This window comes from Arctopsyche grandis, chromosome 3 (assembly GCF_051622035.1).
Source record: "Arctopsyche grandis isolate Sample6627 chromosome 3, ASM5162203v2, whole genome shotgun sequence".
In the NCBI taxonomy this organism is placed as follows: Eukaryota; Metazoa; Arthropoda; class Insecta; order Trichoptera; family Hydropsychidae; genus Arctopsyche; species Arctopsyche grandis.
Window position 1 is genome coordinate 23,376,444 of NC_135357.1, and position 144,179 is coordinate 23,520,622.

General features: G+C 33.6%; 2 protein-coding genes across 2 annotated transcripts; one reads left to right on the forward strand and one right to left on the reverse strand.

Annotated features, from left to right (window-relative positions):
- Positions 1-4,585: 4,585 nt before the first annotated feature.
- Positions 4,586-96,532, reverse strand: LOC143909163 (neuroligin-4, Y-linked-like). Its single transcript, XM_077427063.1, has 10 exons — positions 96,231-96,532; positions 95,941-96,158; positions 78,378-78,530; positions 77,586-77,786; positions 77,000-77,504; positions 76,660-76,750; positions 72,085-72,258; positions 70,499-70,650; positions 5,971-6,089; positions 4,586-5,694 (listed from the first exon to the last, which is right to left on the reverse strand). The coding sequence occupies exons 1-10, from the start codon at positions 96,530-96,532 to the stop codon at positions 4,586-4,588; spliced, it is 3,024 nt and encodes a 1,007-aa protein (XP_077283189.1).
- LOC143909679 (uncharacterized) lies at positions 54,064-61,951 on the forward strand. The gene is made up of 2 exons (XM_077427772.1): positions 54,064-54,768; positions 54,892-61,951. Exon 2 carries the CDS (start codon positions 55,433-55,435, stop codon positions 60,692-60,694), a length of 5,262 nt encoding a protein of 1,753 aa, XP_077283898.1. The 5' UTR covers positions 54,064-54,768; positions 54,892-55,432; the 3' UTR covers positions 60,695-61,951.
- Positions 96,533-144,179: the final 47,647 nt, after the last annotated feature.

Below are 144,179 nucleotides of genomic sequence, written 5' to 3' on the forward strand. Positions count from 1 at the left end.
CAAAAATAGATGCCCAAAATACGTGTCTCTAATAATGAGCTATTGGCATGATAGATTATTCGTGATGTGATATCAAAGACCTTGAGTGGATCACTTTTAATGTTAAATTAACTGTTTAGGGGGCATCTGATGTGCTGATGAAATTTAATTAAACGTTTTTTATCGGCTATAAAAGTTATATGATCTAACGTGCATGAGCGGCTGATGTCTGCACTCGATATTGCCGAGTCTCGAAAAATAAAATGTGCAAACCCATAGCAAATAGCCTGCAATATGAAGGATTTAATAAAACAAAATCCAGAAAGCTCGGAAAAACCAATGCCAAAGGAATTCTCGATTGTCAGAACGACGGTGGACGTCATTGCGATATGTTCCTACTATTCTCTGCCATTTTCCAACATTTTCCGCTTAATATAATATCTCGAACGAAATAATCCACAACAATAGGTCCTCCGTTTCAATTACATACATATATTGTTCAACAAAAATGGGGTCGTTAATCAACTGAAAATTATTTTTCTTAATATCGTAAAATACTATTTATTGTAGCAAAAAATTCTTAAATTGTAATTATTCTACAAACCAGTCTATTATTTCATATGTTTATATATTAACTAAAATTATGTATGTGTATTTTAAACATGTATATACAATGTATACTTCTACTTCGTATATGTAGTATGTATATCTGGACCGAATACACTCAATAAATTAGTAGTTCACAAATATATGTACATATGTACAATATCAGTTATTAAATAAAATAATTTTAGTGGTTTATACACACTGAATACGAGCATAATAATTAGAAAGTGAGTTTAATTAACGAAAAATTAAAAGTGTAATAAATTAGAGTGAGTCTGCGTTTTTTGTATATGTAACTAAATAATTTATAATTATTTGAAAGCCTAAAAACACGGCGTAAAAAGTGAATTGAATTACAAACGTGTGTTGCCGATACTTTTCTAGCTTTGACATCAAATTTGGGATTTGTTAAAGCGACAGTTTTTTTTCATTACATAATTAACTTTCATGAATTTGTATTTACTAAGTATAAAACGCAAAAAAAGACATTTAAAATGTTGTGAAACACATTTTTCATATGTATGATACATATGTATGTACTCTTTCAAATATCGACAAGTATTTATGTCATCATACAATTCAATAGAGCATTTGCATTTGAGCATTCAATAGAGTATTTGCATTTGAATCATATGGGTGAATACATTTTTAATGAAAAATTATCATTTTCGTATCGATTTTATTATCTACATATATATGTATATATATATATATATATATATATATATATATATATATATATATATATATATATATATATATATATATATATATATATATATCATCATCATTTACAGCCATTCGCCATCCACTGCTGGATGAAGGCCTCTCCAACACGCTTCCACTCGTCTCTGTTTTGCGCAACACTCATCCATCTCATTCCGCACATTTTTCTTATTTCGTTCACCCATCTTCCTTGCGGTCTTCCTTTTAGTCTTTTGCCTTCTCTCGGGTACCATTCAAGCACTTCTTTTGTCCACCTTTCGTCCATCCTCCTAGCTACGTGACCCGCCCATTGCCATTTCAATCTCTTCACTCTATCCACTATGTCCGCTACCCTTGTCATGCTTCTCACCCACGTGTTCCGCTTTCTGTCTTTCCTCGTTATGCCAAGCATACAGCGTTCCATACTTCTTTGAGTGCATTGGATTTTGTTTAGCATCTTGGCGTTCAGTGTCCAGGTTTCACATCCATACGTCATCACTGGCAAAACGCATTGATCAAAGATCCTTTTCTTCAGGCAGAGTGGCATTTTTTATTTAAAAACAGCATTCATCCGTCCAAATGCACTCCATCCTAATTTCATACGTCTCTTTATCTCTTCATCTTTACTACCAGACATGTCAATTATTTGACCTAAATATAAATAATTATTTACTACTTCTACTGGTTTATCATCTAAGGGGATGCTATCAGGCATGCAATAACTATTGAACATTAGTTTAGTCTTATCTACGTTAATTTTTAATCCTACTTTTCTACTTACCTGCAGTATTAATATATATATTATATATATATATATATATATATATATATATATATATATATATATATATATATATATATATATATATATATATATATAATGGCTGTAAATGATGATGATATATATATATATATATATATATATATATATATATATATATATATATATATATTCTTATTTACTTTATGTCCAATTAATTTCGCGAATTTATTTAACGATCTTCATGCTGTTTGCTCTTTTGTTAGCCGCTGATTGTTCGAAATTCACAACGGACGGTTTCGCTGAGCCAAGTTAAAAACGATAATCAGCGCAATTCCACTAATTTGGTGCAAATCGTACAGCTTTATAATACAAAATCTATTATTTTTTACATATGTATATCGTATGAGTAGTTTTCACGCGTCAACTACTCTGCATACTTGATTATATTTTAAGTATATGTAAGATTTTTATTGCGATTAATGTAATTTGAAAAAGCCTTCGTTGGTTTGTAGGTACATATGTACATATTTATTTTGTAATAGATTGAAAACTTGATATCGATTAAATGAAAAGCCATACACCTATATTTGTTATATCTAAAAGTGATATAGATATCCAGTTCCAAGTTTGATCTCAAAGTTTCATATCATTAATCAACCATTATCGGCTGAAGGCAACTTGCTCACCGACTACTGAACCCCTCTCACGTTCTACTTGCTAATAAGGTATTTGGTAGTTTGGTCGCAATCACTCCTATAAAAATAAAATATGTATGGTAAAGTTAAAATGTAGCTTCAGAACTAAATCATGTTTTACATTGCAATTAATTCAATAGTTTCATATAATAAGTGGGAAAATAAAAAAAATGCGAGTTGGTCTTCTTGAAATTTTCTTTTATTGATATTTTAATAAGAAAAGGTCCCTTAATTAAAATTTTCACTTAAATACATAGAGGAAAACCGAACGAAAACAATAGTTAAAAATACGTTGATAACGTATAAATATATTCATACAAACGAACAACTAATAGAATATCAAAACGTAAACAGTCGTGTACGTATTTTCTTACTTTTCTTTTATACATTAATAATATCATACAACTAACATAATTTTCAATATTTGATATAGTTTTTTAATCGATGGACATAATATTGATAGGTTTTTCTTTTAAGTAAAAGATTACTCATATCACAAACAGTTTATAAAAATGTTCACATATCATTTCAATTACAGTTTCAAACGAAAATGTTTCATATTATATGTATTTATATACATTTACATAAAATTAAGCAAAATATTTTTTTCAATAAAACAAATATTTGATATGAAAAAATTACAGTTTTTGAAATAAATTAGAATTTAAAAAATTTATTTAATACATTATACATCATTTTTTCAAACATTTCATATATACAACGATTTTAAGTTTATTTACATACATATGTATATTTTTTTAATATATTGAATCTGTGACATTTCATAAGTAGTTACTTTTAAACATGATTAAATTTACTATAATACAAATTATTCGATGTTAATTTCTATCTGTCGAGTTAAAATTGAAATTTTTCCTATTCTCATTGAAAATATTTATTATAGAATATAATTAATATTTAAAATGGACAAATGAAGCTTTAACTTTTGCATATTTCAGATGGTCTCTATCGATCTATCGAATCATTTTTGAACGTAGAGTTTATGAAAGAGTTATGAAAGAACGGGGGTCGGCTGTTTATTTATATTTCGCCAGTTTGAAAATTGGCAATTTGGGAAAATTCCGAATACGGCGAACGGTTATCCAACATTACGCTTAATAGCCAAAGTACTCGACGAGAAAAATAAACGTTTACTTATGGACGAATTTTCCATTTGATCTTTGAATTATTTCTATTGGGGTTATGCATACCGAAATTTCAATCAATTGCGTTATTTCGAATTATACATATATTGAATTTCCACTTTTAGCTTCTATTATAAATTCAATCAAAATATTTTTCAATACTTTCACAAATCCACTTCATCAATATTTACATATGAGCTATGGGGATCATCAATTTGAATTTGAGACAATGTACAAATATTTACGTATAGGACCCTTCAAAAAGACACCACTTTTATTTAGTATTACATACACAATATTTTAATATAATACCAAATTCACTATAGGAATAAAACAGATTATATAACATATATATTGTATGTACATTTTAATCAATAAAATGGGATTATTATTAATATTGGTTCAATTAAAATCATAATAATAATAACACTCGAAGTGTATACCTCTTCTTGAATAGTCCTATACTTTCGTGCAGGTATATGTATATGCGTCGATTTTTCCTTTACCCTACGGACCCATTTACAACTAGATAACGAATGGATCTTATCAGTCTTAGTTCTACGCAACATTCCACTCTACCAAATTGAGATCAAAATATATAAATGAAGAAAAAACATTGAAGAGAGTTGAGTTTTTTAGTTACCGATGCACTAAACGAGAACATCGGACGCGGTCTCCACCGCATGCTTGTCTCAGACATTCATCTCGGATATTGCCGCTTGAGGCATCCTAGCCGACTTTTGATTGCAAGTCTTCTGGTTAGTATAATGGTGGCTTTGCATTTGACTTTGAGTTCCAGGAGGAGTTTTGGCCCTCGGAGGTGGTGGTGTCCTAGGCATAGACATATGCATCCCAACTGTACCGTTTGGAGGATGATTTCCCCCCTGCGTCTGCTGAATATCGGCCAGATTATGCTGGGCATTGTTCAAAAAAGTCGTATTCTTTGGCAAAGTCATACAGTTAGTGTTGTAGACTTGATTACTTTGCTGTTGATAATTATAGTTCATTTTACGCGGCAAAGTCATACAATGCGCTTTCTGCTGCTGGGGGCTCGCCTTTTGCATCATCTGAATATTACCATGGCACATATTCTGACACGACGGGTTTATATTCGTAAAGTGAGGATCGTTATTGGTATTCCTTGGAATTGAAGTCGTCATCATTATGGAATTTTTATCCTGATGATCGACGTCAACGATGGCGCTACTGCTTTGAGAGTGCCCTATGAAATAGTGCGGATGCTTACTACTCAAATTATCAAAGCTATTGTTGTGGTTTCTATTTTGCTGTTGTTGTAAGCTTTTCACTTGAAGCCTGGTCTTATCTCTCTGATAGTACACTCCGGCGAAGATCAATACGTTTAAAATGAGCAACGAACAGCCTATAGCTATAGTTACGCTCAGAGCTGTGGAGTACGCCGTGTATCCTGCAGCTTCGAAATTAGCCGTGGGATCTTGATGGGTGTTGTTGTGCAATGGATGTATGAAAGTGGAGCCTGGTCTCGCCGAGATGACGTTAACGCATGTGGTCACGAGCGTGTCCATGGTGGTTTGGGGAAGGTCTAGGGTCACATTCTGCGAGGGTCTTCTGTAAAGCTCAAGGGTCGGGTCGTAATATGTGGTTCTAGTGAGGGGATCAGGTCTTACGGAGCCATCGTAAAGGTCACCGTCATTATGGTTCCGGAACAAGTTGTGCTTGGCTATGACATCCTTCATCCCGGATCGATGGAGTTCCGGAATCAAACGCAGCCAAACGGAGAGCTGGTGCGCGCGAAAGTGATTTTTCATACGCGGCTTCATACCTATAAAGAACAGTCGTGTTTTATAAAGAAAATATATTAAAAATGCGCACTATTCTAGGGAATTTATAGGTTTTGAAATCCCCGGTCGAATTTCACTTATGACAGTTCAATTTAGGCAAACGTAATGTATAGCCACGGTTGCAGCATATGCAACCGCGCCATTTTACTGCACTGGCAGAAACAATTTAACTTCGCCGTGGAAACTAGCGTGTTTGTTTCGCATGTACACGTGGCCGAATTGAAAATTTATTCGATATAGTACAATCTATTAATCACCTATTTCCAAGTATTTCTGATGCAGCGTGTCGTACTCGTCCCAAACGATGCTCTTGTATCTGTTGCGCTCTCTCGATATCGGCAATATAGCGTCCTGTCTGTGATACTCGTTCGGATTCCTGCGACAAATAAATACACGCATATGTTAAATCTCATTTAAGTATACATAGCTTTTGTTGACGGTGGGTGTGGTGGTAGGATTAGTATAAAGCAAAACGTGAAATAATAAAAAAGTCGTTCGTGGGAACAGGTCCATCCCTCTTCTCGGCCATTTCTGTTAAGTGCGCAAGTGCTCCCGGGTCGGTTGGTCTTTGACCCTATTAAAGTAGGCCAGCAAGAGAAAACCGTGAAAAACCACTACACTATATTTATATATTAAGCCTATAAGTAAATATACATACATATGAAACGTACTATTTTTGAAGCTTAAGTACTAAATGAAAAATGTATGTTGTTTATTTGGTTATATATGTACATATGTATGTATGAGGGATTCCAAAAATACCTAAATTCGTCACTACTGGTACTACCGAAAATAAATGTCTCACTACCAGCAGTACCGGTATATACCGGTATCGATTTGTTCAAGCTGTGTATTATTGCAATTATTTTTTAATTACTCTCTCATTAACAAAATAGCATGTCCTTATTATACACTGACTACGAATTACTAATCAGTGACTGTCAAAAAAAAGTAAATAAACTTTACAGAATTTTTGTGTGCAAGGGATGGTTTTTGCTTTTAAATATTATATATGTCTTCACACAATAAGCAAGTGACAAAAATGGGTTACTAAAAAAGGCGGCGAGGTTTCTTATTGAACAACATTCATTCATAAATCAATAAATGAGCCATTATATTTGAAAGCGGCCGAAATCCAAATTTCAGTTCCAAAACACCATTTATGTTTGACTTAATCCACAAATTGTAATCACTTCTTTTAATTCGATATTTCCAGAATCAAAATAAACGTATTACAGGCCACCATTATTCTTAAATATTGTTAAACACAAAAAATTATATTTAAATGTTTTGCGAGGTATTATTCTAAAATAGTCTCGGGTATACATAAATACGAAATTTTCGGTATACTCTATCGTTGACTTTAAATTTATGATATAATTAGGGGCTCCTTTAAATAGCAGGTCAAAAGGATGTTTAGTATTAACTCATTCTTTAACTTATCCATACAAACTAGCCGATTGAATGTCTTCTTCAGAATTCAAAACAATAAATTTTAAATTATTATATTTCGTTACTATCGGCAGTCTATTTCTTAATATCGAAGGTCGGGCTTTTGTCAAAAACCGATACCAATATGCATATATGTACATATGTACAGACACATATAACAAAAAAATCAATAATATTATTGTGAAGTATGCTAGTTTTGAGCTTATTTTAATCAAGAGATCTAATGTTATGCATTGAAACTAGTTCGCAATTGATCTAAGTCTAAATAAAAGAAAAGAAAAAATTAATGCTGAAAATTTCTTAATAAAAATAATTTATTTTAATAGAATTTAATGAATAAAGGAAAAAAAACAAGTAAAAATGATAATAAAGCCGTCACCCCAATTTTGCTTAACGAAGCAATGAGCAGTGGTGAAATATGAGATACGTCAACTGTATACTTTAATTTCAGTGTGTAGGGTGTGAGCATGTGTTTTCAGAAAAAGCCATCACTTATATTATACTTAATAGCATTTTTTTTCTACTAAAAAAAAATACGTGACGAAATCCAGAATGTACGACCTCGAAAATAGCATCAGAGAATTTTACATAACAAAGGACTATGCATAGTATTATTATTTATTTGAAATTCTTATAAAAATGAATTCGTGCTAAATTTTATAGCTAATTTGGCCTTAACTAGAAATATATAATAAATAAAGGTATTTAGTTTTCGATGGTTGTTCATCCCTATTTGTAGTGGGCGGGTGGGCGGTTAGGTCAGTTAGTGTCATTAGGGTCGGTTTGCTATATTAGCCCTGTGCTAGTTGTGGGTAATTCAAAGTGATGAAGACTCGAGTGCTCTCCAAAGTTGCGGTCACCCAATTTGCGCAAACGATTCGACAAAAACACGTGTTGTGAGAGAGTACGCGAACGGAAAACTTTCACAAGTGTAAATTCCTGCTAGGCCCAAATTACTCAAACAAATTCACATTAAAAATCCTTTCCACAGTGAATACCGTATAATATTACACTTAAATATTAGTTACAGATAATCTAAGCGTATATAAATTTACATGTACATACATACATATATGTATTAGATTGTATTGTTTAAGATACGGACAAACTGTATTGTGCTTATATGGTTGATAATATGATTAGACTAACGTATTCATTATAGATAGAAATTTAAATTAATTTTCATATAAATATGTAAATACTATGAATTATTATAATGAAAGTATGAAAAATTAAAACGAGGTGTTTCTTTCGATTTTTATAAATGTATGTATATATGTATGTGTATAAAGTATTGTGTTTTAATGTTTTTTTACAAAACGTATGTCTGTATGTTTGAAAAAAACTAAAGCAACATTCATTTTACTTGAAACAATTGAAATTTGACATCAGTTAATGAAATAAGAAATACTGGAAGTGATCTCAATTGGTATAATTAATTTAATTTTAGTTTAATTAAATTATTTTATTAATTTTGTTTCTTGTATGTATGCTAAAATTTATTGTCAGTACACCTTTCTTCAAGAATTGATTATAAAACCTGTTACGGAACGTTGCACGAACCCATTTTTTTACATACCTCCTTTATTTAAATTTATATTTACCATAGTGCCGGTACAGGTTGCACCAAAGCAGTATTGTCTATGGCCAAACTTCTACATGTATCTTACACATATAAAATAATTGGTCACAACTGGACGGTAGGTGGCCAATGCGGCTAAGAACCGTTTCAATAGTGGAGTAAAATAAATTTCCGAACTTTGATAGGAATTGATGGACTTAACAAATAATCTGACCAACAGCACCACAGAAATACTTCAAATCATACAGCGTATGATTATTTTCAATGGAGGGCAAACCAGGAATCAAACCTGTATACAAGCTTTCAGTCATGATGTGCTAACCACTGAGTTTGCTCATGACTATGTTATTTAACTAAATTTGGATACTAAGAAGGCATCTCGTGGTACCCCCTTCAGCATCTTTTAGAATTACTTTACAATCATAACCTATGCCGTAACTGTTTTGCATATAAATTTTTAGTAAATAAGTTTTACTTCTGTATAGAATGTACGTACATATGTATAATATGTATGTAGGATCTCGTTGTCAGGAGACTTCAGTAAATTCAGTAAATTGAGTGGTTTGGATATTCTTTACTCGGCGGAGCGCTGCAACGATTCTAGCAGACTGTTCCGATAAAACATGTAACCAACTTCATAATTCATTCTATTCGTGCATGCCAACTTAATCACTCAAACATGCAATCTTCTAAGTTAAAAAACTAAATACTATATTATGTACATAACAGTCATTTTAATTTTTGTGTAATAATTTTGCATACATAATTTTACATGCATACATTTTTATACCAATCAGCGCAATTCGGGATGCTGAAAACTTGAAAATTGCGAGAAATGGGTAAAGGTTGCCAAATTGTTGGAACCGTTTCAGTGAAAATCAGATAAATTGGCAAACTTTGATAAGAAACGATCGACCTGAAATCACAGACCAAGGTCTGGCCAGCAGCAACCAGTGGGACTCGAACCCATGACCACTATCTTTGAAAGGATATATGCTAACTACTAGTTAACGCTGCTGGTTAATAGATGAAATCGAGGTTTTGACTGATTCGAACTCAGAATCGCTGAATACGTTTTCATAATCTAGAAAAAATGTGTGTGTGTACATATATCAAAATATTTATTTAAAATTTTAATAACTGCGACATCACAGACAAATTCCATGGAATAAGATTGGATAAAAAATTCTGATTATTCTCTTTGATCACACTTTCAAAGAATTCTCATATTTAATGTAAATATTTGAAATAAATATACAAATTTATCAGGATTAGCGTGAAATTTGCACAATTATCCGCTTCGTACAATATATCTATATAAATAGGCGCTAACAGTCGAAACACCCGGCATTATTTTCCACGGTGCAAATGAAAATCGAATACTATCGCGCGCGTATCGGAACAATGCTGACTTTTCCCCGGCTCGGAACCGTAAATTGGAGGTATTCATTACCATAATAGCTTCTTTTCGATACCTGGTCGTAAATTTCCCATTCGCACAATACTTGTAACATTTTTCACGTGGAAACGGGGCCGCCGCGATGCGAACGAGCAAAGTATCCCCGCGATTCGAACGGAACGGAATCGTATAATTTATAAAGAAAATTTATTGCCATTCGAATGGGCCCGACGAGTGCCGCAAACTCACTTACAACGTCGTATTAAAATAATGAACACACGTACACGTGTATATTATATACGAGTGCGTGAGCTTCCGGATTTTCCGGCGAGGAAAATTCGTAGATGCCAACGCTTATGCAATATACGCTTATACATCGGCGCTCGGTCAAGGGTGGCGACGCAAATGTGGCATAATTAAGAGATTCTTCCCCAATGGTTATTATTTCGTTTGTGGCAACTGGCGTGGTGTCACAGATGGCAGGGTTGCCGACCCAAACTTATTTCTGTGAATTATATCATCGTTGAAGTGCGCCCGAATGGATGACTTACAGAGATGTTCAATCAGAATTTGCATTGTGTTTATTTTCCTGATTGGTGAAAATCGTCCAAAAATCTACATTAGGTTCTTGAGAAACAGGTAAGGTTATTTGAGGTAATTCTCAATGGAAGGGGGGAACGGGGTTATGGATGCCTTCCCAGAATCATTCATTGACGTAAAAGTTCTTGCATAATTGAGCTTTAATGTTTCTAGCCAACTAAAATACATTAGATGCCGCATTTTGGTCTATTCTCCTATGGTACGTACCAACTTTATGGCTTCGTCACATGCTGCAAGGCATCAAGGCCCTCAACCAGATTTTGGGAAACTTGGATTTATTTATTCGAAAATACATATGCTGATCTTGTTTAATTTGAGATCGCAGAGGTGTTCTATTATTGTGTTTCTTTTAGATTTATTCGTTAATATTTATCGTATTTATTTTCATTTATACATACATACCTCCTTTAAGTTTCACTTACGATTAAAATTCAGGAAAAAGTTTGCCTTTTGTCCAATCGTATTTATTATTGCATCCTTTTTTTACAAGCTTTTTAAAATTGACTTAACACTGTTAGTTCAGTGACAAAGGTTTGTGACAAAAAATCACGTTCGTGTAGTGTTCATAGCTCTGACCATTACAAATGCTTGGTTAATTTGAACTAGGTCACACATGGTACAATTTTATAGGCATTTTATTAGTTTCACATGGTTAATTAGATGAAATTCACAATGGTTCGAAATTTTTGAGCTGATTTTGAATCACTTCTACTATTCAATCGCTTTGATATTTTACAGACATTAGGGATTTAGTCCTCATTTAAGTAAGGAAATATCTCCAACATGAAGCTAGAGGAACTTAAATCATTAAAAATTACATTGGAATTATCTGTCAGATCGACGTGATTGTCATGTCAACGTGATTATCGTGATCGACGACAACTGATAATCATATACGCTATCTCACCCCCTTTCTAATTTTACAGTTTGTAACCTGAAAGCTATGTAGGGATCTAAGATCAACAGATATAACCAGAGGTAGGATAGTCACAGTGCTATCCATTGTTCGGCAAACCTTTAACAATGCATTTACAATCTTTGAACAATAAACAGCCCCTTCAGATTCCGGTCTCTAGATATAACTACTACTTTTTTCAGTCTCATATAAACTTTTTGCATAACGCAATAACCGTCTAATTATTATTGCTATTTGAGATATAATCTTGAATTTCTTCTACCATAAATAAATAAAGCTGTTAAAATTCATGGAGCTTATAGTCATCTTGAGGAAATACGATTTAATCGGACTTGAGTGCCCCTGGAACGTACATAAGTCGAGAGTTAATCTGACGTATACAAATAGCAAGTGAGTTTTCAGAAACATTTTGTTTATCTAACCCATGTGTATGTACATACATATGTACATATATGACTTTGACCCCTAGCACGTCTACTCAATTTAGACATACACTTGTTAGTATAAACCTATGCATATTTATTCGGAATATAATTCCGTTCTCAATAAGGTCAAATATAAATCACGAACAATTCGTAAGACATTTCAAAACTTACGACACGACTTGGAAACAAAATCAAAATTAGCCCAAATTTCAATGTCAATTTTTCTCCGGCTCGAAAGCAAGTACGTCAAACTCAAAATATTCCCAAATGGAGCAAGTCAAAACTTTTTTCATTAACGTTGAGAAAATTTCATTAAACTTGTTTTGTATTCATTTTTTTCGATATTGAAAACTGTCACTTGTACAGCATAAGATAAAATTTATACATATTTATAATAAGTATAGAAAAAGTTTTAAATGTCAAAAATTGAAAAAATATACATTAAATTATGATTTTGTGGAGCTTCATTTTAGAAATGCAAATTTGTGAAAGTAATTGTTTTACGTCAAATGAATAATTAAGTCCTTAGAGAACAAGTAACGTGCATATAAATTATATATACATATATGTTCTTATGTACATATGTAATTACATACATAAATACGCATATAAAACGGAATACAGAGTGTAGCAAAACCGTTATAATTTTTTTTTTATTTTATGATTTTTAGAGTTCAAGAATTTTGTGTCTTTTCAATTGATTTGGAGCAGTCGAATTCTTCAATTCGCAGTACATTTAGAAATTTCATTCTGCTAATGTCACCTTGGTTTTCCCGGCAGTAAAGAGTCTCGGTCCTAAATATATTCTTGTTGATACCCTTATTCCTGAGAGTCACGACCTTCATTGGTCTTCCAACACTGGTCTTCAAACGTATGTGATAAAGTATAAAAGCTTGTCATATTAAATTTACGTGAGATGAGAGTAAATGAGATTGAAAAAACTGTAATAAAATAACTGTTCAACTGTTCAGCCTGTGAGTTATGAAGGGGCGGTAAAAAGACGTGTTTGTATGGCTAGCTGTCATTGTTTCAATCTGACACAAGATTCCAATGTAATTTTTAATGAATTTGTGGATGATCGAACTCTTCTTGCTTCATGTTGGAGACATAAACTTACTTTAATGTTAGCTAGCCCCCCCCGTATTTCGGTAAGATATCAAATCGACCTGAATAGTGGAAATGGTTCAAAATCAGATCACAACTTTTTGACGGACACAGAGTGAAGCTAATAAGAAGCGTGTTAAAAAATGAATATTGCTCAATCGTTCTACTTTAACATCGTGCAATATTTCAAGATTTCAATAGCAAGGGAGCTTTAAGAAGAGATAGTACTCAATAAATAACATAATGATAGATGTTAATGTTAAAAATTCACATCACCCACTAGCAACTTTGTACATATGTAGATGAACAGTGCACTTTGGCATAGTATTATATGTAGTTAAACGTTATTAAAATTGCCTTGCATGTATATTTCAAAGTATGCACTACGAGACAAAAAATTACACCAGCAGACGCTCCGCGTTGCACGATGATGCACCCATATCGTAGCCATGTGCATGAGCAAATTAAGTGCATCGCAAATAGAGTGTTCTGAATTTTTCATTAATTTTAGATTTTAGCGACGAACGCGAGAAAGGCGTTAACGGAGACGAAACGAGCAGACGCAACGAATAGGTTGGATGATATTTAATATTTGAACTGCCGGTAGCTTTGCAGTGAAAATATTTCGGTTTCATGTAAATAGTCATTTATATTATTCAACGGAGCGTCATAATGCGGGAAGCTCATCCCTCACTCACTCACCCTTCAATTCTATCTCCGCTTTGTACACGCCAGGGGTTTTCATTACAAGAGAAAATGGAGCGCAGATTTTCCAAGCGACACACACACACACACACACACACACACATGCGAACAATGTTTTTTTAATTACGCCACATTTGGAGGGGATGCGGATCGAAAGGCATTTTTACGCTACTCGCTGTTCTTTTATGCATATTAAGTATATGTTTACGTAAAAAAATCGCAATTTTGTCATATTAAATGTATCTACGGTCTCCTGTTACTTTGCATTATATGTAGATACATATAATTCAAAATAAGTATAATATTAAGATGAGTAGCTAAAATAATTTAATTTATATTTGATGCATTTACATATATATAAAAGATATATTTTTAAAATATCTTACATTCATTTTTGGGTCGGATTACTATTTGCGTAAGAATAAACATCTCGTATGGCTTTTCTCGAAAACTAGTTTCTGAATTAGATTTTTCTGAAAATTTCAGTGACGGTATTCAGGAATCAGAAATTCTTTCAAAGTTGAAATTGATGAAATAAAATTTGATATTGCGAGTATCTAAAAAAATACACAATGATATTTAATTTCAAAATACTTAATGAAAATAATTCTTGATATTTTTATCGTTCGGCACCCGAGACGTAGCACAATGTATTTTTTGTAAGTGTATTTTAGTGTATTTTTAATGGATTTTAATGTATTTTTGTCTTTAAGTCTTTATTAAATTTTGTTTTTATTTACATAAGAAGCTGTAAGTAAATAAAAAGTTTTATGAAATACTATTATATTGTGCCCGTTGAAATTTCAGCAGGTGGCTTTAGAAAGGAATTGATCCGTGATCTACACCCGAGGCTATTGTCACTAGCGGTTTCAGCATGCATAGTCCTTGAGGTCAATTCGCAACGCCCTTTCACTCATTCCATCCCCACGCGCTCGGTCGGCCGTCTGCGTACAAATGAGCATATTTAAATACATATGTATATGTGTTTGCCAGTGATTTCCTGAATTCTTCGAGTTTGGATATTTCATCGCAGTGGCATTAAATATTAACCGCATAAAAAGACACCCGAGTGTAAATCTCTTCCGTTTTTATTAAATACGTTTTATTAGCGTCACTATTGCCCGTCAAAAAAATTAGTTCAGTGACATTCTTGCCCGTCAAAAAATTTTGAATGCTTTTGAACCACTTATAATTTTCAAACCGTTTTGACATCTTACCAAAGTACGGAGGTTATGTCTCTGATATAAAGTTTAATGAGCTTAATCATATACAAGCTCATAAAAATTTACAGAGGCATTTTGTGTCAGATCGAAGCGATTCCCCTTCACTACTCACAAGCTAACTAACACTCATAAAAAGCTTGTTTATTATAATTTGTATATACATTCTATAATAATATATATAAAAACGGACGTGATGCATGTATGTTTATGGGTATGTGGCGGACGCGTCAACCAACAACCTACTCCTGATTTACAGCACCGAGCGACGGGTGACGTCATCTTCAGATACGCTGCACGGGAGCATACACACATACAACCCACAAAGACACACGTTCATTCAAACGGGTAAATGGGTTGTAATGCGCGCACTCAACTTTTTCTATTAATACGTGCGCGCGCGTGCCTATACATTACCTTACATTATATTAACATATAAATTTATTTTAATTTGTGTATCAATTCGTTTTGGAACCCACCCGTTGAAATCAACGGGCACAACACCAGTAATACATATTTACTATGATTATATATCATCAAGTCAAAATTAAATAAAATTTAGATTTCCAACCGGCTTTTTTGACACTTTAAGTCAATGTTTTTTATAAATGTAATATATTTTCCTATTTTCTTGAAGTAACTTTTATGTGAATAGTATTTTTGTTCAATTCTGGATTATTTACTAAAGCTATTCCAAACATAAAATAATTGAATTGATATCGATACTTTATGTATCACATTCTGTGTAAATAATTGGCGCACGTAAAGCTCGCACTGAGTATTGCAATTTAAAATCGTGATGTGCCAGATAGATGTGCGAATAATTTGTAGAACATACATATATAAAATACAAAACGCCACCGTATTTGTTTACCTATTTATTATCCAAAATTAAGTATATACTAGGTACCACTAAAAAAAACGACATATTTGCAAATTCGCATTGTTCGCTTGATTTATTATCATACACACGTCCGCGTGCATTCACATATTTATCCACGTATATCACGGCCCAAAAAAAAAATTATGTACCTATACAAAAACGACACACAAAAAACCCCTTCGAATTAAAATTAATGCCCTCGTGTGGCGTTTATGAGGCGGTGACCACGCGATTTGAATACCCGGCACACCGCAAATTAAATACGAACAACGTGAAAAGTCGTATTCATCGTACCTACTGGATGGGGAGGAAAAAAATTCGCAGAAAACAATATAATTGGGAGTCGCCATCCTTTCATAATCTGCGTGTAAACATTCACGTACATGCGCCAACAAAAAAACACATAGGGATACATTTTCGAATGGAAATCTCGGGATTCGTGACAACTACGAAAATTCTGCAATGTCTCTATAAACGTATATATGTGTGTATGAATGCCTTATTTTTCACGATACGTAAATAATACAATTATACGGGTATTGTTCGGAAACATGCCTATTGTTGTTCGAAACGAGCTTTGCTTCGGAATTCGTGAGCATTTCGGCGAAAAAATCGTAGCGTTAATTAAATCTCTGTTAGCCACCTTTAAAACTCGTAATATAATAACTTGCAGTCTATTGTGCTAAATTGCGTAAAATTATACTGAAAATACAATTAAATATGCGATACTGTGACTTTTATTTGCGGCTATTATGCGTAGACGCGAAAACCCTTTTAAATCCCATTCTAAATGTAAATACACACGCATATATATTTTTTATAACCGAAGAACACAACGCAACTTAAATTTATTCATTACCTGAAAATTTAAATGTGGCAATTAAATTATTTAGTACACTATTTCATTCATCAAAATATATTTGTAGTACTAAAATTGTTTATATTTCGAAATGAATTTTACGCAATGTTTTTGTTGAAAGCTTCGTGTCTGAGAATGAAAACCCTGCTCGTCTTTGGCGTGTGTGGGTTTTTGTCGAGGGCTTTCGTTTCCGGTTCCGGCCGCAAGATTTATGTTACGAAACCGGATGTATTCGGTTTCATAATTTACATCGGCCTTTGTTTAGTGTGGATGCTGGCCAAGCTTGTCATTTGGAAAAAACCTGTCAAATTTCACGCATTATCTATTTTGGTCACGTCTTTGATATATTTATAAATATCAACGACACAACAAAAATCGAATATGGAGTCGAATCTCATACGATTTTTATTAGAATGTCTGGATATTTGTATTTTTTTGTATCGTCAATGAAATTACAGTTAAATTTAGTCAGGTATTGGGTATATGTAGATTTAACAATATAATTAGATATTCGCAAATAATTGCGCTAAAATGTGAAAATGTAAAATTTTGTATTTTAATATCACGAAAAGTATTTTTGTGATATTAAAATACAAAATGTATAAGAATTTAAATTTGACATCAAACGAAATCAGAGGCATAAACTAAATCTAGCTAGAAGCGATGTACAGTATCGTCAGTGTAATTAAATTTCATTGTTATACGTATATGTATATTTGTATACCGTTTTGGTATTTTTAATGAGTACAATTTTTTTAGTTGGTTAGGTAGGATAATTTATTTAAGGTTTATAAAATAAATGAAGTACATATTTTGAATAAATGACAGTGAAAAAAGTGACTTTGATCACTGTCTAAGTGAGTTGTGAAGAAACGGTGTGAAGCCGCGTTTGGATAGCTACCATATCGTTTGGAAGCTGTCACCGCTCCGATTTGAGTCAGGTTAACTATTGTAATTAGCTATAAAAATCATTTTATCATGTATTAAACGTCGAATAATATGAAATAAATGAAAAAATAACGGCTGAAGCAAATTGCTGAAGAACCGTCTTTCCAAATCGGATATCATTCTCATACTGACCATTGAGCGTGGCGCATACTGAATACATCTGTGAGATACGTTAGAAGGGACTTCCCGCGAAAATAATTATTTCTGTTGATATGGATCATTTTATTTATATTTCGTAATGACATCATTCAAATCATAGAGGTTTTGATGAGGAATAGATAAAATATGAAGACCCTGCATTAAGTAGTTGTAGAAATAAAACAAAATATAAGTCCTGGTCACTCGCTAGCCATCACAGTGCGGCAAGTGTTAATGATAAAACTCCTCTAGCTTCATGTCGGAGACATTACCTTATTTCAATGTTAGCTAAACCCATTATGTCGGTAAGATATCTATGTAAACGACTTGTAGAGTGGAAGTGGTTCAAAAACCAGTCACATTTTTTTCAAGGGCAGAAATGTCACTGAATTAAGCAAATGAATAAAGCAAATTTTATAAAATATAGAGTGAATAAAGAAAAAGTTATAGGCGTTTAAACAAATAAAATCTGACATTGCGAGATGGTGGCGAAAAGGGATATAAAGTAAGAAAAGGCTAGTAACGATCAATGTGGACGACAGACCTCACCGATAAATATGATAGAGTATTTTTAAACGGTCTATTACGATTATTTTTCACCATCGTAATGGCGGACGTCATTTCCACATATATTGATGACCAAACCGAGTATTATGGCAAAGTTTGAAAACGATCGGATAAGAACCCAAAATGTCTTCTGACTAAAAATTGTAAGTGAAAGTAAGAAGAGGCAGTAATAAAAAGCTTCTTAAAAGGAGATTGTTGACTTATTTAAGAATTACATACCCGTCAAAAATATTTATAATTAAAACACGGCTATTTATGTAAATATACTAGAATGATATGGATCCTTTGAATAGTGACGTCAAACCTTTCAGATTTGGAGATGACGTTTTTGTTTAATAACAGCTGGTTTTCAATGAGGATTGGAATTTTCCAATCTATTTTTGGTGGCATTCAAGTTGGCGCCTACATAATTTCCGTCTTATTTTGAATACCGAACACAGCAAAATATTCATCGTGGACTTAATTAATTCCTGTGAAATCACAATGCCCTCATCCACCACGCCCAGACTCCGACGAGATAAAAAGGAACGCGAGAATGGAAAGCTCCCTTAAATTGGAACAAATAAAAGCTGAATAGTAAGCAGATTCACTATTCCCTTTGTGCAAACGGTTGAACGCCCCACTCACTGAGCGAAAGCTCAGCGCGCGAAACTAATGGAGGATCCTGTAGCGTAAATAAAACAGAACAGAATTCAATTCAAAATCAAAATTACAAATTTATACAAATTGATATTAAATGCCGCTAGAATCCGCTCCAATTTATTCCGTAACGCTGATTGGACCGATAATTTTCAGCGTCGAGTTGAATGTAAGCATTATTAGCCGTATTATTTCAAAGAGGTTTTATAATTAACCTGGTTGGAGAGCATTAATATGGTTGTTTGCAAAATTATATGTATTTAGCGACGTAATATTATATAAGAGTTCATTTACGAAAATTTGAGCTTCATTAATGAAATTTATGAATCATCCTACAGTATTTTCAGATTGAAATTATTTTGGTGTGAGGTCACACAATGCTGAAACATTGCATGGAACAAAATAGGAAGATAAACCTGGAGCCTCATCACCCCCCTCTCTTTTCTTGAGAATCTCAATAATCTAACCTCGCCTAGTGTGTATGAGGCAGATTTTGCACAAGGAAGTTTTACTTCTATAGTGTGTTTCTGAAGAATGCAAAAAAAATTATATTCCTAAATTCATATCAAACTAAATTAATATATAAAATATCCGGTCAGCAATAGGGTCGTTCACTCTCAAAAATTTTTTCATTGTTGCCAATATTGTCTTTTACTAGAAGAATTTCGTCACTAACAAAATCATCAAGATTTCATCAGAATCGACTGTTAGATCAAAGTGATGACAGTTGGCTATCAGATGCGTCTGCTCACCCCCTTTATTTAGCTTTACAGGTTACATAAATAGTTGAATATGTACAACTGTATTTTTGTATAGATGCGTGATATATGCGGTATATCATGTATTTTAGCATGACTGACGCAATACTACAGAAAATCACGCAAATAAATAATTATTAATTTAACAAACTGAAAATTTTGCTTTGATCAACGAAAAAAGTATCCTTTGCTATTAATTGAAATAATATTGTATCGTTGCGTACGGTTGGGTGGAGGATCCAAATTAAAGCCCAAAGTCGCTTTACAGCTTTTATTGGGTGATTAAGGAGATCCACGCACAGCCAGTGCTCCTTCCAGAATTACCTGATATGGCCTAAGTACCTGCTTATATAAGGTAGGTCACTCAATGCATCTTCCACGTCCGTTTACTTTTCCATTAATTAGGCACGTACCAGTCACGCAGTCCCACGGTCTCAAGCACGTAGTCCCACGCTTTCGCGCCATCAGTTCTGAGAACTAGCAGGGTTGCCGCTCGGCCTAATCCGGGGGTCTCCATTGTTCCCCTCAAATACACTTAAGGCGGTGGATAATCTCGATTGCACTTAACTGGCGGCGTACGTTACAGTATAATTGTAAATATAATACAAATTACAACTTTGCCTAAAAATCACAAAAAAATTAATCTCGACTCTGTGTTTGACACGTGGTTTTTTTGATATATTTTTACATATGCAAAAAAACACTAGCATGCCGAATCTATACCATTGCGGTTCTTGGCACATCTCAACCACTGGAGTGTTTTCGGTGATTATTTGTTTCTTTCTATTGAAATAGGTTTGACAGTGATAGATAACAGTGAATCCCATATTTGAAGAAATGCAGGAAAAACTTATCGAAATTATAAAATCGTATGAATTAATAATGACATTAAGATACGTCCATTGCAGCTAGAAACCACGAACAGGTCCATGCCGTACGATTATGTGTGTTCTTTACAATAAGACTACGTGCAAGCAGGGTACGAACTATGTGTCTTAAAATCGTGTGTGCGAGCAGGATAAAAGTGTCGAGATAAGTCCGGACGTGTCGAGACAGGTGTACCGAGACGTTTCAACATATTTTCATATTACAAGTACCGTAAATAAGTACCTTAGATACGATATGTACATATGAATATATGCATATATTTATATATTCATACATTAACGTCTATAATTATTTTTTCTTCAGAAAATGTAAGCGGTTTTATTCGAAGAGTAAGTAGCGATACGACATCCATATAAACAATCCTCGATATTAAACATAAGCAATCTCGTGCAGGCCCTTTTCCTCGGCGCTGAATAAGTGTCGCGGTTTTATTGTGAGAAGGGTTGAGTGCGTTTATTTCGAAAGATATTAGTGAGCGCGGGAGCTTTCGAGACCCATAGCATGCGCTGCAGGGCTTCAGTCTGCGGTTGTTCCCTTTGCCGGACACAAAAGATGAGGGTTTTTCTCGCCCTCGTAAAGATCTGACGGGTTGAAAGGACGACCCCTTTGCGCTTAACCCTTGAACATTGTGCACACGGACAAATTTTGGTTTTTCGACACTGCGTTGGTGAGTACATATGTATGTACATACATACATATACTGAATCACGCGGGCGCGTATGTGTGTCTGTTTTGTATCGATTTTAGGCAAACGGGCCTGTTTTGTGTCACAAATTTATTATTAAAAGCCTGTCAGTTTTGGTATGTGGGAAAACGGTTAAAGTCGCTTCAGATATTTCTAATTACACACATTATATATTGTAATCATTGATAAATTTAATAGTTACTAAATGAAACTCGCATCTGTTCATGTCATTCGTTATGAACTAACCTACATAACTTCATCGTACCAATTTTCCCATTTAAACACATTCTCACTTTACATGTATGTATAAACGTATATGGCAGCAGCATATTACGTTAGTTGCGTTTACACGTGCTTACTACTGAGAGGTTGTCGGGTTCAATCCCGTGGGTTGACCTCGGTTTAAAATAACCTATTCTGAGTAAAATCTGTAGTGCTTTTGGTTATACATGGATATTTGAAACCCAAAATCGATCGTTTCCTATCAAAGCTTACCAATTTATTTCAATTTTACTGATTTCATTGTTGTAAAATGAGCAATATGGCAAAGTATGATAACGATCGGATAAAAGGTAAATATTTTCCTGAATTGTAATCGGAAGTGAAGCTAAAAGGAGGTATGTAAAAACCATTCTACCCACTATATCACCACTATTTTAATATGATTTCAAAAAAATTATATTATATTAATTTGCATATGAACATTTTTACATACCTCTTCTTAGCTTGCAATCGATTTGTAATACCTTAGATATCCCTCAGGGGAAACCCGTAATGACATCATGGGATATCATCATATAACCTTTTAGTGATAAAAATTTATATGAGAGATAATGTGAGCTTATAATGCAAATTTTATAAGATATAGTGTGAAAAAGATAAAATTACAAAATGAGTAAAGTCTGACAAAATGAGTGGGGGATGGAAATTCATAAAAAAAGGCTACTGGCTTTTGGCAGTGGGTGAGCTATCACCTTTTTCAAAATTTTTGGATTCTTAAACGTTTTTCTTACGATTATATATTTCACCATCGACTTAGCGGACCCAATTAAAATATTTATCGGCAGACAAACCTTGCAAAATGGCAAAGTTTCAAAGCGATCTGAAGAATGCAGGAATTTTGTCAGATTAATTGACGTAGTGAAACTAATAAAAATCTTGTAATAATATTATTAGTGTCCTCTTCTTTAATCTTATCTACTTTGTTCTATTTTTTATTTTTACTATTTTTGTCATATATGCATGCCATATGATTAACCGCATATTATTGATTTTATTATTAATACTGTTTTCTTTTGTTAGTAATGTTTATATTATACGATAAATGTAAATGGGGTTTTACCTGTATAAAATAAAACAAGATCCATTATATTTGAAAATGGTAGTAGTCCAATTTTTAGTTCCAAAAACACTAACATATTTCTGTTTGATTTAATTCACAAATTGTTATCCCTTATTTTAATTTCTCATTCGTTTATTCTGCGTTTATACGTTTATTCTGCTTCACCAGAATCTCGGAAAAGCATAACAAACGTACATATCACAGGCCACCAGTATTTTAAAATATTGTTAAACCTAAAATATTATATTTAATGTTTTGCAAAATATTTCTCGAAATGAAGAAAAGTGGACTTATTCCACTTTCAATTACAACAGCTCATACATGTTCGACTAAAATACTTCGGTGTTATTCGATGTGCTTAATTGTCGTCGTCGATCGTTATCCGCTAGATCGTTGTCCACATGTAATATTCGGGACAGGGTGTTTTTATGTACCAATTTCTGACCAACTTTGTTCGATGAAAGTTATTTGATGTGGGATAAGCGTCGAAAAACACGTTAGAAAAACGACCCGTGAGATATGGATTTGCGAAAAGGGCGCTAACCCTTATCGCCTGTTCCTATTTGGTAGGTAAAGAGAGACGAGACTACCGAAAACCTGACTCATTTTTTTCTCTCCAACCGATATGAGTTATATTCCAGTCCCGCAGGAGCGACGAAAGGCTTCTCCCAGTTTTACTTTTATTTTCGCCGTTTGTTGTTGATAAATCGCCTTTTTCGCGTCGAGTCGAAATGTGCCATATTTTTATTGGGAATGGGAACGTAATAAAAACAAAACGTACACACGACCTTAATGAAATCGTCCCGACAACTTTCCTTCTCACACGCTCACGCTACACTTAAAAAGTAACGTGAAGTTTTAACGATCGTCGGTTTATAGAATATCTTCAAATATAAGAATGAAATGTTCTGAAACTATGTATACTTCATGCTGTAATTAATTCTGTACGTATTTGAAGGTGCTCCTGTATGTGTGAGAAACCTCTGTAGCATAAAATAGATATTCGTTGAGTTTTCCAATACGTACACAATTTATAAAAGGGATAATCTGAAATAAGTCGAAAAACCACACGGGGAATCGAACAATATCGCGCAGGGGCAAAATCGACTTAGCGAGGCGGGCTTCTATTAAAACTTTGCAATTTACAACCCTTTCAGGGGTGGACTGAGTGAGAAGTTTGTTCCAATAGAAAGTAGTGGCAAAACCTAGGGGATACCATACCACAATTCTGAGCGAATGGCAAAAAGGCAAAAAAAAAGAATACATAAATCACGCCACTATCTGCGTCATCATCAAATATATAGCTATGTAATTTGCCGAGGAATAAATTTTCGCTTCGGAAATGAACGAATGCGTTTAAAAGAGGTTGTATTTATAGGCTTTTGTGAGTTTGTGCTGCTGTAGTGAATTAATTAATGGAAAAATTGCACAATCAAGTAAAAATTGCATTCATCATAATTGTGAGCGGCAATTTAAATTTTAGACCACAATTTAAATCAACGTCAAATGCACGCGAATATAATTTATTCAAATATCCGTTGATTTTGAAGTATTTTTCAAAATAATTGAAATTCGCAAACTGGATTTAAAATATCAAATTAACATGTCATCACATGGGATAATATTATATCAACATGCAATTAGTTGTATTGTTTGAAATAGTTTGTTTTTCAGTTATTTTGCGTTATTTAAATAGGCGAAAATTATTTGGACGTTTTTTTCACATGAAAAACAAACATTAACTCCTGCGATGTTCCAGTTGTTTGCCGAAAAATAAATATGCCTAGAAATTAATTAGTTTCATGCTATTTAAAGGTCTATTTATATTATACAGCACTGCACGTCAACAGCGCGGCAGGGAAAAGACTATTTATTTTCATACTATACAGCACCGCCCATTTTCGGCACGTTCATGTATGTTTTGGACGAGTGCATGTAAGCAAAATCAGCTTACATATTCAGTACAGAGCGTGAGGATACGGCGCAATATTGCTTGTGTCGTATCGGCGAGCCAATATGATATTTCCAAAAATATTAATATGCACATAGCAACATTTTCGTTGGTACGGGTGAACTTGCCAATATGACGTCACATAATGCATAAATATTTTCACAGTTCTGCTTTATACGTTTCGGTGACATGTACTGCTGTATAGTCTGAATAGATCGGCTATTCAAGAAGCACAATAATTAAAATTCAAATGTTATTATTGTTGATGTTGATTTTATATCAATTAAGTTAAATGACAATTATATAATTTAATATTAAATATAAATGTTAATTAAGTTAAATGACGTCAATAATTTGTGTTCACATCAAGGTCAAAAATTAGCTTCGCAGATAAAATTATCTTTTGGACGCGGCTGTGCACTCGTTCAACATACCCGTAACCAAATTTTTGTCGGCCGCAAAGGGTTAACAAGCCGGCTATACCAAAAGACCCTCCCCAGGGGAAATGTGGTCTACACAGTAATTAAAGCTGCCAGCCTCCCTGTCAAATGGTGCTCTTTCATCAAATTCAACCAAAAATCTTCTTACTAAACGTGAACCGCTTACCGTATTCAAATTATAATATTCATATACTAATATAACGATAACATACATACAAACTTCTTCCTCGTTGATTCTTATTTCAAATGTGAAAAAAGTGACAATTTATATAGTTTCAAATATCAAAACTTATATTATTGAGATTGATTTCTATGAACTAGCTTTTAATCAATCGATTAATTAAATAATAGTTGAATTATCGGAAAAAATTAAAATGGTAAAATTTTCGAAACAAATGATCCAGATATAAGATACAAATTTCAGTATAATATACATACATATGTGTCAATTGATTTATAATAATCACTAATAAAATAATAATCACTAATTCAAGATTATTATTATACAACTAGCCAGAAGTTGAGTTTACCTGTTAAGCCTTTCTGGTATATATATGTATATGTATTAATAAAATAAAATAAAATCAATAAAAATAAATTTTAACAGCGTAACATCATCTTCAGTCTTTCACGACGAGGTTATTGACATTTCTACGTTTTTTTACAGAACATCAAAATAAAGTACTTAATTAATTTGCAAACGAAATAATCGTGTGATAAGGTTATTAGAAGTTTCTGTGTACCGGTTTATAGAAAATTATCCAAATTTAGAATGGTTGATATTCTCCGGCGAAATTTGTTATAATTTGACGGAGGCTAAGACCGTTTTATTATTTTTATTCAGAAATGTCAAAAATCATTATATTTACCAAACGTCACTGCCACTCGTTCGAAGGTTAAAAGTGAAGCTCAAAGACTCGTCTTTTTCCTTCGGAGTAAATGGCACTCAGATTGGACTGTTCGAGACACGAAGCGATTTCCATATTCGTATCCTGATTTTCCTTTGAAATAGACATTAAATTGACAGGCTATATCCGCACGGATGAAGCGGGCGTGATGATACGCACTGCCAATAATAATACAATCGATCATAATATCGTCGTAAAAAAATGAAAAAAAGTCTAAATTTATTTACATTTTATGAAGATTTGCCACTCAAACTGTTAACGCGTCTTATTGGAAAAGCATTGATTTTTCAGATCAACCATTTTCCAAGTATTACGTAGTCAATTGTGTTCAAAATTTTCAATATCACAGTATAATAAACTTTTGCTTTCTTGCTATCAAAAGATGAAACACTTTTTAAGTCAATATATTTTGAATTCGAGTTATTTGATTGAAATTTGTTTTAAAATTAAATTCAACAATTTTTTTTCAGTTAATTTAAATGCGATCAATAACTTTTAAATAAAATGGTCAGAAAATATATAATTTGTATAAACATACATATGTATGTTTATGCGAATTTGGTCAGCAAGTATTTAAAATATTAATTTTGATACATATTTAAGCAAAAAATGCATGTCAAATTTTATAGAACTCAAAATATTTGGATCAAATAGTATAAAAAAGTTCCAATACATTATGACTATAAAGAAATTTATAGATATTATACAAAATTATATTAAATTACATATATGATATCAATAATTTGAATTAATTTGAAAATATGTGCGTTATGGAGATAATGCTTTCAATTGTGTGGTCACGGGTTATATCCCTGGCTTTGTTGCTGGCCAGATCTTGTATATGTGACTCGAAGGTCAATCGTTCCTTTTCATAGTATATCAATTTATCTTATTTAAACCAAACAAATTGGCAATCCTGTCATATTTCTCGCAACATTTGATTTTACAATATCTCATAATTTGTATGTAGATATTTAAAAATGCTGCAAAAAAATTGTCCATAGATGTCTCTATGATTATTGTAAAGATTTATGATCGATATTTGTAATTGGCCTTGAATAATGCTTGTGTGTACAATGTTGACCATAGATGACGAGTTAGTAAAATTGGGTGTATACCCGTATAAAAAAATTAATAAATTTGATGGTTATACCTCCTGCCTGCACAGTTCTTTATCGGATGGCTCCTATGCCAAGAGCTATACAACTTCCTAGTGAAATCTTTACTGCCGTGCCTAAATGTGATATTTTCCACCTCAGTGAGTGTATGTTATTAGAAATTATTTAAACCTATTTGTCTTGTAGCCTGCACTCGTCATTGTTTTCATAATTAGATCTGATGTATGAGCGAATTTTGATCTTCTCTCATCCATTTGGGCCTCACTGGGGAAGTTTCGTATTCACGACTTATATAATATATTGCTTCCATTGTAATTTGAACTTGACTGATAATTAATATATTTATTTATATATACATAGTATGTCTAAATATGTATGTATTGTATATTTCCTTATTTATAATTTTGTTTGGTTTTTTTCTCCCTGTAATATTTTCGACCGTTGTTGCATTACGAATTTGTGTAATGCCACAATAGTCTAAAATTTAAATAAATAAATATTGATATTTATAAACTTGTATGTATGTACATACCTTTCAAAAGATTATAGAAATAAAATGCTACTTTCAATAATTATATAATTTTTAATCTTGTACAATTTATAATTCAAATCTCGTAATCCAATGGTCGTAATCAGCATTAAAATTAACAGTCGGGAATTTTATATTTTACATTTGAAATATTTATATTTAGTCGCCTAAATTGAGTTAAAGTGAAAATATATGTATTTCATATTAAATTACGGGTATGTTTCCGTTGGTGAGTGGAAATAAATTAGCACTTAAAGTATATTTTTTTGATCGCGATAAAAATATTTTTAAGAAAACGATAATATACAAACATGCATACATATGCATATGCAAAATCATATTATACGGTTATAAAAATATATCAATTTAAAAAAAATTGCGGGGTAAACAGGCATGGTATAAAACCACTCAATGCAAATATAACATTAACCAGTGTCGAAAAAAAAATCCATGGAATTGTGTAAACTCAACAATGTTATAAAACTTAATAAAATATAAACCATATAAACCAAAGCCTTGGGAATGTATCTCAAACAAGGGCGAGAATTGTCGTTGCAAAACGGAAAATCAACCGAGCGTTATATTCGCACAAGGAGTAAAACTGAAACAATAATTCCGTTTAATGCATATTTACGGAGTCGTTAGTGTTTCTCTTTAGATAAAAGTTATTTAATAAATTATGCTCTCAAATTTGCGCAAAGCTAATTGCTATGTGCTTGTACGCCGACTGCCCGAGAACTACAATATGCAAAATCACGCCAAACCAGAGGCCACTCGGTGTGTTATTTGCGAATTTTATTCACAATACTAAAGAAGCATAAATAATAACAGCAAATAGTACGTTTGATAATCCATTTTCGCTGTATGTAAATTAGGGCATCACCTTCGTCAATCATAATGACGTTACTGAACCCATTTTGAATACTTCATTTATATTTCATGTCAAATTTGATAAGGGAAATCGGATTGATTTCGTTTACGTCTCTTGTGTTTCGTGACACTTTAGAAACGTTCCTACGACGAAATAATAAATATGTGACATTATTCTAAGGAAATAAAAATAAAATTTTATGCAACATTGTAGCGGTCGATCTACTATGTATCTAAATTGAACCCTACGAAACGGTTTTATATAAATACATCCATACTCTGATATGACGATATAAAAGTGTACGTGATTTTTTGATATTACGAACGTGGAAATATTCTAAATCGTTTATATTTTATTTATTCGAAAATAAGATTAGTCTATTTTAAACACAACATTATTGCCGACGGATGTACTCAAAAATAGATTACACTTTGCCGAGTTTATAAAATGAGATTTTGAATTAAGGGATAACATTCTCCGAAATCAACAACACAACAAAAAGAGGTATGTTTTTAAAAAAACCTTTTTTTACTAAAGATTTTTATTTTCTACTTTTTAGTGTTACAGAAATTACTATAATACCGCAGGCAGCCTGTGAGAATTACTAAAAAATATATGCTGGTCCGCCAACTGAAAATGTTAGAGTAGCACTGTTTTAAATGCTACAGACATTTATTTATTAATACAATATTTTACAGATTATTTTAACTATTTTATACATAGTAATTTAATTATCATTTACAAATTAATTATAATTATTTACAAATTAATTTAATTATTATTTATAATTATTTATAATTATTTTCATTGCTGAGTAATATCGAATCTAAATGACTTTAAAGGCACTTTACAATATCAATATGTAGTATTTCTATAAATCATAGTCATCAAGTCCAGTTGCAAATATGTTTGAATCTTAAAATTGTATATATGCATCCACGAACGAGAGGTGCTGTATTACATAAAAATTAAATCAGCTGATAACTAAAAATAAAACTATCACTGTTTGATCTGTGTACATGTGTAGCTTGTATTGGTTAGAAAGTTTGTTATGAAGGAATAAACAATAAAATTTGATGTCATGAGTTGCTGCCGGCAATATGGATACTCACTTATGCCGGGAACGTTTAGAATAGCTTATTAATACTAAGATTGCTTTAATGATAAAATTGAAGTTGTAATCATATTAATACTGAAATTGCAATGTAATCCATACAGTTAAGAATAGTTTATCAATGTATGATTGTCCATAAATGAGTTTATGTATTTACAGAAATGAACTTTTCAATCATCAGATAAATTAAATCAGCTGATAACTAAAAATAAAACTATCACTGTTTGATCTGTGTATATGTGTAGCTTGTATTGGTTAGAAAGTTTGTTTTGGAGAAATAAACAATGCAATTTGAGGTTATGGGTAGCTGTTGAACTAATTGTATGTATGTAAGCTTATTGTAAAAAACTAAATGTATGTACATAAGCTTATTGTAAATCATATTAACAATTAGATACAACATAACCGTGAAATGTCAGATTTGACATCTTTGGCCATAAATCAATATATATCGTGTATTACCCTACAAGAAGCTACATGCCAAATTTGAAATTTATATATACATATGAGAGTTAAAACTATAAATATTTATATATTATAGATAACGAGAACCAATAGAGCAAATTTCATAAAATATTGAGTGAATTATAGGCGTTTAAACAATTTAAATTGATAAGGCCGTGTCATGTCGAACAGTTTACTTCTTGTTAAACAACGCTTGTTAAACGTCAGCGAGATTTACTTTCCGCGTGTTTAAAAATCGTTGTATACGATATTTTATCTCCAACGTAATGGCAGACGATACATTAACGTGTATTGATGACCAAAATGAGCAATATGGCAAAGTATGAAAACGATCGGATAAGAGATAAAAATGACCACTGACAAGAAAGCCATGTGAAACGTAAAGGAGGTATGTAAAAAAACAACACCGTATTTACATATATACTAGTACAGCTCAAGCCGGCAACTAAAATAAAATAAAATTTGTAAGGAATTCAAAATAAATCTATTCAGTGGCTGAAGACATAAAAATAAACCAAAGAAAAATATAAATAAACCCATGTATCACTTCCGATTTCCCAAAATATTTTTTTATATTAAATAATGTATCAGTTAGCATTTCATTTACTTATAGAAAGTTCAGATAGGAACAAACTCAGACAAATTTTCCCAATCGATTCTGTATACAAGTCAGTCAAAGTTGATATTTTTCTCAAACACCATATGTATACATAGGTATGTACTTTAACTTCGTATATACATACTGTCTAGAAAATGTATCAAAACATTTGTACAAATAAAAATATTAAAAAAAATCCAACCATATTACACGCTATTTCAAAGTCATTGAAACAAAAATCGGGACACGGAAGCAAATATTTTCACCCAAAAGGAAAATATTTCATAGCAAATCGATCGTTTCTCTATCAGAGTTTGCCAATTTTATTTCATCATTGTTGAAACGGTTCCTGAAAAATTGGTATTAGATCATTTCCTGTTGTCACAAAATCTGTGTGTATAATTTGTAAAAATTATGCACAGTAATCTGAAATCTATAGACATCTCTATAATTTCGTGTTTATTATGTGTATAAAAATTGTAATAATAATTGTGCACAAAATCCTTAAAATAAACATTGTAATAATAAATAATTATTATTTCTGTACTGATTAATTGTTATATGCTATATATTCTGATTGTATTCTATGTATTATTGTATTTCTGACCGTTATCGTACACTCGTCGCATTGGAGCGATCTGTAATGACGAGTGTACATTGATTGTAACAATTAAAATAAATACAAATAAAAATGATATACATCATAATATACATATGTATATATAAATAATATACACATATATATATATATATATATATATATATATATATATATATATATATATATATATATATATATATATATACATATTCATATTTAATTAGAACGAAGAGACCAAAGAAAGCTTGCAAACAAATAACCAAACAGTGTTGAAACGTATGATACGAGCTGCACACTGTATACACACATACATACATACTGATATTAAATTTTATAATTCATATATGTATACAGATTTAATCGCATTCATGTTTATATTAAACGCGACTTTGAGAGCGTCGACTCTCGTGTGGAAAATATAAAGTGAATTTTAACATGAATATCGTACACGCCCCAAATTGAATAACCGAGGCGATAACTTGAAAAAAAATTAACGCTAATTGCGCACGCGAAAAGCTCGACGCGCTACAATAAACCTCCACACCGTATAAAGCTCGACACGTGTAATAACCCGGGCGATAACTCTCGCCAAACTTTCCTATGAAATATTTCTGGGTTGAATGCGTGGAGACGAGGCTCTATAAGGTTTATATAACCCATTTATCTTTATCCACTCGTAACGGATACCTGAACCGGGATGGGTGGGCGGGTGTGCTCGGCAAGAAAAACAACCCCCAGAACTATATGTTAACGTCTAGCAGTAATGCGTGTTACGGCTATAAGAATGCCATTTGTATGGTTCAATGAATAAATGAAGTTTCGTCCGCGGGGAAAACATACGCTTTTCCATTATTGGAAAAATTAATAGAGGGATTTTCCACGCTTTTATAGACAAAAGGGGTCGCTGCGTTGAAGGACAACCCTTGGCGACCCTAGTTCGGAGTCAATAAGCGAGCTTTGACCGCAAATCCTTTCGCTTTATGTTGTTTAAAGTGCCTTATGTTGTTTTAACTTTACCACAACTCACACCTCTTCAGCTTAGTAATGGTTATGGTTATTTTTAGTCATAAAACTTATTGGTTATTTATAGTAAACATATTGTATATCTATTGCTTCTTATTCCGTTTAATTTTAATTGAAATTTTATTTTTCGCGACTTTTTCGTTGAAACAATCTATTTTTACAAACCTCCTTTATTATATAATAAAGTTTAGTGAATCGATACACTTAATAATAAAATGAAACATCCATAAAAAAGCGTAACCATAAAATATGCAAACATTTTGGAAATTCAATTCAATAGACAAATTTAAAAATATTTTTTAGTTTAATTTAATAACAAAATTAAAAAAAATGTACATAAAATTCTTATATTATTAAAAGGAAAAGATTTATGTTGAAATTTCAAATGGGGAATAGTCGTATTGATATATTATTTGTTGACAAAATTTTATAAATTTTTACACGTCCAAAAAAAAGTTGCTTAAAAATACCCATAAGTATCTTTTATTTTTAATCATAAAAAATCTAATTCAGCGGCGTAGAGAGGGTAAGTGGCGCCCGGGGCAAGCTCTCTCCCTCTTTTTTTAAATTTGCTAAAAAACAAGCTCATAATACATATAAATTTAATACGTACGTTATTTTATGATTTATGTATAGCGGTTAATGTTAAGCTAGACTAAATAACAAAAATTTCTGAATTTTATTAATTCGTAGTATATTTACTTGCTCAGACACAACATATATTTACATACATATGTATAAAAGCATTTACTTAAATGCATCTTCTGATTTCACGGTCTTGCTCAAAACTAGCGCTAATATAAAGCCTAGAAAGACTGCTTGTTCGACAAGCGGATTACAAAAAACTGTTGAACTTTAATGTTTTTGGCGAATTTTGTGGACGGATCCGTCACCCTTTCACATTGAGGTGAACCTGAGTTGATAAAAATATGACAAGAAAAATAATAAAAAGTATATATATTTTGTGTTAGTGCACTATGGGCATCCGTACTTCCCCTCTGTTGTTACGCCACTGATAAAAATCAATAAGAATTCCATTCATATTTATTTAAGTAGAGGACGAGAGTTTTCGTAATTTTAAATTTGTGTTGTCGTATTTCTATAATATTTGGGTATCGTAAAGTGAATAAGTTTGGAAATCACGGCTCAATAATGATTCAATTAACTGCGAAACCATTTATAATGCGCGAAACAATCTTTTGGGACGTTGAAATTAATCTCGCGTAATGGAGTTCGATACAAAAATATCAGAACAGTATTTCCTGCCAAACATGAGAAGAAATTCAGGAAACCGGAAAGTGGGATTATGTAGGATCAGGTGGTTAATTGGAAAATGTAGAAGAAAAAAATCGGAAACATAATACATTTCCACGAAAACGCAATCCGATATAATTCTCTTTCCACTCATACAATTATAGACCACATTGGATACTCTCCAATATATAATTTCCTGTTGTTTTATTCCTTTCAATGGTTTTATTATTTTACATTATAAAAAAATTGTACTGCTTTAGCCCTTAGCGCGTGTCGCGTGACAAATATGACTATTTCCCTCGCCGCAAGGGCTGCTCTTGAGCCGGATACCGCTGGCGCGTGAAATGTGGGCCTCTTTAATAGCACACCTGTATTTATTTTAGGGTAGCGAGATTACGGGGGTGGAGAGAGGACTGTTTTATTTACACGAGACCCCCCTGCAGGATCAAAATTAAGGAATTCCGTGAGAACCACACCGGAGACTCTCATACCGGAGCACTTTTCGGGCTTTCAAAATGGCCTGTCACCGTGTGATGTGCACTATTAATTCTAAAATGTACTCACTCTTACGAATATAAATCTGTGCTATTTATTTAAATATCAAAATTTAGTCAATATTAAAAAACGTTTTATCTTTGATGCAATTAAACATTGATTGACGTAATGGGCGAGATTTTTTTAGTATTTAAATATAAATTAAGGTAGGCCGGTTGTGTCTGTGTGTATAATATATGCATGTTTGAGTATACGGATGGGAAATCCCTTTTTTCCATTGGACCTCGAATTCTATCCTTTTTCAGTCCATTTTATGCGAATATGAAAGGGAAGGAAATCGTCACCTTTTTATACATGACCCACACGAAAGTATTGTAAAAAACTCACGCCTTTGTTTGATATATTCCTTTGCCCAAAAAAAGCTTCAAAGGTGTTATTTACCATCGGAAAGAGTAAATGTGATAATGCATCAAGTATAAAGTCAAAAATTAAAGGCGAAAATACTTACAACTTTTGCTTAGATAGTAAAAGCGCTTTCTATGCAAAGGAAATCGATTAAGGCTGTAGCCCGTACGTAGGGTGACACGAGCTTTTTTTCGGTCGTAAAAACGAGCTCGTTTTAATAAAATGTTTACATTGCAGAGAGGAGGGAAAAGTAACGAAAATGAACGTTTTTCGGCGGAGATACATAGCCTTCATTGGCGAAATGTAAATTGAAGTCAAACGCAATAAAAAAGGCAACAATAAAATGTTTACGTTTTGAATAAACCAAAAACGTCCGACATCTCGATGAAATAATTTTTTATATGCCTTTTAAATATATGTATACACCTACACACCTAAACATATGTATGTATGTGTGTAGGTGTATACATACATTTACCTAGTCGAAAAATATCGCTAGGAGATGTGTAAAAAGACCCTTCAAAAGAGCAGAGCCACTCGGCGAAGTCGAAAACTTTTTTTTGTTCATTAACTTTAAAGAAAGTATCGTGCAGCAAAGGCACGTGTAACAGATGCGACTTTATACTTTTTCGCCTTTTAACTTTGTTGAATTTTTAAATATTCAATTAGCATTTTAAACGGCTCTTTTCGAACGATATGCGCGAATGAATATATTAAAGTAATGCAAACACAACGCATTTGGCGGCTTTGAACGCAATTAAAGATTTTTCTTTTATTTTCGATATTGACTTTGTCGTTCCTTGAGGCTGGAAATTTGAGGAGAATATAGAAAAAGGAGCTGTTGCTCTTTAGCGAGAGCCTTTGAGTACCTTTGAAGTTTTCCTTTATATAAAAAAATCAGACATGAACAACGCACCGTGTACAAGTTAATAAGGATTATTCGAGAGGTCGAAAATTTCCCCATGAAAGTAAGTCTAAAAATAAATATTCAATAGAGTCTTATATATTTTTCCGTAGTAATTTATCTATTACTTTTAATCTGACTACTGAAAATTTTCAATCTTTATAAACTTTCAAATCAAATTTTCAATCTATATAAACTTTCAAATCAAATTTTCAATTTTTATAAACTTCATTTACTTTTGTTGAAAGATATGAAATTTTTTTCTGAGCATTCAGTATTTTTTTAACAATCTGATTTTTATGATTTGATCATAGAGTTCTACTCCTTATATTTACACTCTTATATTTCATTTGGTTGATATTTATCATTAATATAATTAGCATTGTCAAATGATTATGTAATGTTGTTATATTAATTTATAATATTTTATTTATTTTTTTAATGTACATATGTATGTATGTATATCATATTAGATCATAGCGATATAGCGGGTAGCCCCGAATAGTCGCTATGACCAAAAAATCAAAATACAACGAACATTCAAATTGTTTGTTTCACTCGTCTCTCGACGCTCCGTGCGAACGGACGTACCGACGACGTACTCTCTGTGCGAGCGCTCATAAAACAGCGATACGCCATACCGTCAAAAAACCCACACCTTTTAACATACACAACAAACACCTCCCACAAAACGAACATCAAAAGAACACATGTTGGCACCATGCGAGGATCCATCCTTAAAAAGCGACTGAAGAAGTCACTGATAACTACAACAGAAGCTCCTCAACCAGGCTGCTCTCAGACCGCTCAGATGGAGACCGAGTGGCAGTTTTCAAAACATACGGCAAAGAACGTGAAAGATGTTGCTCCTGAATTTAAAATTCAGGAGAAAAACAAATTTGAAGGGCTCTCGGAAGTTTCCGATGTCCCCAGAAACGGTGGAAGAATCCCGCCCATCATCATGACAGCTACTGGCACTCACGGCAGCATGATCGAGTCGATCAAGAAGTTTGTAAAAGACTTCACAATGACTTACATTGGTCAAAATAATGTCAAGATACAATGTAAAAGTCTTGAAGACTTTAAAAAACTTCGGGATGGACGAAGCTATACTTGGTGTTCTTCAACGAAATGTTCTCCAATGTTCTCCAACGCCACCGAGCTATACTTGGTGTTCTTCGAGCCATCGGTATCGGCAAAGAAGATTAAATAACTCCGGTACATCTGTTACACAAAGGTCAGTGTCGTTAAATATACTAGTAAATCTCAAAATATTACTCAATGTTTCAGATGCCAAGAATATGGACACGCTGCGAAAAACTGCAATCGGCAGGCCAAGTGCGTCAAATGTGCCGGCGCTCACCTCACCGCACAATGCAATCAAGGGATAGTTACCCCTGCTGTCTGCTCAGGCTGTTCAGGATCTCACCCCGCTAACTTGAAAGACTGTCCAAAAAGACAGAGCTATCTGAAAATGCTGGAATCGAGGAAGAATCGAGCATCAATTGTCAAAGCCAACCCTTGGAAACTCCCAGTGGTGCAGTCACAAAATATCCCCGTCGTTAACGATCATAACTTCCCAAAGCTACCGACCATTAAAACTCCTTCACCAAATATACCAAATATCCCTATAAAACCCCAACAACCAACCAATCCCAACATTCAACCAACAACAGACCTAACTTCCATGGCGTCTATGGCGAAGATGTTGAAGATCCTCCAGGAGATTCGTGCCAAGGCCAGCGGTTGCACCGACAAACTAGGGCTGGCACTCATGCTTGTCGAATATCTCGATGTCTTTGATTTACGGGAGGCACCTGAACATTCTAGCTTGGAATGCTCGTGGACTTAAGAATAAGATTGACGAACTAGAGTCGGCGATCGGTGAGTACTGTGTTGACATAGTTTTAATTTCCGAGACCTTCTTAAAACCTCATATCCGTATTAACCTACCTAACTTTAACTGCTATCGCGAAGACTGACAACAACATGGAGGGGGAGTTGCCATTTTTATAAAATCCTCAATTAAACATTGTCGCGTAATAACTCCGCCACTAAAAAATTTAGAACTAACCGCCATCGAACTAACAATTAACAACACCCGTCACATAGTAGCATCCGCTTACAATCCTCCCCAAAAACGATTATTGGCATCCGATCTTAACAAAATATTTAACATTGGTAGTTCGGTAGTGGTAGCTGGTGACTTTAATGCTAAACATCCGTTATGGAGTTGCGTAAACACTGACCAACAAGGCACAACTCTTTTTAAATACATTCAACTAACAGATACAATCTTACTTCATCCGGATACATACACACACTATCCTACAAATAACTCGCAACCATCCACACTAGATGTTGTCCTCGTCAAGAACTGCCCAAAAATATCGACACCAAATGCCCTTCAAACCCTGTAGTCTGATCATCTACCGATAATCTTCTCAATCGACGGGAAACCCGAGGAAATCATCAAGCATGGTTGGGATTACGGGAGAGCTAACTGGCGAGAGTTCAAGTCGTACATAAACGACCTAACTATTCTAACTTCTACCACACTCACAAACAAAACAGAAATCGACAGCTCCATAATACACCTAACGGAATCAATAACTCGATCCAAACACCTTCACATACCTAAGACACAATACATTGACCACAAACTAGAGATTACTGACTTTGTTGCAAATCTAATTAAAAGTAAAAATAAACTCCGTAAAATTTGGCAAACATCAAAAAATCCAGCATTGAAAACATTAATTAATAAGCTCACATATCAAATTAAAATTAGAATCAAAGAAATCAAAAATGAAGCTTGGTCTAAAAAATTATAAAAATTGATCTCAGTTGATGGCTCTCTATGGAATATAGCTAAAGCGATTCGCAGGACAAAAAACTCGATACATCCATTAGATGATGCAGGAATCTAAGTGACGCGTGATTGCGACAAAGCAGAACTATTATCAAAATCCTTCCAAAAACATCACACACTCACACAACATTACAATCAAATACCAACGCATAATAAAGTCAACCGGTCCATTAAAATCATCACAAAAACTCCCACTAACAGTACTAAAAATATAAAATTGGTGCATCCGTGTGAAATCCAAAATATAATACGTAATTTAAAAAATAAAAAGGCACCTGGGCGAGATTCAATAGATAACATCATAATCAAACAACTTCCATTTAAAGCTTTAGTCTCACTATCTAAAATATTCAACGTATGTTTACTCACCGGGTATTTCCCAGAATACTGGAAAACAGCCAACGTAATTCCCATACTTAAGCCCGATAAAAGCTCAAAAAACCCGGCCAATTATTGACCCATTAGCTTACTATGCACGCTTTCAAAAATTCTGGAAAAAATAATCTACACTCGTTTACTTAAAGTCGTAAATAAGAAATTAATAAATGAACAATTTGGATTTCGCACTGGACATTCCACGACCCAACAACTAACAAGACTAACTGAACACGTGACGAAGAACTTTAATATGAAGAGAAGTACCGGAATGATATGTCTCGATATAGAAAAGGCCTTCGACACGGTTTGGCACGATGGACTCATTCATAAGCTCCTTATTAACAAAATACCAAACTACCTAATTCTCATCATCAAATCGTACTTAACTCGTAGAAAGCTAGTGGTTGGCGTAAATAATGAATTATCGTCTCCAAAAATAATCGCAGCTGGCGTTCCGCAGGGGAGCTTGCTTGGCCCACTCTTGTTCTCCATATATATAAATGACATACCTATTCCAAAAAACTGTCACATAGCCCTATATGCAGATGATACAGCTTGCTTCACAAGTAGCAAAAAACCAGACACTATTCTTAAAAATCTTGAAGTTGCAATTAAAGCAATGACTGAACACTTCACTAAGTGGAAAATTCAAATTAATCAAACCAAAACAGACGCCATATTCTTTAGTGTTAGAAAGCATAAGCCAAGTTCAGATCTGAAAATCCCCTCTGGAGAAAGTCTGAAATGGCAGTCAGTAATAAAATATTTAGGAGTAACGTTCGATAAAAGAATGAGATGGGCACCTCACATTGAGGCAGCGAAATGCAAGGCGATGCGGGGTATATCCTCAATATATCCAATATTTAATCGCCATAGTTCATTATCAACGCTAAATAAAATAAAATTATATCGCGCGCTCATATTACCATTATTAACCTATGCTTCACCTGTATGGAATAACGCCTCGAATACTAACCTTTCCAAGCTCCAAGTAATACAAAATAAATCCCTAAAAATAATTTATAATACACCCATATATACTAACCTGAAAAAACTGCATGCCATATATAATATTCCGTTTGTTACAGACATTACTAACAAACTAACCAGTAGATTCTATGACAGAATCACTAATAACCATACTAACACACTTGTGAAGAGTCTCGGTGATTACAACAAAATGTCTATACCCTTCAGGTATAAACACAGATTAACTAAACACAATCTGCTTTAGGTCATCGACTTTAGAGAGTCTTTAATTAATATTATGTATTAGATGTATTATGAACATTTATAAGGATTGTAAATAGGTTTTTGAGCTCTTTTTCCTATTATGCTTTAGATTAACATTAGAATAATATAATGCTGTGATTAATAACCAAATTAATTAAATTGTAAAATAGAAAATGATCAGTAGATCAGTAGCTATCAAAATAGATATAAGATGTATTGTGAACATAATTTCGTAATAATAAAAAGCATTTATAAAAAAAAATAAAAAAAAAAAAAAATTGTTTGTTTGAATATTCTTGAAAATAAAAAAAATATAAACAAACACATGTGAAGGTACATATCGTTCGTTTGCTCATACACGAACCAATCTAGCAAGTTTTAGTGTACACAAAAGAACGAATTGGCAAATGAACTAGTTTGTCCATGCACACACTATTAGGCATAAGTTTAAATGTTATCAATCGTTTGTCCTGTTCTCTATGTATGTATGCTTACCCTAGTTTGCAATTTTTTAATATTAGTGGAAATGGGAATTATAGCAAGATTATAATGCGGTTTGCATAGGATTTCCCGTTTTAAATTTTTGACGTTTTAACATCTCAAACGTTTTGACGACTAAAAGTTTCATGCGAAACCTGGTTAGTCTATTTGAATATCGCTTTTGACTGTTAGAACATAAACTATAACCAATAGTTTGTATATGAACAAACTAGTATGTTCATGAACGAACCAGAGTGAACACTTGGACTGTGACATATACACACATATGTATGTGTACTTATATGTTCGATATTTATTGCAGACATGTATACGATGTTGTAAGAACATTAAAGGCTATTTAATTATTTGAAAACAACAGATACCAGTGAAATTATTCGATTATAAACTTGAAATATTGAGGGTGTGGTTATGGTTAACGATTTTCTTCACCTCTCGTGACCGAAACGTGTCACCGTTGGGTAATTTATGAGGGTAGCAATTAACCCGATGAAAAGATGCCGTTTTCTATCCCCAACGTGAAAATAACTAAACACCCGACGAATTTCTCATTCAAGGCTCCTTTTATTCTCATGAATACGGCGACACTATCTCCTATTTATTTTATATCTCAATCATCAACACTTAGCGATTAACCGTGCGATTTTCAAATGACTTTCCCGGCAATTTGCGAGTGAGTTGAATTTTTTATTTCAATTCCGGCTTTTTTCTGACGAACAAATGGCGCAATATGCCATTTGATATAAATTGAATTGAACCGCACTCGTTAAGTGCATACACCGCTTCGTTAAACGTTATCAGAAAATGCATTTCACGCTTAACGATTTCGCAACCATTTGCGTAATTGAAGCACGTGTTCGTTCATTAATTGAACTTATTTATGCAACATCGAACTTCATATTTTGTTAATAGAACGCCGAAAACATATTAAGAGATTTTAAAGATATTTTTGAAGTTTTATTGAACGGGAAGTTTCTGAAGCGAAATTTTTTCGTGGGGCGCCCATTTTCCGGCCACTAATAACCCTTTCGCTGCGGCCCCTAATGTTTACACGATTGCGTCAATATTTACATCCAGAAGCTATGGCGGACGAAGCTTTGAACAGGCGTCGAATAACGTCGCCCTATTTACGACATTTCTAAAATTTTCCCGGTCGATCCGTTATACAAATATAGATAAAGTCGACTTGGTTCGAGAACAAATTGATATACGAATTTTACAAGCAGGCTGAAGCTCTAGCTATCGATATAATAACTACAAAGGATATATGTATTTTAAAATGAAAATTTCTGTACATATATAAATAAATAATATATATAAATAAATAATAAATATATATATATATATATATATATATATATATATATATATATATATATATATATATATATATGTGTATATGTACATATATGCAAGCGCTAAAAATCGGTTTACGAGCAAATGAAGCAGTGCACTGGAATTAAAAAAGCATTGCTAAAGGAACCATTGCAATCAGTTCGAATTAAACATGTAAAATATACAGTAAATTCCTTAATGATAGTCCGAATTTGAATTCCATCGGGCAATTTGCATGCAATAAATACCTGCTTTTTGTAATGTGCCGATTTCTTTGTACAAGCCGCGGTGAAATTTAGCATACTTCCGATTAAACATGACAAATGAAAAACGTTCACATTTACAACTTGATTTGCATTTTGTGATTCGTGTTAGATTTCGTTGTAAATTGCCCGGAAGATTTATGACCGTCATGAATAAATTTATAAATATAATTCGTCCGAATCAAATCGTATTCATACTAAATAAATCAACTATTTTGACCAAATCTACGTTCATATATACTCGTTTTATATACAGATTTTATATATGTATATATAGATTCCAAGATATCGTGATTAGCAATTGCGGATTGGTTTAACACAGACGAGATCCTATCAAAGGGAAACTGATTAAGTTGGGACCACAAAGGGTTCCACTGATGGAAGAAAGAGGGAATGCAATTAGTACCTCAATTAAATAAATTGAAGATGAAAGTGATGCGATGGGCCTATACTTTCTTTAATCTTACAATGGTCGCTTTTGACGCAGATAATACAAATATCACACACACATACACGCATACATATTTGTATGGATAATAACTACTTTATAGTTTATGGTATATTTTAATTTGAATAGCTTTATCCTCTCACTAAAAAAATGAGTAATATAGCATAAAAGAAAAAGTAAAATTATTTTTAAATACAAAATATGTATTTTAAATCATACAAATACATATTTATGTATGCAAATTTCTAGTATAAAAATACGCTTCGTTTCCAATCATATTATCCGTTACATATTATAGCGTGGCTGATTTTGTACGGTTATATCTAAGAAATAATTCATATTTCCGATTTTTCAGGCAATTTATCGGAAAATTAAATTTCCGTGAGCGGAAAAGCGCGTTCAAAGCCACATAGAGCACAACGGTTCGTAAGTGAATTTGTTAGATCGTAATGCCTAAAACAACACGAGGGTGACCAAACAATTTAATAAAAACATTAGATAGTTAACAATCTTAATGCTCCTGATAATATTTACAATGTAAGTATTATATAGTTCCAAAGAAACTCATGAACAAGTTTGAATGAAATACTACTTACAGTTGAAAACATACAATAATTTTGTGAAATACACTAGAGCTTATGTATGTATATGAAGTATGAATTATTATAGTAGCTTAGAATTGAAAAACACATTAATATAAAGACTATGCTGGATTTTTTTCGTGAAGAACACACATATTTGAAGAGTTGAAAAAAAGAGTAGAAGAAAAATCGAGCAAGAGTAAACTGCCACTTCCGGTTGACCCGAAGAAATATTATGAAGAAAATATATTTCTTCCGGATCTTCATTAAATTTTATATATTACTCGGTATTAAACTCTATGTAGATACGAAATATCATCAAAAAGGTTTCTGAGAAAAACATTATTTTCAATTCTCTAGCGTAAAAGTACTACTTGCAATAAAGTAAAAATCTACAGAAATATTGAAAGAAGAGACTATTCAGAAACTCATTTTCAAATGATTCAAAATTTAAACGGCTTGCCTTTCACTTGGAGAATTTGAGTTTCAAATTGATTTGGATTAACGTTCATTGAACAGTCTCCAAATTAGATACGAACACACACTAACGCAAATACGAAAAAAAAAATCCCAAAACCCTCAAATCCCTCAATGTTTCTCTGGCAATATGTAATATCACGCACAGATATCTAATAAATTTTATGATATGTTTATATTAAAACTACCCGTTATAACTGTTCAAGTACATCTGTAATATATATGTACATAGAGTTGCGAGTGGGTGGTGCGAATGTCATTAGAGCTAGCCAGCTGTCATCACGTTGATCTGACAAAATTTTAATGGTTATATTCCACTAGCATCATGTTGGAGATGTTTGTGTACTGATTCCATATTATTTGTTATCATATGTATGTATATAAAATATCGCTATTCTGTCTGTGTGTCTTTCTGTCTGAGATAACGCTCGCCGTACTCTAATATTCGTTTCGATTCGAAATTCATATGTAAGTCACAGCCAAAACGTATACGAAGATATAATAACAAAAGAAAAAAAAGTTCTATATATACTGATCGCTACTAATATTCCGACTTGACAAATATAATGAAATAATTTAAAAATATTTTACCGTCAGCTATTGAAAATTTATTTAATTAATTAATTAATTTTTCTATTGGTGTTTTATATTGTTAACATGTTTGTATTAAATATAAATATTAAATTAAGTATATTAAAAAACTGAAAGCATATAAATAATTCGATCAATTATTGTCCTCGCGCTATTATTAAAAAAAGGTGTACTTAAAAATCTCGATATGATATTTTTTAGGATCTACATATTTTTTCATTCTTCATCTGATGGTTGCCCTTATAACCTGAATCATTTTTCATCGCCGTTGTGCGAGAGTTTTGCACGCAATTAGCGTTAAGCTGCGGGTCGGCACCATATTTCACCTGGGGGTCGGGAAAATTCGCATTTTTTCCCCAGCCGCAAATTGAAAAATCGCGATTTTCTCTCACGTTGAAATCGAACCTTCTCACGACCCACTACCAGTTTCCCGAAATGGGGATTGTAGAGACCTTTTTGCGACGCACGGAAACCGCAAAATGCGTCACGTAGCCGCAACGACCGCAAATGCGCCGGTCAATTTATCGCCCACGAATTTACACCGGAAATCTTCAAGGCTTCTGGATTACGATAATATTATATACCCGAAGAAATATTATGAAGAAAATATTGTGATGTATTCCATAAGAGATTCGACATAATCAAAAATTGAATATTTTTTACCACTCGTGTATGTACATATGTACATACATGCATACATATAAACGTAGTTTGAACTATCCATTGACGTAGAATTATGTCGAAAATTAATCAGTAATTAGATGACCTGATGATTTACAGTTAGTTATTTTTATTAGGTGAAAATAATATGAAAAAATCATAAAACTTCAGAGCACGCCATACAGAAACGAAACTTATTTATTCAAAATCTATGTATTTATGTTTATAAATATTTAAGGGTATATCAAAAACAGCGAATTACGAAATTTAAAAACGGTTTATTTTAAAAAAGTTTATTTTTCTATCTTTACCTCAACATATGAACAGAACGATTTGACATAAAAAAAATTGTTTGTAATTTGTTAAGGTATGAAAAAAAAATCTGAAACTTTGTCGTGCGTACCTCAACGTGTCCGACCGCTTACGCAACTTACTACACACGTACATCAACAGCGACAACATTCTTTAACTCAATTTATTAAAAATCATTTACCGATCGAATTAGTAGGTTTAGAAAAATAAAACTGAGATAGAAAATCAATTTTTATAAACGTGCCGAAATGAAGTACTGACAAAATAAATGCATACCACGGAAAAAATATTTTTGATTTTCAAAATTAACTGGATAACTAATTATAAGTATTTTTAAGAAATAAAAATCAGAATAAATAGAAATCAGCTTCTGACTATTGATTTCAACACTCACTTTTAGCACTGCAATACTAGTTTTTAAAACTAAAAAACTAAAAATTACGCCTATTTCTAAACGCTCATCTAATATATAATTTTGAAAGGGACTTATTTATTTAAGAAAATATTGTTGGGTGGGATTTGGTTGGGAACTTCGAAAACAATTCAATATTTCCATGATGACATGGGAACGGTGGACGGGGGGCACCGGGGGCATTTTCCGGAGGGAAACTTCGTAAACAAAACAGTTTCTATGACGATTCGATATTTTTTTCGATTCAAATAAATTTAATAAAAAAACAAATGAATATTTCTATTAGATTCGCCATGTTTAAGCTGTTTGTATCACAAATACTGAGCGAAGCCGGGTAAAAAAACTATAGTGTCTCATAAACAAGAGTGAACCAAAACAAATCATCATAATCGAATTCAGGAGATCAAACTACGTAACGATTGTTTAGTCACTGCTAGACTGTTTACACGCCTATTATATGTTTCACTTTGCAAAAAATTTTGCTAAAATTCCCAGTCTTCAAATCGTTTTGAAGCTTTGCCAATTTGTGCGGTTTGGTCAACCATGGATATTTCACTGGATTTTTATAGTTCGATGGTGAAAAATAATCGTAATAACCACGTCCAAATTGGCGAAAATTTTGATCACGGTGACGTTTAGTAGGTAGTTGCCGTATTTGTTTGACTTTTCGCCACACACTCGTAAACGCCTATAACTTTTTCATTTTCACACTATATCTTTTGTTTTCGAGTTATTAATGTGCCCAATTCAAAGCATACCACTAGACACCTTATCCAGCATACCTCTAGTCAAATACGCGGAATATAAAACCAATTATTTATTTATATCGTTCGTATAAAGTTTTTACTTAAAATTTTGTATTTAATAACTTAGATGATTAATAAATGTAGTAATTAATAATAATATAATATTACTTAAACATTATGGAAAAACCATTTCAACCATGATAAATCTCCGTACGTTTAATAATAACATTCATCTGAGAGGTCAGACTCTCAAACTCCAAAAATATATTTATTTCATACTAGCTGAACCCGGCATGCGTTGCAATGCCACAATAACCGTTCCCGTTCTCGTTCCCGTTCCCATTTGTGAGAAAAACGCAGACAGCGAACACATTTGAAATTATTGCGTTGCAATGACACTCATTCCCGTTTTTCCCGTTTCCGTTCCCGTTTTTGGACGATTATTTTTCAGAGTTATCTGCCCAGACATACATACAAGAAATCCTGAAAATTCCATCGTAATCGGTTCAGTGGTTTAGGAGCCTATATGAGACACACAGACAGACATTAAATTTTATATATATAGAAGATAACAATTAGAGATTGTTTTTTAAAATAAATTGGTTAAAATTTGGAACAATCTATCCAATGAATTATAGCTTCTAGTAACTAAAATCTTTTTTTACAAGTCTATTCTAAGGTTCACTAGGCTCTTTCGTCTGACAACATTTTAGGTTTCGTATCCTACATTCTTCCGATCGTTTTGAAACTTTGCCATTTTTACAAACCTCTTTTATGTTTCACTTACGATTATTACATACCTCTTCTTACTTTCACTTACGATTACTATTAAGGAAAAATTTTGCCTCTTATTAAAAAATAAACTTAATGATTAATAAATGTGTTTTTATAGTAATTCCATTTTTTTAGTTCATCTTTTACATATATACTATCTTTTGTTTATTTTAGTGTCGTCTATTTTGAGTTGTTTATATTTTCTTTTCGATTTTATTTGTTTTTGATTTTTATTTGATATATGTTTTACCAAACTCTTTGGATTCATCGGCTTTTCCGCCTTTACCAGATATTCTTAAATAAATGAATAAATAATAACTGAAGCTACTTTTAATTCCAATGATGTTTACATTGCAAACGTATACAATCGTAAATGAGCATTTGATACGTTGATTCAACGCTTAAGCATAGGGATTATGTTCTTTTCAATATTATTTTAATACAATAAAAAGTTAGGAATGAGCGTTAAATTTGAGTAATATCATTAATTTGAAAGCTGTCACATATTTACTGTTGTACGTAAATTTTATGTGTAATTTATTAATATCATTTTCGAATACATTATGTAGGACGTGGTCTAGTTAGCGGGTATACTCGGCGAGTCTCCTTGCGCTCGCATATATCAATGGGGAACTTAATCTCTGACACATCACCAAGGGCGGGTCGTATGTCTTTTTAATTGGCCATTACACGCCGTAATTAAACGCAGATTCCATACAATTAAGACCTTATACAATTTTAACGTTACGTTTCACAATAATGCGATTTATTGCGATAAAACGGTCGAAATCTCCACCTATCCGATGCGGCGACACAAAACAACGCTCACATTTATAATTATTAATTGAATATTACTAATGTGTTTATGATACTTATCATAGTATTGGAATATTCAGTGAGTGCACTTTTGTCGAGAGACAAAGGCGAATAATTAATCTTATTAAAATATATTGTAATACTAATTTCGCACACGCATTTCATAGATCACACCCGATATTAATTTAATATGTTAGAAACATTATATAAATTACATGGATTTAATTTAAATCACAAATAACATAATGCTGCTAGAACATGTTACATTAATATCACGCATAAAGCGAACATAGCTCGTAAAATCGCATGTACGTATATTCATTGCTAATAATATAATTTATTAATACAAATGGAAATTTTGAATTTATTCTAGCTTCGTCAAAATGTATAATGGATTATCAAACAAACATTAAATACACTAGGAAGCTTAGATTGAGTAAACGAAAATCAATTTACATGAGTGGAATGATTTAATCAGGTTTATTGTAAATCTTTTGAGGAAAGAATGACATGAAATTTTAACGATGTAATTTGGGATTAAACATTAAGCTATAAAAAATCACTTATTATTTGAGAAATTCAACGACATAATTGGAAAATTGATTACATGCTTAATTGAAATTTTTATTACATGTGTTATTACTAATTACAAATTTATTTACTTGGATTCCTTTGTATGTATGTATGTATATATGTACCTATATATTCATTACGTACAAATTAATTAATAAATACAGATGAATATTTTTTCCTTTGTTTCAATTTGCATAAATAAACGAATCTCAAAGAAATATAACGTACACTAGGAAGCTTAAACAAAATGTAAGAAAATCAGCTTATATTAAGAGAAATATATCAGTCGGATTTGTTGTAAATATTTTGATAAAATAAATCGAGATACAACATAAAATTTTAATGATGTATTGCGGAGATTAAAATATAAGCTACTAATTAATGTTTATTTGTGAAATTCAACAAATTGAAATACCTCGTGCTTCCAACTTAAATATTATATATTACTTTTGATATATGTGTATGTGTACGTACGTACATATGTATATATATATATATATATATATATATATATATATATATATATATATATATATATATATATATATATATATATATATATATATATATGTGTATATAAATAAAAAGGAATAAAATCATGAAATTGTCATGGAAAATTTCCATATATAAAATCTTTTTGATCTTTTCCATATATATTTTTTTTTGCTTAAAGTCGTTAAAATTTAAATAGTGAGCCATAATCGGAATTTCGTATTGCGCTTTGGCATAATTCGACTCGAATTTCGACGCTCGTATACCGTCAAAAGCGTAATTTTCTTATGCAAAGGTAAGATTGCAAATTAAGGCTTTAGCTCGAATTATTCAAGTGGCCCGTTCATATATGCCTCGTTTTATTTTAGCTCTGCAATATGGGCTCGAGCTGTAATATGGAGCCGAAGTTTTGGGCAAGCGTGCCCGTCTCCCTTATTTATGTGTTTTTATGTGCTAATCTCACGCCGAACAGATCGCACTGTTTTAATAAATTTGTATGCTTTTAGTTTTATCTCAAGTTTGCACCGCCGTTGTAGAATGGACTGAATTTATTTATACTTTCTTCAAATCGAACGCCGATGTATGTATGTATGAAAATATATGAGGATGTGGTGTTTCCGTTATCGTACGAGTGTGGACGAATTTCGCGTCCAAAGAAAGGAAAAACAATTTTCTTTTGTTCCCGTATCACGTAAAAGGAGATTAGGGAAAATGAGATTTGTAATTCGAGAACGGTATTTGAATGGCCTAATCTTCGTTCGTTTCCCCTGCCGTTTCTTCTTCGAGTTTTCTGGCGAACTTTTCTGAATTCATTCTCGTTCTCATCGAATTTACTCTTAAATGTGACTGAAATATTAAATCATTTTATTGATATCCTCGACTTGAGCTCATCATATGAACGTTGTAATATTGTTCTTCAAATGTGACTCAACAGTCTACCAAATTATTACAAGATGCTTGTAATGTAACGTGAAATAATGAAAATTGAACTCTGAAAGGTATATAATTGAAATACGATACATGTATGTATGTCTGAATATTAATTTGCATTTAAATTAAATCTTGAGATTCATTATATAATAATTACTGTATAAAAGTATATAAGATTTTTTTTTTTCATCTTTTGCCTATTGAAAAACATTATATTCTACACACTATAATTAAAACAAAGACTTTATAAATAGTTTTAAAATAATTTTTAATTTTCAATCCGTAAAAGTGGGTCAATACTTTATTTCAAAAATGATCTATACTATTATATATTCAAGTTACATATAAAACCATATTATATTCAAATAATAAACAGATGATATATGTACAATTATTCTTGCTTATATTATATAATACAAGTAAGGGGTGGTGGAAATGTTGAATTCGTAAATGAAAAGTGTCGATTTTCCTTTCCTTTTGTTTTTTTTCCAAAACTTCGATCGTTTTTCATACGCACCAGGCAAAATGTAATCTAGAGTTTCCACTTGGCGTAATTTCTATGTCTTTTGACAAAAAATAGACTTTGATTTCGGGCAAAGCTTAGCGACCGAATTTTCACGAGGCCGCATTATACAAATTATCCTTGAATTTTCACGACAGTTTATAAAAAGACACCCACCCACCTACGCACGCTGTACCCTTTCAAATTGAAAGATTTTTTTTCTCACATTCACGAGGCGAATTTGTAATTTATCATCGCTTCCAAAGTTGACCGTGAATTTTTAATTGAATTATTTTCCCGACAGCACTATTTAATTTTTTTTAATAATTATAATATTCATGGAGCAGACTAAAGCGCGTAAATTACTCTAATAACTTGTAATTAGCAAGAGGTCTCGCTGAAACGTTACAATATCGGTTTACTCGACTGTTCGTGAAACCAAGTCATTATAATAAATGTATTGTGTTACAACATACATTCAATGGCTTAATTACGGATCAAGTATAACTTTATTTATGGAAACACTTATTTACCCAAGATTTTAACAATGATTTAAACCTTTTTCATTACATTTACTGAAAAACGGAAGTATTTTGAAATTCTAAATTACATGAAATTGAAAAGTTCCAAACGGAATTGACAATTGAAACGGAAATGAATTTTGAAATTCATATTATTGTAGCGTGAAAATATATAAGGGTTTCTGATATCGGAGTCAAATATGCAGTAGTAGTGGTAGAAGTAGTTTAATTTTGATCCGTAAACCAACCTGCTCCGAATGAAGCACTTAGCAAATCTGTCGAATATTTAGGGCAAAAACACACAGAGAGGCATATGTCAATTATAAGGATAAAATATTACCGAAAACACTCAAGAAGGTAATTTTTGAACTGTGACTTTTTACATGTAAAAAAATAGGGAAACTTACAAAAGACAAAAGTTCTACTTCCGCTTGTCGGATTTAGTTCAAAATTTTATAATATTTATAGAATTACTATAAATATTATAATCATAAAATATCAAGAAGATAAAAAATATATTTTAAAAAAAGGCCAAAATAAAATAATGAAATATTGTTTATTGAAATCTTATTGGATATTGTAATACTAGTTGTTCATATATATGTACAGCAAGGCCTTTTTGGCACGAACGCGTGTCAGGTCAGTCATGGTAGACCAGTGGTCGATTAGCACCAGTTACGTATCTAATTTTTACGATATATTTTATTTTTTGTATCATAGTGACATAACAGGCAACCCTAAACCTACATATATTAAGTATTTATGGATTTTTGCAATACTTAAAACCAAGTATACTCTAAATAAGTGATATTTTGCTATACACGAAATAATTGATTATCTTTACATTGTTGGCCACATCGATTGCATAAAAATGGTATAAAAAATCAATTGATATATTTTCAGTATTATTTCAAAAATACCGTATTGAAATCAATTCCACAGCCAAAATAGAATGTTTGATCGATATATGTCGAATATAATAACACAAACACATTATGGGGACGTTTATACGAAAACGATGCCTCGTATAGACGTTTATGTTAGAAAAATGCAAATCATACGATCGAATACAGAGCAGTGTGCTGCTTGTGCTTCTCAACATTCTAAAGGACTCTCTGGTACAATTTCAGTAATTCATTTTTTCCATTTCGAAGCACAAAAGCGGCCGTAAGCCGCGCAACAATAGCAGTTATTGTGTTTCGATTTTCATAGATTTTCACTGAAATCCTTCGATCGGTCGGTTCGAACTGATTAGCCTGCGCCGCGGTGAATTCCGCGTAAATTCCGGACTCGAAACGAAGGCTTCATTTGATCTTCATTGTTTTGCCGTTGAATCGGCATTAATCAAAACCCGCTTTTAAGGGGGCGAGAGCGCTGCGGCAGTACAGTGTTAATTAAAACCCGCAACGTTGTGTAGCGCTCACAAATGTTTCACGGTTAACTCTGATGGCGAAGGCAATCAATTTAATCCTGAGGAGTAAATCTTTCTGTAGGGATGGGTCCTAGAAAGCCTTCAGAGCCTCCGGGGGTAAATTAGGCCCTCGCTGCGCGCCTAAATGCCGAAACAAATAATTCGCGTCGCTCTGCCCAAAGACCAAGTACGTACATATACATATACATATACATACATACATACATATATGTATGTATCTCTCGACAAAGATATGATGCTCGTCAAACTATGTGATGCAGACGAATACGCGAATATAACGTATCAATATGCATAAGCGTATATTAACCAATTCCTGTTATCGAGGTTTATTCGTATGAAATCTAATATCTGAAAATGTATATTTATAAATATCGTTTCATACATTACATTTGTAAAGGTAGATAGTACGCTATTTGAGTCGAAAATAAGTTATTAATAACTGAGCAATTCTATCAGATAGGGATGCGAATCTGTGTAACGTCAGATATACCCAAAAATCGTTGATAATACTACCCCCTGTATTATATAAAAATCATTCGTTCAAATTCATTGGGCATGTTTTATATTCTAAATATAATCTGTGAGGATTTATGGAACGCTTTTTAAACTCAATCCTATTAAAGAGATATAATATATGTGAGAACTGTTTTCAAAATATAATATGTACGACTCAGTACCATTATTATGTTAGTAGGCAAGTACATACATATGTGGAAGATGATTTATAATTTTTTGGTGTTATTTTGTTATTTTGTGTTATATGTATTAGCAGTTTGCTATATAAATAAATAAATAAATAAATATGTATGTAAATATATGGTAACTAAATTAAAAATTCAGATTTTTTTTAAATAATGTCGAAAACATTTAACTATAATTATGTGCTTATTTCCCTTTATACTATCCAACACTACACGTCAACAGCTCAGCATAACATTGCATGGAAAAAGGCTACATCTAATCATACTATACAGTACCGTCTGTTTTAGGCACGTTCATTTTGGACGAGTGCAGTGCAAATTCGTCGAGTCAATATTGTCACAATATGACGTTTCCGAAAATATTCATATGCAAGTGGCAACATTTTCGTTAGTACGCGTGCACTCGCCACTATGACGTCATGTCATGCGTGAATATTTCCACAGTGGATAAATAAAATCGGTTCTGCTTGACACGTTTCGGTGACATATACTGCTGTATAATATGAATAGATCGTGTCTGCTGTTTAAATTTAACAACGGTTGCTACTGTTTAAATTTAACAAAGAATATTTTTTGTACTGCTGTTTACATATGTGCAAATACCGACTTGAACTATGCTGGTATAAACGAAATTTTAAAATAAAATTTAGTGTATATAAATTTTTATTTTATTCCAATTTGGTTAATTAGAATCAAAAATGTATATATTTTATGTTGGAATTTTAAACTTTATATATTAGAAACATAATATAAACTGAATTTAGGTCCCGAAAACTATATTTAAGTACAATTTAATAATGTATTTATTGTTTGTGCTGAATTCTATCAAACAAAGCGCATACGCCCCAATTTGTATCACAATAAATGAAATGTCGATAGCAGAGAAAGCTTACATATTATAGCTGTTCCGACTTTTGTAATGACGTGTGGCAAACAGTCTTATTAACTGATTGTCGATTGGCATTATTGACGAGTTGGCATTAGTGTCGGCCCAAGCGGAAATACGCGACGGTCGACAGAGTTCGAGCAGACGGCGTACGGACAACTTGTGTTCCGTACGCTCCGCTGAACCACCACGTGCAAATTTTACATTTCAATAAACTACATCAAACCATTATCGAAGTCTTTTCCATGATGGTCACTTCGAACCGGACACCAGTAACCTAGGCCACAACACCAAACGGACAAACCAATAGGAAAAAACGTGGTCGAGAAAAAATGGATGTCAATTAAGAAATCGGTATCGTTCCTTTGTTACTATCCATACCTTTCCAATACTAATAACATGTTTGCTTCTATTTCAGCAATATATTGATTGATGTACAGAGGTACATGACCGCGTGATTGACGCAGAAAATATATAAATAAAAACATAACCTACAAAGACGCATGGGACACAGAGGTAATCCAAAATTATCGGAACGATCACATAAACATCGTAAAGGATATTCAAGTAAGTGAATGTATTCAATCTCAGGCAATCTGTTCAAAAGGCAATCATGTGGGTAGGTCAGTTTTAAAATATGTTTTAAAGTATAACAATTAATTAACGCGATTGTATAAAATAATATCGCGCTACGAAGGAATGTTTCATCGGTCGCATCGAATTTCGTATTAAAAGTGTAAAATCAGATGTAGTGTAAAATTAGCAAAGCACGTGGAGAATTATACTTGTAGCCCCAAAGTGGATTAAATCAAGTACATACCGGTATATTCATATCGGTAGATCTTTGTTTCTTAATGTGTGTAGAAACACCCTCCCCCCCCCCCCTTCCACGATAAATGTGGAATTATACTTGTAGCCCCAAAGTGGCTTAAACCAAGTACATACCGGTATATTCATAGCGGTAGATCTTTGTTTCTTAATGTGTGTAGAAACACCCTCCCCCCCCCCCCTTCCACGATAAATGTGGAATTATACTTGTAGCCCCAAAGTGGCTTAAACCAAGTACATACCGGTATATTCATATCGGTAGATCTTTGTTTCTTAATGTGTGTAGAAACACCCTCCCCCCCCCCCCCCTTCCACGATAAATGTGGAATTACACTTGTAGCCCCAAAGTGGATTAAATCAAGTACATACCGGCATATTCATACATCGGTAGATCTCTTTGTTTCATAATGTGTGATGAAACAGTGGTGATTTAAAATAAATCACAAGACTTGTAGCCCCAAAGTGGTTTAAATCAAGCACCCACCAATTTAGGGTTGTAATTTCTTCCAAAATATGTTGGATAGATTCTGGTGATAATAGTTAAAGTAGAATATTAAGATTCACGGTTAATCATTGAATATTATTACCTTATCTCTACGAATAGTTCAATTGACAGCTATAGTAGAGAACAACTGTATTTATGAGACGAAATAGTGCAACTTTCTGAAACAAATGTCAAGTGCTGAAAACGAGGAAATAGAAGCTTCGACTTCCAAGTCGCATAAAGGTCGAAATCCAACTAGGGACGTAGAACCTATTAGAGACAGGTCAAGCTCTAGAATACATCAGACTCGAAGTCAGACTCAATCGATAGAAATATTAGCGAAGGAAAATAAAGTAGAAGTTATAATGACGTCAATAGAATTAAGGTATTCAGGCGCGGTACAAAGACTAAAAGGAAAAATAGATAAATCCTCCGAATTAGATGAAGGACAGTATCAAACCATTAAAGAAGCATACGATTATGTCCGAAAACTCCATTACGAATATTTAGATAACCTTACAGACATACCGAAAGCGGCCAAAATAGACGAAGAGTACGATGCAATTACAATAACAGTTAAAAATCTTAAAGCAGCATTAGATTGCCAATCCTTTCAAGATAGTAAACTAAAGGTAGAGCAAGCAACAATTAAATTTGCTAGAGATAAGTTACCGACGTTAACCATTCCCACATTTCAGGGAGATCCATCTGAATGGCAATCGTTTCAACAAGCTTTTAAGAATATAATAGGAAACAAAACGGAATATTCGAATGTCACGAAATTGCAATATTTGCATCAATCCTTAATCGGTCCCGCTTTGGCAGCTGTATCAGGTTTAGATATTAGCTCAGACAATTACGAAATAGCTTGGAGTATTTTAGACAAGCAATATAATTTACCAAGACTTAATCTCAAAACTAGGATTAATTCACTTTGTGACTTAAAATTAATCACAAGAGAATCACATATCGAATTGAGAAATCTATTGAATCAGGTAACAGTGTGTATTAAAAACATTGAATCGTTGGGTTACGCGAGAGAAATTTTAGATCCATGGGTAACATGTTTAGTTCTAAGGAAATTACCTTTTAATATAGTAAGAGACTGGGAAATATCGCTGGTTAGCAGAGAAATGCCACCATATGAAAGTTTAGAGACATTCTTGCAGAATAGATGTAATGTATTACAATCTACTGCATCTGTAACTACGGTGAAGGAATTCCCTCATAGTCGTCAAAGAATCATGAGAACTCATGTCGCGAACAAAAACCCATCAAGTAAGGTAAACGCATGCGCATTCTGTCGAAATAATCATTTCATAGGCAAATGTGATAAATTCAAAGCAAAATCCAGTATGGAAAGAAATGAATTCGTTAAATCTAATAACATGTGTTTTAAATGTTTAAATTCATCGCATAAGATAACAAATTGCAAGTCTAACTATAATTGCTTAAGGTGCAAACAAAACCATCACACTTTGTTGCATCAGGACGATACATTTAGTTCCAATAATACGGGAAGGAAGTCAATTAATGCTCATTCTACTCATTTCTCTCAAAGGGAGATAATTTTACCGACGGTACAAGTAGACATTATAACGTCCAATGGAACGGTCGTTAAGGGTCGCACATTATTAGATTCCGGCTCACAAGTCAACTATGTTACCACATCTTTCGCTAAGAAGAATAACTTCAAATTAGAGAAAATCTCTCAAAAAATTGTAGGTATCGCTAATCAAGAAAGTAGCATTCGTCACATCACCAAGGTGACCATAAGGTCTTCAACCACTAATTACTCAACCAAAGTGTTGTGTTTGGTATTACCAGAAATTACTGGCGAAATTCCAACTGTGAAACTGGATCAACAGTTAATTTCAATACCAGCGGGAATCAAGTTATCAGATCCCCTTTGGAATAAACCGACGCCAATCGATTTCTTGCTCGGCGCCGAGATTTGCGTTCATGCTATGAAAGCAGGAACCATCCAGTTAGGAAAAGGTATGCCTATCTTAAAGGATACCGAATTCGGATGGACAATAGTTGGTCCATATCCCGAAGTAAATAATGCTCCAGGGAAGAGCCACATAGGCTTAAGTCAATTAGACAGTCACATTCAAAACTTTTGGATGATCGACCAGGTTCCTATGGTAAAACATCAATCTCTTGAGGAGAAAAGATGTGAGGAACATTTCCAAGCACACACATCACGAGATAAAAACGGTAGATTTTGTGTAGCTTTACCATATAAAAATTCCCCGGTAGTATTAGGAAGTTCATTGCACATTGCGGAGAAAAGACACAAAACTTTGGAAAGACGTTTTTTAGCCAATAATAATTTAAAAATGGAATACAATAAAGTTTTAGAAGAGTACATAAATTTAGGACATATGTCAGAGTGTGAACCTCCGGAGGCACATGAGGTTCATTGTTATTTACCTCATCACGTCGTGGTTAAGGAGTCTAGCCTTACCACTAAATATCGTGTAGTTTTTGATGCGTCCGCAAAGACAACGTCTAATATCTCACTAAATAATATTTTGATGGTGGGACCTAATGTCCAATCAGATTTGTTAAGTTTACTACTCAACTTTCGACTCCATAAATACGTGATTACTGCGGATATTAAGCAGATGTACCGACAGATTCAAATAGCAGAGAAAAATAAAAATGTACAACGAATCATTTGGCGAACAGATCCCCAGAGTAAATTCAAGCATTACAAGCTTAATACAGTAACATTCGGAACTGCTTCAGCCCCATTTTTAGCTACTAGATGTCTAAATCAGTTAGCAGAGGAGAATAGAAACAAATATCCCATCGCTAGTAAAGTGATCGAACGTGATTTTTATGTTGATGATTTGCTCACGGGAACTAATACTATTGAAGCTGGTAAATTATTAAAGGTTCAACTGGAAACCATATTATTATCAGCCGGTATGCCCTTAAGCAAATGGACATCGAACAACTCCGATATAATCACGGATGTTAAAGCTGACGATTGTTCAGATTTTAACTTCTCTAACGAATCACACAAAACTTTAGGTTTATTTTGGAAACCGCGGGAAGACGTTTTTGTATTTAAGGTTCAAACCGAAGTCGAGACTGAAAATATAACAAAAAGAAACTTTTTATCAGTAATTAGTCAGATCTTCGACCCATTAGGACTATTATCTCCATTGTTAATTAATTATAAGATATTAATGCAATCTGTCTGGCAACAAACCATTGGTTGGGATGAATTCATTCCTCAGACAATCTTCAAAAAATGGAAAGATTGCCAATTATCCAATACAGTCATGAAACTTTATAAAATTCCTAGATTGATAATACTAAATAATGCCATTAATATACAGGCACACGGATTTTGTGACGCATCCGAGAAAGCTTATGGTGCTTGTATTTATGTAAAATGTACTGATCAATTGGGAAATTCCAAATGTCATCTTGTGTGTTCTCGTTCGAGAGTCGCTCCGCTCAGTTTTGTAACTATTCCGCGTTTAGAGCTGTGCTCCGCTATGTTATTATCAAAGTTAATGAAGTCAACAATAGACCAATTAACAATTCATATTAATGAAAAATATTATTGGACGGATTCAACCGTCGCATTGCATTGGATTAGAGGAGAGTCATGTAAATGGACCACCTTCGTTGCCAATCGAGTGGCCGAAATCCAATCAATATCTCAACCCATTGAGTGGTACCATGTCTCCTCTACAGACAATCCAGCAGATTTAATTTCTCGAGGGACTCAACCATCAGAATTAAATCATAATTCGTTATGGTGGGACGGCCCTAGTTGGTTGAAATTAGACGAATCACGATGGCCTCGAAGACCTCCTGAGATCACAATAGATCTTCCAGAGAGAAGGGTAGTCACTAACGCTACCCTTGTGAGGGAAAATAATTGGATAGATAAATATTCTCATCTTCCAAGACTCCTTCGAGTTTTATCATATGTTCGTCGGCCACTAAGGAATAAACAATTAAACGTTAAAGAAAATAACGAACCGTCCGCTTTAGAATTAAAAGATGCTTTAAATAATTTGATAAGGTTATCGCAAATGGAATCATTTCCATTGGAATATCGTTTGCTGAGCAAGGGACATCCAATTCCCAGTAGCAGTAAATTAGCTAAATTGTCCCCTCTATTCCACGAGAATTTAATTTGTGTTGGAAGTAGACTTCCTCTGGGAACAACTCTATCAACGTCACCCATTATCTTGTCAAATAAGCATAAACTTACACACATGATTGTCCGAGATGCGCACTTGAAATATATTCACTTGGGTACTCAAGCCTTACTGTCGTTATTGCGGCAGACCTATTGGCCATTGGCCGGACATAATACTGTCAAAGGAGTGGTGCGTTCATGTGTCATTTGTTTCAGAAATAAACCACTGTCACACAATAGATTAATGGGATTACTCCCGCTTGAACGTACCACTGCGAATTTTCCTTTCAGTCATGTGGGGATAGATTTCGCAGGACCTTTTCCTGTGAAGAGTGGTTGCAATAAGAATTCTAAGATAATTAAGGGTTACGTTTGTGTCTTTGTGTGTTTTTCCAGTAAGGCAGTTCACTTGGAACTTGTCGGAGACTTAACGAGTTCAAATTTCTTAAATTGTTTAAGAAGATTCGTAGCCAGACGTGGCAGGCCCAATACGATATATTCCGACAATGCTACTAATTTTGTCGGTGCAAGTCGTGAACTCGTTAATTTAGTAAAATTAATTTACGAACGTCCTCATGAGGAGAAGCTACTACGGTATGTAGCCTCCGAAGGGATTCGTTGGAAGTTTAACCCGCCAAGGGCGCCTCACATGGGAGGGCTGTGGGAAGCAGCGGTTAAATCCATGAAGATTCATTTAAACAAGGTGTTAAAGGCCACCACCTTAAATTTCGAATCATTTTGTACGGTATTGACTCAAATAGAAGCTTGCATGAATTCCCGTCCTCTTAGTCCCTTGTCTTCGGATCCACTAGACCTTTTACCCCTCACACCTGGACATTTCTTAATTGGCAGATCCTTACTCGCTCTTCCAATGGAGGTTAAATATAACACTAATGTCCATGCCAATCTGCTTCAGATACAATTGACCACAGCAGCATTTTGGAAACGTTGGTCGGCGGAATATTTACATTCTTTGCAGTTACGACACAAATGGAAGAAGGACTCGAGCAACAATCTGAGTGTGGGTCAAATGGTCCTGTTAAAGGAGGAACACATGCTGCCAACCCGATGGGTCTTGGGTCGAGTCACTAAATTGTATCCCGGACCAGATGGCAGAGTTCGAGTCGTCGACGTCTTTACTGCCAGCGGAGAGTTTCGTCGGTCCAGTCATCTAGTGGCGCCATTGCCGATTCTACCACAAGGACCACTTGACAGGAAGGAAGATCAGCAAGAGGGAGGAGAAACAGCAGCTTCAATTCCGTCAACTTCGGTAGCTTAGTTTAACCCGAAGACACTACCCCCAACTCATATTACTTATTAGATGTAATCATGAGTTTAAATCAGTCAATGTTAATAGTAGTACTCCGTAATTCACTTTAATTGTGTTGTGTGTATAATTTAAGCTATTTTCATTTTAACATTCGGCAGTATATATCTCCGAATTTAATCTAATCATTTTGTCTTTATAATATAAGACTTGTCTCATGTCATCACTCGGAAGGATTATATCCGAGTTTAAAATAAACTGTTCAAATTTGACAGTTAAAATTAGATTCATGATTTGTTAATGTTAGTCTCCAAGCCACACTTAATGGAGCATCTTAAATTATTTCATGTCTACTTAATTATAACCTGCCGGGAGTCATCCGCAGGTCTTATGTTTCTTGTTATGAAAACATAAGTTAACTCTTACTGTTTATAGTATTTATGTGAATCATAGAATAAGTAAATATTATAATACTGAACATTTCGATGTAACGTAGAGACATCTATAATCATAGTTCGCCTTCATTTCCTGCTTGTAGGAATGAATGAATGACTTTCCAATTTACTTTTAATTTAGCAATGTTTGTGCTACTTGTTGATGAAATCAAGTTAACTTAGGAGCATTACACTCACTAATCAAGTTTAGTTGATCGGTAATAGCTGATCTGTCTTGACAACTGTAACAGTGTCAACATTGTATTGTCTAAGTTAACATCAAGATGAGGAATGCTTAAGTTTTAAACCATATACAGTCCACTCTCTCTTCTTTAAAGTAAACTTATCTTGTAATGCTTATTCACAGCTTCAAAGGAGATTTCAAAAATTTTAATGTAAAGAGAAACAACATTCACCAGAGGTATACCTATAAGTTGAAATATTACTGAACCAATAAATTGATTTTATCCTCACACTGGATGAGGCAAAGGTTTCATTATTCACCCTCTATTTAATTATTTTAAGAGCTATGATTTATTGTAAACGACTCGTCAGTAATGCTGTAACTCTGTAGAATAACTGTATTGTTCAACAGTTTTCCTATGTGGGACTATGTTCCGACTTTTGTAATGACGTGTGGCAAACAGTCTTATTAACTGATTGTCGATTGGCATTATTGACGAGTTGGCATTAGTGTCGGCCCAAGCGGAAATACGCGACGGTCGACAGAGTTCGAGCAGACGGCGTACGGACAACTTGTGTTCCGTACGCTCCGCTGAACCACCACGTGCAAATTTTACATTTCAATAAACTACATCAAACCATTATCGAAGTCTTTTCCAATAGCATTGTACCCAGGCTCAGCCTGAGGGTATGTGGCGCCCTAGGCAGATTGGCTTTCAGTGCCCCCTTCTCTCTTAATATTTTTTAAATAATCTATCTAATAAAAAATTATTAAAAAAAAAACTTAGCAACTCTTTCAATAAGGAAGAATTGATTAAAATTTTTCAATATTCAACACTTCCAATATTTTATTTAACGTCACTTTTCAGCAGTATTTTATTCAAATACAATTCCAAGTAAGCATTTCTACCGACGACACCATATTGATTGTTAAGTTTTATTCGTGATTCGTTGATATTTGACAGTCGACTTACTGCGTTCCTCGTGAATTATTATATTTTATATTCAGTATTTAGTTTTTATTTGATTATAAAAAAAAATTTATAATCAAATAAAAACTAAAAAATTAGAGCGTCTTTCAGCTATGAACCCGCTCTGATTGTACCTATAATACTAAATGGATTGGTAAAATCTGTTCAAAAAGGTATACTAGATTTGGATAAATCTCTCTTGAACTGCATACATATACATATGTTGTAATATCTATCTTGGTATTGAGCCAATATGAGATAAACATATAAATGTACCAGTATGTACCAGTGGCGTACCGTCATTGGATTAGAGGTACTATACTAGCCCCCTAAAATCATTTACCTAAAATTTAGAAATATCAACAATTCAATTACAAAAAATTAAAATCGTTGTCCATATTGATATTGATGGCCCTATTTAAGGTAGTGGACTCGCCGTCTCAATTCTGTTTCCTTCGTGGTACTGGAGAATTGTTGTGTATATGTATACTTTAAATTGAATCATTTATTCAAGCATATTCTGAATTGAATAAATGATCAAGAATATTCTGAATTGTTTCTTGAACTTTTTATTTTTTATTTTTACAGGACTTCTGAGTAATCGGCTTAAGAAACGATTCCCTCAGAGCAAATCAGTGTGGAGAACAAATCAAATACCGATGTCGTAAATGTGCGACATTCAAAAATTCGGAAGATTAGGTTATGAAGATATACGAGGCGTTTTTAAGAAAAGTAGGCACTAAATGTTATAATTCAGATTATTATAATTTATAAATTAAAAATATTTTATATATATCATATATATTTTAAAATACTGGTATGTAAATAAATATATGTATAATATATTGAACTGTTAAGAGGGCTGTAAACCCGAAACCTTAATTTTGTTACCGTTCCTTTCTTCGATATATGTACATATATATTGAGTGTATGTATATATTGAGTGAATGCGACAATATATATCAATATATATATTGACTGAATGCGACAGTCGCGCTTCGACCAGATAAAACGTATTTTAAATTGACAAAATCGAGGTTTCGTACTGTCCTATTTTCTCCTCCAAAACTGGACCAATTTTAAAAAAAAATTCATCATCGGTATGAGAAAAATACTTTCTGTGCATCTATCGGCGTATTTTTTTTTAAATCGACCGTTAAATAAGCACGTTGGACTCGTTTCGTGGGTGTAAAAAAGAGGTGATTTTATAGATGTTTGGCGGCTCCTAGCGCCTATAAAAAATAATTAATCAAAAAAATAAAACAATAGATGCACCCCAATGGTGGATATCTATAGCATATTAAAAAATAATTTCTCTAGTTCCATAATTGAGGAAGCGAGAAGTATAGTATATTGTATGGACAAGGCGCTGCTGTTCACCCCTCTCAAAGGAATCCCCCGACAAAAATTCGAGAAAAATTGAGTGAAGTTTTCTTTCGATTTCATACATAGCTGCAATGCACTTTCTTCCATTCGACTTTATGGAAAAGTGGGTCAATAGCATCGAACCGATCGTTTGCTTCTCAGAAAACGTGGCTTACATTCAAAATTGAATTTCAGCTTCGTAAAATTTTACCATTTCCAAATACAAAATATTGGCTAATGATAAGTAAAAGCAGAAAATTTCACTCACCCGTTAATAAAAAAAAGAACTCAAATCCAATTTTAATTTTCGTTTTCTTTTCTATATTTTAATTCGAGATTTTGTATTAAAATTGTAGATATTATATTGAGCAGTTCGTTCAAATTGAAGATTGATTAAAATAAATTTGTTTTCCCTTTGAATGGAGGGCACTGGACGTCCGTCAATCAAAATCATAATTTCATTTGTCAGGGTCATACCGGGTGCCAAAATACACCAGCGAAACGATTTTTATTATTAAAATATTCCATCGATTGGTCTATGATTGATTCGAGGGTTTCAGTCAGCCGAAAAATCTTATCGGATGTATACATAAATTCAGGATGGACTGCGAGGAAAAAATATCGAATGTAACGTAGACGAATGAGCGGTGAAACGAAACGCTATAACGAGGTTCTCGCAAAGTACGAGTATAATACCACTGTTCGAGCTCCTTCTACGGCCAGTCGTTCGCGAGAGTGGTCCATAAATCAACCCCTTTTCCCGCTCCCCTGACCTTTAGTAAGACATTTCAATATAAGTCTCGTGAAAATTGAATGCAAACTTGACACCTTTACAATGGAATATCGACGAACAATTCCACCATTGATAGCAAATGCTAATGTTTCTTCAATTATCAAATTTATTTGCTCTACTTCATAATAGAGGCCTGTCAAATTTTCTATATTTACTGCTATAAATATTTACAGACAAATACAAAAACTTCAATTGTGAAATTTTATAGTATAGTGGCCCCAGTTCACGAAAATTCGTGCTTGTAGTTTGTAGCTGTACACAAAACACGTTCCACGAGTTATCGTTGACGGCCACACCTGTACCAAAACGCGCGCCGTGTCTCATGCCGTCTCGCTCACTCTGCCAGTCTATTTCACATAGCTCCACGATTTATTTCAAGTATGAATGAGATAGTGTGTAAAAAGTAACTATTATAACTGTTCAAATATGTAGCCTGCGAGGTTAAGTAGGGGCGGTGAACAGGCTCATCTGATAGCTAGGTGTCATCACGTCGATCTGACAGTCGATTTTGACTAAATTTTGATGATTTTGTTAATGATTAAATTCTTTTGGCATAATTATTTTTTCATACATATTTTTACATACATATGTATGTATATTTTATTTTATTTATTTTTATTTTATTTTATTAATTGAAAAATCAACAGACAGGATGTACAGAGATAGGTATAAAAAAAACAAAAAGTAAATAAATAATATATGTAGCATCCGAGTCCAATAATAGATTTTTACAAAAATGAAAAAGATAAATATAAGGAAAACAAATTAAAAAGTAAAAAATAAAGGCATGACAAAATATGTAGTACATTGCATAATTAAACTATAGTATTAAAATATTTGGAAAAGGTTATACAAATATATACAGATATATCAGGAAGGCTTAACAGGTAAACCCCAAATGCGCCTTCCTGGTCCACATAATTATTACATGGATACATGTAAATCTAAACAAAATCTGGCATCCATGGTCAGATATTACAAACATCGTATGAATACGATAAATAACTTTCATGTAACAATACGAATTTTTATATTCGATAAACAACCACAGAGACATCTATGGTGAGCAATATGGCGAAACCTAAGATATAACAATAACAGAAAATTGGGATGGGAAGGAAGGAAACGCCAATTTTTACAGGAACCGTTTCAATGAAAATCAGAAAAATTGGCAAATTCTGATAAGAAACGATCGACCTCGACAAACCAAGGTCTGGCCAACAACGAGGCTTAGTGGGACTCGAACTCGTAACATCAAGTACGAAATAATTCAACATTCACCACTAGACCACGCATTTTTTTACAATCAGAATATTTTTACTAACCTCTTCAAAGTTCGAAATTGATTTTGTCGTGTGACAAAATTTGGGTTCTTATCCGATCTTTTTCAAACTTTGTCATTTTGCTCATTTTGGTCATCAATATAAGTGTAGATTACGTCCGCCATTAAGATAGTGAAAAATAATCGTCATAGACACCTTTGAAAATACTGCATCTACGTTCAAGGTGACGTCTATCGTCCACACTGTTCTGATCGTTTTTTTCCTTTTCGCCCCCCTCTCGCTATGACAGATTGAGCGCTTTGCCATACTCATGATCAAAGTTTACGGAGAGTTGGTGATTTCTCAATTAGGTTTTTTTATATATTGTCTTAATTTTATAAACAAAATATAGAAGAGATTAGTTTTTCAAAAACATATATATTTTTTAAAATGAAACTATTTTTTAACGTGTGTATACATATGTATAAATTATTTAATTTTTCATTGTATGTGTTGTTATTCATATTCAAAACAAATACGCATAGTATTCACCTGCATATGATGTACTTATGTAGAATGTATTCCGTATAAAAATTATCTTCTAAATTTCCCAAAAATGGGACGCACTGGCATAATTACTTGTGATCGAACTGCCTAACCACATAAATAATAATATTAGTTTCTAGCAATCATCTCATGTTTTTAAAACAGCCAGCAAACAATTGACTATACTTTAGAGCAGACCCCTGATAAAGGTTCAAGCGCGTGATTTGTCGCGTTTCACTTATAGTCTTTTCCGAAAAAACTCATAATTAAATAATAATAAAACAAAGTTTTTTAAAAACATACCTCTTCTATAATTTGTATATAAAATTATTATTTTGAATAAAAATACCAATAATTTTATTTTACTACCGCCATCTATGTATAAAATTAATGACTGCGAGACGTCACCGAGATTAAAAATTTTCGATCTTGAAACGCTTCTTAAACGATATTTACTTATATTGATGACCAAAATGAGCAATATGGCAAAGTATGAAAACGATCGGATAAGAGGCAAACTTTTTCCTGAATTGTAATCGTAAGTGAAACGTAAAGGTGGTATGTAATAAAAGCAATATTTTGATGTCAAAATCGAGATCTGAAATTCCAAATATGAATCATATAATATATATACATATGTATATATAAAAAAACGGACGCATGTATGTTTATGGGTATGAATGTGGTGGACGCGTCGACAAGTATTGGGATTTTCAAAAAACAAATTTTAGACTACTAGGAGTATACGTTATTCATAGGGATATGGCGTGACGACCAATAGAGGAGTCGCTAGGAAGTGGAGGACACAGTGGGGAAATGGAGAAAACATACACACACACACACACATTCATTCATCATTTCGACGCAGGCGAATGGGAAGCGTTTTAATACGGGCGCGCGCCAATAAATTACTTATATTTATTTATTTATTACATAATAGTTATTACTTATGTACTAGTGGTTTTACCCGGCTTTGCTCAGTATTTATTATATAAACCGATTAAACATGGTTAATCTTATAGTAAAGATTAATTTGTATTTTATTAAATTTATCGAAATAAAGAATCGAAAAAAAATAGTATTTAGTGATAGCCAAACAGAAATTAATGGATTTTTTTTATATAAAAGTGAACCGGAACTGAAAAAATAATCATGATCCGGAACTGGAACAGGTATCCGGATCCGGAACCGGAACTGAAAAAGAAATCGAGATCGGGAACTGAAACAGTAATCGGGATCCGGAATTGAAAAAGACACCCGGATCTGGAAATGATAAAAGAACTAAAAAAGTAATCCGGAAACAGAATCGAAATCGAAAGCGAAATTGATAACGTCTGCAATATCTAACGATAACGTTGATTTGTTTTCGATGTTACCACCCAACATTACATATTTACTTACATACATACATAAATAGTTACAAAGTCTCTTTCGAAATTATATATTAGATAATATATAACTTCATTTTAATTCCATTGAAATCAACGGGCACAATATTAATAACTGTATAAAAGTTATACAAACATTTATTAAATTTAAAACACGTGGTTGATTTTCAATAAACATGGACATTAATGGGGAAAATCCTCAACATAACGCGATTAATTAAAAATAACGCTCAATTTATAGCATAATATTGGATTCAAGCCCTGTATATATTTTATCGGTTTATTGTTACGAGCTTCCTCCTTTATTTAATGCTCGCGTAACTCTAGCTTATCCCGATTTAATGGCCTCATACATCAAGTATGATTTTTTCTCTCACAAATACATATATCATTTCTTTCGCGAGAGGTAAAACGCTATACTATGATATCATGAGTGATGAATAAGTTGACCGATATATGATAACTTTATTCGCACGTACATATGTACGTATGTTACTGCGTACAATTGTCTTCAAGGTTTATTTTTTTCGTCTTACTTTATATTATTTTTGTGATGTTTCAGTATTGGTGAGCCGTGTGCGAGACGATACGTGCGAGATAATAGGGCTCGGGATTGATGATTGATGACGAGAGTTCCCGTTGGTCATTTGTTAAACAAAGTCTGTACCTAATGTTGCGTAAATTAATAACTGATATCCTGCCTGTTCTCCGTTGTGCTACACATCAAACAACAAAAAAATATATAATGGCGAATTTGTGAAAAACTGTTCTCCATTCTATATATGTATGTATAACGGCGTGTTACAAAGGAATGGCAAACACGCTCTTTGATATTATATTTATCTACTAAATGATTTAATCAGTACAATTTAATTATTTCGAGCCTTGGAAATTCACTTTGTTTGTTGCGAATATTTTAATATTACGTATAACACACTCAAACGTATCGAACGGGAAAATCAGCTTTCGTGTCGTTCTCCACGTTTTAATTCATTAACATTCGCTTTTATTTAAAAATAAAATATGTATATATTGTAATAATTTTATAACTTGTGAATAAAACGCATAATATTTCACAGTAAATTGATTTAAACGTGACCTTATTTACTGCGGCAACATTACATGCGATTATATCTAATAATATATTTTATACTTGAAATACAGAATCAAAACATTTATTTTTATTTCACAGTATATAATAATTTATGAAAATAAAAGTATATATGTACATACAAACTATAGAAATTAAACTTCTTTACACAAATTTACATATAACCGACAAAATAGCTCAGTGGGTGGCTTTTAATGCTTTCAACTAAGGGTCATGGGTTCAATCCCTAGCTCGGTGCTGCTGGCCAGACCTTGGATATGTGACTCCAGGTCGATCGTCGATGTTGCAAAAATGGTCGATGTTGCAAAAATGTTTGTCAAATTTATTTATAGATGCCTCAATGATGCTCTGTAAAATTTCTCTATAAATGATCTACCGATGTTTATAATTAGCCAGGAAAAACGCATTTGGGTTTACCTGTTAAGCTTTTCTGGTATGAAAAATGCTATGAAACATATTAAATTTAAAATTTATTTATTTATAGTATACGCCCATTATTTTATATATTTATTAGTTTACACAACATACAAATATGGTCAAACATTGTACATTAGTATTGTTAATATAATTTAAGGACAATTACAAAAAACGATTTACTATCATCATAGAAATACATATCTTCGCGACAAATTTGCGTATTTATTAATGCGTATTGCGTAATTTGCAAATTTAATATTATGTAAATTCAAATTTTTCGAGAAATAAGACAGGATTGCCAATTTGTTGGAACCGTTTCCATTGAAATCAGATAAATTGGAAAATTGTGAACGGACACGATTGATCTTGGAGTCACTTAGGTCTGGCCAGTAGCAAAAAAGCCAGGGATAGAACCCGTGACCACACAATCGAAAGCATTACAAGCTAATCACTGATCTATGCTGCTGGTTATTATTATTTGAGAGCTAATTGTCAGAAGAGGAAAAGGGGAAAGGAAAGAGGAGGGGTAAATAAGGTTTAAGGGAGTCGTAAGCATCTTCCCAGCGTTCTATTTTTGTTTCGTGCAATATTTGAATGTTGCAAAGTTTCACAAAGCCGCATTGAACCAATTCACTCAGCAGTCCTTGGAGTAAGTTTAACTTTCAATACTTCGTTTGAGATTGAAAATAGTTTAAAAATTAATATTTCAAGCGATTTTTCAATTGTATTTGGTGAAAGTTTATTCGTCGGACGAAGCTGTAAAATTGTGCGTTTGATGCAAAAAAGGAATGTTTCGCGATAAAATCCAAAATTCGTCCGACCCCATCGGACTAAATCGGTTTCAGACTTGCTTATAAAATGAAAAATAATTAAATTTGTATCTCCCGGGTAAACTGGGTTGTTTTTACCCCTTCCGCGATAAATAACCGACGGCTATTTCACCGGAGCGAATTAATTCGCATAAAATAACCCAAGGTGTTGCCTGGCTCGAGGGGACCATTCTTAATTTGTAGCGCTCCAACAATCCCCAGAGCCACATATTATACATGTAGCGAGAGATATACATACATATGAATTTGCTGAAACAATAAATCAAACGTGGAGGATGAGGCATTCATCCGCAATTTGAGATATGTTTTGTGCGCTTTCGGAGCTGTGATTTCCTAATTGATTTTGTGTGTTTAATCGTATAGCATCGCGATGTATGTAATGTACAAAACCATTAACGGCTACAACGCGTCATACATTATTCAAACATATTAACGATATTTATTTAGGTATACACCCTACGTTTGTAGAGCATCGATGTATGAATTTACACATATGTGCGTATGTGGAAAACTCACCCGGTTCTCGCGAAGTTCGAGATGTACGAAATGAAGGCTTCACACAATGCCACTTCAGATTTGGTATAGTTCTTCGGGAAGTGACTGAATCCTTCCACCAAAGGTGCTCCGAACAAGTATGGAAGTTCTTCTCCATGTACTGAGCCCATTCTCTGAATCAAGGACAAATTAATTACATTTTATAGATAGATAGACATAACATATGTACTTCTTATACAAAATTTGATATGAATATATGTATGTATTATATAATAAGTCAACAAAATTTCTAGTATATAAGTTTAGTCAGTAGACACTTTCTTAAAAAAATGTCCGTTTTATAATATTAAAAATCACTGCAATCAATTTTTCGGATTCAATTTACAAATCAAGGTTCGTTAATACCAATACAGCCCAAGCTGGCAACTGCGCGTAAGCATCAATTCGAAAAAAATATTAAGTACATTCTATACGAACACATTCTTTGTTACAACAGCAACCGACACGTATTGTTACAACAGCAACCGACACGATGTATTCATATTACAAAGCAGTACATAGTGGCGAGTGCCCCCGCGCTAACAAAAATGCCGTCATGAACATATGAATATTTTCGGAAACGTCATATTGTTACAATATTGACCCGAAGATACGACGCAGGATATATAGCGCCATATTGTCGTACTCCGTAATCTATTTGTAGGCGGATTTTGCCTTTCACTCTTACTCCAAAACAAGCATGAACATGTCGATAATGAGCAGTGCTGTAACATATATGTAGTATCAATAGAACTAGTCTGGTGATGTATTGTGTTGTACCGAGCTATTGACGTGCAGTGCTGGATTATATAAACGGACCATGAATAGTTAAAATAAACTAACCTTTATTTTTAAATACTGACCAATCAATATATGTACATACATTGTATTCCATACTCAAAATTTGCCTAGTAATTTGAATATATTGCCCATTTGTTTTATTTATTGTAACCGACCAAATAGTAATCAAATTTGCTTGCCAATTAAATCGAAGTATTACTTATAAATATGTACATATAGCTACATATATGTATACAAACTTAGTTTCTATCAAACTCAAGTAAATAATGAAAATTGGTAAATACACGAAAAGCTTTTAAACGCGAATGAAAATATTTCAAAATCATGGCATGAAATTATTATTAAAATTTATAAAAGTTAAATAAATGTCAAACACCGGCAAATATTAGGTGGATGTCTTTTGATTAATGGTAAAAAGTTTGTTTTTGGAAAACTTTTCATTCGCGAGATGAAAATTCTATCGATTTTAACGTAATAATAAAAGTTTGAAATAATAAAATACATATAAATTCATCTTTATTTTTAATTTAATTTAATTTTTAACAAATAATAGTCATACATTTATGAAAAATATAAATTTTTATAATAAATCAATATAACATTTATACGCATTTTAATGTACCATTGTTTTGATCCCTAAATATAAACGACGATCATTCTAATTAGCATTTTACCGCAATTAAGTCTTCACAATATTTGAATCGTAATAAATCTAGACTTCATCGGAATTTAGGTGGATAGATTTTACTATACATATATTTGTATACCTGAGGATAGTCTCCATCCTTAGTCTGATAGTCGAACACGTAGAAAAATGTTCTAGGACCGACATCGTTAGTTCCCTTCGTCACGCTGAGAAAATCTCCAGTCTGTACCAAAGGTGCGACGAATTGTGCGTCGCTCAAAGCCGCCACGGCAGCATCCCTCGTATTGATCGGATGCTGAAAAACAAAAAATGAAATAAAAAATAAGCCAAATTAATCACAAAAGGTACCTCCCTCTTCGCAACGAGATAAGACGTGAAATAGTTACAATATACAATTAATTCCGTTCGCTTTAACTACACACAGGCAATGGTAAATATGTCGGGTTCAGTTTAAGTGTACATTTGACGCTGTTTCTGTTACGTCTCATCTTCCGCAATCTGTTTGTTCATCGACTCGAGACACGAGCGGGAGACAGCGACAAATACCATCAATTATGATCCTGAACGGTTACCGCAACTTACCCATATCACATACATACATACATACATATGAATAGGTATAATACCATGGCCTGAATGTGTGCCAATACCTCAAACATACGTTGTACGTTGACAAGCACAGAGGTTTCCCGGGGTCTTGAGCCTACGGATATTGACATTTATGTATATGCATATGTAAACATTATATCGTTCGTTAAGTATTAGGTGAGTGAATATGTTAGTAATTTTAATATTAAATATTAAGTTACTATATGAGTAGCTTAATTAACCTGTATATGAAGTGAGGAATTGAAAATTGAACGTCAAAAAAGCAATACCTCGTGAAAGTTTACGAACGAAAAGGCGACTAATTTTTGAGATATTCTAAAGCGTTTAAAGACATACATTTTTTATTTACTTCCAGTTATGATAGTTATTGCGTAACTAGTAAATTCATACATGCATATGTATGTATAACTAGCAGCGTGGACTAGTGATTAGCATGTCATGCTTTCGAGCAGAGTGGTCACAGTTCGTTTCCACTAGTAGCTGCTGGCCAGACCTTGTTCTGTGACTTCAGGTCAAACGTTTAAACGTTCAGAGTTTGCCAATATTTCTGTTGTTATTTTTATTGAAACAGTTCATGTTAATTGGCATGTTCTTTCTTATCTCTCTTGCAAATATCAAATTATTCAGCGTCTTGAGGTTCGCCGATTTGTATAGTAAAAATGCTGCAAAAACTTCTCCATATGTCACTGTATAATGAACATATTGTATCTGTATTAGTACACTCGTCGCTTCGGAGCGATCTGTAAAAGCGAGTGTACATGTTCGATTGAAATAAATATATAGCACGATACACGAGTATATTACAATTTCAGTTAAAATTACTTGAAGGCAAAATTAATATAAAGATTCAGACCAAATGCCCAACCAAAAGTAAGTGGTTAATATAATGTAATCAATGTTTTCTATTTAAAGACCAATTTTTGAGAGCATTTTTGAAATTATATATTTGAATACTAAGAAAATGTATATTATTTTATTATAAAGTGTTATTTGATTCAAGAAAGTACCATCTACTTGCATTTTATAAAATTTTCCGGTGAGTTTATGTATGTAGTTCGTTAGTCTACTTTGTAAATGTGTTGTGAAGATATGAAAAAAGGAGGTTTGTATTTAAAAAAGGTTTTTTACCACGGTTTTATTTTAAAATTTTTAGTTTACTAATTATATAACCGGAGTAGAACTTTTAAATCAGATGATAATTAAAAATAAAACTATCACTGTTTGATCTGTGTACATATATTAAGCTTGTATTGGTTAGAAAGTTTGTTTTGGAGGAAGAAACAACTGAAATTTGAGGTTATGGATTAAACGTCACTGCTAAAACTACACTATAAAAATGGGGCCTAGCTTTGTTTGTTGGTGGAAAACTTATTGTAAATCATATCAACAATTAGATACAACATAACTTCTTATTGAATACTTATCTCGCAGATAACGCTCAGTGAAGAGATGTATGTAGTTGTAGCATTGAAATGTCAAATCTGACACATTTGGCCATAAATCGATATATAGCGGGTATATGCCATTACACGAAGCTATACGCCAAATTTGAAATTTATATATACATATGAGAGTTAAAACTATAAATATTTATATATTAGAGATAACGAGAACCTATAAAGCAAATTTTATAAAATATAGAGTGAAAAAAGTTAGAGGCGTTTAAATAATTAAAATTTCACAGCGAGATGGCAGGGCGAAAAGTAATGAAACTACCGATGTGAATGATGAATGTGGAAGACAATTTAGAAATTTTAATTTAGAAAATATGCCTTTCATAAAACAGAAAATAAATATATTACGAATACCGTAGCATTAACGTGACATAATCACGCCATGTCTGTACAAAAAAATGTTATCCAAACCAGACCCAGTGCTTTTTTTAGTTATAATCATTTCTCATTATGCTGAGGATACAGCGTTCCTTACTTATTTGGGTGCAATTGTGCACATTAATTTATACATATGTATATTATATAGTATTATGTACATATGTATAATACGAATTTCGGTCGCGTTTGTGACGAATGACAGCGTCTAGGTGACGCTGTCATCAAAGCCTCCAATTAGAGGCTTTGTCTGACGCGCGATTTTGACGATTTGGCAATAGTGAGCGGATTATCCCGCGGTCTTAGACCGAAACAAATTGATATCTGGGCCCCTATCTTGTTCCGGCCAAATTCCATTATGACGGCTTAACCGCCGGCGCAACGGTCATTACGGCAACTGAAAGCCGGAAAGGAGCCCAGCCTCCCAAAGTATCGACCGTCAGCCCCTTCAAACCTAATCTCGAATTTCAAACGCCTTAACAATGCGCCGGATTAGCCTGAAAGCCTTTGATATCTCAACAATACTTATTTATAATATCACCGTATTATATCCCAACGTAATTTAATACCTAATCTGATTGAGCGAACCCTATATAATCAAATAGTTTTAAGCAGATGAAATGAAAATATATAACGAGCAGAAAATCATTTTGATGTAATATTGGAAAAATAATAATGGGAATATAAAACGATCCTGATGTACATACATATGTACGTATATATGTAAATACATATAAGTAAAGGTTTACTGTTATAAAATATCAATGTTTACCTTTATGTGGGTATAATTTTAAAAGCTAGAATGTTCATTCAAAGGCGACGGTTCAAACTTAAATCAAAATTTGTGTTATTTATGGAATATTTCGAAATAAAATCAAAATTACAAGCACAAATCATAACAATAAAATAACAATAAAACGAGCTGCATAAATATTATTACGCGAGCAGGCCGGTACTTGCATCGCATAAACAGATTTGCTTAACAGAAGAGCCGAACAACCCCCATAACGGTGGCTGAACTTGGCAGATAGTTTTATTCCTCGCCACGGAGATAAATTTTCTCCGTTGCTTCTCTCTAACCCACTTTGCCTGTGCTTTCCCCAAAAATAAAGCACAAAAAAATAATACAAGAAACACTAGGAGGCAGCGTCGGTGGCGGCATCCAAAATTTGTTTTCCTCGTCTCCGGTCGATCTTTAAAGCTTTAAAGCTAGCCGACTAATACTAGATAAGCTCAGTTGACCCGAAATAAATCCGCGGAACTCGGAAAGATCTACCAGCCTCCCCCTCTTTCGCGTGTTGGTTCCAGAGCTATTATTTTTTACGTATTTCGTCCCCGAAACCGCGAGGGGTTAGATAAGTGCCCAGGATTTCGCTTTTATGGTCTTCCAATGGATGATTTCGATTTAAAGATAACGCCGTGGAACGACGTTCGATTTATGGACGTCGATTTTTATTTCGAACCCCTTAACGACCCCTGCGAAATTAGCTGGCGTTAACGAACGAACGCTGCACAAAGGAATTTAGAGTGCGCTTTAACGACCGATCGAACGATGAACCCGATAGAATAAAATACGCAATTATAATACGTATAAAATACAATTTGAATAAATGTAAATATCCCATTTAATAATGTTGCTGCTTAATACAGTCTAATAATCAAACAGAGAGAGTATTTTTTCTGGGACGTTTTTCCGACAGCCACCAATGTCAAATTAAAAGACGCGTCAGCGACGCAACAGAACGTTAATATTTTTTCGCATATTAAAAAGCGCTTTATTTATGAGAATTACACGCGTAAATTTTTCGCCTCTCCTTTTAATATTCCTATTAATTTTTTGCGCGATAAGCATGTTCGAATTCGGTGAAGAAGACTTAATAAAGTTAGAATCCGTTTTTCCGGGGGTCGTAAATTACGAATAGCGCAAGCGCTGCACGTTTTGTGACCCTTGCTGAAATTAACCTTATCTCCACACGATCGGATTAGTGAAATCCAATGAAAGATTATTTAAGCAAATGGAAATTTCAATGAGAAACTGCACATAAATTCATTAGTTTAAACTGTTAGTTCTCAACTAGTAATTTTCGAAACACATACACATATCCGACGAGCTCACATAGTTCCACAAGATTATAAAATATAATTTTAATTCTTAACATATCACATACGCAATTTCTTTCAAGAAGAATACTTGTAATGTAAAATAAATCAAAATTTTTGTAATAATCTTGACAGTTGTAACCAATGATGATATTTACCTGAACAGTTCTCTCCCAGTCAGTGTATTCGTTGACGACAGTGAAGAATATCTCACTCAGATGATAAGTGTATGCATTCCTTACATAAGTCCTACAAATTAATAAAAAAAAATACAAATTAATAAATATACAATAAAATAATTCCTAAAATATTCACATCGTATGTACATATAAACGTACAATGAGTGAAAATGTAAAAGAAAATCGTTCACAATCGCGAGCTTTTATTCCACACCATTTGATAATATTCAAACTATAAAATAAAAACACACCAATCATCTCAGCTATTATTTTTCTTGCAATGAAATTTATATTAGATACATTTTAATGTAAATAATACCTGATAATTCTATCTCGCCGTTCTCCTTCAAATCCGTTTTGTATATCTTGAGCCGAAAATCTCCAAAGGGCTTCGCTGGTCACAACTCCGAATAGTAAATCGTACTTATTTTGCCCACCCTTGATTCCGAATATTCTGTCACCGTTCCTCTTATCGCTAGTACCCTTGAAATTATTAACCCCCGAGACGCTCGTGAAACCTTGCATATCGTTCGGAATAAAAAAAGTGAGCAATTCCTTGGCATAGTCTGTTTTGATGACAACGCCGTCTACAGACGGGCCAAAAGCGGTCAAATAGCTCGGAGCTGTTATCTCAGCACTCATCAGATCTTCTAGAGACACCTCTCTCAGACAATCCACAATCAATTCGTGATCTTTGGGCAAATCTTCAGGAATCGTGCAATTCAATTGTCTAGCTAAGTGAATCACATAGTTAACGGGATCCTCTACTAAAGCCCACGAACTAAGCGCAGATCCTGATAACAATATCGCTCGATGAAATAAACCTAAAATATAATTCGAATCAAATATATGGAAATATATTGGTATATAAAATCGAGGTTCAATAAATTGTTATCGTTTTCAACCTGGCATAACCGTGGGAGATATCATGAGGAAATTAATACAAGCTGCTCCAGATCCGTGTCCTAATAACGTCACGCTAGCCGGATCTCCGCCAAATAATTCAATATTCTGTTGTACCCAATGAAGTGCTGCTATTTGATCCATCAATCCATAATTTGCCACTCTGGCCTTTAAATGAGGCGTTGGATTGGCATTTAGGAAGCCTTAATAATAATAAAAAGTACAAATTATATATATTATAAAATTTCTGTGACAAAGGTCATTTTTTACTTTATTTTTTAGAATCGTTTCATTATATATTTCATTATATGTGATAAAAAATGTTTTATTACAAAAATCTTTGATATTTTAATGAAAATGTATTTCTTTAACTATTTTTCAAAATAATCCCAGTTTAATTTTTTTTTCAAATTATGAGACAAAACCTTCGTTAAAGAACTTTATTTCGTGTTTTTGAAATCAGCTAGTATGTATAGTACAAAAATTGCTCTAATAACAGAAAGATATCAATATAAGACGCAACTAAATCCGAATGTATGAAAGAATATGGTCAAACCTTTCTCAATGAAACGTTTATTCAAGTTTTCTGCCGTTTTTTGAACAGATTATCAATTTAGAAAAACGAAATTTGATATATTGAATAAAATTCTACTGAAAAATAGTTCCTGAACTCAGAAGCTCACAATCAACTGACCAAGTTAAATCTTAAACGATTCTCACTTAAAATATGGCCTTTAGTACGATGTATATTAAATAAGATAATATAAAATTGATAATTTAATATGGAGACTCACCCAATATTCCAAGTCTATAATTGATGGTAATAACAACCATGTTGGCATAGCTTGCAAGTACGGATCCATCATAAGGATTTCCAGAATTCCATTCGAAGGATTCTCCGTGGATAAACATGATCACTGGATACTTAGCTTCGAGAGTGGGCCCCACTGTAAATAAAACGATATTTAATTAATTATATTGAATTAGATTTTAAAATACATATTTATATGTACATATCAATTTCGTCTGAATGATAGAGAGTTTTTTCTTCATGTAGTTGTTTTCCCGTCTTTGATGGTTCGCTCTAGTCCATGTATTATTTTTCCAGCGGTAAAATACAGAAGTATTACGATCATCCCAGTAATATTTTCAATTTAAATGATTGCCCTGAAGCGAGTGTGCATACGTGAGCACAACAGGGAATCGTATGGGAAAAATAGCACGTGTATCGAGGTAACGATCTAATTTATCCAGCATGCACCCCATAAGAACCCTAAATTTTTTTTTCAGAAGTGGAAATATATTATGATTAAAAATACCTCACACGAACCATTTTATTTATCGCTACTTTAAATGGTGTGATTATAAATTCAGCATTATATTAGAACTTTAGACCATAACGATTCATTCATTTTTAATTACCTCTTCTTATGTAGCTTGTTCTTTCACTTGATAAAGCAAGGTACGTTTTACGAATAGAATATGAAATTTAATTATGATATGAAACTGCAATTATTTAAGAATCATACTCGTGAAAGTAAGCACTCAATTATTGATACATATAGTACATGTGTTTCAGGTCTCTATCCCATTATATTAACACATGACTTGACATGATCTGATATGCCAATATTAGCCCATCATGATATTATTCACCAATTCGATAATTTGATCTCTTTATATATAGGTACGTAAAATAGCGTAAGTAATAGACCTGGTCGTAAATATAAAACGACGATTAAATGTGCGTATATAAAGCACGATTTCATCCGATCAAATTACATGCTATTGTGTGTTGCGTTTCTTTGTTTTCATGTCGATGTGTATTTCAGATTTAGCATCACAAGGATGGATATAGACAATTCCTACAATAACTCTTATCACGCTCGTGGCCCTTGGGATGTACCGCACAATATTTCTTTTTCGTTACATTTCGATTTACAGCCAGGGCAGGCGTAGGAATAAAATAAACTGTATCGATTCGGAGGACGAAAAGTTCGGAGAGGGAGAAAAGGGTACATAGGGGTCGAGGGCGATAGTCCCCTCATCTTCGGAGGATAGTAACAACTTGGCCTCATCCTCTCCCTCTTCTTCCTTTCCCGTAGAAATGTGTAAGGAAATTGGAAATATCTCATTCGCGTGTACGGCGGCTTATTTATAGGCGAGCGATCGCTACGTGCGACCCGAAAGCGTACAAATACGCGAAAAATATTTACGAATATATTTTTTCAGTCGCCTTTGTTTACTGTCTCGTTCGAATTGTGTGTTGACTGAACGGAAAAAAGGCTGAAAATAAAACGGGACGCCTTTTACGCGAATCTGCTCGAGTGTGTTTGCAGGTACGAAGATGTTTACGCGGACGTCTTTTATTCCCGTACACTCCAATTATCGAATCCTCTTTTTTTTCCCCTTCTATGCGTGTGTATATTTGCATATTTTATAAATATTTATTCAGTATTTGGAACGTCTTTGTGACGTGATCGAATTCATTTCAAAATATTATATAAAAATTTAGAAGCCAAGAATTATGGAAAAGCACATTTCTGGAATGCAACTCAAATATCGACAGACTTTTTATTCATAACTAGTTGAACCCGGTATGGCATGCGTTGCAATGCCACAATAACGCATGCAATTCCCGATTCTGTTTCTTGATGTGTTTCGATAAGTGGATGTTTCAGTTTCAAATTATTACTTAATAATCAAATTAAATTACAGTAATGATAATTTGACGGAAAATCGCAGGCAAATAAATACATTTGGAATAATTCAATTTTTTGTTTATTTTACCCTAACAACTCGATGGTGACGAAGTGAACACATTTGAAATTATTGCGTTGCATTGCCACTCGCTCCTGTTTTCCCGTTCCCATTCCCATTTTTGGGAGACACAATTACTCATGCAAGTTTCATCGCAATCGGTTGAATAGTGTAGGATATAGATAAAAGATTATTTTTCACAAACCTCTTTTACGTTTCACTTACGATTACAATTCAGGAAAAGATTTGCATCTTATCCAATCGTTTTCATACTTTTTCATATTGCTCATTTTGGTCATCAATATAAGTAAATGGATCTTCCGCCATTACGATAGAGATAAAATACCGTTTAAGACGCGTTTGAAGTTTTTAATCTGGGTGACGTCTATGTAGTCTTTAGTTGTATACATACATATATGGCGATAGTAAAAACATAGATAGCGGTCAATGATAGCGGTAGTAAAATAAAATTATTGGGATTTTTATTCATAATAATAATTTATATATCTTAATATTATATTCAAAACTAATTAGTTCACTCAAAGTGTTAATATTCAATGTTATCGATATCCTTGTCGATCGAAATATCCATCCATATTGCTTTTACGGGCAAAACTCTCGGCACACATTTGACTCTTCATATATTTCATATATTATAATTAGACGTCAGTCATATATTTCATGTATCAGATTCATAATATCATACTGGTGACCGAATGTTTATAAAAGGCGTATAGTATATGGTATAATACGACGGGACAGCCTCATCCACCTTAAGGGAGTAAGTTTCCTATTAATAATGCGCATTGAAGAATTATAATACTTTAAATTCAGTGACAGTGCAATATCTGTGCGGTGTCGGTTTGAATCCTTAGGATGGCGGTGTCGGTTTGAACACACCGGGGATAGAACCCGTGAACTTGCAATTGAAAGTATTACATGCTAACCATAGTTCTATGCTACTAGATAAAATATTATATTATATTTCAAATTGCAATAACCGTAACTAGTTTTTAATAAAATTCCTAAAAGGGTTGATTGAAAGTATTAATTATTAAACGAATAAAATTGCTTAAAATAAGTCGAAGTATCATTACTATCTACGAAAAATCCAGTAATTTATTTAATTTATTTTATCTCATATTTTTTATTCATTACACTACATTATACGTAATTGTTTTACTGTTTCTATTAAAACAAAGTTTTTTTATTATATTTTGATTGTTTGAATGATGTACCCGAATATGATAACGCTTAATAAACAAATAAGCGACATAAACGATTGTTTGTTTATATGTTTTCCGATTTGTGAAAACGAAGAAACACAACTCTTAAATGTAAATATAATAAATTGAATATCATGGTTACATATATCTACAATTTATTTAAGTATGTATTACATGTCCACAGTGATATTATAACAGCAGTGAAATCGTAATTACACTGACTTTTCAGTGAAATCATATCTAATCATACATTTTTACTGGGTATATGTAGTTATATTTTCTCTACGGAAATTACATATTCACTGGCTCCTATTAGTGAAATTATAATTTTTGACAGTTGGATAGTATACCTTACCATAGGTATAAATACCATTATTTTAAGGATAATTTTAAGATTATTATGAGTGCGTCGCCGACACGAATCGCACCACCCCACGTCACAACCCCGCTCCTATCCATCCCCAATCCGATGCCGAACTCACGCTCACACGCCCTCCCCGCAACCCCATCCTGTCCATTCCCACTCTGTAGAGAATAAATAGCACTACCGCGTGATCTCGGTAGAGAGTAGCATTCCTTTCGTTTTGGCTTTTTTTGATACCGCATGTGTGGTACTGAATGTGGAAGCAAACACATCATGATATCTTAGCAGCCAACACTTATTTATTTAAGGTTAGGTTAAGTTAGGGTTGGCTTTATTTATTTAAGGTAACGTTAAATTAGGCTTGGTAGTACGTTATAATTTGAATTCGTATGTCGTAATTCGAACGCATGGTGCATTAGCGTTCAAATTACAAATTCACTGACATTGGATGTGAATGTGTTATTACATCCGTACCATTGCAGTCAGTGAAATTATAATCTCACTAGTGAAATTACATTTTCACTGTAACATACACACAAAATCCACTACATTATTAAAAATTTATATCTTTGAAACAACGTCTGGTTATATTGTATGTATGTATGTACTATTGTATATCTGATTATGTAGTAATTCTCCAAACATCATAACTCTCATGTTCAATAAAATAAGTTTAAGTAAATATTTATATATGTATGTATATATGTATGTATATGTACATTAAATTTCATTCGGAACATAATAAAAATGTTAACAATAAAATATTATTTGATTATTTTGCTATTTTCAGAATATCGTACGCACATAAGTATCGGATATACCAATCCCAATGCAAATTATTTGAATTCAAAGGACCCAATCGCATATTCTTACATTGTATAGGTACTCATTCTTGTACATATGTATATAATGTATCTCTTTATATATGTAGATGTATTGCGGATATTTGCGGGATGGGTCGAATTTCAATCAGTCGCTCTCCTAATCAGTTTTTCTGGCAGGGGCGCTCAATCAAACGGCCGCGTCCGACGACGAATCAATCACCGCAAAAAGCTCCCTTTTTGTGAGCTTTTTAAGTGCCCTCGCGGCAAATGAAATTTCCCGAGTTTTTCTGCTAATTAAGTGACCCCCAGGGCCGGTCCGGCGCACGCCTAAAAACTTCGCAAAGGTTTTTTGAAACCGTGTAAAAAATACCGTTTGTAATTTGGCCGACTTCGACGTACCGTTACAATGCTGATGATCGGATACAGAAGAAAAAACCTACCCGTATAAATAAAAAAACTTAGCTAATCTCGAGTTTGGTCCAAGTGCCAACAAATAAAATACAGGTTGTACATATGCGAATATACATACATACATATATTAATAAGTTGTCCAAACGTGCCGTTTTGTAACTAAATAATAAACGCGCACAATAAATCACGTATAATTGAACAAAATACAAGGTAATAAAACACTCTCAATACTCCATTAGAAAAGTAAGTTTAACTGTGCTATCGTGTACGTGTGCAAAAATAAACTTCGCAATAATTACGTGTCGACTATATCGTTTCGGCTTCCACCCATCCCATGTGAAAATAATCACGTATAAAAACCAATTTTCACCATAAAAATTGTTTGCTCGTAATACTTGTATACATAAACTGAAACGCGGTGCTGTTTATTAAACGTGTAAGTTTTTGGAAAATCGTGTTTTTGGCGACTCACGCTAAATTTTCGCCAATGAATATATTGGTGTTACTCTTTTGTGTGCTATTTGTAACTTTTCATGGTATGTCAAATTCGAGCTATTTTATTTCGTGTTTTTTTTGTAACTGAATATGAAAATGATTTTATTTTTAGTTCAAGTGGATTTTTATGTAATTTACATATGGTCGATTTGCACACAAATGTGTTTGGAGCAAATAATCGAATTTGGTAATCGTTCGCGTGATTAAAATTACACAACATGAAAGCTCCAAGTAATCTCAAAGGTCACAATGTTGCGTTCGCGTGATCTCGTGATAATAATAAAATATACATACACATAAACGCATTTGATTAATATTATTAGTCATTGTCTGGAAATAAACGTGCTGTGATTTCTAATTTATTTTTAACATATTGAAAAGATCGTCATAAATAATAAATACACACATCTAAGAATTGACTATATTACCTATACGTGTATTGTCGTTTCAATACAATTTTGAGTAAAATATTCATTTCAATTTCACGTTCAATGTATGTATGTTAGCTTCGTTAAATTTTGTCTTGATCATAATAATGAATTAGCTTTTTAAATTTAAATGCATTGTCCTAATTTTTAAACCTCACTTATAGATTGATGTTTCGTAAAAGCAAACTTTTTTAGCATCTGAAATCGAATGAAGAATACTTTCTTACATGGCTGCGGAGTCGTAAAAAATCAACCGACTCCGACTACTTTTATTATTTTCAATTAGAGTCTTCAATTTTATTGAAATAAATTCACTTATCATCTAAATTTAATAATTTATTTATAAAAATCGTGAATTAAAATTAAATCGTCGAAACGCACGTATTTTGATGTGTTGTGGCCAAAACCTATTATTTCCTCCATTTCATACTTTTTTACTAACCTCTTTTACGTTTCACTTGCGATTACAACTCAGGAAAAATTTTGCCTCTTATCCGATCGATTTCATACTTTGCCATATTGCTCATTTTGGTCATCAATATAAGTAAATGGAGCCTCCGCCATTACGATGGTGCAAATATATCGTGTAAGACGCGTTTGTAATTTTCCCGCCGATATTCTTCCTGACGTTAATCGCCCTAAATGTTCAGTGGCATTGATCGCCCACTGCGCTCGCCTCGGCGTTTTCTTGGTGAATATCCATTTTAGCCGTCATCTAGCTTTAATTGCTTGAACGCCTATAACTATTTATTTTTTCACTCTACATTTTTTTAAATTTGCTTTATAGGTTCTCATTAGTTCACTCAAAGTGTTAATAATGAATGTTATCGATATCCTTGTCGATCGAAATATCGATCCATATTCCTTTTACGGCCAAAACTGTCGTCACACATTTGACACTTCTAGGTTATAATTAGACGTCAGTCATATATTTCATGTATCAGATTCATAATATCATACTAGTGGCCAAATGTTTATAAAAGGCGTATAGTATATGGTATAATACGACGGGACAGCCTCATCCACCTTAAGGGAGTAAGTTACCTATTAATTATAAATAAAATAGCAATTATTATTCCCATATTTTTTTTATTAAATTTATTTATTTGTGTATGAAATTTATACACACACTATGTGTGTATAAATTTCCTTTTTTTTATTTATACCTATTTCATTACTAATAATTCAATAAATTGGGTTACATATCAGTTTTTGGTGATTCTTTTAAATTCCTTTTATTTTTTATATTTCGAAAATTGCTATTGTTTTTATTAATTAACAATTTTACAATATGGGAAGATAAACCAATATTACTAAAATCGTTCAAATTGGAGTCGAATCATAAGATAAAGTCGAAGTCGGATTCGGTAAATTTTGAAGCGACTCCACAACCCTGCTTTCTAGAAATATTTTAAAGCAAGGTTCAACTTAGTTTTTCGGATTGGATTCTAATAAAGCTTTATTTATGTATTATTCATTCAATTTAATAAAAAAGTAGGAGAAAAAAAACATTTTGGTTTATCCGTACATATCTACACAGTAATAAGAGAATTGATCTTGAATTGAAAGACTTTCCTGATAGCAGTTAATATATGTACATACATACATATATGTAATAAAAATCCTACTAAGCTACAAAGCAACCAATTCTTAATGAAACGGAATCTTAATGGTATTAATTATATAAATGCTTTTAATCATTAAGAAAATCTAATAAATCGTTCGATCTTATCGAAAATTAAACATGAACCGTGTTCATAGTCCAATAATTCGCTTCACTGTGCATAATTTTATTTTACCAATTCTTGTGTAATATTATTTATCAAATATCAATCGTCATTAATTTATATGTATAAGCGCTTTAGATAATATATTATAGAAACAATTGTTTCGAATTCATTCAAACTAAAGTTGTCACGTAATTACACAATGTTAAACGTAAATACGAGTATGCATAACAAAACTTCATAGTTATGCATAAAAAAAAGCCAAACAATCGCAAATATAAAAACGGAAAGCAAACTTAACACTAGTTTATGCTAAAAGCATTAGTGTTCACGTCACAGTACCGACATGAAAGGGCGTGAATGCGATTCGTTCCCTTATTAATTTTCCAACTTTTCACGCACGTCGGAAAACCCAGGGCTTCGCGCGTGTCCGCTTTTCATCCCCCCACCCCTTCGTACGCCCCACCGACTTATATAATATAATGCGAGTGAGATTTGGGACGTGGGGATGAAAAAATCGGCAGGCCTTTTAACTGGTCCGAGTTTCTCCGGTTCGCAGTGTTTCATTTCGGTAACCGGTCGACCGGAAAATGGGCAAATATCGTAATCGAATATCGCTTACGTGACTGGCCGCTGGTTATTCGCGTGTGTTTGCCGTACGTACGAATCGAAATTGTTGCCTTATCGTCGGCGAAATTACGCCGGAAAATCAACGAATCGAGAGTAATTGTACCGGAGGCGAAAATATATATTCATATGTACCCGTACGCATATGTGTGTATGTGATGTATAAGGGAGGAAAATCTGTGTATGAATTATTAGTTTTATCACCCGATTTGCGCCAATTTTGTCGTCCGATCTTTCCGGGAATATTTCATCCCACACGTTCCCAACACATTGATATGTGATTTTTATAACAAAAATCCGGATTTTTCATACCGAATATAAACAAAATGAAGCCTGATATGTAATTGTGATATCACAAAAATAATTCCGATGTGACCTACCCATGTCTTTATGTATTGTCTAAAAGCATTATCATATTGTATTTTGAGATATTATTTTTCTATTACGTGAGTATATAGCGAGTCTGAAATTATCAAAGAAATAAGTAAACATAGAGGAATCCAGCAAACAATGGGGATAATCTATGTAAGTCAGAAGTAGAATCATTGCTTTTATCCTACGTACGTACATATTTACAATATCTACACATCAATTACATATACGTACTTATATAATATTACGTCATATTTTGATCAAAGTACTTTGATAAAATCCAAAGAAAAAATAAAAGATGAAACCTCTATAGAGAGGTTTTATTCCCGGTCAACTTAAGAACTAAGAAAAATATATGAAAAATCTAACGATAATCATTTTATTAACAAATAAAAAAAAAGGAAAATTTTCAGTATCATTGGATTAACCATGTTCGAATTATAACATATATGCATATAATGCTTTGAACAAAGTGGCCACGAGTTCAAATCCCACTGGTTTCTGCTCCCAGGATTTGTGACTCCAGGTCGATCGTTTCCTATAAGAGTTTGCCAATTTATCTGATTTTCATTGAAACGGTTCAGCAACGGGAAACGGCAAATTGGCAGCTATTACCCATATTTTCGGAAATCTTGTTACTGATATGTATTTACTGAATTTCACTGAATTGTTCAAAAATGCTGCGAATTTACAAATTTAACCATAGATGTCTCCGTGGATGTTAATTGATATGTATTTATAATACTAATAATACATGTTACACCTTTCTGGTATAAATTAAAAAATAAAAATAAAATAATGTACATAACTACATATCAGGTAAATCTTTACGCTAAAATTACTCACAAACACATTACTTTATTTATTGAAACTTCGTTTACAGTATATAAATTAATGAAATGGTTTACTGCTACATATAACTTACAATAATTTACAAATCAATAACAAACAAGGTCTTTTTATTTTCCAGTCAAAAGTTGTGATGAAAGTCAATTAAAATCGCCGCTTTCTTAAGTCGGCTGTATTTTCGCATTCGCAGAAAGAGATTTGGAATTCTCGTTGAAATTGGTCCTCAGGCTGCGTACATTTCGTCGCGAGCTTTTTGGCGCTTAAAGCTCCCCCCCCCCCCGTTCTTGAGCCGCTTAAGCGCGCGCTCTGGCAACATTTCACGTCACCGGGAGAAATTTAAGGCTTTATCTAGTACTCGCTAGAGGGGAGAAAGGACTCGGAGGTCCCACACAGCCTCGACCCCGATAAAATCCGCATTTCCGATTGTTCGTTCGACTGCTTCTTCTGATAACTGGGCGCAGGAGAGAAGGGGGACGGTTTGATAACCGGCAAGCCCTCTTCGGTAATGCCCCTTTGATGGGCCCTTTTTGCCGAAGGGACGGACGTGAGTCCCTTCAGAACGCGCACATTCGAACCCACCCACCCCCCGAGCGTACTCATTAGTGATACATCGGCTTGACGTTCTAAAAACTAGACTAATCTTAAAACGATCAGGTTCGGAAACACTCCGGACCGAATGGGTCCACACAGCAAAATGGATCGCAGTTTCACAGTTCATATCGAAGCTTTTTTGCGTAGGTATCTGCCAAATCCACCACCCAATAACATTCGATTCGATTCGATTCGACGAAATTGAATCAAAGAAAGTTATAAATCGCCGAACTGTTCTTCTAAGTTCAAAAGGACTCAAATTCGTAAAACATTTCTGAAAGAAAATAATGTATCATTTTCTTCAAAAAGATTTTTTCTCTTCCGTATTATTTAATGAGAATTTCTCTCTTTTTATTTTTACCGTGCTTTGGGGATGTACATATGTGTGTGTGTGTGTGCGTACACTTTGCCACCTGTAAAAATGATCTCGAATTTTTCGGCTCATGTCGCACGTTTTTGTCTCGGCGAGACTTTATGTGTGTATAAATCGCAAAAGTGAACTTTGCTCATTTTAACTTTACTCTTTATACAACATGCGGAGGACGACGTAGAGAGAAAAAAAGCTTTCAAGTTATAGGTACGCCTTTCCCCTTTTTGTGTATGTGATAATATTACGCCGTATACCGTTTCCTCGAGTAAACAGTCGCGAGGGCTAAAGGGTTCCCTTTATAAAGTCGCTAGCGTTTTTCGAACAAGAAAAGAACGAGTTTACTTCGCGAAAAGAAAATGACAAAAATATAACTGGTGATTTTTTTTTCTTTAGGCATATTACAAATCATTCCTTTTTTGAGGAGATAAATGTGAGGAAACTCCTACCAATGATCTAAATTTCAATACAATACTTTTCGTTTAATATTCTGATTTTATTTTTTTACATACATATTGCGCCCTTGCTAAATATAATTTATAAATAAAATACATACATACGTATATATTATATAACTAGGGTGACTATACGTCCCGTTTTGGTCGGAACATTACCGTTTTTACGCGTTTTGCGTTCATTCCGTTGTTTTCGTAAAATTATTTGATTTGTCCCCGTTTTTTCTTTTTTTTTCCGAATAAATTTTTCCGAATAAAAATTTAAATATTTTGATACAAAGAATTTTGATACTCTGTTTTTATCGCACGGCATTACTTGTGTGTGCGCGAGTAGGATACAAGAGCGTGCGATAAGACGTCACAGCATGAAATTGTATCCTACTCCACAAATTTTGAATCCAGGGAAATATGGGCACTCTATATATGTATAACTATATGTATATAACCAGCAGCGTGGTCTAGTGGTGAATGTTGAATTATTTCGTACTTGATGTTACGAGTTCGATTCCCGCTTAGTCTCGCTGTTGGCCAGACCTTGGTTTGTCGAGGTCGATCGTTTCTTATCAGAATTTGCCAATTTTTCTGATTTTCATTGAAACGATTCATGTAAAATTGGAGTTTCCTTCCCAATTTTCTGTTGCGAACCTTTAGTTATTGTTATATCTTAGGTTTCGCCATATTACTCACCATAGATGTCTCTGTGGTTGTTTATCGAATTGTTCGAAAATTCGTATTTTTACATGAAAGTTATTCATCGTTATTTATCGTATTAATATGATGTTTGTAATATCTGACCATAGATGTCAGATATTGTTTACATTTACATGTATCTATGTAATAATTATGTGGACCAGCAAGGCGCATTTGGGGTTTACCTGTTAAGCCTTCCTGGTATATTTGTATATATGTATGTAAAAATATGTATTTAAATAAAAATAAAATAAAATAACGTAAGTCCACGATTTAGATAAACTAATTATAGTATTGCAGATTTATTCCTGTATTTATATTCAGAACAAGTTGATAAATTTTCAAAATAGTTTCCCATTTTTTACAATACTTTCATTTAGATTCACTTTGATTAGTTAGTTGAAATTCCTAATCGTTCGAAATTTGTGAACTGATTTTGAACCAATTTTCCAATTGCATTGATTCATCCAATTGCAGACAAATAGGGGTTAGCTCTCATTACATCATAGTAAGCAAATGTCTCCGAGATGAAATTAGGGGAATATAATCATCAAGGAAATTATTAAAAATTACTTCGGAATCAACTGTCAGATTGACGCGATGACAGCTGGCTATCAGAAGTACTAGCAACCACCCATAATTAACTTGATAGGTGATATAGTCAAACATTTACTTTTATATCTCGATTTTTATGTGGGGGGAAAGGGGATCAATTAAAATGTTAATAAAACTGACTAAATTTATATGAACGGGTTAAAAAGTAATAACAATCTCCGTGTTAACATAAAATATCGTCAATCTAAAATTAAATATAAGGATTTAAATAAAAAAACTGTAATAAAATGACAAACAGCTAATTAGATTTAATTATGAAAAGTTCGCTTTGATGTATTGCAATCTTCAAATCACTTCCCTATACAAGTATGTTTCGTTGTTTTATCACAATATCTTGATATTTTTACGCGGTGCTAAATTGAATTCACAACTTTTGTCAAAATACATAAACAGCGTATTTCAAACCGAACATAGTTTATAAAGCGTTTAATTTAATTGCTGCAATAAAAATGTAGTAAAATCCTAGTACATAAAATGAACGTTTCCCGTATGTAGTAAAAATATTACGCAGTAAGCGGTATGCAGTATGCGCTATGCCTAATAATGATCAAAACTATGTCAAGGGTAGTTTTTCCGACAAATTTTCCATGGTTTCCGCTCAATCTGAGATTGATCAGAAGGGCAAGAGGCATTTCACCAGTTAATTGATATTATCGCCCAGGTTGTTGCTCACATGATCGCCGGTCCCTGACATAATTGTATCCGGTCACGCTACATTCCACTCGCTCCGATAAAACGGTCGCACGGGGTGAGTGGGGGTAGTTTTCCCGGTTTTCCTTCTGACAGCCATAGGAAATTTTCTCTAAGAAAAGCGGCCCTAACGAGCAAAATACAAATTGGGCGTATCGCACCCGCCTTACTAAATAAATTCACTACTTTCGCTTGTACTACGATAAAGTCTCGTGTTTTTTTGGTGGTCGGTCATTTGATGATTTATATTCATTTAGATAAAAACCACCCCATTCCCTCCACCCGTAGTAAAAGTGAATTTATGTGTTTACCTATTAATTAAAAATATATTTGTGTGGAGGTTTATGATGTCAAACAGTTAGAATATGCTATTAAACGTAAATATTTAATTTTGTGGAAAAATGATAAAAAAAATCACATTACATTTCAAAAATGCAATATGATAATTGCAGCATTTCTATTAATCAAGTTAAAATAGTTTCAAAAAATACATTTTATGTGATTTTATCAACGAATCACTATTAATAAGCCGTGGAAAAATTATAACATTATTTGAAACAGCCACTACTGCACTGCGTCTTACTGAAAATTCCTTTATTGCTTAAACCTATTTTATCTTCTTTGAGTTGCTTGTAATTTAAAAAATACAAAATTTTTATTTAAAAAAAAGCTGCGCAAATCGGTGGTTATATTGGGCTCTTTTTATCGTTTGTGTTTCTATTGTATTAATACATTTTAAAAAGTTAGGATGGATAAAAATTTCCACTTAACTTTAACTATCGCGATGTGAGGTCCAAACGACATTAAAAAGCTATAAAATCAATCAAAAACGTGAAAAATAAGGATAAAACGCTGTCAAGATCTAATGTCTTTCAAATTTCCAAAAACGGACCTTTTGAGCTTGCTGGAGAGGTGAAAAAATGATGAAATTTAAAATTTTCTTCACAAATCGTAAGAAGACGTCACATGGAACCAAAAAAGAGAAAGATTTAAGCAATTGAGAAATTTCCAATAAGATGCGATGTAAGTAGCGCTATTTCAAATACCCGAATATTTTCGGTCAAAAGCATTTTTTACAAGTGGCTTAGTATGTATATCTGTCCACGGCTGTGTATTTACATATACATATGTATATATTTGAAAATGGCAAAAGTCCAATTTTCAGTTCCAAAAACACAATTTCTGTTTGACTTAATTTACAAATTGTTATCACTTCTTTTAATTCGAAATGTCCAAAATCTCTGGAAAGCAGAATAACCGTATTACAGGCCAAAAGATATTTAATGTTTTGGGAAATATTTCTCGAAATGAAGAAAAGTGCATTATTGATGCATTTTCGGGATTTTTAAATTATGTTTATGAAAACAGCTTATGCGAAAACGTAATCGGCTAGTAATAAAAAGAGGTAATAAATAGACTGCTTTCACAACATTAAAAATGCACCAAAAATCAAGGGAATATTCGACTTTCTACAATGAATGCTGATAAGACAAAGCTATCGTGATACGTAAAAAAAAAGCACGTGAAAAAATGAAACAACATCATAAAATGAAGATTTACTTCAACTTTTTGAAGTGAATTCTTGTGGCATGGGAGTGTTTTAATCTCTTTAGATTGAAAATGTCCATATTTTGTTTTCGTTAATTATTACACGGACGAATGTTCGTAATTCTCTTACGAAAAACATATTATTTATTTTTACTGTCATGATGTTTAGCCTAATTTCATTGGAATTTTAATTAAAAAAATAAAAATAAAAGAAGTGAAAGCTGCAAAGTATCCGCCCTCATCGCTCTGTACAGAGAGCTTAATCGCTTTTCCGAGGAATGACGGATTGCCCGCATACTCCGACGCGAGCGTTGATTGATACGTTTCCCCTTTTTATTTGGTTTTTTTGCGACATGAAACTCTTTGAATCCATTCAAATTCCACACATATACACATACTCATAAAAGTATAATATATGAATTTTCCAATAGCCACGGAATTTTTCGCACACAGAAACGTTTAATTCTTGTGGGGTTTTTTTATCTCACGTGGAGGAAAGATCCGTTCGAAATATAATATCAGAGGCTTTCACCGAGTTCTTTTCACGCAATGAATAAATAAATAAATGCGATTGAATTTATTTCCATTTTTGCTTGAAAGTGTGTCGCGTTGATTAAATACCTTAATGTGTATACATAAATTATCTTTTCAAATGTAAAATAAAATATATTTTGAAAACATTCATTCGATATTTTATTTGATTCATTCCGTATATTTTATTTTTCCTTATATATATTTTTTTTATTCCTCTTTATTCATCGTCAACACTTCTTCGAACCTAAATAAAATAAATTACAAATTAAAAGAATATATTAAATCTCCCTGAAATATTATTACGAGCTTTGTAAATATTTCCAGTATATTTTCGATTCGCGATAAACCCAATTTTACACCGACGAACATATATAAGTTCAGATGTAATTATTCCTCGGGGAACTATTAGCACTTTGCCTAGCTGTAACCATAACAGCAAATCTCAGAGTACGGCTAGATATCAGCAGATCATCTCGTTAATAGACCTCACACGTCCCAAGGGTCTAATCGACTATGAATCGATGCTTTGTGTAACCTTAAGCTCCCTTGGCTTTGTTTACGTTCCCACTATATATATATATAAAATACGTAATACACACACGTGTATTGAAATCGTTAACATGATTGAAGTGCCGTTGAACAAACTCGTAAATCAAATTCAGCGAAAGGTCAAACAGCGGATCAGCGCTATCGATGACAGGTCATCAGAGTGGACTTCAAGTTATTTTTTATTAATTTGTAAAATAAAAGTTCGCGTAAACACCCGTATGAAAATCAAAAGTGTTCAAAAGATCCACTTCTTCCATACATAATAGAGTACTATTCACATATGAGCATACATAGGAAGGGAAAAACTGCATAGGTATGTAGTAAAGCCTCATCATCGTATAAAAGGCAACTATTGAAAAGCACAAGCCCCACATCATCATGTTGAGGCCTTAGGGCTAAACAACGGCATTGTGCACTTTTGCCTTTTACTCGGATAAATACACGGTGAAAAAGTATCACATCATTTCATAAATTTAAAACGATATTTGCCCTACTTTTTATATTATTATTATCATTACTTCAATAGTATATCAAAAATACATATTATGAGATTCGGTCGTAGGTAAGCTACGATCGTCTTTCGTTAAATAAACGATAAAAAGAAAAACTTTCATTATAAAAAGCTTAATTATTTTTTTATTTTCAATCAATTGATATTTCTAGAAGTGTTCAAAAAATCTAGAGCTCGCATTTTCACATGATCACAAAACTTAATATATTGTTACTATGTACATAGATAAATTAAAAACAAAAACATTAAAAGTATATTGGCATACATTGAAAAATCATATTATTTGATTTTTTCATCTCCAAACTCCTTTAAAATATTCAGCAAACCTTTTTAAAAATAAAGTAATAATATTATTATCTATGTCGGTAACCCTTTCATCCTATGAGCATTGAATTTTTAAATATGAGCCCATTATAATAATTATTTTCACAAATAAACGTTTAACTAGATTTTAATAAATTTAATTTATACATATGTATATATCATCATCATCATCTATGTACATATGTACATAAATTGACATTTATTATCAAAATCGTCTTTTATACACTATTTATGATCATTTATGAAATAAAATTAGGTTGCATGTGACGGGTCATTACAACTTTTCTATTCACTTATGTACATCTTGTAGACCTCCAGTAAATCAAGAACTTCAATGCTCTTTATAAAAGTATTAAACTCATATTTATAAATTACTAGTCAGTGTTGGCAATAAGTTGTCGAAATTTTTCTGAGATTTGCCCGTCGTTACTCAATCATATGAAAGATAGGAAAAAACCATTCAATCGGCTCCAACATCTTCCAAAATACTTAAAATCCTTCAATACCAAAAATTGATCCTCTAACTACTATAATAATAACAGACTAATTGACTTTTTTTCCACACTCTTCCGATCGTTTTCAAACTTTACCATTTTGCCTGGTTTGGTCATCAATATATGTGGAAATCAAGTCCGCCATTACGATGGTGAAAAATAATCGTAATAGGCACGTTTGAAAATACTTCATAATCTTTCTAATAAATGGCCGCATAAGTATGTACGTATGTATGTAATGATATTAAGGCGGCCCAAACCTCTTAGTAATATATTGAATTACATTAGTTTAAGCCGGGATCATAATTTTGATTGAAATCTTTTTGATTGAAATCCTAATCATGAAATTTCACACATTTTATATATTTATAGTTTATATTGTCGTACATTTCATATTAAAATATTGTTTAAATTGCATTTTTATTTTGTTTTTTATATATTGTCTTAATTTTTATAAATATAAATAGATTTTAAACGAAACAATTTCTTTCAAGTATCAAATCAAAGAAATTAAACTGGAAATATTCCGAACTACGCGCACAGAACGTCAAAAAGGCGATACACAAAATCAAACGAATCGGCGAATCTTTTTATTTCCATGTCGATACCGCAAATATTCCTCATACCATAAATATCGAAGAGGTTGCGAATCTCAACGACGACATGCTCGGTTAGATAAAGCTTCCTCAGTACAAATGCTGAGAGCAATACGTTATGGGAAACACGTTCATTTCGATGTATGTAGCTCTACGATACCAGCACTCCACTGAACACGTTTCAATTAAGGACTCGAGCAGAATTTGCGATACATTTATTTAAAGCGGTGAACAGGTACATACGACTACACGTGTTTGTCCTCCGAACTCGCTCGCAGAGATAACCATTTCATATTAATTATTGAAGTACCTTGAACCGGCGTGTATATGTTCATGTAGAGACAATCTTCGCTCTGATTCGACAGAAACGGCAACAGCCTTCTCAAATATTCGAGACGACCCTTGGGCATTCTCGTCAACGACGCTGTCTCGTTGCTGATATCGGGCAGCTTCTGGGGACACGCTGGACCAGGAGAGTCCAAAGTCTTCACGCCCTCCCAAGGAGAGGGCGTCCTCGTGGGACTGAACCTGAAAGAATCACACGATGCACTCGCGTCATTCAATAATGCACTTTATATAAAATTTAACAGATATTCTCACCTGTTTATCCCTAGGGGAGGTGTCGCGTAAGGTACTCCCAGGTACACTTCGACCGGCTTCAAATATTTATGCTGATCCATCGGCAGTATGATCCCTTGCAGCTTTCCATATCTCGTGGAGATCACTCTAGTTCTCAACATGGAATTGCGTCCACCTTTGATATTGTACAAATTTCCACTGACACTACCGATCACCATAATCGTCATCAAAGCGACGACTTTGAAACACTCCAAGAGCTCCTTAGTTGGCGGGAAGCTGGGCGAAAAGCGCGAAGTCGCACATTTCCACCCACCAAACGCCATTTCAAAACAATTTCGATTATTATTAATTCGCGAATTTTTTTTACATTTCTCATCTATATTTAAAATCGTTGACCGCACGTGTACACTGTTTCGCGCAAGAAGCTGCGATATCCATAGCCGTAAAATGTGTATATTCCATTATTGATGTCTTCTTAAGTTGTGTGTGGAACCACCTGAGAACCTGAAACAAATCAAAATTGAACAAATTAATTATTTAATCGATATTCTGCGGAGCGCTAAATTTTCGAGAAACAATCGATTCTGCAGAAATTTACGACATTTCCTTTGAATTAACGGTCTTAGTTTTGCGTCGATATATCATCAAAAATTTAATATAATCGAAAGTCGGAAGCGTAATAATTGTTTCCGGGGAAAAGTTTCAAAATTGGGGCACTAAATCAAAAGAAAACTTTACAACTGGCAAAAACTGCTGTTAAATCAATACTAGTGTTTTCGACGTGGTATTTTATTTTTTGCCAAGAGATTGCAGAATAGAAAAATTATACTTATGTGTATACATACAGAGACATAGTATAAAGGAACTAACGTTGTTATTTTAAAAAGGATGTGAAAAATGATAAAAGTATATATATATATATATATATATATATATATATATATATATATATATATATATATATATATATATATATATTTATATATATGTAACGTACGCCCCCGCAGCCGAAGGAGTGGGGGGGAAACTACCCCCGCCCTCGGATGCTGGGGAGTGGGAGAAAGTACCGCTACTTTCTCAGCTATAAAAGAAGCGCCCTTTCCTTCGGAAGTCGAGTCGGACCACAGCTTTCTCTGAGAACTGTCGTTTCCTTTGGACTCCCATCTCTGCTGGTCTTTCCCTGTTCAGTCAAAGCCACCCACTTCACCCCCACGTTACACTGGTGTCAGAAGTGTTTGACCTGAGCCGCAAAAGGAATACACCACGCAAAGATGCCCCCAAAAAGGAGACAGGCATCTCCTCACCAGTTGGACGAACCATCACGTGTGGAACGACTGGAGGAGCAGATGGCGCGACTCGTCGCGCTTCTCGAGAGGGACACCACAACACGCACGCCAGCGATTCCGGCAAGCCCTTCAACGAGGGTCCCAGCGGTTCCGGCGAGCACACTGAGTCCCTCGTCATCAGTATGCAGAAACGACGCTACTCCACGACCTGTCACCGACCCCATGCTAGGAAGCACCATCCACAAGCAACCGACCGAGCTTCCTGTTTTCGACGGAACGTGCGACGTAGAACGATTCATCCGCGAATTTGAAATCGTGTCACGAGCCCTACGCTGCGAACCGACGGCAAACTCACTCATTCTCGCTCTACGAGGTCAAGCGAGAATATTCCTCATCGACGAAGTACCGAAAGAAGCGTACGAAGCGTACGAGGAGCTGAGGGAGAGGCTGGTGAAGCGTTTCAAATCTTCGCCACACCCGTACGACGCATTCCGTGACCTAATTTCCCCGTCGATCCGCAACAACGACGACATAGAAGCTCGGTTCGCGGACATCCGTCGAAAAAGGATGGAGGCCTTTCCAGAGCCTATCCCGTTGGACGTCCTAGACAAGATACTCCTCATATTGTCGTTTCACGACGAGGATATCCGCGCTGCCGTCTTCACCGCAGATCCGAAGACCCCACTGCAGGAGCTGTTACGGCTCGCAAAACACGCGAGGGATGCGAAACGGCTGAGGAGTCAAGGGAGGGGGGCGGCCAACAGACCAGCCCAAGACCACCAGCCTCACTTCAATACCGCAGCTCGAAACGCCAGCAGACCTCCCTGGCAAGCAGAGGGCCGTAACGGTCACAGACCTCCCTGGCAAGCGGAGGGCCGTAACGGCAACAGACCGCCCTGGCAAGGGCAAAGGAACTGCCGAAACTGCGGAAGCCCACAATGTCGCGGGCGGAACTGTCCGAAGGTACGGGCAGTCGAGAACGCCTCCGACGAGGAAGAGGTGCGATCCCAGTCGGGAAAAGAATAATGGTCAGTTCCACACGGGCAGGACTGATCATCGAAGACGAAGAAAAGCCCGTCCCAGTGTTAGGGAGCGTCGGCGACTCACCTTTCGTATTAGACACCGAAGGCGAGATCGGAGGAGTACCATGTAGGGTACTGTTGGATACCGGGGCAAGCGTCTCCGTTATCTCCAGCAAACTGTTCGCCAAAATTCCCCGCGAACATAGAAAAAGGGTGAACGACAAAAGGGAAAGAATACGAGTCGCAGACGGTCGACACGTAGCGATCTACGTATGGGCCGAGACTACGTTGGCAATTAAAGGCACACAAGCGAGATGGAAATTTGCCGTCACTGATTTCTCCTCAGAGGTCATCATGGGGATGGATCTCCTGCGCCACCTCAATACGATCGTCGAACTGGGAGGAACCACGACAAGGGTCACTTTCCGGAACGACATTGCGCCCCATCGACCAGTAAGTTCAGTCCATTCGTGTCAGGAAATAAAAAGACACGAACTGAACGGAAAGCGACAAGACGACCTGCCCCGCCAACTGGACGCTGCTATCATCGACCTACCACCTGGAAAACGGTCGACGATCGTCAACTCCCTCCTCCAGCATCGACAAGCCTTCGCCCAAAGCGAACGGGACTTAAGCCAAGTCCATAAAGGGAGCCATCGAATAAATAGCGGCGACGCCGCCCCCATCAAACAGGCCCCTCGCAGAATACCGCTGCACAAGAAGACAGAGGTACGGTCCCTCATCAACGACTTGTTGACAAGACAAATAATCGAACCAGCAGCCGGTCCCTGGGCCTCCCCCATCGTATTGGTCACGAAAAAGTCCGGCGAGTTGCGCCTCTGCGTTGACTATCGTCGGTTAAACGCCGTGACAACGAAAGACTCGTTCCCGATGCCACGAATGGACGACGTCTTGGACAGACTCGCGGGCGCCAAATTCTTCTCGACGTTGGACCTGCAGAGTGGTTTTTGGCAAGTCCCAGTCGAAGAGAAAGACCGACCAAAAACCGCCTTTACCACTGAATTTGGTCTGTTCCAATTCCGTGTTATGCCTTTCGGCCTCTGCAACGCGCCTGCCACATTCTCCCGGCTAATGGAAGACATTCTCGGCGACCTGACCGGATCAACCTTGGTATACCTCGACGACATCATAATATTTAGTCCGACCCCGGAGGCCCACTTGGAACACATCCAGACGGTCCTCAAACGCCTACTTGCGGTCGGACTCAAAGTAAATACGCGGAAGTGCCAGCTGTTTAGGAATGAGGTCTGCTTCCTTGGCCATAAAATCAGCTCCCACGGCGTCTGCACGGATCCAGAGAAGACAAAAGCCGTGAGAGAGTGGCCCACCCCCAAATCGAAGGCACAACTCCGCAGCTTCTTAGGCCTCTGCACCTATTACCGGAGGTTTGTGCAAGGGTTTGCGCAAACGGCGAAACCACTGCATCGTCTCACGGAGGAGAAAACAGTCTTCACGTGGGACCAAGACTGCGAGCATGCCTTCAATGCCCTCAAAAACGCTCTGACAAATGCGGAAACAATGGCATTCCCCCGACCCGAGGGAATCTATATTCTGGACGCGGATGCCAGTCAACATGCCATCGGAGCCGTGCTCTCCCAAGTTCAAGACGGCGAGGAGAAGGTGATCGGGTACTATAGTCGCACCTTGAAGGTACCGGAACGGAACTACTGCGTCACCCGGAAAGAGCTGCTCGCCATCGTCGACGCAGTAGAGCACTTCCACCACTACCTGTACGGAAGCCCCTTCACACTCCGAACCGATCACGCCGCACTGACGTGGCTCCGCAGCTTCAGAAAACCTGAAGGTCAATGGGCCCGCTGGTTGCAACGACTGGGACAGTACCACATGGACGTACAGCATCGAGCAGGGAAGAAACACGGCAACGCCGACGCCCTCTCTAGACGTCCATGTGACCCAGACTGCCCGAAATGCGCGAAAATAGAGAGTGAGCAAATAGCACCCGAAGCTAAACTCGTCACTCTAGGGAACCCACAAAGTCCCCAGGCCACCGACTCCACAATCTCACGCTTCATCGCCTGGAAAGAGTCCGGGAGACGACCACTGTGGGAAGAAGTTTCGGCAGAAGAACCCGAAGTTCGGATTCTATGGGCCCAGTGGGACGCACTAACTGTCGACCAGGGTCAGCTCTTCCGGCGATGGGAAAGCCCAAACGGCGAGCGTCAGATCCTGCAATTGGTCATTCCCGAGAGCCACACAAATGAAATCCTATGGGAGATGCACAGTTCCCCGACTGGCGGACACTTCGGCGTCAATAAAACGCTAAAGAATGTCCGCCGCCGATACTACTGGCCAACATGCCGCCCCGACGTTATAAAATGGTGCGAAAAATGCCCCAGGTGTGCAGCGCAAAACGGACCACATACGAGGAACAGGGCGGCCATGCGGCAATACGTGTCAGGGGCACCGATGGACCGAATGGCGATCGACATATTGGGACCACTACCGGTTACCAATAGGGGGAACCGTTACGTGCTAGTGGCCGCTGATTACTTCACAAAGTGGCCAGAAGCCATTCCCTTACCGGACCAAGAGGCGGAAACGGTAGCGGAAGCCCTAGTAACCCATGTCTTCGCCAAACTGGGCACACCTCGAGAACTGCACTCCGATCAAGGCCGTAATTTTGAAGCCCGAGTCTTTGCCGAAACGCTGGATAAATTGGGCATCTGCAAAACTCGGACGACCCCTTACCACCCTCAGTCGGACGGGATGATCGAGAGGTTAAACCGCACTCTACTTGGATACCTCCGGAAATTCCTGTCCTACTACGACGAGGAGGCAGAACGAGACTGGGACACGATGCTGTCCCCGTTCCTCATGGCTTACCGCTCAACCCCACACGACGCGACAGGAGAGTCGCCAGCCCTGATGATGTTCGGCAGGGAAATGCGCCTTCCGCCCCAACTTATTTACGGCGGACCCCCGGACAGTATACCCGAGCAATCAGCCCACAAATACGTCCAAAATCTCATAGAAGGGATGGCGGAAACGCACAAATTCGCTCGGAAACACCTCCAGAAGACGCATAAAAGAATGAAAGCGGCTTACGACGGGAGGATCTGGGAACCACGATACGAAGAGGGCGATCGCGTTTGGTTGCACAACCCAGCCAAGAAGCCCGGTCGCACCCTTAAACTCCAGCCCCCTTGGGAAGGTCCGTTCCGGATTATTAAGAGGATCAGCGACGTGGTCTATCGGATCCGCCGGGAAACAGGGAACTCCCGGTATCTGGTGGTGCACGTCAACAGATTAGCGCGATACCTCGCAACACCGGATCCGATCTAAAATTAAAACCCCGTATTGTATTTCCTTGTATTTGTTTATTTATTGAATTTCCTTGTATTTGTTTGTATATGCTTTTGTACATTAATAAATCGCTCGAGACGACCGATCCTGAAGGAGAGGGCAGTGTAACGTACGCCCCCGCAGCCGAAGGAGTGGGGGGGAAACTACCCCCGCCCTCGGATGCTGGGGAGTGGGAGAAAGTACCGCTACTTTCTCAGCTATAAAAGAAGCGCCCTTTCCTTCGGAAGTCGAGTCGGACCACAGCTTTCTCTGAGAACTGTCGTTTCCTTTGGACTCCCATCTCTGCTGGTCTTTCCCTGTTCAGTCAAAGCCACCCACTTCACCCCCACGTTACATATATATATATATATATATATATATATATATATATATATATATATATATATATATATATATATATATATATATATATATATATATATATATATATGTATATATATATATATATATATATGTATATATATATATATATATGTATATATATATATATATATATATATATATATATATATATATATATATATATATATATATATATATATATATATATATATATATATATATATATATATATATATATATATATATAAGAATATATAAGAACAAAATATATAAATATATTTTGTTACATTAATTTAAGAGATAGTTTACTTTGACCTATTTAAACCCGCATTATTTTGATTAAATTTGATTCCATTGATTCCGGTCCATGGACCCCCATTTACATCTCGTGGACCGCCATTTTTTTTTCTTCCTGTCAGGGACCGCCTGGCAGTCCTCACGTACCACTTTGGGAACCTCTGATCTATATGGAAACATTCACATGTTCCGTAATGTGCTAGTGACGTATTTAAAACAGCAGTAAACGACATATTATACAGCAGTACATGTACATCTTTTATGATACAGTAGTACATACGTGTACATGTTTTCTCTGGCCACTGTGGAAATATTCATACATAACGTGAAATCCTAGTGGCGAGTGCATTTGTACTGACGAAAGTGCTGCCATGTGCTTATAAATATTTTTTAAAACGTCATATTTTGAAAACATTGACTCGATTTTGTATCGTCATGCTTTGTAATGTTTTGCTTTGCAAAACAAGTATAAACGTGCCGAAAACGTGCGGTGCTGTATAGTATGAATAGAAGTAGTGTTGTGTCCGTGCAGTGTTGTGCCGAAATGTTGACGTGCATTTTTTGCTAGCCTATTCTATGTATGTTTCGCTTCAATATCTATTCAGTATCTATTACTACAGTCTTCCAATCATTTTGCTACTTTGCCATTTTGTGCGCTTTGGTCAACGAAGGAAATTTAAATCGTTTCTGATAAGTTCGATGATCTAAGTTCAATGATGAAAAATAATAGTAATAACCACATCCAAATTAGCAAAAATTTTGATTACGTATTTGTTTGGCTCTTCGCCACCTACTCGTCTTATTAGTGTTATGTTGTCAATTTTAAAACTAAATTAAAACATTTTTTTCTATGCATTGAAGTTAACTTAAATATGATAATGACATCAAGGAAGTACCGTAATGGCTAAAATAAAGTGGCAACAAAAGTTTTGAAAACATGTGATAAATTTAGTGAAATTTAGTAATCAAATAAACCAGGAAGGTTAAATTGAAAAACGATTATTTTTCATGGTTCATTTCTGTTGACTGTCTTTCAACTACATATGTACACGTTCCTTTTGGTTTTATTTTATGCTAGTGTTTCGCGCGTTGATATTTCAATTGTGGTATCTATTTTATATAGACTTTGTTAAAAAAAAACATCCGAGCTCGCATGAAACGTGCATTTTATGTATTTGATTGCGATTGTACAAACATAAAAGCTCAGAGACGGTGCGCGGCGGAGTAGGAAGCGCATAAATATACATGAGGCATAAAAGCGGAACGGGGATCGGGAGAGAGGGGGGTTGCCACGGGATGGGGCGGTTATAAAGGGTCCCATTATCACATATCATATAATTTTTATTCGGGGTCGTGACTATTATGCGCAAAAACCGGATGAAATGGGTCCTTTCCGGTTCGCGCTCGCCCCATTGTGGCCGCGGCTGCACTAAAACCTCCCCCAACCCCACCATAAAACTCGAGTGGCCTAAAACGTTCACCAAAGTTGACCAAATCGACCATTTCCACTACTTGTAAATACGGCTTACATTTCGCAAAGACAAGAATTGACCGTGAAAGCCTCGCTCGATCTACCCGAAATTGCCGTCGATCAAAAACAGTCTGCAGTGCTTTCCAAGAAAAAAAATGATAAAAATCAAGACGATACATTAATAATATTGCACTTCGTATTTGTATGTTTTGGATTTAAATATATGTCGAAATATGGATTTAAATATCTCAGTTATTTTTCACTACTCAATAGAATTTTTCGTTAGTGATTCAAAACGAACACTCTTTTAAAATTTTTGCTTTTTTTTCTGGCCTAAGATTTATACATTCAAATTTTATTGTTCCTTTTTCGTTTAGTTCTGTACCTTTCCGGGACAATTCATTAACTTATGTATAAAACTTCTGTACAAAGCAAAATTGCGAACATTGAAACATTAAAAAATATTTATGTTTTAATCAGTGAAATAAACCAACACAGGAAACCAATTCAAGAAAAACCCACACAGTTTTCTTACGCCGAAAAGAAGCGTTAGCTTAACTACCTTGTAATATATACCAAAGGGAAAATTGCTGATAAATTATACGAACACGCAGAACAATTTACCGATACCAAATCAGGAAATTACGTGATTTTCCAAAATCATCTTTAGCGATGCCGTCGATATAACTTAATTATAGATTTATCAGAAGATTTCGAGCTGGCAAAAATAAAAACTAAAATTCTTATATTTTTAATCCTTGGAAAATTTCTACTGGCTTTACGTCGTATATCGATTAATCAAATTAAAATAGTCAATTTAAACTTCGATCTATTGAAGTAGTACTTCTGTCGTGAAGCCGCTTCGCCTACGTTAAATTTTGTTTCGCAAACACTTATTATACATGCGAACGAGGGGGCAGTTTGAAAAAGTTTGCAGAAGAACTTTTCCCGCGTTTCGAATCCGGGGAATATTTGCGCGGGAAAAGCAGCACGAGAGAGCCTCCATCCGGCAATATCAATTCTTAAGAGGCCAATGAGCAAACGAATCACGTACGTATTGTGAAGAGAGGAGACCGCCTTATTTGGTTCTCGGATGAGTAATCTGACCGAATTTGTATTCTTTTCTTGTTTTGTTCCTACTGCCGAGCCCTCTTGCCTCTTTTTATATTTATTTTTATACATTTTTTTTTATTCAAACCGGAAAACAAAAGTTTTCCCCGGCAAGCACTTGCCAACAACGTAAAGGGCTCCCACAGACCGCAAGCAGAAATTCATCCGCGCGATGAAAATGCTTCGAATAAAAGAAAACAGACGTCTACATATAATATTCAATATTTTCACCCTTTGGAAACTTTATTTGGTTTCGACTTTTTTCTTTGATTTCCTTTACAAACATATCTTACAATAAAAAAAACCGTTTCTCCTCCTTAGAAAAGTTATTTATCATCACTTCGTGCATCACTTGCCTCTTTCATATATAACACACTTTATCATTGAATATTTTAAACCAAAACTTAAAGATATTACCATGGATGAATATATGTACATACATAAAAACACAAGTAAAGAAACAACGATAATATCTCACCGTAAAAATGTTCCTAACAACTCCCGTGAGTAACATTAAGTAAAATGCTTCAGAAGACCGTTAGTCTTTCTTCATTATAAGAAAAAAAAGGCAGAAATCTATTCGGGCAAGCTATATATTATCAACAGGGTGTTTACTGAATTCGTTTACTACAGTTAAATAAATAAATACATAGAAAAAAATGTGAAGAGAAATTACACTGCAAATGCAGTTGGCAAGGCAATGGTCTGTAAGAGGATAACGTTTGGCTCGCAACCAAAATATAATACTTGCTACTCCAGACATTGATCGATTCTTTCGTACGACACGTAATTGTATATCACATCCAAAAATACAGAATTGAATCAACATGTGTTCGATCGATTTTATTTAAAATATATTGCCAAAACGACCTACATATTTAATTGCCTATTATGGTAAATTTCGTTCATTGTTTGCCGCCCTTTTTATCAACAGCATCGCAGCACTTTTTCGACGAATGAAAAACGACGGTTGTGAAAAAAAAGCGCAAACACTGAAAAATAAAAATAAGTTACTGTTTCGGTCAGCGTTGTTCGTGAATTTTATTGCGGCTAACAAACGTATGAGAGACAATAAATACGTACACGGGTCATGCGCACTACATTGGTACATATGTACGAACAAAAAAGTAAACGTATCATACGAAAGTGTGTGTGAGTTTTTTTACGATCTAATGCAGTAAAGTGAACGAAGTTATAAGGTCGACAGTAAAATTTCTATTGTAATTTCGACGATACTGCCATTATATGTTCATTTAATCCACGTTGAAGATGTTAACGAGTCGTAAATAATTATTTTATTTTGGAATTTTCTAGTGGTCAAACATAATAAAATGAAACACGGTTTTTCAAACACAACATCAAATCTACATTTGATGGTATTCAAAACAGCGGCGTAACTAGGAATTTTGGGCCCGTAAGCATAAAATCATCAAGGCCCACCCCCCCTCGAATTTTTAAATCGAAATACCAAATTTTTAGTTTCGCAACGCAGTATTAATATAAATATAATTATTGTTAATATGTAAGTACATAATATAATTTTCTTAATTTAACTCACCTATTTTAAAATTTCTTCTCTCGAACCTTACTGTTTGCAAAATCATGAATTAATTGTTTGAGGTCCATTTTGGCTGCTTCTCTGTGCTCAATTGTAAACAAAGATAGTTCATTGAGACTTGTTTGACCGATCGAATTTATTTTATTTTATTATTGAATGTTCTTTCTACACTAGCCACAGTTACCGGAAGAGTAAAAAATAACATGAATGAGGTATATACTTCTGAAAATCACTGTACAACTGTACTCGGTAATAAGTAATTCTGAAAATTGCTTTATAGTTATTGTTAATAAAAGTACATGTATAAATTTAGATTCGAATTGACCTGAGAAAACTTCTTCATATTTTTTTCTGAGATTCAAACAATGGTCTGAAAAATCTTTTTCCGGCATATTAATAATTTTCCTAGGTTCAAGAAATCCGAAATAGTTGTTCACTACCTACATTCCCGCAAAACGTGTCTTAATTTGAATAGTTATTTTGTCGATTTATGGTCCGTTATCTCCGTGGGCCCGTAATCATTGCTTACCCCCGCTACGCCACTGATTCAAAAACATTATTTTTATCATTAACTACACTTAGAAATCAGTAAAATCTTTCATTAATTACAAAATGTCTATTTTTCAAGTATGAACACAGATTAACATAATAGAAATTGCTTTATTTAAATCAGTATTAAGTTGATGAAAATATTTTTAATATGAAAGTTTTCGTGCTTTATCCTCAGTCATGACTTGGCCTTTGGATAAAATAAACCTTACTAATTCCAAAATAGTATTATGTAAAATAGATGATAGTGTACCATTAACTATTAGAATATATGTACATTATTTAGTGTTCCCCGACTTAACGTTTCTTCATTCAAATTCAATTTAGTGTCCTTTAACTAAACGTTCCTCAATCAAACTATATATGTGTTTAAATAGAATAATATGTTTACATTACATATAAAGAATGAATTCATACCTTTTGTATGAATTCAATAATAAACTTTTAAAAGTCAAATCAAAGTAAAACATATTCGATATTAGATCATAAGTTTAAATACGAATAGAAGCATTGAGCAAGCATAAACTCAATGCATACAACTTTTGATAACTGTTTTTATATTTTGAAACCGAATCTTTAGTATATCAGTTGTATGATGTTTCAATGAAAATCAGATAAATAGCCAAACTCTGATAGGAAACGATGGAACTGGATTAAAAAATCAGAGGTCTGGCCAGAAGCAACCGGTGGAATTTGAACCCGTGACCCCATTTTTTCAAAAGCATTATATATTAACCATTAGTCTACGCTGCTGGTTTATATATGTATATAATATACATACACGTAGCTATAATAAAAGAATTGATCAAAGGTCGACAAAATAAGTGCTAAAATGATACTTGAGATGGTTAAAATATGACCGCATGGACGAAATGAGTGGATGAAATTAGAAAGATCTGTTTGGTCAGATGTATGAGAGTTGCGCAAACAGAGTTGAAGCGTGTTGGATTGGACTTCATCCATCAGTGGATGCTGATAAATATGATAATGATTTGCGACACTGATTTTCAAATACAATAATTCCAAAGATTACATTCGAAACACAAATCTGTCCATAAATAATATTATTACAAGTTTATATATTATATTTATGTATCAACTCTTGTGGTTTTCTGGTGGAGACCAAAGGCACATAATTAACACGACTTCCACGAAAAACTATTCAAAATCATTCGAACGAAATAATTATGAAAATCTCAAAATATTCCGAACAAAACGAGGTATAGTATACTATGTGTATTTCAACGAATCGTCTCATATTTGAAATACCGAGATTGTTCCCCTCGCTTTATTGAGATTTCGTGACGAAGACAATCAGCAATTGATGGGTCGGTTAATATTCGCATGTCGGCTAATCGAACGACCGGAACAACAATATCACCGCAGAAAAGCAGAAATCGAATGTAGGCTTGGTATATCAAGAAAGATGGTTTCCTTTGGAAAAACAAACGACCCTCTTCCTGCGGCGGATAAATACGATCACCGATTTATCGCACGCGTGCGCCAAACTGAAAATATCTACCCCTTTAAAGCGAAATACCCAGTTTGAACATACACATATGTACATATGTACGTAAATACGTACACACGTATACGCGAGAGTGGGAGAGTTATTGTGAGCGTCAGGAATATATATTCTTGGGAATAAATCCCGAAGGGAGACGACACCGGAGACTAAGCATCGATGTTTAATAAATGTCAAGAATGGCGCCTCGAGATGTAATATCGCGTTTCGGGCGCCGACGTATTGTATCTACTTATGCGACATCGTTCATAATTCTTAGCTGCGAGACAATAAAATACAGTTGCCAAATCCGAGGCAATGCTGGTCCATGTTCTTGCACGCTGAGCTAGCTTAAATTTGACATTGTGAATTTTTCATCAATGCTTTTTATATATGAATATGTATTTTCAAGCTATTATTACGCGATGTTAATTTTACTGTGTGCTATATGCATATGTACATTCATATGTATGTGTTACAGTATACATATACATTTCGGTCGTTCATGAGCATACTAGTTTTTTCATACACGAACCAATATGGCAAGTTTAGTGGACGCAAAATAACACATTGACAAACGAACTACATATGCACATAGTTTGTTCATGCAAAAACTATTAGGCATAAGTATTTTCAATCGCATGTTCCATCATTTATTTATTTAATAGTTTTGGACCATTGTGGCATTACAGGAAGAACCTAATGCGCCACAATGGCCTACATTTGAAAAAGATATAAAAACATGATATAAAAACAAGTATACTGTAAATAAAGGAAAAAAGCAAAAGCAGAAAACATGGTAAAATAAAATAATAAAAAAAAGTAACAAAAGGAAAATAATACCTCATTCAGAGAGAAAAAAAAATAACAATCATCAATGTATGCTCACTCTGAGTTGCAATATTTAAAAAAATAGCAGTAATGGGAATTATAGCAACGTTGTAATGTGGTTTTCTTATAATTTCCCTTTTAAATAATAGGCGTATGTCATCTCAAAAATGTTGACAGCTCAAAAGTTTTGACAGGTAAAAGTTTCATGCGACCCCTGGTGGGTGGGTCTATTGGAAGATAGCTTTTGATTGTTAGCACTAAAACTAAAACTTTTAGTTCGTGTATGAATAAACTAGAATGTTCATGAACGAACCAGAGCGAACACAGATTGTAACGTACACGCATATGTATGGTCAAATAGTGGAATTCTCTGAATACTTTCCATTTATTTACTTTCCGTTTGTATTTTCTTATTATTATAATATCCAACATCAATTTGTATATAATTTTTTAACATTATCTATATACATATGTACAAATATACGATATAATAATAGATGAAGCTTTGTTTTTGTTAGAAATAACGAAAAAAACGAACTCAATACACAATACGCTTAACGTCGAAAAAGTGTCATAAAGAAATTATATTTCATTTCATTTCAATCATTAGCTTTATAACTAAAGATTAAAATCATCAAAGAATTTATATGTCAATACTACCTATAATTTAATTTGAACGTACCTACTATGTAGTTTATAATTCGCTCTACACGGTGCTTGTTTGACAGCATTAATCCAACAATTCATCAAAAATTATCATTTTCTACACATTTCCAAAGATTTTGAGAATCCGTTCATTAAAGAAAAATATTTTAATGGTTTCGTAAATTATAGTAGTATGAGACAAATATATTTATAACCACCCAAATTAAATTGCCAAAATTTGAAGATGAATGCTGGGAAAAAGTCCTTCTAATGGCCTATTAGAGTGCCATATAAAATATTCCAAAACTTGATGGTACTTATTTGAAAACAGCTAACAAACATAAATCTTTATAATTATAAACATGATATAAATGTAACGAATATGATTTATTTGAAAATTGATATAGAATAAATTTATCAAAGAATGAATTGGAGACTTACATATTCAAACAACGCTTAAACGACATACATATGTACTTATGGATATAACCAAAGAATATTAAATTGATTAGAAATATTAATTTTATAGTCGCAATTATTGATGTGGTTATAATAAAGTATCTAGGTGGAAATATAAGGAGCGTGATAATCCGGTTAAATTGCTTAGTTGCCGAAGCCGTGACACGACATTCCCGCCGTGCTGAGTTTTCGAAAACTATGATAAACGATGGAGTGTAGAAAAGCCTGTTCGCGCGGTGATAAACAAAGGTTTTCCCCGACAATAAATATTAATATCGGCAGCATTCGCCAACTTTCCATCCCGGCGAAAATTTCCCATCCCACGAGCGTTTCGGTAGTTCCCCGAAGTTTTCGTGTTAAAGTCGGGGTCGGGGGTAGGCTCTATTTGTTCCTGTCAAATTTAGCATCCTAATTTCCTACGCGGGAATTTCCACGATGCGATTCACAGTACAGCAACCGGCAAATTGGGGAGGAGGGGGGGGGGGGAACCGGCGTCAATTCTCTTCATAAATTATAATTAAATATGAAAATATTCACAAATTTTTCAATTACAGTCACATTTTATATTATATACCAAATTTTCAAAACGAATAAGATTCAATTAGTTTAAATTATTATGTGTATATTAAACTCATAATATTAGCGTTAAAATTACCAATTACAATCAAAATTTATGATATAGTGGTTTTACCTGGCTTCGCTCACCATTTGTAACATAAACAGCTTAAACATGGCTAATCTAATAGTAAACATTCATTAATGCTTTTTTATTAAATTTATTTGAATCGAAAAAAAAAACGATATCGATATCGGCATCATAGAAACTTTGATTTGTTTTCGATGTTCCCAAAAAACCTTACATATATAGTTACAAAGTCTCTTTCGAAATTATATATTAGATATACATATACACATACATATTGTACATTGGAATATAAAATAAATTCACTACATCTGAAGGAATATGTTCAACGGTGAAGTGATTATTGACTGACAATCGTTGCCATGAAAATTGCGAATGTGGAATATCTGTATAGTTCGCGTGTATGACTATCGGTTGGTGGAATTTTCGATTGCCAGATATTCCATGATAGAGGTTTTAATTTGCTAGATATGTGCGAAATAGTCACCAAACCTATGTATGTATGTCAAGACATACATAGAACAAAAAATTACTTGTGATTTGATGATTTTATTTCATTTGTATCATGCTGTATGTGCAATCAAATTACGACCGACTTTAAATGAGTTAATTTATTTGAAAATTTTCAATTATATGCAGATGTATTTCCGATGACAACACAATATTGTATCGAAATTTGAATTGACAACCTCCCTAAATGAAATAACTACATACATATGTACATACATACATATATATATATATATATTTAGTGTTTGAATCCATAGCAAAAGTGATATTTTGGAAGGAAATTGATGTCTGTTTATTTCGTTACCATATCAATTCAGTAATAGCTATGTTATATGAATATTTCATGTTTTTACAATTTATATTTTTAATGAAATAATGTCATATGTTTTAGTTATGTTTATTTGATTTCTCATTCATCTGATTTCTATTGAAAATTACGGTATAGCTCATGTAATTTCGGAATAAATTACATCCACAGTGAAATGTGTATAAAATTGAGAGTCAAAATAATATTTAAATCAGTCCCAATCAGCGTCGATTGTCGCCCAATCTCGGCGTCTTATTAAATAATATAAATTGGGATTTCTGGGATATTAGCGGACAATTCGTCGGCGAATGTCGAATCGGATTACGATCGATCGAATAGATTTGATTGAATACGAATCGATAATTCCGAGGGAACAATTGCGTGATTACGGTTTGTTACGCTTTTCCGATTTTCCGAGCCGCGATGAAAGCGCTCCGCGTGAGAGCTTCAAAGCTTCCGGCCAGCGAATTGGAAATAATGCAGAAAGAGTGTTCTTCAAAGTGTTTCGCGCGACTTTTATTTACTCAAAAATGACGACTTTCCTAATAAAACAAAATCTCGTAAAATATTCATCACAAGAAAAGTCGTAAAAGCAAAGGGTTTTAATTGAATTTCAACATTTAATTCTGTAATTATATCGACTCTGAACGAATTTATGTCCGCCTTTTGTAGATTAACCACATACGTATTATGTACGAGTACGTTTATTATAGGCGGTTTTCTTCCCAAGTGTCAGGGGATCAGTAGAAAAAATTATTAGGGCATTATCTGCAGCACCTTTCTTATTTTTTCGTCACGAAGCGAAAATTTCAATATCGATATTCGGATAGCAGAACCGAGGAAGCTCTAGATAGATTAGAGAGAAGACATAGCGTAGTCATAAAAGAAAATTGGGTGAAATATGGGCTTTCGTTGGCAGATATTCAGGGCTGATCCGCTCGGTCAGGAGTGGCGCAACTCGAAAATATACGTGTAATCAGCACAAAGTCCCGGGTAATGAGGGTTCGAAAATTTGATGCCAGGGACTTAAAATAAAATATGAAGTCGTTAAAATTCAGCCAACCTCCATCGGAAAATCTTTGGAAATTTCATGCTTTCAAACGCGAAACCGACTTGTCACGTCCGTACTATTAAAACAGACGTCAAATCAAATAGTTCGTCGTAAATGTGTCGATATTATAACACGACCATTATCCAGCTTTTTAACTTTTAATACGATCCAAGATAAATTTTGATAAATTCCAATCTAGATCGGATTAGTCACGTAAGTCAATCGACGTCGATATAACCCCGCTTCGAATTTGCGAACTAAAATTGGCGAATAATCCGACTATAGCGATCCTTAGGGGTCCGGAGAAATTTCGGGCGTGTCTCCGGGGTCTTGATTTGATCCTGCGTTCCAGAATCTGGTCCCGGGGCGTTCATAAACCGGGGTCTAATGGCCTCGAGGGTGGTCCACGGGGAGAGCGACTTTGTCTGGTCCCCTTTAAAAATGTATGTGAGAGTTTGCTGGACAAAAACCACCCACACTCACCCCTCAGATTTCCACCCCAGTCGGGTTTCGAATCCCCGCTTAGCCGGTAAATTGCACAGCCTCTCCTAAATTTGATACGGCGCCGAATTATTTACAACGCCCACTATAATCCCGCAACGGCTATCGCGTCCATCAAATTTGTGCGTAATTCGAAAATATGGGTTAAATTAAAAATCAAATTGGATTTTTCTCCACTTCGAACAAGGACATCCAGATATAAAAATACTTTATAGACATAATAATGTTTTATATGTGTAACATTCAATAACAAATTATGGGAAAGTTTTACAATGCAGTCAACAGCAATAACTGCGATTAAATTAAACCTGCATCATTATTACACCTAATCACATCTATATATATATACATACATATATATATATATATATATATATATATATATATATATATATATATATATATATATATATACGTTCATATGTATTAACATACTCGACCACATAGTTTTCATTATAAATTTGATACAATATGAAAAAAAAATCATTTCACAATAACAAGAACATGATACTTAAAAAAACACATGTGCGTATATTCTAATAAAAAATGGAACGCTATATGCTCGGCATAACTAGGAGTAATACGAAATGGAATACGCGGGTGAGAAATATGACATAATAAGCGGGTCACGGGTTTAATAGAAGAATGGATGAAAGGTGGACAAAAAAGTACTGGAATAGTACCTGGGAGCTTTTAAAAGAGTGAAAAGAAGGCCACAAGGAATATGGGTAAACGAAATTAGAAAAATATATGGGGTGACATGGTTGAGAGCACAAAACAGAGATGAATGGAAGAGTATTGCAGGTCTTATAATAACTAATCAAAATAATACCTTAGTTATAATTTTCAGTTTTATTAAAGATATTAGATATCATTTTATAATTAAATAAATTTTAAGAAGTATGTAAGTATTACATAAAAATGCAAAAAATATTTTTTAAGAAATTTCACATACGAAAAATATTTTAAACAAATTTAAGTACATTTAAGAAATACATACATATGTATATTTCTAAGCTTTTGTTCAAAAAATTTTAAATAATTAGAATTCTTTTCACCGAATAACTTAATATAAAAATTTACTTTTATAATAACCCAACACTTTTTCACAAAACTTACAACAATATATTACATAAGTACGGTTTTCACGTGCAAAATTCTCCATGTAGCATCCGTAATTTAAAAAGTTACCTGCGGTGAATTTTTCCGGAAAATCCACACACCGTTCAAAGATTATTTTTTCCACAGATAACTAACCGTGCAGTAACCACACACCACAAAATCCTACCTGCGTATAAAGCCTACATTTAAAACTCCCACTCTGTTTACATACACGCGGCTGTATACTATTGCTATTTGCGTTGTACATATATTTTCGTTATATTGCGTGAGTTATGTCGGATCCGGAAGTGTGTGCGGGCCGTTTTTCTCGGTCAAGATATTTCTGCGGGAGACTCGGCAATTTGTAATTCCCCGTCGGTCTTTAAACACGTCCTTTGTCAGAGGCCCTGGGTATTTTCACTTGCTTTGTAGTACCTTAGATTGTGTGCGAGCGAGGTTTGTACGACTGGAGCTTTTCAAACGGAAATTTTAATGACGACATGGCTGAAAATTGCCTAAAGAAATTAATACGTTGGAAATTAATTGATGTTCAAAATAAAACGAAATATTATTTCATCATAATTATTTCCAGATCTTCATCATATATGTATGTAGTTCTGATACAAAGCCTGACCAATATTCTTTCATTCCCTGCATATATTTCATATATTCCAAACATCTTTTATCTCATCAAACATATTTATCTTTTAGGGCGAGCAATTATTTTCTTCATTTGTCATTCATTCTTTTAGCTTAATGGTTTCCAACATGTTATAATTCACGTACCCCTTAAACAGCCCATTTTCATAATTTATTTACCTTACACATACAATTACATTAGAATTCACATTTTGGTATTTCTGTAAGTACTACATAAGTAAATAGCTGAATAAAATAGTTTATTTATTTATTTTAAATCTATTTGAGATCAAAATTGATGGCCACAACACTTTTACGCTATTTGTCATTGATTTTCACTATTCTAAATAACCCCATAGGTAGTCTAACTATATTTTTATTTTCATTTTATTATTATAAATAATACACTTAAATTGGACAAAAAATAATAATAACAAATAAATGAGGTCACCTCAAAGCGTCACACCAGTCTTGAAAAAAAAGAAGATCAAAAAAATAATGAAATAAATAAAAATTCACCTCGTTCAAATAAACTTGTGTTGAATCTCGTGAAACTGACCAGTTCATCAACGTGACAAACAAACAGGTCCAAATACTCACCTTTCGCGTTGAGGAACCGGAAATCCTTTACAAGAGACGAGTTAGACGTCATAACAATAGGTTGAAAAATTCTACGATGAAGCAAAGCTCTACCACATTCCGGAGCCCAAAATTTAAACTTCGATAAAATTGAAGGGTTGTCGATACTTGATACTTAAAATACTAAAAAAAAGTTTTTTGAAATGAAAAAAATCGTTCTCGAAGATAGTGAGTTGAAGGCTAATATGCCTTGTGAAAGAGCTGTGGGAAGTAAATAATATTATACTAGTACTTGTAATATTCGTACTTCCTCATGTAAAGGTATCGGAGAAGCTTTTTTTGAATTCTTTCAATCAAGAAAGAGAATAATATTTCACTTGGACTCCATATGATTCAATATTCTCCGAACAAGAGAACAACAAAGTAACACGATAACATTTGGATCGTGGAAGTAGTGAGCATTGCGAAAAACAAATCCAAGAATTTCGGTAACCTTACGGCTCATATTTTTTTTCTAAATATTTATTTATAGTAAGAAATACTACATTCCTTAAATTATAGCATCTGAAGTTCAAGGATAACGTCTACAATACATATAAATATATTATATAGATATGAATGTGGGTACATTTTGACGAAATAAAAATAATTTCTCACACTGCATGTCGAGAAAATAAAAATCAAACAAAACAGCAATAAAAATTTCATAAACCTCATTTATGTGAACAAATTTGCTTATATAGAGCAAAAAGAAAAATATCCGCGTGCCGTGCAAATGCGTGCGAAAACGACCCTTTGTGGAAAAAAAACGGATTACGGCGAAGTAAAATATGTTTTGCCCTACAAAAGTGTACACACACACACACACATACACGATACCTTTATACACACATATACAAAGTATATGGGTATATTTTTGAACACCGATCTCAGGTGTTGAAAAAAAATTTAGACCGCAGTGTAGGTCCATTTATACTAAAAGGAAAAGCTCTTTCCCCAGCGAGCTTTCCCGTTTTCCGCTACTGGCTCGACTGAACTCTTTTTTCACGGCGCTTAGTCGTCATATATATTTTCATTGATCGTAAATCACAAAGCCATATTTTTTACGATGAAATGCAAGTGAACCGCCTGCACAAAACGCGATATAAGGTGCTGTTTACATAAGCCGAAAGATAGGCGCATTTACAATATATTAAACCGAAGATCAACCCTTCAACTTTTGATAGTGTTACGTTTTATTTTAAATAAAACGTATCGTATATATATATATATATATATATATATATATATATATATATATATATATATATATATATATATATATATATATATATATATATATATATGTATATATGCGTGAATGTATGAATAAGGTTAGCATGTACGAAGGCGACCTTAACGCATTATAACGGAAAAGTCAGGGAAAAGGGGACGAGAAATTTTCCCCCAATAAAAATATCCAGTCATAACGCATCGGCTCGAACAAAAACGCTATCTTTTTTCAATCAGTCTCGATTCATTTATTTTTCTCGTTTTCCCCCTTTATTCTTGCCACAAAGGAGAAAAGTATTTCTTCCATTTTCCATTTCCCGGTTTCGCTTTTTTCCACCGGACGCGGTCGCGATTTCGAGGCCAAAAATAAAATTGATATATTTTTTCGGTTCGTATCAAACCGCTTCTCGCAGCGTGTTTATGTTTTTATATAAAAACAAGGTAATTTATTTGAAAACAAAATATCCAGTGTTTTGAAATATAAATCCAATTATAAGCGGATGACTATAGGCTATTTGCCGTTACACGGTTATATCCCTAAAATTTACTGAAAATAATACAATAGTCAATTCTGGGAAACGTTAACATGAAATACAATATTTTAAATTTTTAAAAATTCTTTTTTCAAACAATATTTTCACAATATATAACTATGTACATAGTAACTAAAATATATATCCAAACACTTTTTATATATTTATAAAAAGGGTATTCAAATTCTGAACATAATTTTTATATACTATGATCCGTTCTTAGTTTCAAGCTAACTCCTGCTCGTAAATTTCGCTGAACGCTTTTCAAATATTTACGCTTTTCAAATGATTTCTCGGAAAATTCACCTCATCAAAAAAGCTATATTGACTTACTTGACATTAACCAGCACAATTTTAACATAGTCGAGACTATTATCTTGAACTCTGCGTGCGGCCTTTATATAAATTTAATCCGATAAATTATTTTAAGTACGAATCGAGGGGAGACCTTGCGGGTTGCTAGTTTGATGGGTCCTTCGAACCCTTATCACACGTCACAAAGTCCCAATATCACAACGTACAAACTTCGATAGCCTACCTCTCCCTTCATATTAAGATATCACTGTAAAACACCACCAATTTATATGTACACTGACAGATATACATATGTATATTAAAGTGCGACGATTTCAATCCAGCACAGATCGAAATATATAATAATTTGATTGTTATCTTTTAAATTAATATTTTATCGAAATATTAATATCACCTTTGAGTATCGAAACCCTTCACTCTATATTCCGCAAGCGTGCCCCAAAGAGAAAAGGGCAGTTCGCACGTAATATTTCCGAAGGGTTGCCATGTATATAGTAGCATTTAATAGGCATGCGGCTCAACCCTGGGGGCTCGGGTCCTCGAAGCCCCAAAAGGCGACCAATGTGAACGATTTTATGGCAAATGTTAGATTATATACGAATTTGGATTGCAAACGGACAATACGCTCAAATATCCAATTAACGATTTTAGCAATTGATAGTTATTTCGTAGCAATAATTTGGGTTTTTGCCAGACGATTTGGTGTTATTGACTTTACAATAAACAATAAACACTTAACAAACGAGAAAACTAATCGATTTATATAGACCTACCTATTTCCTACCTACTACCTGAAAAACATAATTATTGCTACAAAATAATAATAAAGCCAAAATGCTTCCATTTGTATCTGCTTTGTACAACTGTCATCCATTTCATCTTATCTGATTTCATCCACCCATCTTCCTTGCGGCCTTTCTTGCACCTTTTTACATTCTCTCAGATACCATTCGAGCACTTTTTTAGTCCATCTATCGTCTGTTTTTTAGCTAGAGCACCCACCCATTGCCATTTAAATCCATTTTTCCCCACATTACATCAAAAACCATTGTTATACTTCTAATCCATGTACTCCTTTTTCTATATTTTTTCATTATGCCAAGTCTACGGCGGTCTATACTTCTTTGAGTATATATTACATATATGTATATGTATGTAGATACAACTCCAATGAAAAACTTATGTGCAAAATAAAATAAAACATCGAAAAATGAATGTATTTATTATAATACTTTTTGTTCACTTATTAAATTTCATTTTTTATATTAGATTAGCTAAATAATTTTCCCCAAAATTTGCATTTTTAAATTTTTTGTTCCCCAAAAAGTAGTTTCATAGCACGCTATATAATCTTTGATATGGTTTTAAAAATATAATTTCAAAATACGAGGAACACTTATGAAATGATATCAAATATAACGCCGATTTATATATACACTGCTATGTATGTATGTATTTATACCCTTATCAATGAGATTACGTTCATATGTAGATGTACGTATAAGTACATATGTACGTAGAAGCCTTTAGAACCTCTGGTAAATGTCAGATTAATCACTAAGACCTGCTATACCGTGATACTCTATGAGCCACGTATTCGATGCGGTTTTGTATTGGTTGAGTACCCCTGCAGTGCCCAGGGGCACCTTTCCCTAATGCATTCGGAGCACATGTGCGCCAGCGGCGCCACACCTTTAAATTCTAGAGTGCCATCACTCCCTTCCCACCCTTTCCATTCAGTGACATCTCAACATTGCCGAAGCGCCATTTACGCCACCCTTCAAGCCACCCCCATTTCACATGTAATGGTTTGACGTTCATATTTAATACGAATTTGCTTGGAAGACATCTCAGCGACGCCACAACTTTCATGAGAAAAACTTTTGTGAAAAAGCTCGAATGCCTCGAAGGCGTCGCACGTTTCCCAGTCAATGTGGAGTATATAAGAGGATGTGACCGTACAAAAGCTCCCTCGTTAAAAGTCCTGAGGTACAATGTACGTAAGTATATGTATGTATATGCACGTGTGTATACTGTTCGACACTATTTGTCTTATGATTTTTGCTTCACTTTTAAAGAGATTTGAAATTTCAATCTTCTTTTAAAAAATAATATACGAGTAATTAATAATTTAATATTTCCGTAATAAAAATATAAAAGTGATATAGGTATACTCAATAGATTGAATAAAATCTTTAGTGTTTCGCAATTTTTCTTTCGCATCAAACATTTTTTCAAGGGCTGCAGAGCACTGTTTAGCTCTCATAGATGGAATGTTTGCATAACTGATCGATGACGATGATGATGTAGTTGTGGGTACAGACGATTTCTCTGGCTGAATTAATATAAACAGCAGCAAAATTGAGGCGTTTATATTAATCAACTCTTTAGTTTTGGTCGTTGAATTGGGAAGAGGAATATCTACATATAACGTAGCTACATATACATATGTATTAAAGATAGAAGAGTCATCTATGAGATGTTACACAGTGTTTTCAACTCATATTTTGTCTATGTACATATAATCATTATGTGTAGTGATGTTATATAGTACTTGATAATACAAAAATTGTATCATAGGTGTCGCCTTGGGCAACCTGTAGAGGCACCAAAAGTTGGGGTTAATATGTTATCTAATATATAATTTTGATAGAAACTTTGCATGTAAGTAACAAGTCGAAATTTCTATGACGTGTCGATTTTTTTTTCGATTCAAATAAATTTAATAAAAATGAATATTTACTATTAGATTCGCCATGTTTAAACTGTTTATATTACAAAAACTGAGCGAAGTCGGGTAAAACAACTAGTGGATAAATAAATAATTGTTTGGAAAACTTTTGGGTGTCAATATTTTGTGTTTCATGTTTTTGTTTTCAATAAATAAATATATGTATATTGTTTAATTTAACAATGCAAATGATCAAATTATGCACATACATACATATTATGTATGTAAGTCCTGGAAAACTGTGCATCAATTTTTTTTTCTTTTAAGATGATTTTAAGCAGTATATTATTTAAAGAGCGTTACATAAATTCTTTCAACAATTTATGAAAATTGGATATCCTCCAATTTTCCCATTTTTATAAATTTTAATTTTAAATCGAACACGCCCGTCGAATATTTTTCGAATTGTAGGGCATCGGATCGGATGCCATGCCGCTCTCATCTCTTTTGTAAAACATTTAAATTTGCATAATCGATATTTCCCCTCGTCCAATTATATTATCATTCTTCAGCACGCATTGATCGCATTTTAAACTAATCATCTGCCTTTTTGGCGTCCGCGTTAGCGAAAATTTTTAACATTTACAAAATGAAAAGCGGTGAGCACGTTTTCTTTTTAATTTGCGTCGTGCTTTTCTTTCTCGCTAAATTGCCGAAAAAGCGATGCCGCGCATTGTGATTACTAATTTATTATTTTTTTTATTGCGCACGCCTACTATTCTTTATTCACCGCTCGTTCCCTTCGAAATGATAAACGCTCGTATTAAATATATATTAATAAATAAAAAAAAAGGAAAGAAAAATTATTAAATGGACGAGTGCTATAAAAGCTCAAAAGCTTTTCAGCATTGTTTCCCTAGCGAAAACGGAACAAATAAAGCTCTGTTCAAATAATAATTTTTTATTCTCGAGTACTTTCAAACGTTTCGATACTTGAACACAGGATTTTAATCCTCTCCTTTTTACTGTGTCATTATTATTTCTTTTCAGTCCCAATTATACAATTTGATTTGTTTACTCTCCACTATGTAAGATCTTTAATGGCCGTTTTATTGTACACATATTTTCATTTTGGGTTTTAAATATAAAATTGCTTAATTGTACTGTACTGTATTATATTTCGATTTATACATTATAATCATTTTAAGAAACAGAGTTTCCCTTTCAAGTGATTAAATGTATACAAGCAATATATGTATATATGCTATATAAATTTCCCGAGGATCAGATACTGCGCATAATGGTGGTCGAATCAGCACGTATTGAAGACCTTCTAATGAAGACGTATTAATTTCCCCTTTAATAGTCGCCCAAAGCTTATTCTGGGGTTCTATTTAATAAGTAGAGAACCCATGAGATTACTATCCAACGATAAATATATACGCTAAATAACATTGATGATATGATAATTTCACGTCTCAGTATATGTTCATATGTAATGTAGATATTCAGCTATCACCGGAAACATGTCATCTATCGCTAAAAGCAAGATTTGAACGTTATTATATTCGCTTTGTTGCTTGCGAAATTCACATAAAACTTTCAGGAATTCTTAGTCGACTTTTTAAACTGCTGAACTCGTCGAGTTTCCGCCTTATCTCGCAATACGTGTTCCGCGTTTTAAAGCCCGCTGTAATTATTTCGTTTTATACTTCTTTCAGTTTTAAAAATAAACGCGACAACTTTTTTAACTACCAGTAAATTTATAAGGAAGAATTCAAAAGATATTATATTGAATTATAACCGCGAAATCTTTTTGTAAAATTAAATTTCAAATTATCATTCAACTATTCGCTTTGAATTTCAAAATTAATTTTATTTAAGAGTAAATATTTTAAAGCTAGAATACCTCTCATTAAAGTTGATTTTCAACCGCCACTTGTATAGAATTCGCTCTACTGCGGGAGCAAAAAAGTCCGAAAAGATTTTCCGGAAGTGTCGGAAAACACGCGTAAGAATCTTGCATTTTTCTTCCGGGGGCTTGCGAAAAGTTTTACTTTCGCTTTAGCCAGCAGGTCTTATGATAATCCCGCCGTTGAATTCCCAGCTATAAATTTAATCGTCACCAAGATAAATGCCGTTAGGAGACTTTTTGCCGGAAAAGTTATCGCGAGATGAAGGAAGAGAGGAAAATTCGTGTTTCCCCACGCTCGACACATGCTTCCTATCTAACGTTCACATTACGAATACAAATATGCAAACGCAAAGATAAACAGGACTTAAATTATTCAACATTTGTTTACATTATAATGTTTGCATTACAGGCATACATACATACATATATCAAATAAACTTAAAATTATTATCTCGATCCTATACATTCAAAATATAAACGTTTAAGCGTTCATGCACATCGAAATATTGACGATAAATTGATACGCTCTCGCAGTGCAAAGTTTCAATCCAATTAATCGCTATTGAAACCGGGAAATCCCTCCAAATACCATCCCAAGTTTTCCCAACTTCATTACAATAAATATCCACTTTTATGTTTTCAATTACGTAAAAATACTTGGAGGATGGCTTTAGCCACAACACAATCAACTCTCATTGTACTAGATTTTTTTTCATTTCCCTGAAATGTATATATTTCCAGAGATTTTCGGTTTGTTTGATACAAAGGCTGTGAGTGCAGGTTTGCACTTTAATGATTACCTCGTCAAAACAGACTACATTTTGTATGCAAGTCATGAATGAGACGTCTCGTTATTTGAGAGTCTTTCAAACCCATTCAAATTATTCAAAATCTCAGTAGAGACAATATTTTTTCATACAAAGGTATATAAATTATTGTATTTAAATAGGTATATAAATTATTGTTTTATAATATTTAAAACATACATACTTACTTATATGGTTGTCAAATACTAATACTTTCAAGGTAATTAGTCGTCGGATTCCATCAAAAACTTAGATTCAGTTTAAAATCTTGCAAAATGGATAAGATTAAATTCAAGTGTCACTTTGATACAAAACGAAAGCATCAAATAAACCGGCTACTTTTGTATACGACCATTTTAAAATAAATTTCAGCCAAAAGCAATATTGTGATTGAAAAATTGAAATTGAAGTGATCGATGTTTTATTATTATATTTTATAATTGACCATTTCTCCACCGTATGTTATGAGCTGGAGCAATAAGGGTGCTAATATTATTTTTATTCTACCGATAATTTGATGGAAGTGTCAATTTTCTACGCCGGTGTCAGCTGGCTAACGTCTCTTTATTTATGTCGTATAATATAAGGAAAGACAATGGAGATGCCCTCCACATGACAAGATGGATATCGGGATGGCGGCAGCTCGCAAAATAAAAAGGCCAAACGAAAATCTCCTTTCATCCCTTACTGGATCAAAATTGCCGGTCACACAAAGAACACACTTAATCTCCCCTTGGGAAAGCGACGTCGTCGCGACAAACATATACAGTATTTACCGAATCCTACGAACATTAGACGTACTTGAAGATATATTTATACATGTTGAAACGTCTCACATGAAACGAAATAATATACTCCAGTTAGTAACGTTTAATCTACTGACAGACAATTTAATAAGTAGTTACTAGTTTAAGTAAAATTGGCTTAATTTTGTTGTAATTAGTGACTTGCGTAAAGCACTAAAAAATGTAAAGAAGATATACTGAATACTAGTTAGGTTCACACGAATGTAGTTTGTACATAGTGAGCTAACAAATAAAATAATTTTGATTTTTCGATGTGCTTATTAAAACCAAAGTGTACCCCAATTAATTAAATAGCTCTGACAAGATTTCTTATTACATTAATTTGTGTCGCTTCTTCTCGACCAAGAATCGAGAACACTGTGGAAGTTTGAAATTAGGTTTTCCCAACCCCTGCAATCATCCACTTTCCGTAGAAAATAGATACAGTGAAATTACAATCGGATCTAATGTAACTCTTTTATTATCTTTTATTATCGTTCAGAAAATTTTCTGGGTGACCGTCGTTAATTTAACTTAACAAAATAGTTAAATTAATTTAACAAAATTGTTCCAAGAATATCGGCAAAAAATAAATATACAATTTAAAATATATAAATATATATTTATGTTATATAAACCATACATTTATCAATTTTATGTCAATGAAAAGTCACTTTTGATAAAATGTTTTGATTGAAAATGGTCTATTGAGTTTATCTGAAACTATAGCAATAGCACTTTGCGATTTTATAAAAATAGTTTTTTTTTATCAATGTGGCAGTTTATTTCTTTCACTTTTAATAATACATATTATCGAAATTGATTGTATAGGTACTCTTATTATACATACATGTATATATACATACTACGTTTGTACATAATTAGCATATTTTGATAATGTCTGTAATTCATTTACGCACCAAACCAAAAAATTCGGATGTGATCAACCCATGACTTTATTTATATCTTTGAGGAATATAAGAAGGTTACAAACACAAAATTCGATAATTAAACATACATACACGTTCAAACATACCGGCTATGAGAGCATCTTCGATACAAATTGAGCGCAAATATTGGGAAATTCACACTAGGCAAAGGTTCTACTTCCGATCGTCGGATTTAGTTCAAATGTTTTTATTACATAAAATTACTATACATATTATACACATTAAATTTCAGGAAAATAAAAATAATTGAAAAGGTCAAAATAAAATAATGAAATATTGTTTTAAAAAAGTAAATACATATTCCGGTTTACGAATTCTGAAAACCAAAACCTTATCAGATCTAAGTTATTACATAAAGAATACAAATATAAATGTTCAGCTTGATGCGTTCAGGGCTGTGTAAAAAATCGTGTGGTCACAAGATTTTTGACTTTTTTAAGAGGAAAAAAATCCCATTTCTGGTTTATTAAATTTAATAATTATTACTTTATCTATGTACTTGGTAACAATAGATGAAGTTTTGTGATCATACGAAAATTCGAACTGGAAAGTTTTTAAATTGAATTCAAAAACTTGAAAAAGAGGACACCTCTTAGGAGAGGAACCATTTCCGGGTCCATTTCTCATCCATTGTACTAGATATAGTAAAAAGCATTTATTAATTAGATCTTATTTCGATCCATCCAATTCAGATATTTTTACATATATAATTCCCTACTTAAAAACTATTGAAATACCGTCTGAAAAAATACTATTTTACATATGTGTATGTACATACATATATTCAACAAAATATTGTAGCAAGTACGTATTCTGATTAATTACGAAATAGCAAACCAAATAGTTCAATAATGGGATTTGTTATCCTTCAGGGACTTCATAAAGTGTCATATTTTTGGGTCCCGAGAGCTCCTGCTTGATTGATTCAGTTCGAGTAATTAGCTCGGCCTCACCATCAACTTTTATACATTGATATCCATCACAGGAATGAAAAATATTTACATACATACATACATACGTATTTACATACAAACATACCAAATATACGCATGTGTGTGTTTTTGTGTGTTTTCTGTCCGGCTAAACAATTCAGGCGCCGTCAAACGTTACGGATGCGAAAGGCAACACTTTTGGCCTGTGGCCGGCTAGATGACAAAGGGCCGAGTCGACCCTAAAGTTCCCGTTGATTAATTGTCTGCCAGTGGCAAGCGGCTGCGCGAATATACTCTAGTATTCGTCCGGGAACGACGACGATTAAACTCGTCCTTGCGCCAACGACGATATTCGATTTTTTCATTTTTTTTCGCTCAATTTGCTTACAAATATCATGAATATACATATACTTATATATTGTATTCTAATACTCTGTAAATTTGAACCACGAATAATATATGTACATATAGCATGTATAAAAATTGATTAAGTATCTACATATGTATGTACATTAATTATATTATATCAAATTTGCTTAAATCATACGACCAGAAAAACAATATTTCACCCTTGTAATATAAATTATTATAATGATACTTGATTATGTTAATACATATATAATTTATTGTGATTTCTATTTAAACTAGCAGACAGACCCGACTAAGTAAGCTTAATTTTCAGTGAGATGATATTTGATGTGTTTATACAATTTGAATTTTTACTTATACGATCATATTTTATGTAAATAATTATTTTATGTATAATGTTAGATGTATGTTAGATGAATTGAAATGGTTGGATAATAAAAATAATCTTAAATTAAGCTCTTTAAAATTTGTATAAAAGCTAGATATGAATCTATTACCCAAATATTTTAATAATGATATAGTTAGGAATAGATACATATATACATAATTATGAAACTAGAAATAGGAATTAATTAATTATAGGTAGAGTTAAGTAAGCGTAAACTGCAGGGGGTGTTTTCCACAGAGGTGTTCAAATATACAATGCCCTTCTTGAGAGCATTAGAGGTGCTAGTAACATTGATGCTTTCATGAGGGGTGTCAATGGATACCTCTGTGGAAGATGACATAATTATATATGTAAGTTTAATAAAATGGTATGTTTGGAATTATATTATATTATATTAGGGTTACTAATTATAGTTTTGTTGATTTTGTTAACTATGTTATATTATAGTTGTCAGTTTTAGTTTAAAATTGTTAATTGTGAAAAAATTCATAAGCAATTTGCTATTTAATAATAAATAAATAGATAATGTATTGCGTGTACGTATACAATATCATATTAATGTATTTAATTTTCTGTGAAAGTTTTTTTATACGTGAGAATACATGTATGTATGTATGCATGTACATGTACATATTAGCAATAACCGCGACATGAAAAAATCGCTATAAATAAGATTTAAACAGTTTGCGAAGAAGTTATGTGAAGTTCCGCAAATAAAGGAAACAATTGTTAGAGCCGGGTCACATCGGGTCTAATGAATGCAGTTGAATGGAGTATGCCACACCGGGCAACTTACGGGTTGCCCAAGTCATAAAATCACCCGGTTTGTGAGATCGTCTGCCAGCGTTTGGTATGATCACTGTAATTTTATTACTTGGGTGACCAGCACGACTCTCAAAATGTATAGCATTGTATTGAGGGATGCCAAAATCAGTGATTAGGGACCGGCGACATTATAGTAAAAACACTATGAACACGTGTGATTGTACCGTCGCGTATTAAAAACGATTCACATAGTCGATTTTGGTTGCCCGAGTTGAGTGATCAATAGTTAGCAAATACCGATCTCACTGGTCGAGTGACTTTACGACTTGGGCAACCGGTGAGTTGCCTGGTGTGGTATGCTCCATACAACTGCAAACATTTGATATTCTCACGCAAAAAAGTCACCCATAGAGTTGCCCGCAAGTCACACAATGTAACCGGGCTCTAAAAGCAGATACAAAACCAAAACCAGCAGAATAGACTAGTGGTTAGCATATAATGCTTTGAACAAAGTGGTCGTGGGTTCAAAACCCACCGGTTTCTACTGGCCAGACGTTGGATTTCTGACTCCAGGTCAATCTTTTCCTATCAGAGTTTGCCAATTTATCTAATTTTCATGAACGACTCCATAAATTGGCAACCTTACCCATTTTCTTGCAAAATATCAAGTTTTCAGCGATCTCGAATTTCAATGAATTGAATAAAATGCTGCAAATTTACAAATTTGACCAAAAATGTCTCTGTGAATGTTAATTGATATGTATTTACTGAATTAGACACCAAGATATGGAAAAACCACGTATATCTCCGAATCTCGAACCAATCAACATTTTTTATTACCAGATTCATGTTTACTGGGCATAGGTCTATAAAAAAAGTCATATCTCGTCTCTGAACCATTTTTCTTGTCGAACAGTGTAATATTTGTATCAAATGCACAACTTTCTGGCCAAGAAGGCGCATTGAGGTTGACTGTTAAGTCTTCATGGTATAAATTAAAGATTAAAATAAAAGCGATGATAACAACTAAATATTTTTGTATAAAACAACAACTTATGCTATCATTTTTTGCGAAAAACTCCAAACAAACGAGAAACGTAGTTCTATATTTAAACCGCGGTAAAATCCACTTTTCAGTTAATACACAATGAAAGTACAAAAATTGAAATATCTAAATCTTATATATACATATATAACCGAAACGGCGTCTGTAATTCGTTTCTGATTAGCTGTCGTCAAAGCCATTTCTGATTAGGTGGATTGGTCAAAGACGTTTGTGATTGGTCGGTCGTTATTTTTTTTTGTCGATTCAAATAAATTTAGTTAAAAAAGCATATGAGTATATTTTTTTATGGTTTTTATTTCATTTATATTTACCTAGCGAAGCCGGGTAGCACCACGTTCAATATAAAAGTGACTTAAACTTATTGCATAATAATTGGAAAAATTGTATTTTATGACAAGAAATAAAAGCTCAATTAATCATACAATGCACATACATCGATTTCGTATATTTTTATCGCCAAATGTATACTAAATATAACAGTATCACTAAAATATATGATGTAATATGTCCTGATATCCAGACTACTGAACGGAATAACAAAATTAATGAACGTCATACACAATGTAGTAAAAGTTCACATCGTAAAAGCAGAGTAATCGGCTTTGATGCGATGATGTATTAATCTCGAGCGGATTTTCCGGTGTGTGCGGAAATACCTACATAGTTCCGGTCAAATCCGCGATATTAGACGCGATCTATCGTATACGTACATATGTACATAGGTAACATGTGAGATCGGGGACATCTACAATATCGCAATATCTTTCTACAATTAAAGTCCGCGTATTTGGTACGCCAAACTTCTATCACCATCCCTTCCGTTGCAAAACTAAAGCAATTTATGCTTCGTCCCACATTCCACATGCATAGTTTGCTCATTCGAAATACACACACACACACACACACATTCACACTTATGTACATATATTATGTATATACTCAATTTCAAAATATATTTACATGACGAAGTTCATTCATTCCGTAACTCTCGACCCGGAGAAACTGCAATTTAAGTTTCCAGCAGCAAGGGCTTCATTTTACAAATCAAAAACACCGACAAAGAGAAAATTCTTCGCGAGCGCTTAATGAGACGTGCAAAAATAACTTTTCTCACTAAAGCGCGATCCATGCAAATTCATATCCGGCGTCACCCGAGTATAAATTTAAATTGTCAAAAACTTCAAAAACTCGTCATAATCAATTAAGCCCCCACCGCATGCACTTTTCGCAATCGTATATAGACTTACAAAACAATTAATTTTTAGGGAAACGTTTGTATATTACAAATACATACGTACATATACACCATTGTTATAATAATGAATACAATGGATCTTAGCACACATAAAACGCGGTCATAACAGAGTAAAGGTTGGTTCTCAAATATTATTGGCCACGTACAATGAAATGTAAACAGACGTACGCGTTAACCCTTTGCATGGGTCAATATTTTATATTTGAATAACATCGTGTTTATTTTTGTACCATGTGTTATACAATTCGTTATGAATTAAGAGAATTTTCAGTATTTTTCTTCACACGTTAGTTCAACCGAAAAAATATTACACGCGTTAAGATGTGTTATATATAATTTATTTAATATACTTGGGGGAGGTGGCAAAGCCGATAGTAGGAAAGACACACACACACACATTTTTTCTAGATCATGAAAACGTGATCATTAATCGATTCTGAGTTCCAATCAGTCAAAATCTCGAGTCCGAATTTTCGCATGATCACAAAACTTCATCTATTGTTACTACGTACAATAAAGTAAAAATACCGATAGTATCGATTTTTTTCAAATTTGTACATTTCATTTGTTGAAAATGATATGCATATAACGAGTGTAAAATCTGCCACGTTCAGATTTGTCAAAATTACGTTATATAAATTAAAATTGAGATACTTTCTATATTTTCACTCGCAAATTTTTACTTTTAATTTTGAAATAAAGACCATATGGGTTTTTATTTTATTTATTTTATTATTATGAAATATTATATTCATTTATTCTTCATTCCACAGCTTCAGGTTGACTCTTGCATCTCTAGTGAGCGATGTTTGGATATCTGGTAAACTTCCAATTCCAAGTCGGAATTGCAAAAAAAACTAAAAATCAAACAAATAAAATACTAATTTCTACGAAACATTATATGTAATCCTTTATACCTGGTACGTACCTACTTTACAGTATTGTACCCGAATACTCTGTATTTGAATATTTGGGTTTGGCGTATTTTTCAATATACATATTGAAACATGCAAGTGGAGGTCGGGATATCGGGAGCACTGTTAACAATAAATAAATTTAAAAAATATATATATATATATATACCGGAAGTCTCGGTAATACCGGTATCCTTTTTTTCCTTTCGATTATACCGATATCGGAAATTTAGGTATTTTTACGATCCCTATGTACATACATATATAAAAACTAATTTTCGTGAAATCAGCTTTCAACGGATCATACCCATTTTGGAAATATACCTGGATATGATGATTAATATAATTGTATATGTATATTTATATTATATCCATGATACATATATATTTCAAATATGATGTTGAAAGTTTGTTTGAACCGCACATATGTACATCGTTCCACTATAAATATATTCTTGATAAGAAGATGTAACTAAACTTCTATAGTTGAGAGTATCTTGATTTAAAATCATAATATAACAAAAAGGCTATAAAATGAACTTTATTAATAAAATATTTCATATTCATATTACTTGAGTAAATTTTTGATGGTTAAAAATAGATGAAGTTTTAAAAAAATCCACAAATATCTTAGGAATAGAAAATACTTTATTTTACTTTTAGTTAGTTGCGTGCTATGATGCTATATTTAATGATATATTACATATATAGATAGTTTTTCTGATGTATGCACGTCGATTATTTATTTACACTTTATCTGGCGGTCTAGGGAGAAAGTTTAAGAAGCGCTTTTTCACCGGCCAACTTTGATCTTATTTGCGCGTAGGCTTTCTGCGTAATGTTTTCCTTTGTTCCGGTAAAAACCTTCACGGAAGAGTAGATTTTTCAGCGAGAGTTTCCGTGGGATTTTCTCCCGAAAACGCTTGTTGGGCAATTTTTAACCTGAACCACCCCAGACCGCCTCTAGCTCCCCTTAATGGTTAATCCTTGTTGTTTTCATACAAATATGTATATATTTGTGTATACATACATATCGCAAGCAAATACATATATATTTAAAAAAAATATATTGTACGCTTGTATACACAGATGTCTGTGATATTTTTATTCTCAGATATTTATTTAAATGACTGCCAAAGCGCTCGCTTCTTCAAAAACGTGAAATATTCAAAATAAGAGAAAACTTGGCCCAGTGGAGTTATGTAATAAAGCGATATGATTTAGTACCGGGTTCACGACCAAGCAAACCCGGTGAACGAAACCAACCCCAACCCCCAAAAAACTGGAATACACATCTGCGTGTGCTCTATTTTGATAACAGTATTAATATTTTGCTGAGTCGAATAAATAAATATAAAATATTTCAACATACGACACGAAAAATAAATTATACTACGACAAGAAAGCAATACGAAAGTTTACTGAATAATAAAAAACCAATATTATAAATGCCTATATTTTTCTCTTATTTTTTTATTAATTTATTATAGACAGCAGAATTGCCCGGCAGTGCTCGGGCGGGTGAAATAAGAAAAAAAATCCTGATAATTTTGTATTATACCTACATATATGTATGTACATACAGTCCATACTAAAATATGAGCTGAGTATAAAAAAAATGCCGATTGTTAAACTATAGATTTGGATAGCGGGCAAACAAATAAATATTATTCTTGAAATATCAATAGAAATACAATAATAATTCAGATGTGAGGAATCAATTTTATATTATAACATAAATAATATAATTACAACGCTAATATGTACTTTTTTATGACTTTTTTCGATAAATTTAACACATCAATTTAAGCATTTAAAATATATTTATCACACATTTTTACGATCCCAAATAAATATATAACGTTTGGGAATTTTAAAGGCTTGTGCATCATGGGAGGGTAGCGTAATTTACGGTCGCTTTTATTGACTCAATTTCGTCATATTTTCACGATGAGCACTATTCGATTATCGCGCCATTGGAAAAGCTTTTTCACGCTCACCCCCACAAATAAAATCATTGGGGACAGTTTCAATAATTTATCTCGGTCAATTTATTTCATACATGAAAGAAAAAAATAATCTTTTGGCGGATGGAGGAGATGGGGCGGTTCAGAATGGAGGGCAAATGACCTGTGACACAATCGGGTCCAGCTATTCAATCGAAAGCTTTTTGATTTACAACCTTAATAATGTAAAAGTTGTGACATAGTGATACATAAACGCCGTTCCAAATTTAATATAGACGCGGACACGTTTTATATTACAATAAATAACATCGAAATACAAATAGCCACCAGAATCATATATTATATTTATTTTTCTTTCAAAACTGTTTATCATACATATTTTAAGACAGCCATTATTATACAAGTGAAATAAAATTTTATTTATTTATGACATTTTGGCTTTTAGAATATACATATAAAATATGGATATAAATTTTATGAATCATCAATATGTTTTTATAATTTGTGAAATTTTATAGATGTTTTCAAATATATATTTGGGGAGACGAAAACTGATTCCCAGTTTTCCCAGCTTGAAGTCGATGATAAAATACTCGCACGGGAGCACAATGGACGACGTCACAAGACATGTTCCATACTTGAGTGAAATCTGATTATCTGTTTATTGACAGGTGTGAAAGATTTCAATGCGATTCAAATTTATACACGTGTTTATTCGTGAACGAATCGTGGAACGAAACCGTAAAAATTATCTGTCTCTCTTCGAGAACACACTTTTATTCACAATAAAATTCGATCACAGTAAACTTTGTCCAACTGGATTAATCGCCAGTGACTATTCAATAGCTAATTTGCATTTATTTTCAGTTTAATGTTATTGCATTTGCACTTTAATTAGAAAAAGTATCCATGTATAATAACTAATCTTACTTTTTGTTTGTAATTTATACGTCCCTTACGGTCACTGGCGGATTACATCGTTCGTTATAAATTTCAGCAGAAAGTTTCTTAAATACGTTTTTATCATATTCCCGAAAGATTCGCGGAAATTAAAACAAGATTTAAAATAAATGAATGATAAACGGTTTATGAGTAAATTTAGCGGTTAATCGCTGCTTACAAAAATCGATACGGGTCTAACAATGTAAAAAGCTTTTATTATGTTCCCTTTCATTGTACTCCCCTAGCAACACAAGAGTACAATTATAGCCTAATTAGTTCTCAAGGCACTTCTTTACAAAATCCTTACAGTATGATTGTTATTAATAAATTTATTAGTGAACAACACGATGAGGTATTTTAAGCGAGCTTTCAGTTTCCACATAGCATTTTCGCAACGGATCAGATCAAAAGTCGCGTCACCGCACCGCTTGGAAAAGCTAAAAGTTTCCTCGTAAAACGTTTATTGTTAGAAACATCAAATCAGACGGGTAAAAAAACATTCGTTTACGGTTGTAAAAAAATCGCAAGAAAAACAGACGGCAGATCCTTTTAAAAAGAGCGCCGGTAATGGATTGGCTCGTGCGACCTCCTCGCTCGCTTTTATTGTCGTCATCACGGCCTATAAACGCGACTTCGAATAGTTAAATGGTGTTGTAAAAAAAGCTTTAGTCTTAAATTAAAAAGTCAACATGGTCTTAAACGCACGTATTTGCATTTACTGTCGTCCGTCCGGTTTTTCTGAACACGCGAGTATTTCACTTCGCAATTTTCCCACTGAATTTTCACCGTATCGAATGTGAATATTTTTCCAACGAAAGGGTGTTACGTGTCACAAATGGACACAATAAAACAAGGGATGGGTAATTGTACCCTCCACACAACTTGGCACGATACCAACGTGTAAAAATTCGAAACGTTTAATTGTATCTAAAGTTTGTCCTCATACTGCGATGGAACTTTCCGTGATTTGTCCCCCGATACGGCCGTTGGAAGTAATATTATTTGCGAAAGTTGTGTTCGAAATAAGCTTTTGAAATGTCAACAGTGGATGACAGAAGTTATTGAATATAAAGGTCTCGCCTTATTTATTGAATCAACTCTTTTGTATATTGTGTTATGTCGGTGCGATTCAATTGGTGCATATCGCTCACCGCGAAAGCTTGAAAATTCCCCGGGAGCCGGTGGGCTTATTGAATTTGAGACCAGAGAGGAAAAAGAGCGGCAAAACAAATACGCGAAATATATTTTCCATAGGGCATGTAAATTTTCATACTTCGGGGGTGGGCTGGTGGAGAAACTTCGGCAAGATTGACTGTCAAACCGAAATGGTACGCGCCCTCTTGCCCCCATGGGAAATCGTTCCTTCAGTACTTTTTTCATTAGGACCCCAGGTCCCTTGTGGGTGGTGAGAGAGTCCTTTTTTTAATTTCTACAAATTTATTTGGTCGGGTCGGTGAGGGATTTTTCTTTTTAATACTCGCTCGTTGGGTTGCCATTTTAATGAAACGTAATACTCCACCCTTTTGTCCCATTGATCCGTACAATAAAATATTGTTATATAATTATTTACTTTTTAATTAAAAACCGTTCGAATAGGATAAAGGATTTTTATTTGAGAGGCAAAAGTTCAAACGTTTTATTTATTTTTTCAAGAACTATATTGGATACGAATTGCGTCAATGTAACGGCTTACTTTGAATTTCAAATCAAAATCAAAAAAATGTATATATATATATATATATATATATATATATATATATATATATATATATATATATATATATATATATATATATATATATATATATATATATATATATATATATATATATATAATGAAACAATCTCTTTCAAACACATTATATAAGAATATTATTTCAAATCTATACACCAAGGGTTCCCAACGAACGATAGTGAAGCAAAATTTGGTCTATCTCAATAATTACGATTGTGCATTTTGAAAATAGTAATTATTTAGATATTTTTAAATAAAATATGAACAACGATTAATTTGCTTAGATGAAAAGCATTTCGGAGAAGAAAATTTAAAATTCTTTTGGAAAAATTTGTGAAACATTTGCTGATTCACAATGAAGTATGTAGAGTGGTTGATCAAATAATATGCATTTATTAGGTACCGGGTGTTTTTTCCTGAAATGAGAACATTTTTAATTGAGAGAAAGGATAATAACTTCAAAAAAATTTAATCAATTTTTAAAAAAATTTAATCAATTTAACAAGAGGTTTACTGAATTTAAAGAGCTTAAAGCGTTCCTTATCATCACCTTCAAATATGAATAAAAATAATGTCCAAAATCTAGTAAAAACCATCGCAATGATTTTACCAATGGATGTGGAAAACTTAGAATTACGTTACGTTGACGCGATTTAAATTTTCTTAAAAATGGAATGTATTAAATTAAGAAAAGTACTCATGTTTACAGGACGCTTGTGTCATATTTATAAAAATAATTAAGAAAATTTTTAAATTATTTTGATATATGTATGTTGTTGCATAAAATGATTATTTTTAAATTATTTAGAACTAAAAAAAGCATAAAAAAATTTAAGACTCTTATTACAGCTCGATCGCCATGAAAACTTTAGATGAAAAGTTGCTTCCAACCTCAAATGCAATTGAGTACCCTTGCTATACACTATATGTAGTATTTGCATACCTACATATATCACACAAACATTTATATATAAACATATATGTATGTATATAATTTACCAATTGTATGATAAATCTATAACCAACGCTATTAACTAAAACATACTGACTTGATATTAGTATTGTATTATATGTTATCATTACACAATTAGAATCGTATTTAAGACATTGACCAGAAATAAATGTAATAAATACATATTCAAAAATAATAAAAAATATCAAAATTTGAACAAGCATGGTTGAATATATATAGGCGAGGGTTGTGAGCCATGAATTATGAAATATGTTAATGAAATATACTCGACCAACATCGTATAAACAAGCAGGCCGAGCAGGAGTCAACGAGCGACTTTTTAAATAAAATTATCCCATATCCCTAAAAATATAATCCAAACATGTATTTCAATCCTCCGAAATGATCCCACATCGCCGAAAAGCAAACATTATAAATGTGATCTGCGTTATATGAAGCGAATAAATGTTAATGCGAGAGTGCAATAACCCTAAAGCATTGTTAGGGTTTCGTGTTCTGTATAAGTATATCCGAGATAATGACCACAAAATATTCCACCACATCACACGAGGGTAAATTTCCACTTCTGATACGAGAATTCATGCCAACCGATTATTATTAATTCAAGTAGATTTTTCCAGTTTTCCGATTGTATCGCGAGAAAATTATCCCCTTTTATCATCGACTTCCACGCGATTGGGTTTTGTAATATAGTCATTTGAAACAAATTAAACGACAATCCAATACCAACGTCTATTTGTCCGAGGATAAAAGACTTATCGGATACTCTGTTGCACTCTAAAGGTCACTTGGGAACTTCGAGGAAATCGAATACTACATACTCTAAAGAAACTATTATATGTATATATACTTAATTAATACTAAAGAAACTATTATATGAATATATACTTAATTAATAATATATTAATAATTTTTCAATGTCTATATTTATGGAATATAGTGTTTTAACGGTATTTAATTTCTCACTACGTGCTTGATTAAACTTTTGCTTAACGACTTTAATTAGTGTTTTACCCTCATACACATATGTATGTACTATGTATACATATAAATAACATCGGATTTTGTATTATATATAATTTAATTTATATACTTGGGTACTTTAATTGTACTTACAAGGGTTAGAATTTATATACTATTGCCATTCGTGTCTTTTGCAGTACATAAAAGTCGAACTAGTGTTTGGAGAGGTTCGTATATCATATTTTATGGGCGTATTATATTTTTATTGAGTTTTATTTGATCCTTCGACATAAATTATATGTTTTTCTGTATAAAAATATATTTTGAAAAACTGCAACGTCACCTTTTTTATGTACAAGCAAGTTTCATTGATAGAACGAGTTCATTAAAATTTTGTTGAAAACTAATTACATTTTGAAAGCAAAGTTTGTGTAAAAAGGAAAATCATTATTATGGAAATTTAGCTCGAATAAACCTCTCAGTTTAGTCGCTGAAACGATTATGAAAAATACGATTAACACAAAAATAAATATTGAAAAGGTAAATAGTTATTTTGATAGACGTTATCAAATATATATCATAACTACGTTTGTGATTAAGTTATGAAAATTAAACTAAATCGCACACTACCACGCTACGCTATAAAGAAATCAATATTTTCATCATCACTGAAAAAAATATATGCATATTTAAAACAGTAAATCATTTCAAACTGAAAATTACAAGTGTCAAAATTGTATATACGAAAAAAAATCATTCGAAGATATTTATACATTACACAAGTACTAAAACTACAAGGGCTAAAACAGAAACTAAAGTAAAAGGGCTAAAACTGAATTTGAATGATTGATTAAAATTTAATTATGACAATACGTGAATTATATCAATTATTATTTTAATATTGCAAATATTTTCATTGGCAAACTATGTTTTTTAATCAAAAATAAATTACATCCATTGTGTTCTAATATAATTCAATGTCATCATAATGAAAAGGTAAGTAATTACGCTAGGTTTATGAAAGGCCTTTCAATAATATGGCTTCAACGTACTATGTATATACATATAAATATATACGTACCATTTGTGCCTGCATAAAGGACTGCGGGAATTAATTTCCCAATACGACATGAAAACTCAGAAATAAAATGAAGGAGCCTAATTACAAAAATACAATTTATTCGCAGTCATAAAACGTGATGCATGACCGGAAAAATTCCTTCAAAGATTATAAACGGCATGTCAAAAAGTCACCATCTCCGAAAGCTTATTATAAGATTATGAGACATGGAAGAGCAGAGTGGGGCCGCGTAATAGGGCCAGAAAAGGTTTATGGTTGTATATTAATTTCGTAAACACTATCCGAGCAAAGTTTGCTCCGAAACTTCCACATAATGGTTATAAATTTTACAAACAAGGTCTCACCGCGATGTCATAATCACGATATGTGCCGCTTGTTATCTTAAATGCGTACAATGAATTTCCACTACATTAATTTAATCAATCATTGTCTGGGCTGGATTATATATATATATAATACATTTCGAGTATTTACAATTGGTTTTCATTAATCTTCGAATATAATCACAAAAAAATGATCTTTAGGTTCCTAGCATCGAAATGAATTCACTGAAAACAGGTGAAAATCATAAAACGTACATTTAATGGCCAACGTTACACACAATTACCTTTTAGTGACGCAACCCTCATAGCCCGTTATCTTCCTCTCGGTCGTAAAAGAAGATTGGGTTATAATACGAGTCTGAAATTCTTACGAAAGAAACTTATTATGATGTCAATCAATGGTGATCGAACAAGGGTCAAAAAGTACATCGAAAAACTTGATAAAAAGGAAACTTCAATTAATACCCTTCCACTCTCCCACTCATTATATAATATATAAGTGTTTCATAATCTTACCATAAATAAAATGAATAATCTCACATTTTCATCGATGACGAATATGAACACTATTAAAAATAAAATTCCCACAAATAGCATACATATATGTATGTACATATAAGAGCAATTACAATGCAATTTGGAAAACTACCATATGTACTCCATAACCAATGTATTTTTATACTTATTATACGTACACTAGTGTTGTGCCCGTTGAAATTTCAACGGGTGGTCTCGGAAACAAATTGATACATTTTTCAAGTGTGATTTCGAAGTGGAAGCAGCGTTATACTTAATCTACAAATATTTATGTCAAAACATCTTCGGAGAACAAAGTGAAAATTTTAACTTTTTGGGAGACATTTCATGTCAGTTGGGATATTCTCAATCAACAATTTCAAGAATACTGAAGGAAGAACGAGAAAATGGCAGAATGGACCGACGTAAAGGCACCGGACTGACTCGGAAGATAAATTCACGGGAAGATCGTTTGCTGACACCCCAATTTATTCAACATCTTTTCAAAACTGCTTTAGATTTAAGAAGAGACATTTTAGAAGATTTTTTAATTAATATTAGTTTGGAAACTGTGCGGAGGCGATTGAGAGAAGGTGGCTTTTACGCTAGAAGATCTGCAAAAAAACCATTTCTCTCAAATAAAATGAAGGAGACACGTCTTCAATGGGCCAAAACTTATGAAAACTGGACAGTTTTTCATTGGCAGAAAGTGATACTCTCGGATGAGTCTAACTTCAACCTCTTTGGATCTGATGGGTTACAGTATGTAAAGCACCCTCACAGCCAAATGGTTTGGGGGTGTTTTTCATACTACGGGATTGGAGAACTTTGTCTAAAAAATGGTTTTGTGAATGGAGAGATGTACAAATCAATATTGGAGGAAAGTTTTGTCCCATCGATGGAAGAACATGTTTCATACTGCAATGAAGTGAAATTCCAAAACGTATCCGCTCCATGCCAGCGATCAAAAACGGTAAATAAATGTTTTATTGTATGCTTATGTATGTTATTAATAAAATTTAAAAATTAAAAAAATTACATGGTTTTTATAAGTAAAAAAATATACAGAAAATGAGAGCTACGACGTTACCATGGCCTGGAAAAGCCCCGATATGGACCCGATAGAAATTTTGTGGGTGATTATAAAACGCCGATTGAGCAAAGTGAACATCAACGCTGCGTCAAAATTAAAAAAATGCCATTTATAATGTGTAGTACAATGAAATGCCGCGATGCATTAAAGAATAACTGATAAATTCCATACCTGCTAGGATTAAAGAAGTCATGAGAGAAAAAGGAGGGTCCACTAAATATTAAGTTTTAAATTTAAATGTGTAAAATATAATTAAAAATGAAATTAATATGAAAAAGTTCGAAAAACAAATAAAGTATTGTTTAAATTATCTCTCATGTATGACGATCCTAATCCCTCACAAAATTATGCATCTTAAAATTGGGTCCCTAAAATGTTTACGCCATCCCTTATTTGTTTAACTGTTACGGTAGAGTTTCACAAGGATATGATACACTTTCTAAATCGATTTAAGTTTGGGATTATAAACGAAAGAAGCCCGTAATACGAAAAAATCACGTTTTTTTTTCAAAGTGATGCAATTTATGTGACCGCCAGGTAATATGGCAGTCAAAATTTCAATGCTGAACTTTTTCACTAAATATATTATTACTTTATTTTTTGTGTACCTATACTATTGATTTTATACATACTATAAATTTCCGAAAAAATCTAAAGTTAACCTTTTCGCTAATTTACATTAAAAAAAAACCGCAACAAAAAACGTACTAGAACGATTTGCTTTTAGGTCGTGGAATACACACGAGTACATCGTCGACAACCGTCGAGTTAAATATACCCAAGTAAGTACTTACATTGATATAAAATTAACTCGCCGGAAACAATTAGTGAACTTCGAGACATCGCTATAAAATTTTAGATCGAGTTTCTTAATCGAAAGCGATTATCTTCAATATTTGTGGAAGAACTCAAAATCACTTCGTTTTATAAATAATATATGTACATACGTACATATGTATGTACATATATATATATATATATATATATATATATATATATATATATATATATATATATATATATATATATATATATATATATACACATATATATATATATATATATATATATATATATATATATATATATATATACACATATATATATATATATATATATATATATATATATATATATATATATATATATATATATATATATATATATATATATATATATATATATATATATATATATATATATATATATATATATATAATTATTCTCTGCAAATATAATTTAATATTTTTCAGAAGCAATGAATATATTAAAATTATTATAGCGCACGTCAGCAAATAAAAATAAAATAGTCCTGTTTTTAAATGAATAATGTATATTTTATTTTCTTTGTGAAAATTCAATATTCCTATGCTTTACCTTAGCATATTGTATTTTCAAAATATGCACATATCTACATTTATATTTTCAAAATATACATATATTTACCTATGTACATATGTATGTACCTACATATGAAGATATCTATTAAAAAAACGGTATATATTAAATCAAAGATGGAGAACCTTTATAAAATGACGAGCAAGTGCTTTAACTTAGCATATTGTATTTTCAAAATATACACATACCTACATATATATTTTCAAAATATACATATATGTACATATGTATATATTTACATATGTAGATATCTATTAAACAATCGGTATATATTAAATCAAAGATGGAGAACCTTTATAAAATGACGAGCCAAATGGGGGAAAATTCATGAAATTTTGAAATATTTAATTTAAAATATCTAAATATTTAATTCATTCAACTAATTCATTTTAGATACAATTTTATTTAGATTTAATATGAATCTTAGTTTTTCCTAGCGCATTCGAATGGCTGGAAATCTATTAGCAAATGACATGAAACTTTTATAAATAATTTATGTGCCAAAATTTCAATTACATAATTGAAACATATGCAATATATGTATTTTTTTGAATTACAATAAATTTGGAATATGACTAAAAGTACATAGATCTAACCTTTAAAAATTTTTAGAAAAAAAAAATATAGAAATTGCGACGGCACATTTTTATGCTTCAAACGAATATTATTTTTAAATATTTTTTTTTCCGTTTCCCTTAATAAAAAGCCGAAAACAATAACAGAAACGACGACAGAAAATATGGAAATATCGGTACAAGTTGATATTTATCAAACTCGTAAGACCACCTTTATTCGATCCATCAAAATACGTTGATCGGTGTTTACTATAATATAAATTTGGTGTTTGATAAATTTGAATATAATGTTTACTAATAAAAAATTTTACAAGTGAGTTTCAGAACCTATTTTTTTCAAAAAATATACCTGCATATGCACTAACATATTTTAAATTTGAAACAAAATTAGGTATGAGAATCGTTTAATATATGCATTATATTTTTACTTATTTATATTACGATGTTGAGAGCCACGTTTGATCAAGCAAAGAGCCGCATAAGGCTCTGGAGCCGCCAGTTCCCAACCACTGATTTATATAATATTACTAGCTGTACCCGGCATGCGTTGCTATGCCACAATAACGCATTCCCGTTTCCGTTCCCGTTTGTCGGAAAAACGTAGGCAACGAACTAATTTGAAATTATTGCGTTGCAATGACACTCATTCCCATTTTGCCCGTTTCCACTCCCGTTTCTGGGTGATTTCTTTCACAGTAATCTTCCCGGACATGCATACATCAAATCCTGAAAGTTCCATCGTTCAGTGGTTCTATATATCAAATTCCATAAAAAATAAACATATTTGATTATTTAATATTTTAACGAACCAACAAAAGAAAAATTAAATTACAACACATTCGCATTTAAAACACACACACACACACACACACACACTCATCCAGCCTCCAATCGAGAGCGAAACCGAATCGGAAGAAAATCCAATCGAACATCAGATTCGCGCGCGCCAACCAAAAGTTCAAACTGCATGCGAACGGCAGATTATGAACAGCCTCAAACACACTCACACACGCACGCACACAAGCCTTAAAATGATTGATGCAACATTTACCGACAAGTTCCGAGCGAGCGAGCAGGTGGCACATATAAATCGGCAACTGTTAAGTGTTCACTTCGGTCGCGATGAATTATTCATAACATCGAAACGAACAGGTGATTCGATGAGATACGTCGAGGGGTGGGGAGGGGGGTGGGTGGGTGGGTGGGTGGTGTGGGGGTGGGTGGAGAGTGCACCCGGTGTGCAGCTGGCACGCACTGACAACAACACACAGGTGAGCGGTTCGCTACACTACGCGCGCCCGAATCGTGAGGGATGCAGCGGCCGCACGTGGCGCGCGACTGCGGCCAGACCGATCACTGAGAGCGGCTATCGAGCAGCGGCTACGACGCACGCATGCTCGCCAAAAGCACCCCCTCCTTCGTAAAGATACGCCCCTGTGTACACCCTGTACCAGATACTGTACCCCCCTGGCCGCCTCGTAACCGTCCCGGAGAATTTGAAACGCCGCGAACGTCAATCGCCACGGAAAAAGTCCACCTAAGGGCCACTTTGCGCTCGGATATGTGTGTGTGCTCTCGATTCGGTGCTCGGGGTACGCGTTCCGTGATGAGGTGGGTCGTTTGGAAGAAAAAACTCTTCGAAACGACGACGGCTCCGTTGAATTGACCGTTATCGAGTTACACTAGGGTTATCGTGTTTGTATCTTTCTTTTTGTAAA

What these genes read in the sequence shown, in the direction of transcription:
- LOC143909163 (XM_077427063.1), bottom strand. Translation starts at nt 96,532, where the DNA reads ATGGCGTTTGGTGGGTGGAAATGTGCGACTTCGCGCTTTTCGCCCAGC. An exon ending in CGGCGAGATAGAATTATCAG is followed by an intron (nt 76,751 to 76,999) that starts GTATTATTTACA and finishes ATTAATTTGTAG; the next exon opens with GACTTATGTAAGGAATGCAT. An exon ending in TCAGAAATACTTGGAAATAG is followed by an intron (nt 5,695 to 5,970) that starts GTGATTAATAGA and finishes TGTTCTTTATAG; the next exon opens with GTATGAAGCCGCGTATGAAA.
- LOC143909679 (XM_077427772.1), top strand. Translation starts at nt 55,433, where the DNA reads ATGTCAAGTGCTGAAAACGAGGAAATAGAAGCTTCGACTTCCAAGTCG.